General features: G+C 54.1%; 3 protein-coding genes across 3 annotated transcripts; 2 read left to right on the top strand and 1 right to left on the bottom strand.

Moving 5' to 3' along the window:
* The first annotated feature begins 798 nt into the window (after nucleotides 1-798).
* EPHA10 (EPH receptor A10) lies at nucleotides 799-40,896 on the top strand. Its single transcript, XM_056123021.1, has 17 exons — nucleotides 799-1,299; nucleotides 5,233-5,297; nucleotides 6,480-7,158; nucleotides 15,218-15,373; nucleotides 15,794-16,144; nucleotides 26,286-26,419; nucleotides 29,323-29,494; nucleotides 34,145-34,253; nucleotides 36,818-36,879; nucleotides 37,017-37,142; nucleotides 37,948-38,133; nucleotides 38,497-38,558; nucleotides 38,818-39,021; nucleotides 39,203-39,352; nucleotides 39,521-39,714; nucleotides 40,363-40,518; nucleotides 40,602-40,896. Exons 1-17 carry the CDS (start codon nucleotides 1,194-1,196, stop codon nucleotides 40,714-40,716), a joined length of 3,027 nt encoding a protein of 1,008 aa, XP_055978996.1. The 5' UTR covers nucleotides 799-1,193; the 3' UTR covers nucleotides 40,717-40,896.
* Nucleotides 40,897-49,760: 8,864 nt separating this feature from the next.
* CDCA8 (cell division cycle associated 8) lies at nucleotides 49,761-63,472 on the bottom strand. Its single transcript, XM_056123562.1, has 10 exons — nucleotides 63,363-63,472; nucleotides 63,094-63,222; nucleotides 60,527-60,567; nucleotides 57,758-57,830; nucleotides 54,918-54,991; nucleotides 53,691-53,755; nucleotides 52,799-52,894; nucleotides 51,504-51,630; nucleotides 50,815-50,901; nucleotides 49,761-49,890 (listed from the first exon to the last, which is right to left on the bottom strand). Exons 1-10 carry the CDS (start codon nucleotides 63,454-63,456, stop codon nucleotides 49,846-49,848), a joined length of 831 nt encoding a protein of 276 aa, XP_055979537.1. The 5' UTR covers nucleotides 63,457-63,472; the 3' UTR covers nucleotides 49,761-49,845.
* A 551-nt stretch (nucleotides 63,473-64,023) lies between these two features.
* Nucleotides 64,024-68,696, top strand: AIRIM (AFG2 interacting ribosome maturation factor). The gene is made up of 5 exons (XM_056123380.1): nucleotides 64,024-64,035; nucleotides 64,187-64,461; nucleotides 65,275-65,454; nucleotides 67,414-67,532; nucleotides 68,475-68,696. Exons 2-5 carry the CDS (start codon nucleotides 64,187-64,189, stop codon nucleotides 68,510-68,512), a joined length of 612 nt encoding a protein of 203 aa, XP_055979355.1. The 5' UTR covers nucleotides 64,024-64,035; the 3' UTR covers nucleotides 68,513-68,696.
* The last annotated feature ends 53,200 nt before the right edge of the window (nucleotides 68,697-121,896 follow it).

Genomic DNA, 121,896 nt, shown 5'->3' with positions numbered 1-121,896 from the left:
GCGAGGGTGTGGGGGAGCCCTAAGAGCTGGGCTGGCGAAGCCCGAGGGTGGGTGGCGCTTTTTCCGCTCAAGTCCAGCCCAGATGGTGGCGCTCAGCAGCCGCCTCCTGGTCCTGGAGGGCTCCAGACCGTCGCACCACCCATGCCTTACCCCTCATCTTGCACGTAAATGACCTTCACGAGACAGAGGTCGCGTTCCGCGTCCCTGGCCCGCGTCTTCTCTGCTGAACTCGGGGAGGATTCTCGGCCTCTCGTGGCCGCGGCGGGGACCCCGTGGCCCGTCCCCTCCCCGGTCCCCCGGGAAGGATCAAAGTAAGAGACTCAGGCTCGAACTGTCGCGGGCAAGCGGTGGTAGCCGGGCGCGGGCAGCAGCAGCCTGGGCCCTAGGCACAGACCCTTTATTTATGCAGACTCGACCGCCCCCCAATTCTGGGGCCCGCGGGGTTTCCCAGCTCCGGAAGCACTGCTGAGACCCGGTGTCTTTGGGTCCTGCAGACTCTGCTCTTGAGGAGTCTTGGGGGGTCTTTTTCTCGTGTGTGTGTGTGTGTGTGTGTGTGTGTGTGTGTGTGTGTGTGTGTGTGTAGAAAAGGGGGCGGAATGGAGCCAGGAGGCACCAGGAGCTGCAGATACAGGGAGAAGCCAGGAATTGGAGGCAGAAGGGAGAGTCCAAGGCCGACCGGGGAGCCAGAGTTGCCCCTCCGAACTGGGGTCCGGGCATCAAGGTGGAAAGCCCCTCTCCCCTAAATCCAGGGAACAAGAGGGGCTTCAGGTTCGCTCGGCTGCGAGTGGCGCCGTCTCGCGCCGGCTCGCCCCGCCTCCGGCCACGCCCACAGCGTCCAGTGCTCCAGAGGGAGAGGCAAAGGTTCAGCGCTCGGGGCCACCCGGGCCGGTGCCCCCCGCCCCGCCAGCCCGGCCGGCGCTCGGCGCGGCCCCACCCCCACGGTTTGGAGATTGGCGGGACCCTTTCCTTCCCCAGTCCAGTTCGCCGTTCCGCCTCTGGCCTCCGAAGCTCCACCCTCCGCGGGCGAGGATTGGCGGACCTCGCGCCCCGGCGCCCGGTGATTGGTCCGCATGAATGAAGGTAACCGGCGAGATCCCGCCCCCAGCCGGCGCTGGGTCTGGGGGCACAGCTCAGCGGGGCTGGCGCTGGCGCGGCTGGAGCCGCCGCCGCATTGACAGCTCGGTCTGCGGACCATGGACACCGGCGGCGGCCCACATCCGCTGCGCCTGTTCGTCTGCCTCATGCCCCTCTGTCTAGCGCTGCTTTTGGGACCTGGGAGGCCCGGGACCGCGGAGGAAGGTGAGGAGACTGGTGCATGTTCTTGGAGCCCGGGGAGCCGCCAACAGATAAGAGGGTTGGGGGGCGTGAGTGCTGAGGGAAGGGGTCGCACGGAGACTGGAGTCGTCCTGGGGTTTGAAGCAAGCAGGAGCGGGAAGCAAAAAAGGAAAAGAAAAGAAAATAGAAAAGACAGAAAAAGAAAGAAAAAGAGAGAAAAAGGTGGCTAAGCAATGAGGAGGAGAGGCACTGAGGAGTTCGGGAGGCTGAACGGAGACCCGGGAGGCTGAAGCCCAGGTTCTGGGGCCGGTGAGTCTGACCGGCTGAGCAATCAGGGGTGGGAGATGTGGGGGGCGGGGAGACGAAGAGAGCAGAGGAGACGTGGAGATACGGAGGTGAGATCGGAGCGTTGGGGGTGGGGGCGGGATGGAGACCGAACAAGAGATGCTGGGGGACCACCGTGCGCAAAAAGGAGATGGAGCGCGGGTCGGTGCGGGCTGCGTCCAGGCGGGCTGGATCCGGGCGTCTTCCGACCCGCTGGAGAGGGAGCTGTCCGCAGTGCTGAATTAGGAACGGAAGACTAATCCGGCGAAGTCTGCATTTCTGGGCTCGGGGCTGCGCACGGTGCTTGAGCTCGCATCTTGTCTCAGATTCTGGATTTTGGGGAGCTGTATGCTCGGCTGAATTCAGGAGCATCATATTCATACTCGAGGTTTGGAATCTCGAGGAGCTGGAATCTCAGACGCTGACTGCCAGGTTGGTCTGGGCACTGGATCGCTGACGCTTTCCAATATGTAATTCTAATGTGCTGTCAGTTATACGGAAATCAGGACGCTGTTGGAGCTCCTTCCCACGATCTCAGAGACATCTGGAGCCAACCCTCTGAGAGCCCCTCACCTTTCAGCCCCGCCCCCCTGCTTAAGCTCCAGATGAGTAATCGTCCAACATTTCAGGATCGCCTGGCTCCTTTCTCTGATCTGTAGCTATACTGTCCAAACCTGTGCTTCCTTGGGACTGAGATTGAGAACAGAATTCAGTATGCTGGCCTGGTGCCTACCAGAAGGAAGCTAATGACTCCAAATCTCTCTGATGTAGCAGAGGTCATGGCTTTATATATGAAAGGACCCCTGGGCATGCTTTCAAAGACAGTGGAGGTGACAGCCCCTGGGGAAGGAGAGAAGAGATTTTAATTTCTTCTGTTGCTTGGATGATCTCTCCAGTTTGTTTTCCCCAGAGATTTTAGTAGTCAAACCAAAAAGGTTTGATTATCCTCCATTCATGGTGGTCCAGGCTTCAGAAGAGCCCCTGCATCTAAATGGATTTTGAGAGCGATGCAGGAATCCTTGGCTGCACCCACAGGGGTTACTCCTGACTCTACATTCAGGAATTACTCCTGGCAGTGATCAGGGGGACTATATGGGATGCCAGGGATCAAACCCGGGTCAGCCACATGCAAGGCAAACACCCTACCTGTTGTACTATTGTTCCGGCCCCTGTTGCACTCACTTTCACCTTTTTTAAAATTCACACCAGTAGTTGTCTGGGGATTTGGTTTGGTTTGTTTTGAGGCCACACCCACAAGTATTCAGGACTTACTCCTGACTCTGTGCTCAGTGATTACTCCTCATTGTGCATCAGGGACAATATTGGGTTCTGGGAATTAAACCTGGTTTGGCGACATGCAGGGCAAGTGACCCACTATGGTTCTGGCCCCCTCTGGGGGTTATTCTTGCTCTGTGCTTGGGGAACCATGTGCTGGGGATCAAACCAAGTCATCCTGCATGCAAATCATGTCCTATCGCCCATTGAGCTATCTTTCTGGCCCTTCTCTATTACTGTTATGTGATTTGGGGGCCACACCTGCTGATGCTAAGGGCCAAATAATATCTCAGTGCCTGGAGGTTGCTCCCAGCATTGCTTGGGGGATCGTGCAGTGTCAGGGGTTGAATCCAGGTCTCCTACTGCTCTAGAACTTTGAGCCATTTCCCCACCCTTTCTCTTTCTTGACAACCACTTATAATGAAGGGCACCTGGGAAGACTTAGGGATCACTGACATCTTCCTCATTTTGGAGCCAATCTTAGCCAAAACTTGCCATAAACTCTCTAGTAGGTTGAATAATGACTCCCCAAATATGTCTCCTTCCTATTCCCATAATTGTTATTCTAAATAGTAAAACTCTGTATATATGATTAAGGATCTTGATGTGTAGAGGTTGTCTGGATTACTTGAATGGTCCAGTGCAAGAACAATGATCCTTATAAGCTAGATGCAGGGAGACTCAGAAGCAAAGAAGGCAATGTGAGGACAGAAGCAGAAATTAGGGTGAAACTCTTTGAAGAAAGAGGAATGGACCACAAGTCAAGGAATCCAATTGTCCACTAAACGTTGTAAAAGACAAGGAAATAAATTATCATCTTTTGGCCTCCAAAAGAAACCAGTATGGGGGCTGGAGTGACAGTGCAGAGGGTAGGGCATTTGCCTTGCACACGGCTGACCCAGCTTCAGATTCCCAGCTTCCCATATGGTCCCCTGAGCACCGTTAGGAGTAATTTGTGAGTGCAAATCCAGGAGTAACCCCTGTGCATCGCCTGGTGTGAGTCAAAAAGCAAAAAAGAATAAAAAGAAATCAGTCTGTCAACACCCAGACTCCAGGGACTGGAGCCATGGTGCAGCCAATAGGGTGTTTGCTTGCATGTGGCCAACCCACGTTCCATTCCCTGCACCGCATATGATCCTCCCCAACCCCCGCACCCAAGAGAGATCCCTGATCTCAGAGCCAGGAATAAACCTTGAGCACTGGTTGGTGTAGCCCCCACACAAATAAAATCTCCAATTTCTGACTTCTAGATCTTTAAGAAGAAACATTCCTGTTCTTTTAAGTCACAAGGTTTCCAGTCATTTTCTACAGCAGCTACAGGAAATTAACACAGATGCCTTCCATAATCATTATGGCTGCCTCTGTCCGGACCTAAACTGTACATTCATGTACACCCTGGGGAAATAATGGAGTGGGGAAAGCATATCCTGTTCTTTGCTACATTCTCCACCCCCACAAGCCTCAAGTTTAGAACCAGAGATGGCTCGATGGGCTGAACAGAGGCATTTGCACCAAAGAGGCCCAGGTCTGAGGCTGCCACTGCATGATCCACCAAGCTCCACGGGGATCAATCCTCCAGCATAATCCCTGAGCACCACCAGGGCTCAGCCCAAACCCAAACCAAACAAGCAAACAACACAGGCAGCAAATTTACCGTGAACTTGCCAAGGAATTCCAAGCTCAGACACAGCAATGAATCTTGGTAGACAGCAGCTCGCAGGAGATCTCTCCAGACCCCATGGCGAGCTGATTTCACTGGGGCTTCTCAGATGGAGTGGGTGTCCCTTCTCTGCCCACTCCAGATAAATTCCTGGTGGTCACAAACTTTCAGAAGAAAAACCCAGTTATGCGGGAACAGAGTCTGAAGACGCCAGGCCTCATGGCAGTGATGGTTTGTCCCTTCCTGTCTCCCAGCTCCTTCAGGGTCCTGGATGTCATGCTTAGGAACTGCCACTGGGCCATATTTAAGCATGCCACCAGCCTTGATTCAGATACTCACAAATGAATCACAAAATGATTAACTCCCTACAGAGATGTCTCTGGACCCCAATCATTTACATATTTAGAATTCTAGGAGCGTGCAGCCACTTTTGCGACTGTGTGACCTCTCATGATATTCATAATAAACAATAGAAGATAAATTATCTAGAATCTGCGTGGGGAAGGCAGACTTGAATGGTGGTGGGGAAATTCGAAATAATGGTGGTGGGAAGGTGTAAGGGTGGTGGGATTGGTGTTGAAATATTGAATGTAATTGATTTATATAAACAATCTTATGAAAATAAAATTTAAAAATTAAAAAAAAAAAAGAATCCCAAGCTTGTGGTCTTTCTGACGTCTTTTCTCTGCTCTCCCTAGTCATCCTCCTGGACTCCAAAGCCTCCCAAGCCGAGTTGGGCTGGACTGCACTACCGAGTAATGGCGTAAGTGGAAGCCTTTCCCTCTGTGTCTCAAGGATCCTCTGGTGGTCCAGGATTAATTATTTTAGCTCATTCTGGTTACAGCAGATCAAAATGCTCCTCAAAGCATGTGGTCTCCAGCAGCCCTGGCTTCAAGCCAGAGTGCCCTATTAGAAAATATCGAGTCTTCAGGCAGACAGTAAAAATGAAAGAAAGAAAAGAAAAAGATAAAAAATATGGGGGGCAGCAAATGATTGGACTGGCTGTATCTAAGAACTGAAATGTTAGCTGGGTGATGTCGAAGGCTGGACAATCCCTCGCATGTTGTAGCTCTTCTAGCAGAGTTGTTAATTGATAAGTTGACAGAAAAAGCAAGATTTGGAATCATAAAAGAACCTTGGACACTTGGGTGGGGAAGTCAAATATGGCAGCACCATCGTGTCCCAGAAAGAACGGTGGGTGCCAAGCCTGGGCTCCAGACACCATTCTTGGCTCTGATTAATTCACTGCATGTCTTATCATCACTTTCCCTCTGGAAACTCGGTTTTCCTTTGGAGCCTAGTTTCATCTGTAAAATTCAGGTTTGGACTGCACTGTATTTTCTGTTTTTATTATTATTACTATTATTATTAAGGCTGGAGCGATAGCACAGCGGTAGGGCGTTTGCCTTGCACGCAGCCAACATGGCCAACCCGAGTTCGATTCCTCCGCCCCTCTCGGAGAGCCGGCAAGCTACCGAGAGTATCTCCCCCGCTGGGCAGAGCCTGGCACGCTCCCCGTGACTATTCGATATGCCAGACACAGTAACAACAAAGTCTCCAATGGAGACGTTACTGGGCCCGCTCGAGCAAATCGACGAACAATGGGAGGGCCTTTACCTTTACCTTACTATTATTATTATTTGTTTATTTGAGGCCACACCTGGAGGTGCTCCGGGCTAGGGGGAATATATGGAGTGCCTGGACTGGAACCCCCAGTTGACTGCATGCAAAGCAAGTGCCCTACCTGCTCTATGATTGCTCCAGCCCCTATTGTTTGTTGTGTGTTTCTTTCGACCCCAGCTCTGCCGCATCTGATCATTTCAGGGGTGTTGGTTCTCTGGTGGGGGAGGGGCTCAGAGTTGCGACATGAGACACCCCCTGGGCTCAGACCCTGCCTGATGGCACCTTGGTTCTGAGCCGCGCACATTTCCCGCTTCTCTGCCAGTGGGAGGAGATCAGTGGTGTGGACGAGCATGATCGGCCCATCCGCACCTACCAGGTGTGCAATGTGCTGGAGCCCAACCAGGACAACTGGCTGCAGACGGGCTGGATTAGCCGCGGCCGTGGGCAGCGCATCTTCGTGGAGCTGCAGTTCACACTTCGCGACTGCAGCAGCATCCCGGGCGCTGCAGGCACCTGCAAGGAAACCTTCAACGTCTACTACCTAGAGACAGAGGTCGACCTAGGTCGTGGGCGTCCGCGCCCGGGCAGCAGCCGGCCCCGCAAGATCGATACAATTGCGGCCGACGAGAGTTTCACGCAGGGCGACCTGGGAGAACGCAAGATGAAGCTGAACACCGAGGTTCGGGAGATCGGCCCGCTCAACCGCCGGGGTTTCCACCTGGCCTTCCAGGACGTGGGCGCATGCGTGGCTCTGGTCTCGGTGCGCGTCTATTACAAGCAGTGTCGGGCCACGGTGCGCGGCCTGGCGGTGTTTCCAGCCACGGCGGCAGAGAGCGCCTTCTCCACGTTGGTGGAAGTGACGGGAACCTGCGTGGCGCATTCGGAAGGGGATCCAGGCAGCCCCCCGCGCATGCACTGCGGGGCAGATGGCGAGTGGCTGGTGCCTGTGGGCCGCTGCAGCTGCAGTGCCGGATTTCAGGAACGTGGTGATACCTGTGAAGGTATGTCAGGGACTGCAGAGGTGCATGGAGCATGCAGGAGGCCTTCACGGTGCACCCTAGATGCAAGAAACTGGAGAGGGAGGGCAGCGGGGCTTGGAGTCCTGATCTTTCGTGTGCTTCCAGTGGGGGTGAGGCAGAGCCCGTGAGTGGGGTCCTTTGGAAATAAGCAGCACCCATATAAGGGGATATATATTCAAGCACTGTGATAGGCACTTCACACAAGTCTTCTCATTTATTTACTAGAAGCACATAAGGCATCACCCCTATTTCACTGAGGAGGACACAGAGGCTCAGAGAGATTAATATCTCACTTGCCATTATACGGGGAAAGAGGGAGGCTGGGGGCATACCTCCATGGTAGAGCACTTGTCTTGGATTTGATCCCCAGCACCAAAGAAAGAGAGACATATCAAGCGATTTGCCCAACTCAGATTCCTTCTACTGCACCATGCTGCTTGCTTTATGCTTAAAAGAGCTGGCAAGGGCCTACCTTTGTCCCCTAAGGGCTACTAGGGCACTTACATCCTAGGGAATGAACCCCCTATCACCAACAACATTAATAGTCAGGAGTTGGCAGGATGAGTGGACCGTGATTGGGGTTTGGATAATGACTAGATGTAGAAACTGAAGCCTGGAGAGACCCTCCATGGTGGAGCTTCTCTTGGGGTCTTGAGCTTGTGAGTATCTAGCAAGAGCCTCTTCTTTTCTCCGCTATCTGGCTCTGGGAACTGAGGGCAAGGATGGGGGCACTTTGTTTTGGGCGGGGGTGGGGGCACTCTGGCACTCTGGCAGGGCTCAGTGTTTACTTCTGACTCAGCTCAGAACCACTCCAGGTAGGAAGCTTGTGGGATTCTGGGGACCAAATGCAGGTTGGCTGTGTGCAAGGCAAGCTCCTTACCTGCTGTACTAATGCTACGGCCCCAGAATGAGCGGGTGCACTTGTAGTGCAGAGAGATCAGGCGATGCTTCTTCAATGTCAGGTTCTTTTCTGGAAGCAAAGTATTAGCGCCCGAGACACAGTCTAGATAGAGAGATGGAAGAAGTTAAAAATTACAACAGGGCAATTAGAGCTACCACGGAGGAATTCCCATAATGAGAGGAAGTGACTAAAGTTTCTCTCCTTTTTCCCTTCAACCAGTCATTAAGAGTGAATTGAAGAATTGTCTGCATTTATTGAAGGCTTATTGATGCATTAAAAACTAACATCACCACCTCTTCCCAGGGGAAATATACGACTGAGCAAAGGGACTTGGAAGCCAGAAGCTTCCTGAGCTCTCCCGTAGGTCAGGGTCCATCACTGTGCTCTTCAGCCTCCTCTGTGACACCTGTTTCTGCACCTTCCCTAAGGTCTGCAGTTACTGTGTGTGTGTGTGTGTGTGTGTGTGTATGTGTGTGTGTGTGTGTATGTGTGTGTGTGTGTTTCCACCACTAAAATAAGGAACCAGGACCCTTGTAACCTTGTAGGGGGTAGGGCAGAGAGATAGTGCAGTGGGTAAGATATTTACCTTGCACACAGCTGGTTCCGGTTCGATCGCTTACACTGCAAATGGTCCCCTGAGCACCCCCAGGCGTGATCCCTGAGCACAGAGCCTGAAGTAAGTCCCGAGCACTGCCTAATGTGGCCCAAACCCCCCAAATTAAACAAAAACAAACAAAATTTAAAAACTAAACATAAAAGGTTTTGCGCACAGATAGTGAGTCATTTTAATTTCTGTAGCCCAAGTGCCTGTAACAGAATGTGTTGGGTGATAGGGACCCAATGAACATGTCTCTGGGTGAATGGGGAACACAGGTTGGACTCCAATCCACAGAGACAAGGGGTTAACTGAGCCTAAGTGGAAGGAGATGGCTAGAAGGCCTTTCTTTTTTTTTGGGGGGGGGGTCACACCTGGCGATGCACAGGGGTTACTCCTGGCGGTGCTCAGGGGACCACATGGGATGCTGGGAATCGAACCCGGGTCGGCCGCGTGCAAGGCAAACGCCCTACCCGCTGTGCTATCTCTCCAGCCCCTAGAAGGCCTTTCTTTAGGCAGTCAAGTGCTTTGTGATAAAGAGGTGGGAGGAGGAGAGCATGCAGCATGGCGGGGCCGGGTCAACGTGCCTGGGCGCAGGAGGCATGTGGGGGTGTGGGGAGCAATAAGACAGAAAGCAAGCAGGAGAAAATCACAATGGGCCTTGAACACCGAGATGAAGAGCTTAGACGTTATGCTTTAGACCCATGGGGGAGGATTTGAAGTGGGAATCTGATGTGTTTGGATTTGTATTTTCGAAATCTCTTGAGCTGCAATTACAGAGAAAGGACTGGAGAAGGATTAAAGGCCAGAAGATGAGGAAGGAGGATGGTTCAGTCGTCCAGGAGAGAGAGCACAGGGTGTGACGGGCAGCAGCAGCGATGGCTGAGCGACGAGGTGGGGTGTGACATGGAGACAGCTTGCGGGGCACCAGGTGACCGTGTGAGGCCTTTGCTGACTTGTGCATTTCTGGAGGACTGAATGGACAGGGGTAGAAAACCCACTGGGGTAGAAAACATGGTGCATTCACGTGGAAAGAGCTAGACGGTGGATGTGGGGCTCAGCCACGGGAGGTGGCTACTGCCCAAGCTGCATGTGCTGGGGACAGAGCAGGGAGACTGGGGGAGCTGTGGCCAGAGGCTGGGATTGTAGCGCAGGGCCAGGGCATGTGTTTCAGAGGCAGGAAGCCCTGAGTTCAATCTCTGACGCCCCTCAACATATGAGAAGCAAGAGGCCAGTGCTGGGGACTGGAGAGATGGTACAGCGGTCAGGCATTTGCCTTGCATGCAGCCTGGAGCCTGAATACCACCAATGTGGCTCTGAGTCCAAACCAACACACAAAATAAAGGGGACCCAGGATGGAATTTCATAGAGCAGCAGCAGGGCTGAATGGGGAAGGAGAACAATGGGGTCTCTCCTTTCTGAGAGGGTGGGATCAGAGGTTGGAGGCACTGGGAGGTTATGGGGGAAAGGTCACACACAGGCCAGGGAGACAGAGGGTCTGTGAGGCAATGACTGCAGTATTGGGGCAGTCAGGCGCAGTGAGGATCAGGAAAACTGCGTGGTGGCCCTGGGGAGAACAGTTTGAGTGGGAGCCCAGCTGCAGGGGCCGAGGCTGCAGGCGAGGTGCTGGAGTCTGGGATAAACCAGCCTCTCTTGATGGCTGGAGTTGAAAGGACATGGGGAGGAGGTTCTGAGATTTGGTTGAGAGCCTTTGCTGTAGGTGAGAGAGACTTACTTAGACCCTGAGGGGTGGGGGGTGTGGGAGAGTGGGATGGGTCTGTCCCCAGAGGAAGGGTTTTACTACTGATGTCTCAGAGTTGTTGATGCCTGCTGCTGTTTTCACTTTTTTTCCTTAATTCCTTCCTTCCTTCCTTCCTTCCTTCCTTCCTTCCTTCCATCTTTCTTTTTTCTTTTTTTTTTAATAATGTAGGAGCACTGCTATTTATTCAGTCATTGATCTTCGATCTTTCTTTTCTCCCATCTTCCTTCCTTCCTTTCTTTCTTTCTTTCTTTCTTTCCCTTTCTTTCTTTCTTTCTTTCTTTCTTTCTTTCTCTTCCTTTCCTTTCCTTTCCTTTCCTTTCCTTTCCTTTCCTTTCCTTTCCTTTCCTTTCCTTTCCCTTCCTTTCCTTTCCCTTCCTTTCCTTTCCTTTCTTCTTTTGAACCATACCCAACAATGCTCAGGGCTTATTCCTGGCTCTGCTCAGGGATAACTCCTGGAGGTGCTCAGGGTGCTGGGGCTTGAAGTCTGGACAGCCACGTAAGGTGAGCACTCTCCAGCCTCTGCTGCTGTTTTTGAGGACATGAGGCCTTACTGATTGCCTCCACCCTAACCCAGCTGCTCTAAGGACTCAGTTCCTCACTCTGCCTCAGGAAAGAGCCTATAGCAAAGGCACTGTGTAGGAATCAGGAGGCGAGATAATGATGGGAACAACCAGGGAAGGGATGGGGTGGGGTCGAGAGTGGAGGAGGAGGAGGAGGAGGAGGAGGAGGAGGAGAAGGAAGAGGAGGAGGAGGAGGAGGAGGAGGAGGAGGAGGATGAGGAGGAGCAGGAGGAGGAGGAGGACGAGGAGGAGGAGGATGAGGAGAAGGAAGAGGAGGAGGAGGAGGAAGAGGAGGAGGAGGATGCCGCCCTGCAACAGGAGGTGGGGCATCCCCTCACGTTCGAGAAGCAATGAAGAGAAGGATGGGGGGTGTGGATGGAGGTCTTTGCAGGCCTGATGGCCAGGTATGGAGGGAGTTACCCTAGATAGCCTCTAGGGAGATGAGAGGGGCATGTGTCTCAGTGGACAGTAGGACACTTTCACGTACTGTTTCCAGAGCCCAGGAGAGCGAAAGCATCAAACTATACAGCTTCTGAGAAGTTTGGTAAAGAGAAAGGGCCGGAAAAGGGTTGGCTGCACACTCCATGGGGAGGAGGGGAGGGACAGGAGGGGAGGGGGCTGGAGAAGGGTTGGCTGCTCACTCTGCAGTGGATGGGGGTGGGGGCAGAAGAAGGGGAAAGGCGGGGGAAGAGGGCTAAGAGCTGGCTTTCAGGGACCTAATCCCATTTCTGACCGCTGAGAGCAGACAGAGGCCACATGCAATGACATCATCAGCTCTGCCTTGGGGAGTAGGGGCTGGCCGGGAAGCCAGCGACTGCTTATTAAGGGAGGAATTTGTCTCAAAGTGCTTTAGCAGAGTTTACCCAGAGAAACACAGGACAAGGCCCAGAGACAAAGGATAAGGCCAGAACTGTCCCAGACCAGGAACCCCAAGGGGTGGATTCTTTGGGGGAACATCCGGACAGATGCCCAGTATCTCCAGCTCTGGTCAGATTGCCCTGGAGTAGATATGCTAAGAGTGGGGGTTCGGGGCACACAGGGAACCTCTGGACACGTGACACAGGAATAAGGTTCTGCCTACCTGCGCTCAGCTGAGGGTGGGCTCGCTTTCAGAAGGTTTGAGTCAAGGCTGAGGCTGGAACTGAGGGGAGCAGCCGCTGGGGGCCTGGGCGGGGCCCTGCGCAGGAACTAGACTTTCTGCTGCTCTGACTCTGACCTTGAGAGGAGAGGGAGGGGGAGTGGAATCCTCCACCCAACCCTCCCAGGACACAGGCCAAGGCGGCAATAAGGCACCACCGAGCACTCACTCACAGTCACACAAGACACCATCAGCAGACACATGGCCCCCCACTTCCACAGCTTCTCCAGCACACAACACACACACACATGCACACATACCCATATCCACAGCATCTCCAGCACACACACGCACATACACACATACATACACAGCATCTCCAACACACACGCACACACACATGCACACACACCCATATCCACAGCATCTCCAGCACACACACGCGCACACACACACAGCAACTCCAGTACACACACATGCGCACACACACATGCGCACACACCCATATCCACAGCATCTCCAGCCCACACATGCACACACAAATACACAGCATCTCCAGCACACACACACATGCACACACCCACATATCCACAGCATCTGCAGCATACACACATACACGCACACACATATACATACACAGCATCTCCAGCACACACACACACACACAACACCCACACCCATATTCACAGCATCTCTATTATACACACACACACAAACACATGCACACACAGCACCTCCAGCATTCTTTCCCTGCCTGATCAACCCAGCAAACAGATCACTCATGTTTACAAGGAAGCTAGACTGGCCATTGGGATCACTCCCTTTTGACTAATGGCTTGTTTTGTTTTTTCTTTGTTTGATTTGGTTTTTCTTGTGTTTGTTTGTTTGTTTTGGCCAGTGCTCAGGCCTATTGCCAGCTTAGTGCTTGGTGAACCGTGAGGTGCAGGAGGACTGAACCAGGCCTCCTGCATACAAAGTTGAGCTAGTTCCTTCTCAGGCCGCTGCTGGCTGATGGTTTATTGAAACCAGAGGGTCATGGAAAGATGGGAGGTGGTAGAGTTACTGTGAATTTTGGAACGCGTTTTTTTTTTTTTTGAGAGGGGCATTCCTGTAGGTGATCAGGGTTCAGGGTTCACTCCTGGTGGTGCTCTGGGACTATATGGGGTTCCAAGGACAGGACCCAGGTGTTCCAAGGACAGAACTTCTGACACCAGTTGCTGCTGCAGTGCTGGGGATGCGGGAGGCTCCCAGACTTTGTTTTGAAGGCTTTTGAAGGCTCCTGGCTGGGAAGACTTTGCCCAAAGACTATTGCTCAGCACTCTGGGCAAGGTGGCCCTCGCAACCTCAGCCCTTGCAGACAGAGGGGGAGCCCCCAGCGACTTCCCCTTCTCCAGACAGCTTGGAAGTTCTTCTTCAGCAACTCTCCTTTGGCCTGATAGCTTCTGGGGGCTGGAGTGCAGCCAGCCTTCCTGGAAGCAGCTCCACTAGGGGAAGGGTCAGAGAAGTCTGGGGGGTTGAGGCTGGCGTGGGGAACAGAACCAAGGAAGCTACACTCTGACTTTGAGGGGAGGGCCAGGGCTACTCTCTCCCTCCCTAGTCCAGCTGGTGATTTTTTTTTTTTTTGGCCACACTTGGTGGTGCTCAGGAGTTACTCCTGGCACTGTGCACAGGGATCACTCCTGGCAGTGCTCAGGGGACCATATGGAGTGCCTGGGATTGAACCCAGGTCTGCCACTTGCAGGGCAAGCATCCCACCCACTGCACTCTCTCTCCGTCCCCATTTTTCTTTAAGTGGATGTTTACACTTCAGTCCTGGGGTGGAGAATGGTGATTACTACCATCATCATGTGAATATTGCCTGTTTAAGCATTTTTATAAGCTTCCTTTCTATTGCTCCTCCTACAGCCTTTTGGAGATAGTTGTTTTATGACAGTTCAGAGAGGCAAACCAACGTACCTAAGGCAACACAGCAAATAAGTGGTACAACTCAGCAGTAAAACCAGTTTGCTAGGATATTAACAATATTGTAATAGGTGAGGCAGGAAGTGAGAGAAGCAAAGTCAAGACTAGTTTCAACTCTCACAGAAACTTTCACTGTTCCCTTTGTTCTCCACGCCCTTCCACTCCATTTTTGGAACTAACCATGGTAGTGGATAATTGATGAGACACTAACCCGAGAGTGGAGGTGGGGGAATGAGACTTATATGTGTGTGTGTGTGTGTGTGTGTGTGTGTGTGTCGTGAATGAGTCTTAATTCTGTGTGTGATTGTATGTTTATGTGTGTGTTTATGTCTTGTGAATGAACCTTAACTCTATGTGTGTGATTGTATATTTGTGTGTGTGAGGGTTTGTCTTATGAATGAGCCTGAACTCTGTGTGTTTGTGTCTTGTGAATGAGCCTTAACTCGGTGTGTGTGTGCATGTGTGTGTGTGTGTGTGTGTGTGTGTGTCTTGTATAACCAGGAGTGTGTAGGTGTCTCAGGTAACGGTGGAACCCCCAATGGAGGTTGTTCAAATCTCTCTTCACATTGAAGAGAGATTGGAGTGTGGCTGGAGTGATAGAACACTGTGTGTGTAGGGCGTTTGCCTTGCATGGGGCCAACCTGGGTTTGATTCCCACATCTTAGCTCTGTCAGGAGTGATTCCTGAATGCAGAGCCAGGAGAAGCCCCTGAGCATTGAAGGGTGTGCTCCCCCACTCTCCCTAAACAAACAAAAACAAGACTGCAAAGAGTGGCCTGTTTTCCTCAATAGGCATCAGGGCTGTACCATGTGGACTGATATTCGTCACCTCCTGGTCTGGGATCCTACTAGTTACAGGTTTGGGGACCTTGAGCAAGTTATTTAATCTCTCTGAGCCTTTCTGCCTCTTTTTTTAGGGGAACAAGGTACATACCTCACAAGTTGCCAGGATTAAATGAATTACAAGTAAAAACACTCTTTTGCACACATCAAGCCGACTAAGGGTTAGGTAATAGTGTGTGGTTCGTTCTGTTGCCGACTCCCCATTGGGCAGTGCAGGAGTAGCTGAGCCCCCCAGGCCCACTCCCCATCACCACTGTCCGGGGGGAAAAAACCCTTGGTGCAGGGAGCAGAAAGGCAGGGGAGTGTAGCTGAGTGGGGAAGCCCCTCACGCGCTCTGGCAGCCTGTCCCCCAGGGTTTTACAAGGTGTCCTGGAGATGGCCCCTCTGCTCGCCGTGCCCGGAGCACAGCCGGGCCCCGGAAAGTGCCTCCACGTTCTGCGTGTGCCAGGACAGCTACGCGCGCTCGCCCACCGACCCGCCCTCGGCCTCCTGCACCCGTGAGTCTCCCTCCAGACGCATTCTCGGGCGGGGGTTGGGCAGCGGTGCTGAAGGTGCTGGGGAGGGTTGGTGGGGGAAGGGTTTTCCCAGAGTGGGGACCGGTGGGGGTGGGGGGAGGGGAACCCGGGGGCAGGGATGTGGGGCAGCCCTGGGGAGGAAACGAGGTCCAGAGGGGTGAGGGCAAATACCCCCACCCACCCTTGCCCTCACTTGACCCTGTTCACCCACCAGGATGGGGTGGGGTTGGGGGCAGTCCCCCTCTCTCACGCTGTGTCCCGGTCCCCCCTCGCTCCCCTCCCGCCCCTCTGTCACTGACACCCCAGACACTCGAGCCCCGGACCCCCAGCCACCCCCACCCCTGCCCAGGCGGCCTCCCGCTGCTCCTCGCGCCTGGGTGCCGACCGCCCGGTCCCCCGCAGGGCCGCCGTCGGCGCCGCGGGACCTGCAGTACAGCCTGAGCCGCTCCCCGCTGGCGCTGCGACTGCGCTGGCTGCCCCCGGCCGACTCGGGCGGCCGCTCCGACGTCACCTACTCGCTGCTGTGCCTGCGCTGCGGCCGCGAGGGCCCGGCGGGCGCGTGCGAGCCGTGCGGGCCACGCGTGGCCTTCGTGCCGCGCCAGGCCGGGCTGCGGGAACGCGCCGCCACGCTGCTGCACCTGCGGCCCGGGGCGCGCTACACCGTGCGCGTGGCGGCGCTCAACGGCGTCTCGGGCCCGGCGGCCGCCGCGGGAACCACGTACGCGCAGGTCACCGTCTCCACGGGGCCCGGGGGTAAGGCCGCCCGCCGCGCGTCCGCTCGGGAGCCCCAAGGGGACCAGAGCTGCTGCAAACGCTGCCTCCCAGCGAGCGCCCAGCCGCCCTCCGGGGACCACCCACAGCCCCGGCCCGGGGGCTCCCACCAGGGCCAGCCCCTGCTTGAGGGACACTGGGGAGGGTCTGGTGATGGTGCAGGCCCAGAGAGGACAGAAGCATTGCAATGAACCTCAGGAGCCAGTGGGACACCCGACCCCCTTTCCTGAACTTCGCAGAGGGTCGTTGCTCCAAGCCCCACGTGGCTTGTCGCCTCCTCATATCTTCCCAAGGGTAAAATGTGGACTTCCCCGAACTTTTTGTCCTCCCTTTACAAACATTTCAGGGGGAAACAGCCATACTTCCACTTCCTTTAATGCCTCATGAAGATGGAACCAGTTGTAGGACACCCCCTCCCTGGACTTCCCCCAACCCTTAGCTTCTGCGCGGAGCTTTGCAGCGTTGGTCCCTAGAATCAGGAAGCACGTGGTCAGTCCTGCCAGATGATAGAATTCTTTGGAAAACAGTCCCATCTCTGGGTCTGGAATGGGCTGGATTGAGGAAGATGACAGCCCTTTCATAGCTCAGAGTGGAGTCCTCTTTCTGCAACTATTTGGTTTGCCTCTGGCTCAGTTGGGGTGAGTGAGAAGGTGCTTTCAAGAAACCTTTGTGAGTTTAAGTGAGTGAGTGGGATGTTCCCTGGATGGATTCTTACCTGAGAACATTGGATGGTGGTTGACTCCTTCCTGTTTTCTGGTCATTGTGTTATAGAGAAGTCTAAGGCAGGGGTGACTTTCATTCTTTTAAGAGTAGCTTGGTTATATATGTAGTCACACATGGACATGTGTGTATATTTAGTTTTTTAACCTACTTATGAAAATAAAATTTAGCCAATATGGATTTCTTTTTCATTGAGTTTTGCTGGAACCGAATAAAGTTTTTTAAATTTTTGAGCCACAGACAGCTGTGCTCAGGGATCACTCCTGGTTGGGTGCTCAGGGATCACTCCTGTTGGTATTCAGAGAACTGTAGATGGTGCTGGGGATCGAACCTGTGTCAGCAGCTTACCCTCTGTCTTATCTCCCAGGTCCATGGTTAACTTTAATCTATATACACACACATATATATTTTATCCCTGGCAAAAAAATGTTCTCAGTAAGAACTTTGATTAGAACTTCTGATATCTCTGCCCAGTATTTCTCTTAAGAATCTCTGTAAGGCTTAGGTTGTAGATCCGTTTTCTGATCTCAGATCTTGTCACTTCCTTTATTCTTTTTAGGTCTTAATCCATTTCCTATGCATTTGAGAGACTTTTCAATTTGGCTTGCTGGAACAACAATTCTGCTTTTTACTATCTCTATTGTGATTTAACATTTGCTGCTGCATTTCTATTTTTATAAAGTTTAGAATAGGAAAAAAAACACCTGCAATCCCATTACCCAGAGATAAACACTATTAATATCTTAGAACATATGTTTCCCCCCTTCATCTCTATATTCATCTCTATATTCCTATCTAGAACTATCTACTGTAAAAATGCCTTTTGTGGGGCTGGAGTGATAGTACAGTGGGTAGGGCATTTGCCTTGCACATGGCCAACCTGGGTTAGATCTCTGGCATCCCATACAGTCCCTTGAGCATTGCCAGGAATGCAGAGCCAAGAGTAACAACCGAGTACCACCCTGTGCAGTCAGAGTGATTGTACAATGGTTAGGGCACTTGCCTTGCATGTTGGGACCTGAGTTTGATCCTCGATACCCCATGTGATCCCCCAAGCCTGCCAGGAGTGACCTCTGAAGTGCAGAGCCAGGAGAAAGCCTTGACCATTGCCAGGTAGGACCCAAAAACCAAAAGAGAGAGAGAAAAAAATCCCTTTTATATTATACAGTATACAAACCTTTTATCTGGTTCCATATTACCGGTCCTATGCTGAAATGTAAAGGGGTTGTGTGTGTCTGTGGGGGGGGGGGGTGTCTGTTGGTAACACTCTGTGAGGCATGAGAGCTTTGTGGTACCCAGGACCTCACAGACGCAAGACACATGCTCCATCCTGAGCCACATTCCCAGCCCAATAATCCTGTTTTGGTGCAGATGGATTTAAAACTTGTGTTATGGAAAAGACTCTTGCTTCTATTTTACTAATGAAAGTACTAGCTTCTATGGATTGAATGCTGCTCGCTGGCACTGTAAACTAGGAGTTTCTATGTTTGTTCACTTAAATGAAAATATATATACATATACATATATATACATATATACATACATATATGTGTGTGTGTGATCACTCCTAGTAGGGTTCAGAGAACATATGGGGTACCAGAGATCAAACCCTATTAGCCGCATAGGAAAGTGCTTCTTCCTTGTAGGCAGTTTTCTCCTTTTTAGCAGAAAGAAGCTCTTCCCGGATCCCGGTTCTGCTTGATTGGTGTCTCCCTTTGGCCGGCAGAGCAATGCATCCAGCTCAATATAAACCCATGACTGTGCAAGGAGGGAGCAGACCCAAGTGCCTTAGAACAATCAGATTAGACTGAGTCATGCTGAATCAACACGTGGCCCGAGCAGGATGAGCAGACAGCCTGTCGTGCCTGCTGTTCTCTTGGCCCTTGGTGCTGATCTCAACCTAAACCTCTCTGGAGGGCGGCGCTGCGGGCCAGCTGTGAGCGGCATACTCGGGATCCATCAAACTTTCCTCTCACAGATCAGTGTGGGCTGAAACAAGGCCTTGCTTAGTCCTTTTGTACTCTGCCATTGGATGCTTTTGACAGATGGGGGGTTTTTGTTTCTTGCTATTTTGGGGGGTGGGATGAGGCAGGGCATTACCAAGCAGTGCTCAGGAGATCCTCCTGGCAGTTCTTTGCCACACTGCTTGGGCCCTGCATTGCTGGGCTACCCAGGCCATCCTGCCGGGACTGGGAGCAGAGAGGGGTGTCCAGGTCTGTGCCTGGAGATACTCAGGGGACCATATGGTTCTGGGAATGGAACCAAGCCAGAGAGGGTTTGTTCCAGGCAGGTAAACCACTACACTATCTCAGTTCCGTTAATGGGGATTTCAAAAGTTTTTCCTTTTCTGTCTTCCCCCTGTCCCGTGTAGAGAGGTGCCCCTCCCAGTTAGCAGCTGTCCCCCACTTTATGCGCTCTTTCTTAGGAGCTGTCCCTGCATATGAATTTTGGTGGAGAGGGGACAGGGAGGGACAATTTTCATTTTTTTTGGTGGGGCGGGGGGATTGAGTTACATCCAACTGTGCTCAGGGCTTACTCCTGGCTCTGTGCTCAGGGATCACTCCTGGCAGTGCTCTGGGGACCACACGGGGTGCCAGCGATTGAACCCGGGTCAGCTGCATGCGAGGCAAGTGCCTTACCCACTGTTCTGTCTTTCCAGCCCCAGAGAAGGACACTTTTCCTCAAAAGCATTGGTCAGCGTGAAGCCTGTGTATTGTCCACTTGACAAAGACTTTGCTTTTTTTTTTTAAGGGTCAGTCAGTGGGAGGAAGGATAAAGGGTCTTTCAAGTTATTTTTAGGACAGGAGGCAGAGTCACGCGGTGGGCAGCAGAGCCTGGGGGTTCTCTACAATGGTACTTTTCAATCCAGTCCTGCTGGCCTTGTCAAAGAGGCTGCTCCGGGCCCCTCCCCTGCTCCTTGCTGACCAGCAGGACCGGTTCATGGAGAGGCGGGGTTTCAGCTCTTCCACCCAGCTTTCTGCTTCGTTTGAGTTGGGGAGGGGCTGAGTGGAGGTGTGGGGGGGCCGGTGGCTGGATGGTTTATAAAGTCCGTTCTGCAAAGGGTGAGCGCTCTTGCATTGTCCTGTCTCCAGTTATTGGAGACAGCCCTCTGAGATCCGCTTTCCTCCGGGAACCTCGACATTGCAGCACATTCAAAGTCAGCCCTTCCTTTGAATCATCCTCCGGTCCCTTAACACCCACTGCTGGCTCCTCTGGTGGTCTACCGAGCAGGTGAGCTTGTGTCACCATGCAGAGCCATTCACAGGCTAGGAACTGAAGTATCAAGTGGAAACTTCTTTTCCCCCAGCACTGCGGACTGAACCCAGGGCCTCATATATAAGTGTCTGGGCTTTACCACTTGCGCTGTTTCCCCGTCCGAGGAGGGAGCCTCCCTATGTATTTTCTTGCCTTGCTTCTGTTCCTCTTACCCATTTGATTACAAATAAATTCGATTTGATTACAAACTCATCTCTCTCTCTCCCTCTCCCCTATCTCTCTGTTATTTTTGGGGAGGGAGGGGGCACACCCAGTGGTGCTCAGGGGTTTCCTGGTTCTGAGCTCAGGAATTACTCCTGGTGGTGCTCGAGGACCACACGAGATACCAAGGATCGAGTGTGGATCGGCTGCATGGAAGACAAATGCCTTACTGTCTGTACCAGCTCTCCGGCCCCCTCCTCTGTCTCTTGGGCTTGATTCCTAGAGCTTTTATTTGTTTACTGTTGTTGTTTGTTTTTTTGTGCCATGCCTGGTGGTGCTCAGGGCTTACTCCTGGCTCTGTGCTCAGGGATCACTCCTGGAAGGAGGCTCAGAGGGACTATATGGGGTGCCAGGGATTGAGCCTGGGTCAGCCGTGTGCAAGGCAAGTGCCCTGCCTCTCCAGCCACTAGTTTCCTCCAGATTTTCCTCCTCCTCCTTGGGCGATTCCATCCAACCATCTGCTGGCTTGTTCCACCTCCCACTAAGACACCCCTTGGGAACGCAGGAACTACTTATCTAGCTTCTTTTGAGCATTTTCCCTTGGAAATCTCTGTCCTCACTATACCTAGAGTGACACATGATCTTTGTCCTGGAAACCCTGTTGTTTCAGCCTTCGTGGAGACATCATTTTCTCTCTCTCTCTCTCTCTCTCTCTCTCTCTCTCTCTCTTTCCTTTTTTGGCTGCCGTCCATCCAACATTATCTAGCCGAGCGAGCCTTAGCCTCGTTGGCATCGCTAAGCTTAACTAAAGAGACTAGCTTGAGTCACATCCCACAGAGAGAGATGATTTAATTGCTTCAATTAAATTTCTGGACATCAATATTTTTCCTTGTGGTAAAAACATGAAAATTAACATCTTAAAGCCTCATTTGCAGGTTAGAGTACACTGCTGTTACTACAGATACATTGAAATACAACAGATCTCTGGAACTTTCTCATTTGGCAAAACTCAATTTTGGGTTTTGTTCTTTCTCTTGATCTTATTATTTTTTATTTATTGCTTTTTGGGGGGGGATTACACCCGGTGGTGCTCAGGGGTTACTCCTAGCTCTGCACTCAGGAGTTACTCCTGGCGGTGCTCAGGGAACCATATGGGATGCTGGGAATCGAACCCAGGTCAGCCACGTACAAGGCAAACACCTTACCTGTTGTACAATCACTCCAGTCCCCCTCTTGATTTCATTAATATTTTTTTGGTGCACCAACTCAAACCCAGGACCTCACACATGTGAGTCACATTCCCAACCGACAAAACTTGTTTGTGTTTTTTGTTTTAGTTTCTTTGTTTTAGGGCCACAGGTGCTCAGGACTTTCTCCTAGTCAGGTGCTCATATCACTTCTGGCAGGTTTGGGGGACCTCATGAGGTGCCAGGAATCAAAACTTGGATCAGCCATGTGCAAGGCAAATGCCCTACCTACTGTACCATCACTCCAGCTCCCATAAAACTAACTTTGTACCCACTGAGCAGGACTTTTCTTTTCCCCTCACCCCACCTGCCCGAGCTCCTGGCAGCCACAAGTCTTCTTTCTGTAGCTAACCTGGGCTTCCTTTGGAGCTTCAGAGAACCAGAATCCCATCAGCTTTTTCTCTTTGTGGCAGGCTTATTTTAACAGCATAATGTCCTGAAAACTCATTCACATTGTGACATATGCTAGAGCTTCTTACATTTTTAATTACAATTTTTAAATTTGATTTTTTGGGCCACAATCAGCGATGCTCAGGGGTTACTCCTGGCTCTGCACTCAGGAATTACTCCTGGTTGTGCTCAGGGAACCATATGGGATGCTGAGGATTAAACCCAGGTCAGCTGTGCAAGGCAAATGCCCTACCTACTATCTCTCTGGCTCTGTCACGACTTCTTTTTTCCTTCCTTCCTTCCTTCCTTCCTTCCTTCCTTTCTTTCTTTCTTTCTTTCTTTTTTTTGGGGGTGGATCACACCCAGCGATGTTCACAGATTACTCCTGGCTTTGCACTCAGGAATTACTCCTGGAGTTGCTCAGGGGACCATATGGGGTGCTGGGAATTGAACCCAGGCCAGCTGTGTGCAAGGCAAACGCCCTACCCACTGTGCTATTATTCCAGCCCCCTCTTTCTTTCTTTCTTTCTTTCTTTCTTTCTTTCTTTCTTTCTTTCTTTCTTTCTTTCTTAGACAATAATATTCAGTAGCAGGTCTGTTCCACCTCTTCTTAGTCCACTCCACATCTCAGTTTTCTTGAAACAAGTAGCATATAATTTTTTTTGCCACATCTCACAGTGCCTATACCTGGCTCTGCCCAGGGATCATTCCCGGTGGGCTCAGGGACCATATGGGGTGCTGGGGATTGAGTCTGGGTTGGCCACATGCAAGGCAGACACCCCGCCCACTGTGCTATCTATCTGGCCCCAGCGTATAATAATAAAATAGCATAAGTTGCAGGTGTCTACATGATAGCTTATCAAAAATATATACTGTGAAAGTATTATGTTAATAAGGTGAGTGGTATTAGGGTCAGGAAGATCACCCAAAGGGCTAGAGTGCAGGATCTGCATGTAGGAGGCTGGACTTGATCCCTTGGCATTGCCTGGTCCCCTCAGCACTGAGCACCACTGGGAGTGACCCTCTGAGCCCACTGAATAACCCCTTAGTATCACTAGGTGTGCCACCCAAAGAAACAAAGATTAGTAGCATTGTGTGTGATGTGGACACTTAAAGCCTTCTCTTGAAGAAACTTTCTTATCATTTTTCGAGTTTGGACTACCTTTGGCTATGTCAGGGGCAACTGCTTGCTCTGTGCTCAGGAATGACCAATGCCCTCCCCACTGCACTATCCCTCTGTCCCAGTAAGTAAAAATTGACCTGTTGTGTGCATCTCTTCATTGCCCCCACCTCTACCTGCTGGCAACTGTCAGGCTGCTCACGGTTTCTCAGTTAAGTCTATTTTGGATTCCACATCTAAATGAGATCACACGGTATTTGCCTTTCACTGTCTGGCTTACTTTGCTTTGCATGGAGTGCTCAAGCGTCGTCCATGCTGTCTCAGTAGGATTTCCTCCTCTCATGGCTGGATCATGATGTTCTATAGACATTTTCTGGAGTCTTTCACCCAACCCCAGCACTGATAGATCGCATCCACCTCCTGGCTATTGCGAATAATGCAACAGAATAAGGGGGTGCAGATTTCTTTCTCAGAGGGTGATTCCATTTTCTTTGGATATAAATTTACAAGTGGGATTGCTCCGTTATCTGGCAGTGGTGACTCAATGACTAATTTTGTTGTTGCTGTTTTGGAGTCACACCCAGCAGTGCTGGGGTTTACTCCTGGGTCTGAGCTCAGGGATCATTCCTGGCAGTACTCAGGCGAATGTATAGGGTGCTGGAGATCAGACCCAGATTGGCCAGGTGCAAGGCAAGAGCCCTACCTGCTCTACTATCTTTCCGGCCTTTTTTCTTTATTTGCAGTTCAGGGATTTAGCCCAGAGCCTCATACGTGCAAGTTTAAGTGCCTGTTTCTGAGGCTTCTCCCTGATCCTTTGGTTGGGTTGGGTTGGGTTATAGTTTATCATTTATTCCATATTTTAACCTCCTAGAAGATAAGTGGTTAGTAAATCTTTTCTCCTATTTCATAGGTAGATTTTTCACTTTGTTGACTGACTGCTGAGTCTTTTAGTTTGATGTAGTTCTATTTATCTATTTTTGCTTTTGTGGGTTGTACCTGGCAAACTACCCGTGATGTATTCGATATGCTAAACACAGGAACAATTGTCACAATGGAGACGTTACTGGGCCTGCTTGAGCAGATTGATGAACAGCGGGAGGACAATGACAGTGACAGTGACTTTTATTGTCAGATCCAAAAACTCATGGCCAAGTTCAGTTATCATGAAGCTTTCCCCCTGCATATCCTTCTAAGATTGTTATAGCGTTAGGTCTTAAATTTACATCTGTCATCTATTTAGAGCTATTTTTTTTTTAGCTACACCCAGCAGTGTTCAGGGCTTACACCTGGTTATGTGCTCAGGGATCACTCCTGGTGGTGCTTCAGGGGCCATGTAGGATGCTGGAGATTGAACTGAGGTCAGCCATAGAAAAGGCAAGTGCCTTACCTGCTGTACTCTCTCTTTGGCCCCTTGAATTAAATTTTGTACTTTTTGAAAATGATGTAAGATAGGACTCTGCTTCATTCTGTGAACATATATGGAGATTTAGTTTTCCTGGGACCTGTTGTTGAAGAGATTATTCTTATTTATTTTATTCTTTTGGCAATACCTGGCAGTGCTAAGGGGCTACTGCCAGTTTGATACTCAGAGGTTGCTACTAGTGACACTTGGGGACCATGCAGCACTGTGCTGGGGACTGCTTGCAAAGCCGGTGTGCCAGCCCACTGAGCCATCTCTCTGGCCCTGCAGAGACTGTTCTTCCTTGCTGTGCACACTTATTGAAGATAGTTGACTATTCGTGGGATTCTTTTTCAGGGCTCTCTATTCAATTTTGCTTTGGGGTCGCACCCAATGATGCTCGGGGCTGAGTCATGACTCTGCACTCAAGGATCACACCTGGTGGGCTCGGGGGACCATATGGGATGTCAGGGATCAAATCCAGGTTGGCCGTGTGCAAGGCAAGTGCCCTACCTGCTGTGCTATTGCTCGGCCCCTTTATTTTGTTCTGTTTATCTGTATTTCTGTCTGCATGCCAGTGGTGTGCTAGTTTGATTACATTAGCTTTGTAATACATTTTGAGGTAAGGAAGCACAAGGATTGCAGCTTTACTTATTTTTCTCAAGATCAGTTTAACTACTCATGGTGCTGTGAGATTCCATGTGCATTTTAGGAGTTTTCTTTCTGTTTCTGAAAAAAAAAATTGAAATTTTTATGGGGGTTGCTTTGAATTTGTAGATTATTTTCGATGGTGTGGGCATTTTAACAATGCTGAATCTTTCATTCTGCAAACACAGATGTCCTTGTGGATTTCTTTCAATGGTGTTTTAAAGATTTTGGTAAAAGTTTTGGCTTTTTTTCTGAGGCCAGAGTGATATTAAAGCAAGCAGGGTGCTTGCTCTGTTTGTGGCCGACCTGGGTTCGATCCCTGGCATCCCATATTATCCCCTAAACCACCAAGAGTGATTCCTGAGCACAGAGCCAGGAGTAACCTCCGTGTATTGCTGAGTGTGACCATTTCCCCCACAAAAAGCGTTGCCTCTTTTTGATTAAATTTATTCCTAAGTATTTTGTTGTTTTTAATATTATAATAAATTTCCTTTTGGGATTGTTTTGGAATTAATGCATGACTCATTTTTGCCTGTTAATTTTGTACCTGAACTTTGCTGTATTTGTTAGTTCGGTGTGTGTGTAAAACAAAGAGTGAGAGAGATAAAGAGAGAAAGACCTTCCGAGATTTCTGCAAGTAAGAGCACGTCGTCTGTAGGAAGAGAAGTTTGGTGATTTTCATTCTATGAATTTTCCCTTTTTCTTGGTTGCTTTGATTGGTACCGTCTTTATAGAAACAGCCAGAGAGGCATCCTTGCCTTATTCCTGATCTTTGAGGCAAAGCTGTCAGCCTCTTGCTGTTGACATGTTAACTGCGGTCTTTCCCCGTATGGCCTTTAAGATGTTGAGGTTGTTTTTAGTTCTCCTTTGTGGGCATTTTCCCTCTTAAGTGTTGACTAGAATAGTTATGACCATGATCTTCCTGCCTCTTAGGCTCACTATCGAAAGTCTCCGAACCACAGAGAGGATGGGAGAAGGCAGAGGAATGAGAACCCTCCCCCCCAAGAGGGCAGAATCTCGGGGGTAGGAGGCACCCAGAGAGCCTCCCCGGCCTTTAGAGTGAGAGGGGCTCACAGACTCTTCCCCTCAGGAGCCATGCCCGAGCCCCTCCCTTCGTGTGCATGCTGCATGGTGTGGTCCTGCCCCCATGGAACTGACCCCAGAACCGCACCTTTCTTTCAGCACCCTGGGAGGAGGGCGAGATCCGTAGGGACCGAGTAGAACCTCAAACTGTGTCCCTGTCCTGGCGGGAGCCCATCCCTGCGGGGTCAGCGGGTGCCAACGGCACGGAATACGAGATCCGATACTATGAGAAGGTGAGTGGGGTCTGGAAAGCAGCTGGGGGTGCATTGTGGGCTGTGTGCCCCCTTACACCCACTTCCTCTTTTTATGCCCTTCCCGCTAAAGTCTGGACTCCCAAAGCCTCTTAACTCCGCGCACCCTCCGGGCTTTCATTCCCTCTCCCCCTCCATGCCTGTCTCTCCACACCAGCACACCCCTGCTCTTCCTCTGCCCCCCGCATCTCTGCTCTCTGCCTTCTCCAACCCCACTGCCCAGCCATGCGGAGGCTTGCCATGGGGATTTCTTCTGCTGCTTAGCTGGGTTCTGGATGGCTGAATTGTGTGTGTACAATGGGGAGGCAGCAGGCAGAACCCTTCTAAAGAGAAGAACGCAGAAGAACAGTCACAATTTCCCCAGCAAGCTATCTGCCGATGGGCTGGGGCAAGGCGGGGGCACATTGACTAGGTGTGATGGGATGCTGGGGTTCCGTGGGACTGGTAGAAGCTGCCCACCCTGCTCTCCAGAACAGAACAGGAAGGCATCGACTGCCTCAGGTTTACTTCAATCAAATGATAGTTATAATTCACAAGTAATAATACAAAATACAGTATTGGAAATGCCTTGGGTCCCTTTGCTGCTTCCTGCTGCCCTCTCTGTTGTCTCTCCGTGGCTTGAGTTCAGCCAGCTCAGGGCATTGTTGCTCTTCGTTATCTCTTTCCTCCGTTCGTTGTCTTGTCAGCGAGGTGCCTTCCTAGTCAAGGGGATTCTCACCCAGTGCGGACTGCACCCACTCAGGTGACAGCTTGCCCTGGCTTCTGCCCTTCAGTCTCTCCTCGGGGACTCCAGGATGTTTTTTGACAAATCACAGAATCTCGTCCTTGTGCTTCAGCATCAAAAGTCTGAGGGGAGTTGGGAGCAGGGTGGCAGGGGGCGGGGAGGCTGAAAGGAGAAATAAACACTCCCAACTCCAAGGGAGCTGGAGCGACAGCACAGCGGGTAGGGCGTTTGCCTTGCACGGGGCCAACCCGGGTTCGATTCCCAGCATCCCATATGGTCCCCTGAGCACTGCCAGGAGTAATTTCTGAGTGCATGAGCCAGGAGTAACCCCTGAACATCACCAGGTGTGACCCAAAAAGAAAAAAAAAGAATAAAACACTCCCATCTCCCTGTTGGGTGGGTTGCCTGGTGCCACTGGTTGAGGCAGAGAATCTCTGCGGGGGAATGCAGGTCTGGGGTGAGATGGTGAGCCTGGTTGTGCTCTTATGCCACTCATGCCAGGGACCTGGGAGGTGGGTCCATCCAGGTGGTCTTGCAGGTCTGGGAGAGGCACGTGCAGGCGAATGAGGCATGTGGGAACTTTCAGCACCAAGGTGGTGGCTGAAGCCAGTGGACCAGGAGGGAGGGATTGGTGAATGACCAGCACAGAGCTCTGAAGAGCACAGATATTTAGGAGAGAGCTGCAGAGGATTCTGGGATTCATCAAGCAGAGGTTTCTGAGAAGGGTCTCACTGGATGGGCACTTGGGTATCGGCACGTTGGCAGTCCCACAGCCCAGCCAGGTGGCTACTCGCAGGCTCTTAGGGAGAATGAACATCCTGGGAACACAAACCTTTGAGAAGAGAAGCCAGTACAAAGGGGGTGGAATGCAATGTCCAGACGTATCGCTGCAACCGCACTGGTTGTGCTGACACCTGTCTGCACTCTGCTCCAGCCCTCACTGCTGCAGCCGCCCCGCTCCACCCTTTCTCCCCACACCATCTCAGAGCAACCAGCCACTCTCCATGGGTTCTTCAAGCACCTGGAAGGGAGGTTCAGACCCCTGAGTACCGGGACCAGAGACCTGGGTCACAGGCTTTGGGGAAGGGGCTGAGGATGTGGCAGGGGCAGTACCTGGGATCTGATGGAGAGGGGCTGATGGGAGCGTCCCTCACACACAATTGTGAAGGGCAGCATGACAGCCAACAAGAGGTGTGGGACCCGACAGAGCTTAGAAACTAGGGTCTTGCTGACTGTTCCTTGAGTGACCCTCTGCGGCTGGGAGGGAGACGGGCCTCTGAAAGGCCTGGCATGGCGTTGGCCACTAGCAGGCCCTCTGCCGCCCACTGCCCTTTCCACTCATCAGGCCTCTGTGCCTTCGCTCGTTCCAACTCTTCATTAACCGTAAAACAAGGCAAGGAAAAGAAAATAGACCTGCCGGTCTCATCCAGGCAGGCTGGTGGTGGCGATTCGAGGACAAAGGGAAGGAAAAGCTCAGAGTGTCCACGGTCTCACCCACTGGCCAACTCTCCCACCAGCTTCAGGCCCAGCTCAGCCCTGGGTCTGCCAGGCCCTGACCGCCATCCACTTTGCATGGTCCAGAAGAAGGTTCTAGCACCTTCTCTCAAATTTCCCCAGGGGGTTAGAGAGAAAGTATAGTGGGTAGGGCTCATGCCATGCATGCGGGCCCACCCAGGTTCAATCCCCAGCCTCCCATCTGGTCCCCTGAACCCACCAGGAGTGACTCCTGAATGCAGAGCTGGGAGTAACCCTTTTTTTTTTTTTTTTGCTTTTTTGGGTCACACCTGGTGATGCACAGGGGTTACTCCTGGCTCTGCACTCAGGAGTTACTCCTGGCAGTGCTAGGGGGACCACATGGGATACTGGGAATCGAACCTGGGTCAGCCGCGTGCAAGGCAAATGCCCTACCCGCTGTGCTATCGCTCCAGCCCCTGGGAGTAACCCTTGAGCACTGCTAGGTGTGGTCCAAAAACCAAAGAAAGAAAAAGCAAAACAAAGTTTGGCCCTGTGCAGAGTGGGGCTGCCTCTCCCGTGGGGCTGGAGGTCAGGGCCTGGGAGCAATTCGTGTTCTCCCACCCCCACGCTGTCCCCTCCTCATTCCTTCTCCCCACTCTCCCCTCTGGAGTGCGGGTTCAGGCCTCACCCCGTGGTCCCTCCGCAGGGCCGGAGCGAGCAGACTTACTCCACGGTGAAGACAGGGGCGCCCGCGGTCACCGTCACCAACCTGAAGCCGGCCACACGCTACGTCTTTCACATCCGGGCGGCTTCCCCGGGGCCCTCCTGGGAGACTCAGAGCTTCAACCCCAGCATTGAAGTGCAGACCCCTGGGGAGGGTAAGTGATGTGTGGGCTGGACAAAGGGAGATGGCCGGGGCTGGGGGGTCGGGCGCTGAAGAGTATCTGAAAGAGCATCACAGCTGGGCCAGGAGTGGGTTTGGACCACCCGCTGCTGCCTCCTCTCTGATGTGAGCTGGGCCGGGAGCTCTCCTGGAGGAACTCAAAGGGAGGCTTCACCCAGCCCTGCCTCCACCCCCAGGCCCTCGGGCCGGCTCAGAGCTCCAGTCTCCCACAGCCGTATTGTTCTGACCACTAAACTCTGGTTCCTGCTCTGGGGCTTTCCGGCCGGAGATGGGCCCACATGTGGGCCTAGTGCGGGTTCCCACCGGGCCTGAGAGTGAGGCAGCTCTTCTGAAGGTTGGGGACACACAGGGGGACACCAACAAAGAAAATGAAAATGGCACTGTCTCCGTGCGTGGATTGTGTGGGACGTGAATTAGTTCCCGATCAACCTATTATTCAGACCAAACAGAAGCCTGAACAGGAGCTCTCCGGATCCTGAATTGGCTTCTTCGCGGCATGCCGTCCCCTCCTCCTCTTCGTCCCCCCAAGCTCCCCTGCATTTTGCTGCAGAGCCTTTAGCTCTCCGGTTTGGGGCTTTGCCGGCTGCTAACCCAGCCCTCGGGTTCTCACCTCTATCTGCCCCAGCAGCTCGGGAAAGTCTTTTCCTGGACAAAGGCTGCGCCCCCCTCCCCCCCAGAGGCATTCTGGCACCAGCTGTCAAGTTAATAATTCTTTCCAACCCGCTCCCCGAGTCTAATCCAAGATAGGAAGCGCTCTGAGCCGGAGGGGAGGCGAGGCTGAGATGTGGAGGGAGTGGATTCTGGGAACGAGGGCTGTGCTTCTTGCTTGAATGCCCGTCGGCGCCAGGCCTCAGCGGCTGGTGCTGGCGAGGCGAGATTAGAGCACTTTCCCGAAGATGGGCTAGGAAGGCCTTTTGGACGGAAATGCGTCTGAATAAAGGCTCGTGGGTTTGACTAGAGTGAGGGGTGGGGGCTGCTGATTGCAAGGGCGGGGAAGGGGGGCCTTCACTGGCGGCTTCTCTGTGGAATCGCTCCACTCCCCTGCCTCCCTGGGGGTGGTTTGGTTGAGGGGAAGTGATGGGCACTTTTCCCAGTGAGCCCTCAGCCGAAATGGGGTGAGGAAGGGCCGGGCTTCACTCCTGTATCAGTGACCTGCCGCTGAGGGCCAGGCTTCACCCCTGCATCTGAGAGCAGGCTTCACTCATCATAATGTAGCTGCCTAAAACAAGTATTAGTTGGGATCAGATCTCTGGGTGTCAGACATGTGGGTGCCTTTAGGATCTCTCAGGGGGCTGCAGTTGTGCGGTCCTTGGGGTGATGATTCTTTCAAGGGGGAAGTGGGGGACTCGGCCTCCCACCAGGGGTCTCCGAGGGCAGAGGGCTTGCAGTACTTGCCTTCAGGGCTTCTTCTTAGGGCAATTCTGAATCCAGCGACTAGATGCTTACTGGGTGCTGATACAGAAAGTGCAGTCTCTTGAAACTGAATTTTGGAAGTCATACCTCCTCCTGGCGTGTTCTGTCTGTTATGTGGTACTGTCTGTGGGATCCCGGATGGGAATGAGTTTCAGGAGGTGGGAACTCAGAAGCGCCATCTTGGGGTCATGTACCAGAAACACCTGGTGCTTTCCCTCCTTCCCTCCCTGCCCCCCTCCCTCCCTGCCCCCCTCCCTCCCTCCCTCCCTCCCTCCCTCCCTCCCTCCCTCCTTCCTTCCTTCCTTCCTTCCTTCCTTCCTTCCTTCCTTCCTTCCTTCCTTCTATTCTTGACTACCTAACAGTTTGCAGTTTGGTGTGAAGGCCTAAAGACATATGGTGCCTCACAGGCTAGCTTGCTAGATGATGCTTAGAGACCTCCAGGGACACACCCAACAGCTGCATGCAAGACACCTCTGCAGCCTCTCTCTCTCTCTCTCTCTCTCTCTCTCTCTCTCTCTCCCCCCTTCCTTCCTTTCTTGTTTTATTTCTCTTTCATTCTCTTCCTTCCTTCCTTCCTTCCTTCCTTCCTTCCTTCCTTCCTTCCTTTCTCTCTCGCTCTCTCTTTCCTGATCTTTAATTAGTTAGGGATATTTTATTTTGTTTTTGTTATTGTTTTGGGGTCACCCCTCCAGCCACACCTGAAGGGGCTCAGGGGACCAGTTGGGGTGTCAGGGACCAAACCCAGGTTGGCCACGTGCAAGTCAAGCACCCTACCCACTGTACTAGTGCTTTAGCCCCCAGAGGTATTTTTTTTTCTAATCTCAGATTCAGTTTTTAGGGTTGCTCAGTATTTTTTCCGTTCTAAACAGTATCCAAATTTACCTTTTTTCACCCACCTCCCTCCCACTCTCTCTCTCTTTAATCCACATGGATCTGCTCATGGCCTTTATTCCTGGCTCGTGTTCAGGTAACACTCCTGGTGGGTCTCAGAGGGTCACGTGGGGTGCCAGGGATCCAACCTGCATTGACCACATGCAAGACAAGCACCTTACCCACTGCACTAGCTCTCTGGCCCTTCCGTCCTCACTGCCGTGCCAACCTTGCCAGCACACATTCTTCTCCCAGAAGAGCTCTGCCCACCACTCCCTGGCTCCCTGTTCTCTCAGGATATGCTCTTTTATTTTGTTTTCGTTTGGTGGCCATACCCAGTGGTGCTCAGGACTTATTCCTGACTCTGAGCTCGGGATTCAGCATGGAAATGGCATGTTGCCGTCCTTTGACTGGGAGATACTTATGGATGAAGAAAGGCAAGTTACGGAGCTGGGGGGAGGAAGGGCCAGGGTTAGGGGAGAAAACAGTACCTGATAAGGTTCAGGTAGCCATAGAGGGTGCCAGATTCCAACCCTGGTTGGCTGCATCACGGTAAGTGTCTACCCACTGGACTGTTGCTCAGGCCCCAAAATTAATACTCTTGATTTAACATTTAGGATCCTCCAGGTTCTGTTTTCTCCCCTAACCCTGGCCCCATCCCTTTCCCTTCACAAGCTCCTGCTCCTTGCCTCTCTACCTCCGTAAGTGTCTTCCAGCCACGTGGGGCAACATGCCATTTCCAGACCCCACTTGTGCATCTGAGCCCCATCAGCAAATTCAACCCTCCAGGTCCAGTGCCGAGGGTTCCTCTTCTGTGGCCCTGGCTCGCTGGCTTTAGGGACGTAACATACTTCTGCTCTGTCTGCTCACTTAGGTTTCTTTTTATTCGACACCTAAGAGCTTTGTTTCTGTCATCTCCACTCGTGTTTTCACTTCTCCCTTCATCCCTGTCTCTCAGTACCAGTGTCAGTCTGGCACATTGGATGGATGAAAGGATGGATGGAAGATGAGTGGATGGGTGGGTGGGTGGGTGGATGGATGAGTGGGTGGGAGGATGGATAGATGGGTGGGTGGATGGGGTGGATGAATAAATGGATGGGTAGGAGGATAGATGAATGGATGGATGCATGAATGGATGAATAGATGGGTGGGTGCCTGCATGCATGAATGCTTGGATGCATGGATGCATGGGTAGTGGGGGTAGAAAGCCTAAGATCCTCTAGATCCCTCCCTTGGGGAAATACTTCAAAGCAGAGACTTTTGGAATCTGGGTTTCCCACTCATTTTGGGCTGGAGCGATAGCACAGCAGTAGGGCGTTTGCCTTGCACGCAGCCAACATGGCCGACCGGAGTTCGATTCCTCCGCCCCTCTCGGAGAGCCCAGCAAGCTACCGAGAGTATCTCGCCCGCACGGCAGAGCTTGGCAAGCTACCCGTGATGTATTCGATATGCCAAACACAGTAACAACAAAATCTCCAATGGAGATGTTACTGGGCCCGCTCGAGCAAATTTTATTTTTAATTTTTATTTATTTTTTATTTTTGAGCCTTATCTGGCTGTGTTCAGGGCTTATTCCTGGCTCTGTGCTCAGGGATTACCCCTGGGATTCAGGGGACCATTTAGGGTGCTGAGGATCAAATTCAAGTTAGTCCTGTGTAAGGCTTTACCTGATGTACTATCTCTCCAGCCCCTCCCATTAATTTTTATCACTGTAAATAGCTCTCCTTGATATCATTTTCCTCTGCTGTATATTGGAGACTCTAACCCCTTCCTGGATGAGGGTAACAGGCTGACTTAGGTGAGGCCATGGTGTGGTTCCTTCAGGAATGGCGTGTTCATGACATGTTAGTTCTCACTGGAGACTGGGCCTGAGGGTCTGGGGCTGGAGGCCGTTTCCCTTCTAGAACTGCTGTAACTCTGTCATCATTTATCAGAGAGGCAAAGTGAGAGGTTTGTGTGCTGGTCTGTGCTCTCTCTCTCCCTCTCTCTCTCCTCTCTCTCTCTCTCTCTCCTCTCTCTGTCTCTCTCCATCTCTTTCTCTCTCCTCTCTCTGTCTCTCTCCATCTCTTTCTCTCTCTCCTCTCTCTTTCTCCTCTGTCTCTCTCCCTCTCCTCTGTCTTCTCTCTCTCCCCCCTCCCCCTCCCTCTCTCTCTCTCCCTCCCCCCACCCCCCCACGCCCCCTGGGCTGCAGTAGACGTGGGCTGCCCTGGAAGAGGGGAAGCTCCAAGAGCTGGTGGCCTTTGCTGGTCCCTGCCGGGTGGGTGCCTATCCTGCCATGGTGCAGCGCGGGTCTCTGAGCTTGCTCCTCTGCCGGCTTCAGCCTCTGGGATTTTCCTCGCAGCTGCCTCCGCCTCCAGGGACCAGAGTCCCGCAGTCGTGGTCACCGTGGTCACCATCTCTGCCCTTCTTGTCCTGGGCTCGGTGATGAGTGTGCTGGCCATCTGGAGGAGGTAAGTGTGCGGTCCCCAGCTGGCTGGTCCCCAGTAGCACGTGTCCCCTGGCACACTGACCCGGGCTCCCTGGTCCCCACACCTGGCCTAATTTGCACAGGCAATTGACCACGTGCCAGCACGCTGGCCGGAGATTCCGAGCCCGGGCCGGCCGGCGCCGAGTGCCCCTCCCCCGCCGCGCCGCTGCCGCAGCAGCTCTGCAGCTGGCTCAGCGGCTATGGGATGAAGGGATTGAGCTCCTTCACTCATTAAATGTCAGACGGCATCACTAGGGCTTCGAGGCTGCTCATCCGCTCCCGTGTGATTAGCATTCTCAGGAGGCGCTCAGCCGCCCTCTGGTCCCCGGCCCCAAGGGATCCGGAAGCATCTGAACACATGCGCGGCTCCCTCTCGAAAGGCAGAGAGCGGCTGTCGTGTGAGGGAGGGGACCCTTAGGCTGGAAAGCCCCCACCCACCAGAGCACAAAAGAGTCGGCAGAGAGGGGAGGGGGAGAAGAAGGGAGATGTGGACCAGATTCTGGCTCAGAGGGCATTGCTGTTCTGTGTGGCCCCAGCGGAAGCCTCTCAGCATCTATCTCCCTTTCAAACCGCCCCCTCCTGCCCCCAGGCTGCCCTGGAGACCCGCAGTCGCTCCCCTGGCGGGTGGGCACCAGGCTGGGGCTGAGATCAGCAGTCCTGAGCCCGGAGTCTGCCTGCAGAGCTGGTGGGGGAAGCGGAGGAGGGAAACGGGCTGGCCTGGAGCCACCTGCCGCCTCGCAGCCTCCAGAAACTGCCAGAGGCCGGACAGTGAGCATTCATTTTGCATTGGCTGTTTGCTTAAAATGACTGGGGTGAGGCAGGAAGGCGGGAAGAGAACCATGGTTCAAGGGCTGGAGCACACGTCTGGCATAGGGGGAGTCCCGGGTTCGAGAAGCAGCAGCACAGAGTCTGAGCACTGCCAGGAGTGGTCCCCAAACATCCCCAACTCTATCCCCTCACCCTATCTCCCATCTCCCCAGAACATGCTCCCATTGAGGGGAGAAGCAGGGAGACGGGAGCAGGGAGCTGTGCAGCGGGTACAGTAAAGGAACCACCACGCCGGGGATCTGGAGACTTGGGTGCCTCTGGAGACATGGGACCTGCCTTGCGTCTGCCGCACTGGGATAGGGAAGGGAGCACATGAGTACAGAGGGGTGCGGGGTGGCCGCCTGGAGCATTTTAGCTCCTCTCCAGGTCTCACCGCTACTTCTCCACCAGCTCATCCTGCAGCATCCCTCTTCTCACTGGAGGTGGTTCTGTACAGGCTGCTCAATTCCCCATAACCACAGCCTCTTGCCGCCACAGCCCTCCCTACTCTCCAGGGGTTCCCTCATTCACTAGGCTGTGCTTCGGGGCTTTACTGGCCACTGGATGGCAGCCCCACTTCTTGGTCTTCCTTTCTTCCTTCTTCCTCCTTCCTTCCTTCCTTCCTTCCTTCCTTCCTTCCTCCCTCCCTCTCTCCCTCCCTCCCTCCCTCCCTCCTTCCTCCTTCCTTCCTTCCTTCCTTCCTTCCTTCTTGTCTTTCTGTCTTGGCCCTCCTCTTCCTCCTCCTCCTCCTCCTCCTCCTCCTCCTCCTCCTCCTCCTCCTCCTCTTCCTTCTCTTCCACCTCCTACTTCCTTTTTGGGCCAACCCAGTGATTCTTAGGGCTTACTCCTGACTCTCTACTCAGAGTTCACTCCTGGTTGTGCTCAGTGGACCATATGGGATGCTGCTGTGTATTGAGCCTGGGTCAGTCACGTGCAAAGCAAGCATCTTACCTGCTGCACTATCTCTGCAGCCCGCATCTATCAGTTTTTTTTTTTTGAGCCACACCTAGCAATACTCAGAGCTTACTCCTGGCTCTATACTCAGGAATTACTCCTGGTGATGCTCGGGGGCGGGGGAGCATATATATGAGATACTGGGGATCAAACCCAGGTCGGTTGGATGCAAGGCAAACAATCTACCTGCAAGGCAAACAGTCTACCTACTGTACTATTACTTGATGCCCTCATTCCCCAGATTTTTTTCTTCTTGGAGGGAATGGAGGCATTACACCTATTGGTGCTTCGAGGACCAGAGGTGCTGGGATTGAACCAACTGAGAGACTGGGCAGATGCCTCGGAAGGCTGGAGCGCACCCTTTGTGTGCCAGAGGCCAGAACTCTGGTGGATGGGCAGGAAGCTGCTCTTATTTGCCCTGGACCCTCTCTGCCCATCCTTACGGTCCTGCCTGCATTGCCCTTCTTTGCCTGGGTCTGTGAGTGGAACCGTACTTCACTCCCATATTTCTTCCACGTTAGACCGGAGGTTGCCTGACCTTTGGGTGCGGTGTCGGAGGTGTGGGTTTGGAGCAAGTATGTTCATTGTGTCCCCAGGTGAAAATAACTGGGAGTGCTAATGGGTTGAGGTTGTGTTCCGTGGAAGGAGCTTTTAACTCTGCAGAGCTAGAAGGTCCCTCCCCTGGTGCAAGATCACGTTTTTTTCCCTCCTAGAAACTGGCAGGTTGGGTGTGCCTTAAGGGCAGGGCTGGGCAGCTTGGCTCAGAAAACAACTGTTCCTCCCCAGGCCCTGCAGCTACGGCAAAGGAGGCCGGGATGCCCATGATGAGGAGGAGCTGTATTTCCACTGTGAGTGGTCTACGCCTGGTGCAGGCGGGGAGGCCGGCACCATCCCATCTTGGCCTCCGCCCTCTTGCTTATCCCACGTCACTCCAGCCGCGGAAGCCCTTTCTTCAGCCCATCTCTCTCTTTCTCTGCTTTGCCAGTCAAAGTCCCCACACGCCGCACGTTCCTGGACCCTCTGAGCTGTGGGGACCCGCTGCAGGCGGTTCATCTCTTTGCCAAGGAGCTGGATGCGAAGAGCGTCACTCTGGAGAAAAGCCTGGGAGCAGGCAAGGCGGGCGTTCCAAGGCCCCGCCCACCGAAAAGCCCCGCCCTCTCCCGGGAGCCACGCCCATTCCGGTCCCCGCCTTGCCGGGAAGCCCCGCCTCCACACCGAACCTGCCCCGCCCACCAGATCCTGGGAAGATATTCCAGGGGTCCCTCCAACCTCCCGGATCCTCTCCCCTGTCCCGTTCTCCCTTTGCCCACGCGCTGAGAAGTCTTCCTGCAGGCTCTTTCAGGGCTGCTCTCTGCACACCGACCCCAGCAGGAGCCTCCAGGCCTCCGTGGCCGGTGAGGAGGGGTCCTTGCAAGCTCAGGGGCCAGATAGATATATCTGAGTTCTAGTCTGGGCCAGACCAGGTGCGCATCCCCCTCAGTATGTCATTGTAAGACGGGCATGGTCTCACCGCAGCTGGGTTCAAGGTCTGACCCTGGTGGATTTGTGCAAGTACAGTTCTTCCTGCCGCCTCTGCTGGGCCCTTTCTCAGAAGCTGGATGCTGTCCCCTGAATGAAGAAGGACTGTCTGCCCTTGCTCCCTGTCACCTCCGCTTCCCAGCTGTGTGTTGCATCTTGCCTTTGAGCCTCCTGCAGCGGCCAGCAGGAAGGGCTCCTCCTTCCACAGAGAAGAGAACTGAGGCCAAGCCAGGGAAAGGGGGGTGCAGCCCATGCCATGCAGCTGGCCCTCACTTGGCTAGGATTTGGTCCCCGAGTGCTGTGGAGGAGGCCTGAAATCTGGAAGCTGCTCTCTCCTCAGCCGGGGAGGTGGTACTGTGTGTGTATGTGTGTGTTTCTGAGCTGCTGTGTCCCCACAGGGCGGTTTGGGGAGCTGTGCAGTGGCTGCCTGCAGCTGCCTGGCCGCCAGGAACTTCCCGTGGCCGTGCATACACTGAGGGACGGCAGTTCCGACGCACAGAGGCTCAGCTTCCTGGCCGAGGCCCTGACACTGGGCCAGTTTGACCACAGCCATGTGGTGCGACTGGAAGGGGTCGTCACCCGAGGTACCCCACAGGACTGTGCAGATGTGGTGTGTGTGTGTGTGTGTGTGTGTGTGTGTGTGTGTGTGTGTGTGCTGCTATGCACCATCGCTCCCTGTCCCCAGCTGAGCTTTCTACTCTGAATGACCTGGAGGAGAACTCTAGGCGGAACTTGCTTTGACCTTGGCTGATCTGTCATAGCTAGGGTCCTGGAGTCAGGCCTGGATCCACCTGTCCTTGGTTCTGCAGCCAGAGGATCGGGGTTGGGTGGGCGGTGGCAGGACGTAGAGTCTGGGCCTTGGCTCCAGTGTGGCCCCGGCTGGGGTCCAGGTGCAGGGAGCCTGTGGGGACAGACATCTGAACTGTGTTTTCTGTCCCCGGGCACAGGGAGCACCTTGATGATCGTCACTGAGTACATGAGCCATGGAGCCCTGGATGGTTTCCTCAGGGTGAGCGGCGGCGGGGCCCCAGAGGGCTCATGCCTGTGTGACTCTTGGTTCCTTGCTTTCGTCTTTGGTGGGGCTTGGAATTGGCATCCCTCTCCTCAAAGGGGCCCACTGGCCAGCTCATCCCTTTGGGTCCTGGTATATACAGAAGCCTAGAAGCCCAGAAGGACTCTGCCCCCAAACCCCCGCTCACATCCTCCTTCCCTCAGTCATAGCATCAGGGTCTGTATGTGCAACCCTGGCCTCTGTCCTCTTTGTCCAGCGCCACGAGGGCCAGTTGGTGGCCACGCAGCTGCTGGGCCTACTGCCTGGACTGGCATCCGCTATGAAGTACCTGTCAGAGATGGGCTATGTGCATCGGGGCCTGGCAGCCCGGCGCATTCTACTGGGTGGCGGCCTCGTCTGCAAGATCTCAGGCTTCGGGCGGGGTCCCCGCGACCGGGCAGAGGCTGTCTACACCACCATGGTGAGGTTCTGTTTCCCAGGGGTGACTGCTCACCATGTGGCCTCCCCTTCCCTCTGTCCTGAGTAAATGCCAGTGTGGCCTGGCCTGGTCAGTGTGTGGGCCTTGCCCAGGTGCATCCCCGGGAGGGGGCGGCTGGGGCCGGGTCGGGTGCTGGGTGTGACCTGCCCTCGGCTGCCCTCAGAGTGGCCGGAGCCCGGCGCTGTGGGCTGCCCCCGAGACGCTGCAGTTCGGCCACTTCAGCTCAGCCAGTGACGTGTGGAGCTTCGGCGTGGTCATGTGGGAGGTGATGGCCTCTGGGGAGCGACCCTACTGGGACATGTCTGGCCAAGACGTGAGTACCCAGTGTCCCCAGCGACCTGCCTTCTGAGCCCTGCACTCTGCCCTTCGTGCAGTGCCTTTCCCAGGCCTTGCTCACTGTTTACCTGTACGTGTATGTTTTATGTATATGTGTGATTTGAGGGGGGGGGCTAAAGCCTCCTGTTGGCCCCCCATGGCCCAGGTGATCAAGGCTGTGGAGGATGGCTTCCGGCTGCCACCCCCCAGGAACTGCCCCGCCCCCCTGCACCGCCTGATGCTTGACTGCTGGCAGAAGGATCCAGGTGAGCGGCCCAGGTTCTCCCAGATCCACAGCATCCTGAGCAAGATGGTGCAGGACCCAGAACCCCCCAAAGGGGCCGCGACCTCCTGTCCCAGGTACTCCTGCTACCTCACCTCTCCCAGGTGCATGCCCGTCTCTCCCCATGAAAGACCACCCCGTTTGTCTCAATCAAATGCCCCTTCACCCTTTCTTGCCCTGGCCGGGAGCGATGGCTCTCCCAGAGGGAGCTAAAGTCCTGCCTGCCTCAGGCACCCCCTGCTCAAGATTGTCACTCCTGGGAGCCTGAATGGGCTCAGGTGTCCCCACACATGGCTATGAACTGAGTGGGTGACACAGTCCTACCCAAGGTGGCCCCAAGGCACAGAGGCACAGACTTGGTGCTGTCAATCTCTGTGGTACTCTGAATCACCTTCCGGACAGCCCCCCATACTCTCAGTCCCTTTCGTTTTTGAAGGGGGGGGCAAACCCAGCTGTTCTCAGAGCTTACTCCTGGCTCTGCATTCAGGGATCACTCCTGGCGGGTTTCGGGGACCATAAGGGATGCTGGGGATCGAACGCCCCACCCTCTGTGCCCTTGCTCTGGCCCCTCACAGTCCCTCCTCCTGGCTCCACTGCACCCCACACTCCTCTCTGTGAGGAAGCCCTGCCCTGCTCGGAGGCCCCCCTCCCTCCTGCCTCTCCTCAGAGGGGTCGGGCCTGGGTGGGGGCCCTGCTGTCCACGGACCCCAGCTCTCTGCCTGCAGGCCCCCCACCCCGCTGGCCGACCGTGCCTTCTCTGCCTTCCCCTCCTTTGGCTCTGTGGGCGCGTGGTTGGAGGCCCTGGACTTGGGCCGCTACAAGGACAGCTTCGCAGCTGCTGGCCACGGGAGCCTGGAGGCCGTGGCCGCCATGACTGCCCAGTGAGTGGGGTCCCGCCCTGGGGGCCCTCCCCTGCCCAGGCAGCATGGGCGACCCCTCAGACCTGACCAGCCCTTCTCCTCAGGGACCTGCTTAGCCTGGGCATCTCGTCGGCAGAACACCGGGAGGCGCTTCTCAGCGGGATCAGCGCCCTGCAGACGCGAGTGCTCCAGCTGCAGGGCCAGGGGGTGCAGGTGTGACAGCGCCCCGCTCCGGGCCCAGCCACCCAGCATCCCTCAGTGGTGCTCCGCCCGCCCGCCTGCCCACCCTGTGGGGGCGGCCTCTGGTCCTCTGGCTGGAGCTGGCTTGGGTCCCCTTTCCCGTTTCACTGCCTCCGCCTCCATCTGCCCAATCTGAGCATCCTGGTGGACCCCGTGCCCCACGGGACAAATCTTTGGGGCCCCCCTGGGTGAGGATCCCTGGCACCCAGCGGGAGAGCAGGCCTCAGAGTCGGTGGGGGCACTCTACTGCCTGGTCTGGGATCTCAGCTGCTGTCCCCACGGGGCCTCATGGCCCAGGGCTTGTGGGCGCAGGTGTGACCACAGCAACCTGTGCCCACCCTGCTCAGGTCAGGGTGAGGGTCGGCAGCGCCTGGTGCTTGCTTGGGCTGGGCTGGGCTTGGACTCAGGTCCCGGGGTGCAGGTTGCAAAGGCGTGGGGTGAGGTCCTGTGTTGGTCCTCGAGGTGCACCCCTGTGCCCCATGGGCCCCCCTTTGTGTTCCTTTTATGAATTCTGGCCCCTGGGAAGAGCAGAAGAGAAGTTCTCTCTCTCTCTCTCTCTCTCTCTCTCTCTCTCTCTCTCTCTCTCTCTCTCTCAGGACTCGGGCACTGCTGGTAGCCTTGGGTGTGGAGATGGGGAGTGCAGAGGTGGGTCTCCTCACCTGTACAGATAGGGAGAGCCAAGATACTAGGAATCAGGGCCAGGGTCAGAGGCGGGACACTGTCTAGCGTCCACTCCCCAGTGCAGGGGAGGAGGGGGGTCTGGGGTATCTTTTCTGGGATGCCCACCTTCCAAGGTTGCTAGGGTTTGCTCTAAAGGTGGCCGCATCAGATCTTCACGCTCTCCGTGGAGTGCCTCCTCCCTTTGTCTGGGAGCATCCACCTCTTCCGGAGCTCTGGTAGAAGCCTGTGCTCAGAGTTGACTGCAGAGTTCCTTATCCAGAAGGGCTTCCTGGCGGCGGTGGCCACATCAGGCCAGAGTTCTGGTGGGACAGCAGCTCTGTGGGCTGGGGCTGCCTGTGTGCCCCTGACATGGGCCCCTGGGGGAGCTGTGTGTGGGTCAGCTGGGAAGGAGGCTTGGAAGAATGACTAGTCGCACCAGCCCTTGGAGACCCAGGGGGTGGGAGCGAGGGGGTGCCCAGGAGAGACTCCAAGGGCCCTTTCCACACGCCCAGGGGCCGGGGACCTTGGGGACTGTGGCTGGAAGGCAGATGCCCTTGTCTGATTGTGTGACGGTGGGTGTCTAGCAAGGCCTCTTGCTGAGACTCACGCGTCAGCTGCCAGGGCGCCGGGGGGCTGGGAGAGGCAGCTCACCTTTGGGGGCCCCCCGCAGTGGGGGACAGTGCCTCACAGCAGTGCCTTGGCCTGCAAGCGGCCACCCTGCTCTCCTCGGGTACCCGGGCCCCCTCTCCCAGTCTGAGCGAAATGGGCCTTGGGGAGAACACGAGTTCTCCCACCCCTGCTGGCCTGCAGGGGCTCCCAGGCCCCCACTCCTTCTTGGGATGCCCAAGGACCCAGTGTGGGACCCGTGTTCTGTCTTGGTTGGGGGGCTCTGCCTGTTATCTGCAGGGACCAGCCCCCTTTGTGCCCCCCACCACAGCTGCCGCCACAGGCCCCACTGTGTGGGCAGCACTTCGGTGTCCAGGGTAGACCCCCGCTCGCCCGAGGAGCGGGGTCCAGGCCTCAGCCCTGCACAGGTGCTGGTGCACCCCTGCAGAGTATTTTTTATATGCGACTCTCCAGGGCGTCACTGGTTCCTGGGCTCTGGATGTGGACAGAAATAAAGGCTTGTTGAGACTCGGGATCTTCTGTTCTCTGTTGCTGGAGGTGGAGGGTGGGGTGGTATCTGCTTCCTCCCCAGGAAGACTCCCCCAAAGCGCCATCTGACTGGGCATGGTCTGGGAGGCACCATGAGATGACCCCAGGGGAACAGGAAAGAGGACTCCTCAGACAGGGTCACCCAGGGGTGAGCATTAGGTGGATTGGGGTGCAGTGATGATAGTTTCTGGGGCTGTAAACCAAGGTGGGCCTCCGAGAGGAGGCAATACCAGTGGCAGTGCCATCCCCAAGAGAGAGTCGGGGGGTGGGGGCAGCGTGGAATGCGCAGGGCATGATGACCTCCACCCAGGCACATTTCTGAGATCCTGGAGGAGGGAAGCAGGCGGGAAGCAGCGGGTATCCAGACTGGTGCCTCCCAGGTGGGTTGGGGAGGTCACCTGACCAGCTCGAGGGACTCTGGGGAGAGACATTTGGAGCAGCAGACGCCGGGAAGCGGCCAGGAGAGGCCGGGAAGGGGGTCTCTCCTGCAGAGTCAGAGCAGAGGGCATCCCGGGTGAGGAGCCCGCCAGGGAGGGAGGCTGGGGCGTGCCTTGGGCGAGCTGCAGCGGGGAGGGGCCCGGGCCAGCGGGTGGGGCTGGACGTCAGGAACTTCTTGCCGGCCACTGCCCGAGGTACTCAAGGCCGGGATCCGAGTCCAGGGTGTGGGCCAGGCTTCGCCCAGGCCCGCCTGCCCAGGCCGCTCTGCCCGCCTGGGCTTGCCTCTTGCGCGTCTTGGTACACGTCGAGATTTTTTTAAGTTTTAAATTTCTCAGTGCCCTCCCCCGCCCCCTCCCTTGGTGCCGTGGTGCGGGGGAGGTGGGGGGGGGCGGGGGCTGGCGATGGTTCGCTGGGGCCACGTGGCGCGGAGCTCCTGCACGGGTGGTGGCTGCGGTGCTCCCAGGCTCCCATGAGTGCTCCCGAGAGATCATCTTCCTGGCCCCGGCGCTCCACATCTCCTTTCCCGGATCGCACTTGCTGGGGGTCGGCCCTGTGGTCAGGGCGGATGTGTACGTGGCTACGGCACCTCTTGGCTGCCAAGATCTCGCTCCACCCCTCACTCCCCCTCTCCACCCCACCCCCGAGTCTGCTGGAGCTGGACTAAACGCCCTCAAAGCACCGCTCTAAGCTCTGCACTCTTCCTCCAGGCCCCACATTTCCCCCTTGCAGAGACCCCTGCCACGTTGTGCTGGTCCACAGTGGCCCACTCGAGTGAGCCCACGGAGAGGCAGAGCAGGGAGAATTGGGGCGGAGGGCCCACACCTGGCAGTGCTCCGAGCTTACTCGTGGCTCTATGCTCAGGGATCATTCCTGGTAGGGCTTGAGGGACCATATGGGATGCTGGGGATCAGACCCAGGTGAGCTGAGGGGCGCAGCAATAGTATATGGGGATAAGCGCTTGCAGGTAGCCAACCTGGGTTCTATCCCCAGCAAGGTCTGCGGCACCCCATATGGTCTCCCCAGCTGGCCAGGAGTGGTCCCTGAACGCAGAGTTAGGAGTCAGCTCTGAGCACAGTGAGGTGTGGCCCCAAACAGACAAAAAACCCAATAGGGTCAGAAGAGTACAAGACAAACACTCTACCTCTCTGGCCTCTTGCTGGGAGATTTTGAAGGGCACTGCAAAGGAAGGAAGGGAGAGGGTGGGAGTAAGGGTGGAGTGGGGCCCCAGACCAAGTGCCCAAGCATCTGAGTGCTCATGCGTGTGCACTCACTGTGTGCACATACGGGACACGCATACACACATACCCTTTAGCCCTTGCCTTGTTCCATTGGCTTGTTAATGTGTCTTTGCCCCAGCTGGGCAGGTCACGTGGGGTCTGGAGAAGGTCTTATTGATCTGCTTAGTGCTGGCCATGGGAAGGGCTTAGCTTCCCTTTGGTACTCAGAACCATTGAGGCCTAAGCTCCTGAGAAGGATGGAATACAAGATACAACTCTTGGGACCAGAGAGATAGTTCAGTGGGTAAGTGCTTGCCTTGTATGTGGCCAACCCAGGTTCAATCACTGGCACCCCGTAGGGTTCCCCAAACCCACCAGGAATGATCCGAGTGCAAAGCCTGGAGTAAGTACTGAGCACTGTCCAGTATGGGGCCCCCTCTTACCCCCTCCCCAAAAAAGCTCTTGACTGGAGAGAGTGCACTGGGAATAAGGCTCTTGTCTTACGTGAGGCTCACCCTAGTTGGATCCCCAGCACTGTGCATGGCCCCTTGAGCACAGAGCTTTGTGTGGCCCCCAAAAAAAAAAAACAAAAACAAAACCCCCAGGTTTCTTCGAATCTAGGATGCCACTGTGAGTCTCAGGGTTTGATCCCCAGCACCATACCAAAATAAACGTCTTGTTTGGCTCCGAGAAACATGCAGGGTGTTTTGTGCAGGGGGAGGGGGCTGTGAGTCCAAATTTCTAGTTCCTGGATGTGCCAGATGTGATCCTGGTTACTCTTACCATCTGCAACTCCCAGTGTGGCAGCATCATGTAGATACCTCCCCTCCCATACACACATATACACACAAAACAAACACACACACAAGACGCCAGTGGTGAGAGATGCGGTCGTACAGGGGCTAAGGCACTTCCCTTGCCTGCAGACAGCCTCAGTTTGATCCAGGAACTGACTGTGAGCACAGAACCAGGCTGAGCCCCTGAGTACCTCGATAGAATGTATTACAGCCAACTAAGTGATTGCCTGTCATTGTGCCTCATTAGGACGAGGCACCCCAGTTTCAGCGATACCAACATTGTGAGACGTGAATGGGAACAAAGTGGGCTTTCTGCGTCAGACCCGGCCTACCTCTCACCAGGCTAGCGTGGGCCTCCCCTGCAAGGAGCCGCCCTCTCAGATTCTGCGTGATGGGGAGCAGAGGTACCCAGGATACCCATCAGTAGGTGCATTTGCTCATCTGTCCCCCAGAACCACTCAGGAAGCAGCTTTTCCTGCGGTGAGGGGTGGAGAGAGGGAGGGGTGTGCTGGTCTGCCCAGCTGGGATGGATGCCTCCAGGGCCAGCCGGCTGTGCTGAGGTGTGCGGGGTGCAGCTGCTGCTCACTGAGATGTGCCAGCAAGGTGGAGCGCATGAGTGATGGACAGTGGGCGCTGGGGAATGAAAGGAACTGTGGCGGCAGGGCTATGCCTCATTGTGACAAAGGGGCCATTCAGTGCAGGCGCCCAGGCACCTCCGTGGAGGCGGACCTAGGAGTCGCAGCTCACTGTCTGTGTAGGAGGCTGGAGAAAGAGAGCACAGCGGTATCCTTTGCCGGTGGCCAACCTGGACTCAATTCCCCGCATCCCATATGTCCCTCTGGCTCAAACCAGGAGTGACCTTGAGCACAGAGTCAGGAGTCAAGCCCTGGACATCACCGGGTGTGGTCCCCAAATCAAAGTAAAAGTAAAAGTTCCAGAGGCAGGTGGAAGACTGAATCCCAGGTGCTATGGGAGCCCAGCAGAGGCCCAGCCTGACCTGCTCCTAGCAGGTGAAAGAAGCTTGGGGGAACCAGCTGGGTGTCCCCTGCACCTACATGCTGCTGGCCCAGCCAGTCTCTTACACAGGCACCCACTTTATTAATTTTTATTTAAAAATTTTAAATTTTATTTTATTTTTATAAAGTTGGCTGGAGCAATAGCACAACGGTAGGGTGTTTGCCTTGCTCGCAGCCGGCCCGGCCGAGCTGGGTTCGATTCCTCTGCCTCTCTCGGAGAGCCCGGCAAGCTACTGAGAGTATCGCTCCCGCACGGCAAAACCTGGCAAGCTACCCATGACGTCGTCAATATGCCAAACACAGTAACAACAAGTCTCACGATGGAGACGTTACTGGGCCCGCTCGAGCAAACTGACGAACAACGGGAGGACAGGACAAAGTTATTCACAATAATTTATTCCATTTAAGTTTCCAACATCAATTCCACCACCATTGCAACTTCCCACAACCTTATTTCAAATATTTCCATCCCGACTCCCAAAGCCTGCTCCCAAAGCAAGACCTAAATAATTTATTTTGTATTATTATGAATAATCCACTAAAAATGATCCAAAAAGAGTTTCCTTAGAGGAAAGTGTGTGAAGATTGTTGTGTTTCACCCCAGAGCCATGTACCATACTGTCTTGATACATTAGTGGTGTAGAGCATGAGATGTTGCACAGCCACGGATGCAGCCATGCACTCCAGGAATTCTAAAATTTTTTTTTCTTTTTGGGTCACACCCAGCGATGCTCAGGGGTTCCTCCTGGCTCATGCACTCAGGAATTGCTCCTGGCGGTGCTCAGGGGACCATATGGGGTGCTGGGAATCGAACCTGTGTCGGCCATGTTGGCTGCGTGCAAGGCAAACGCCCTACCTGCTGTGCTATCGCTTCAGCCCCGGAATTCTAAAATTTTAAATACAGCGATACAGCTGATGTTAATTTTTTTTTTTAAACTGGTCGGCCACTTTGAGGTCTGGGGGCATCTCTGTGTCATTTTGCTCTCGTGTTGCTCTCTTCTGAGAGATTTATAAGTGAGTCTCTGGATCATGGCCACTAATGAGCTTATATGGTACCAGAGGCAGTTTGTGGGCGTGAGGCTACCTACCAGACGCACGGGGAGGAGGGAGGGGCACCCATTCCTGACTCTGCAGGACTCCCCGCCCTCTTTAAACCACTCAGCACCTTTCTCCACTGCAACTTCCTCATCTAAATGCCAGTGTCTTGAATACACCCATCAGTCCCCTCTGGTCCATCCTAGTCTGCTGGAGTTGCAGAGCCCCGAGGGTCAGAAAATGCCTGGGATGACCTCAGGATCCTGCTGGAGATAGGATTCCTGAGCTCAAGGAGCAAAACACAAACCCGAGCCATCCTTGGTGGCCAGAATGGCCTTGTGGCTTTTTTCTTTTATTTTAATTTTGCTCTTTGGGTCACACCCAGCGATGCACAGGGGTTACTCCTGGTTCATGCACTCAGGAATTACTCCTGACCATGCTTGGGGGACCATATGGGATGCTGGGAATTGAACCCAGGTCGGGCTGTGTGCAAGGCAAATGCCCTCCCTGCTGTTCTATTGCTCCAGCCTCATTGTGGCTCTTTCTTGAGGGAACAGGGCACCCTTGGAGACTGTCCTCCATCCCGAGGGCACTCGGCATATCACATGCAACCTGGGTTCGAGGGCACTAAAATGGGCAGATGGGACCTATTCTGGTGTCTCAGTGCTGCTATGTTCTGTCCTCCACCATCTCGTCTCCTGATGGTCAGAAAATGCCACTTACACTCACCACCCCTGGTTGAACTAAGGGAGAGACAGCCAAGGGCAGTTGCAAGTGTTATGACCAGCAGGGAGAGACAGGGGGCTGTTAGGTGAACCGGGGCAGAGGGAGTTGGCACCTTGGCCTTGGGCAGTTGGTTTCGACGCCTGAGATATAGGAAGCTCAGTGAGGGCCCAGTTCATTTTTTCCCTTAATTTACTTTGGTTTTTGGGTGATGGCTTTTATCAGCACTGGAGAAAGCTGTTGTTTGGCTCCAGCTGACCAAATACCCAAGCACACCCAGCAGTGCTCAGGGATCACTCCTGGTGGGGAATGGGGCTTAGGGGACCATAAGGGATGCTGGGGATTGAATTCGGGTGAGCCATGTGCAAGGCAAACACCCTCCCCATTGCTCTGGGGACCAGTTCTACTGGTCTCTCTTGGTGCCCATTTCTGAAGCCTCATGAATTATGATCACTATTCGTATTTTGGATACAGATGCCAGCTGAAACTCAGGCAGGGGCAGCAAATGTCTATGAACTGAGGAAAATTCCTGGAGTCTGTGTACACACATATGGGCGGGTTTGTCTTTCGTGGAGGTTAGGCCTTTAGTGAGGCGGGGAACGTTTAAATGATATCCTAACCTTCCCAAAACCTGAGCTCTTTCCATGAAAAATCAATGCTTCACAGGCTCATCCCTCTGGATTTTTCCAGAGGAAGGCCCAGGCAGCTTCGAGAAGGATAGGATGACTCCTTGGGATGCCAGCTTGGCTCTTTGAAACCGCCAGCGTGGGGCTCCTCCTTTACCTAGCGGTTCTGCTGTGCTGCCCCCGCCAGGGATGAGGGATGAGAGTGGGAGGATTGCTTTCACCGGGCTGGAGAAAGCTGTTGCTTGGCTCTGGCTGACCTGCCCCCAAGCTCCAACTTCAGCTCCGAGACAGTGTCTAGGTCAGGTGCCACATCTTGGAATTCACAAGCAGGATGGACACTGATTAGAAAACAAAACAAACCACCAAAAAACAAAAACTCACACAATTTATTGAAAACAGGTTAACAAGTAGCTCTGATTAAAATAAATCAGATTATATGCAGTTGCTCGGTAAAACAATATGTACAAAAGTCTCAGGAAAGAAGACAGAAATGAGTTGAAAGTAATAGTTGGAGCTGGACTGGATTACTCGGATATTCGGCCTGGTCAGGCAGCACAAGAAGACAAAGTACAGTAAGGAGCTACGTGAGAGAAAACTGTGCCCTCAAGTCTGGAGTGGGGACGAGGAACTGTCCCCATAGTTTTGGACCACGTCTCATGATTCTGGGGGGCAGAGAGGCTTGCTGGAGCACAGGACAGGGACTTCAGTGCTGACTCAAAACCACGCGGGATGTGGCCATAGACAAGTGAGCCCTGCTCCCCGGTGGTCCCCACAGGAGATGCACAGGGCTTGCGGGGGGCGAGGGCTGCAGGCTGCGCCCTCCACGGCCTCATCCAAATCCCCACCAGAGAGAGGTAGAGGAGAAGACACAGAAATTGCCTCCAAACACATATTGGTCTTCAGTAAACATGGAGGAGTACAGAACACTGCCCAGATCAGCCTGGAGAAAGGAGTGGGTTGAGGAGGCCTGAGATTCCGGAGCCCCTGAGCCGGACCCACGTGCAGCTGCACCCCTGTCTGGTGCTGCCCTCACTTCTCTGAGAGAGGCTACCCAGGGGGCCAGTGGCAGATGTGGAGGGCGCTCTGCGGTGGGTTGTCCCGAGAATGAGAGGTTCTTCTGGGCCACCTCCACTGGGGTCAGGGCAGGGCCGAGCACGCAGGAGGATGCGAGAGGCAGGAGGCAGGAGGTGGCAGGTCAGAGCAGGAAGGAGAACTTAGCTGGGAGATGACAGGGAACCTCTACTGCAGTGCTCGTCCCTAGGACCAGCGAAGCTCTATCTACTGGATAGGGGAATGGCATTTCCTGCTGTCTGAATGCTCCCACAGGAAACACATAACTTCACACTCAAACAAACAGCTCAGAGGGGAGAGGTCTCTTCAGGTTTCAGAAGTGCCTGCAGAAGGTCCCTTCTGCCGTGTCTGGTGTCTTGGAAATGCAGCCTCATTTCTGAGTCCGTATGCTGCTGCAGATTTGGGCAAGACGGGTCTGCGAGACACAGAGAGAGAGAGAGAGACTGGCGGTCAGGAGGGTCCTGGCATGCCCGTGTACTTTCGGCCCGCCCAGCGCTAGGAGGGCGTGCAGCACCCCCATTCCCTGCTGCCTCACACTCCAATCCTTCCGCGTCTCCACCTTGTAGCTCAACACGGCTGTAAACGGACATCTCAAGCAAGACAGGGGAGCTCAGGGGCAAGAATGCCGCGAGTTCAGCTGGAGAGCTAGGAGGAGATCTGGGGTCCCACCCACCACCAAGACGGAGCTGTCGGGACCAGGAGCTCATCCCACCCAAGTGAAGCCAGTTTAATTCCTGCGGTGGGCAAGTTCACCCAGCACAGGAAGCTGAACGGTGATGCAGACGATGAGTGGGCCCCAAAGCGACATACACACCCAGGAGCGGGCAAGCAGCACCCAGAGCACCGGGGCAAGGTTTCTGGCCGGAGAAAGTGCACAGGCCCCAGAGACACAGCTGAGCTCTAGAAGCCCCTTGAGGAGACCCCCTCGCCCCCCAGGCTTGGCTGCTCAGGACTGGCTTTCCAGGTGTGGACTTCCTGCTAAGGGGCATCGCCACACGACCCAACTGTCTGGAACAAGTGCTCACTCCTGGTGCTCAACTGTTCCCTCATGTGCCAAACGAGGCAGTTTTGATTTTATGGCTCTTCCGTGGCAGGCACCGGGGCTGGATGAAATTCCATGTCAGACTGGGGACAGGACTACTGTGAGGTAACAGAGTGAGTATGGTAGTTTCATGTACCGAATTTCACAATGATTTCCTTACAGAGCAGTGCCTGTTGTGTGAAGGTGTTTCTTCAGTAGTGCCCGTTATCAGTGTGATGATGATTAGGTGGTGAAGTAAGGCACTAGACTCCTAACTAAGCACGGTGAACCCAGGCAGGCGGCTGTGGGGAGACTTACAGAGAGTTTCCTGATGTTGCCGATGGCCTCCGGGTCCAGCTGTGCGATGTCAACCCTCTGCAGGTCACTGGCCAGTAACCGCATGCTCTGTGTGGATGGAAAAGAGGGTGAGGACAGGCCCGTAGGAATGTCCACTTAGCGGCCAAGCCTTCACACTCCCTGAAACGCCACAGCTGGTGGGGGAGAGACCGTGTCTCAGGAGATAAGGCCGCGGTCAGTGCTGGCCACAGTGGCCTGGCACGGAGCAGGCACATGAGCTAAGGAAGTCCTTGAGCAGGGATGGCTGCCCGCCAGGCACCGGCCCCTCAGCCGGCTCCAGGGTGCTCAGCAGTTGAAGCTCGGCCTCCCTCAGAACCGGAGCTGAGCAGGCGGTGTAGCCCAGACGGCCGAGCACAGGGAGGCACGGTCTATGCTCCGGCCTCAACAGTGCCTGCCCACCCCACCTGCAACAGCTCCTCGCTCCACGACACATCAGGAGAGTTCCTGGTGGACGCGCCTGCTATTATCCCGCAGGTATGGGAAATCATGTCCAGGTGGAGTCCCGAGCTGGCCATGGCCCTGCCCCAGTCCTGGGTCTCACCCAGGAGAGAAAAGCAGGTCTGAATCTGGAGCTGTGTGAGATCCACGCAAAGGACTTTGGGGAGGAGAGCGGGTGGCCGGGGTGGCCTGGCTTCCCTCGGGCACTTTACCTCGCCACCTGCCACGGGCACGGTGAGGAAAATCTCTTTGCTGTCTGCGAGAGGGCTTCCGTTCACGGAGATGTTGTAGATCCGCTCCCGGGCTGCCGGAGTGCGCAGGCCCGGGGTCTTGAACACCCTGCGAAGGGGGAAAGTCTCTGTGAAGACCCTGGGCCCGCCTTCCCGCCCCCGCCCGCCTTGGGCTGCAGTTCTCAAGTCAGAGACTTCTAAGAAGGCAAGCTCTAAATTTAGGGGGATTTTTTTTTTTTTAAAGCAGCATTGACTCACAGCTGGATGAAGGAGACTGATTATCAAACTCACATCGTGTGAAAGTCAGTTCTGATCCCTGTAAGCTTGAAGTCGTGATGCTCTTCCTCCCTCCCCCTGGGGGAATGTGTTCCCGGGAATGAGGCCGAGTGACCCCTAACAAGAGCGACTTCCCTGGGTCACAGGCAGATTACTGAGAGAGGATATTAACTCCCAAGTTCTCTCGGAGAGGTGAGATGCTGCTCCATGGTTAGCCCTGGGTGTCCTTCGCTAAATGCTCACGTGAACTGAAGTAGAGTGGAACTGAAAAGCAGGTGAGTCTCCTTTGCTCTCTGCAACATGCTATTCACGTTATAATCCCTTGCATCCTCCCAGAAATGTCCGAAGAGCAAACATCTCGGACAGAGGTTCCCAAATTTGTCCAACCACTCCCTTTTCAGGGAACAAAATAGATATAGCCCCGGCTCGCAGCAATGGCGCAGTGGGTGGGGCGTCTGCCATGCCCTAGGCCAACCCAGGTTCAATTCCTGGCATCCCATCTGGTCCTCTAAGCGCCACTAGGAGTGATCCCTGAACACAGAGCCAGGAGTAAGTCCTGAGCATTGCTGTGTGTGGCTCGAAACCAAACCAAAGAAAAAGAAAGACTCTTGGAAATCTACCTTCTTTAAATGAGCAAAACACACACCCGTCCTTTCACCCAGGCTACTGCCTCCCAGCACCGCCCACTCTGGGAACCAGCGATCTAGTGGAGGGGCTCATGAGGGGCTCCCATCCACCATCAGATGCTTCTCTCCCAGCAATGCTGTGTCACCTCCACTGCGACAGCATCTCCCGAGAGACGGTGTCACGGTCCAGTCCTCTCAGGAGAGCGGGAGAGCATTTTAAACAGCTCTAGAAGACCAGGACTGTGCAGAGGCTGCACCGTCATCAGAGGCAGCAGCACGTGCCCCTTCCCAGGTTAGGGACAGCCACCCAGTGTTTCCTGCACACCCTCCTTCCTCGGTACTGGCAGGCGCTGGCGGGTGCTGTGCGAGACTCACCTGGAGTCGAACCTGGGAGTCAGGCCTGGGGTTGGTTTCACCAGGGACAACTCTAGACGGCTCAGAGCGGGGGTCACAATGTTACAGTGGCTTGACCTGGGGGCAAGAGACAGCCATGAGGGGCGCTGGTTCTCGGGTGCAGTGATGGCAGCCGAGGTGCACACTCGGGTGGGCCACACTGGGTACTGACTAACCAGGTACCATCCTATGTAAAACGGTCCCTGGGGGACCCTCCAGGCCACCCTGCACATTCGTCTCATTAGATGCAGAAACTGGATGGCAGAAGTTTGCCACGAGGGATGAGCTGGAACCCTGCCCCCAAAACCTGGACTTCCCAGCAGAGCTGGGGCAGGCGAGGAGGTGGCCCTAGCTAGCCCTCCCGCCCGCCCTCGAGACATGGGAGTCTGCTCCTTCCAGGCAGACTCCAACGACAAGCTTGTCTGCAATGAGCCCCTCCTCCCAAGGAGGGCCCAGCCCAGGGGACTCTGAACTTAGCAGAGGAGGAAGGAGACGTCAGCACACTAGGGCAGGTGACAACCACTTTGTGTGGTTGTCAGACAGACAGACCTGCCCAGCAACTGAACAACATTTAATTCATGGGGGCCGGGGTGGGAGTAGGGAGGTAGCCCAGCAGCAGAGCCCGGGTCCCGGGTCCCATTTTGAGAACCACCAGACACATAGTTCTAACCCCCTCCGCAAACCCCGGATGGGAAGGTGCAGGAGGAAAGAGCCCCGCCCCATAGCTGACCTGCTCCCTCGAGGGTTAGCTGGTGCTCAGTGCTACTCAGATCAGAGGCACAATGCCCCTCTCACATCCCGCCCCTGCCCCCGCCCCAATTTCTGCTTAGGGCTGACCAGTAGAACCCACATGCTCACTCAGGACACCCATTACCTTTTACTCCTGCTTTTCCTTTGTATGGACTGGGCTCTTTTCTTGGATGGAGGGCACCTCTTGACCTGAACGTCATAATGAAATAAAACAGGTTACGAAAAGCCAGGGAAGGGGAGAGGATTGGGAGGGCAAAAACATCAGGAGACCAGCACTGAAAGGAAACCCGGACCGAGCACAGAAGGTCGACCTCACGGAGCCCAGCGACATGTACGATCACCAGCACCGAACACAGAAGGTCGACCTCACGCAGCCCAGCGACATGTATGATCAACAGCACTGAACAGAGGCCTGTCTCTACCCTCTGGGCCCCTCAATGTAAGGGCTGCTAGGAAGGTCACTATGGGCACCCAGGAAACCCAATCCCAGGGACCGTTGGCAGTCCCTGGAGGTACTCAGCAAGGACCAGCCTAGCAGCTGTCCCCTCCTTGTCATCCAAGAGCCACCCCGCTTCCTGACAGCCGTGGCTGTCCCGCAGCGGTGGGCCTCTCTCCCCACCTCCTGATTCCTGTCTCTCCCCGACTCTGGGTAACCTCCTGACAACTGGAGCGTCCTTAGCCCCTACTCCGCCCCGGGCTCTGGGCTGGGTCTTCCAAAAAGCACTGAATGCTCATACCTCCAGCGACTGGCAGCACAGGAGCTGCTCCCCTCCCCCAGCCCGCCTTGCCCGGACGCCTGTCCCTCCCGCCAGCCCTGCCCATTCTCCCTCGTGAACTCACCTCCAACCACCCCTCTTGCTACAGGGCCAGGGCCTGAGCTAAAGTGTTGCAACAGCCTCCCAACAGGTTCCTCACCTCCAGTTTCCCCTCTCCGCACCCTGAAGACCTTTCTGGAATACTGCCCCAGTCCTCTCAGGCTACTCGTCACCAGGCCCCCATCTACTTGCACCGCCCCCTGCCCCCCTCCCTTTCACGGCACTTTCCTACCTCCTGGGGCTCCCTTCTCTCCGCTGGGAAATCTCCCTCCCTCCTAAAGGTCAGGTGGGAGCTTCCCCCCAAGGCTCTACCCATTTGCACGAATTTCTAGCATCACTTTTATCACTGGCCATTTCAATGAGATCTTTTCTTTTATTCTTTTTTTTTTCCATTTTTTAAATTTTATTGAATCACCATGAGATAGTTACAAGCTTTCATATTTGGGTCAATGAGATCTTTTCTACTAAACTGAGAACTGTACTTATTTTTCTTTGTCTCCTGTCAGCCCCTAGTCTTGAACCCAGTGCCTACTTACTCGTGCAGTTTGACGATTATTTTTATTCTCTTCTTCTTCCATTATCATTTCATCCAGCTGCACTGCCCTTCGTGCTATAAGAAACAATTTTAACAGCATGTTTTTCCTCTCGGGAATGAACTTCCATGCTTTTACATTTTGGGTGAAAGGGGGACCACACCCGATCTGGTGCTGAGGAGACCAACCACGTGGTTCTGGGGATCAAACACAGGCCCCCTGCAGGCAAACCTTGTGCTCCAGCCCTGTGAACTGTCCTGAGACCCACATTCACATTTCTTTTAGGAAATAAAACCTATAGTAGCGTTTAAGGGTTGCAACCAGAGACAGATCCTATATAAAGACGAGTTTGAGAACAATGGGGTTTTGACAATGCAAACAAATCAGAGTGGTTAAAAAGTCCACTGTGTGGGGCTGGAGCGATAGCACAGCGGTAGGGCGTTTGCCTTGCACGCAGCCAACATGGCCAACCCTGGTTCGATTCCCAGCATCCCATATGGTCCCCCCGAGCATCGCCAGGAGTAGTTCCTGAGTGCATGAGCCAGGAGTAATCCCTGGGCACTGCCGGGTGTGACCCAAAAAGCAAAAAAAAAAAAGCCCACTGTGGGCCAGGGTGAGAGCAAACGGTTGAATGCCTTGCTGGTATGAGGTCCTGAGTGGATACTTGGCCTCACACGGTTGGATAGAGCCTGCTGGCCCCCAGTACCACTGGGTAGGCCGCCCCAACAAAAACAGAAAACCAACCGACAAAACACTCGGCAGCCGAGGATGGACAGCTCAGCACTCTGAGAGCAGATCCCAATGCCCAGCTCCACCACCAACTAGGTCACATGGCAGACTTCAGCACGGTGAGCTACCACCCTGCTTGATTTCCTTTCACAGATGAGGAAACTGAGGCACCACATGAAACACCCACACTGCATGGATCGCTGAGGAATATCAATGGGAACAACCCTGAATGAGACAGGAATAACTCTCCGGCACTGCCAGGTGTGGCCTCAAAATTCAAAACCAAAACAAAGAAAACGTAAGCTTTAAATAAGAAGGGAACAGTCCCTTTCTCGGGTAATTAAGAGGCTTGAAGTGTGGGCACCATAGAACAGGCTCTTTCGTTATCAATATGCCTGTATTTATTAAGTGCCTGGGAGTGAAGGTAAAGTCTTTTGGGTGGTACGTATTACATTTATTATAATAAAATACACTGTAGAGACACAGCTCAAGGAAACTTAGGAAAGCTTCTAAAACCATCACAGCTATTTAGTGATGAAAGTAAGTGTCTCAGTGCTGAGTGTTACAACCAGAAGCAAGAATCCTGATGAGAAATTCCAAAGGGAAAATGCATGCAATTGTGGAGAGGTGAGATCAGACTAAATAACCTTTGACATTTTTCTATGCATCTTGGGATATTGTATTTCAGTACTGACACTGACACACACACACACACACACACACACACACACGGGTGGGTGGGGGAGAGAGTAAAGGACCGCCTCTTTCCAGATTCCATTCTAATTTAGCTGATATTAATTCCACAAGCCTAAGCAAATGTGTTCATGATAAGTATATGTACAGATGGGGCTGGAGAGACAGTACAGTGGGGAGGGTGCTTGCTTGCACGCGGCCCACTTGGGTTCGATCCCCAGCATCCGGTATGGTTTCCATAGCACCTCCAGGAGTGATTCCTGACTGTATAGCCAGGAGTGACCCTTGAGCATCACTGGCTGTGGGACCCCTCAACCCCAAATGTGCCTGGACCCAGATTTTAGACTCATTGGTGTTCATGTATTATCCTTAAACCTAGGCCTGGTCTCAGTAAAACCAAGCCCGCTAATCCTGAAACTAATCAGGGGAGAAAACCTGGAGGTAAGTCCTTCCTTCCCGTACCATCTCCTGGATGCACAATCCCCCACGTGGGGCAGGACATCTGGGAAGCTGCTGCTGTCTCAATGCTTCTACCTGGGCCAGATGTACTAGGAAGATGCGTGTGCTACGGCGTGCGCTCACCTCTGCCATCCCACAGTGGGGCTGAGGGTGGGTGGCTGGAGGCTCTCCTCCGTCACACACCCTCACTCCAGAACGGCTGAGAAGTGCCCCGTCTGGGATAGTCACACTCACGCCAGCACGCCCCGACCTTCCCTGGCTAAATGATCTTTCCCCTGACACATGAAATGAGCATCTGAGTTTACTCTTTCATGATGGGAGTTGGGGGGAAACGGACGACAGCTCACAGAGACTATGTCTAAGCCCAGGAGGCATCGGGGCCTTGCACAATTCGGCCACTGAATGGAGCCACTGAACAGAGAACACCGAATGCTGGGCCAGGAACGTGTTCCCTTTAACCCCATGATAGCATCAGGAGCTGCAGCTGGCATGACACGCTAAATCCATCCACAGAGCCTACTCACCGCAGGGCCCAGTGGAAGAGCACAAGCCTTGAGTTCCAGGAGGCCCTGGGTTCAATCCCCCGCACCACATGGCCCTGAGCAGAGCACTGAAGGGTACAGCCCCGATCGCTGCAGTCCCTCGGCACTGCCAGGTGTGGTCCACCCACGACTTCATCGTAATTAACCTAACTCCAGGGAAACAGCAGCAAAGTCTGGTATCCTGCCCGGCTTTTCCTCCTTTCACTTCTCTGGCTCACAAGGCACTCGAGAAGCTGGCTCATATCAGTCCTCCGTACAATGGACAGTACTGACCAGCCAGAATTTTATTTCTGGATTCACAAGAGAAAGGACCAGTTACCACAGGGAAGAGGCTCCACCAGGAGGTTTCCCTGAGCAACCGGCCAACCACCCTGGGTCCCCTCTCTTTCAACTCAACACTGGGTTTGGGAAAGTACTCACTTCTGGCAGATTTCAGGGGTGTCTGAATAGCTTCCGTTGTCAGTTTGTTGATTTCTGTGATATCCAGATCAGCCTGTAACAAACAGCCAGAAAACAGCAGGCATCACCTACCAAGTATGAGAAAGGCACTGTACCAATCTAGAAACAATGAATTTTGTTGTTTTGATGCCAGGGGTTCAACCAGGGCATCATACATTCAACCGTGAACTCTACCACAGAGAATCACATCTCCAGCAGCCCCGGTCTGCATACACAAGACTGCCCCATATTCCTAAAAGGCGATACGGTTCATCCTGTCGGTCACAATCGGATGCCTAAAATCATTTGCTGATTTGCTTCTATCCCCATATTCTTCCCTGTTCCCTCAGGAACAACGTACCCCTCAAATATAGCAAGTGTTTAAGTGATACATCATTTGGTTTTTATGTTTAGTTATTTCCACTGCCATATCCCACTACAAACCTATGGCAATGATTTATCTAATCTGTCAAGTGTTTTGCTATTAGAAACTCAGCTATAATTATTTTTTCTATACTGGCCATGCTGGGGGACCCTAGGTGGTGCCGGGGATTGAACCTGGGTCAGTGGCATGCAGGGTGAAAGTCTTCCCCATTATACTATCTCCCTGGCCCTCGGCTATCTTGTTTGTTTGCGGGGCACACCCGGCTGTGCTCAGGAAACTGCATGGGGTGCCGAAATTGAGCCCAGGTTGGCCACTGCAAGGCAAGCAACCTACCTGCTGTACTCTGGACCCAGCCTCGCATTCTTGACACTGTGTGGTGTCAGACTTTTCTCTCTTTAAAGTCTAGAGGGTGTCTGACAGTTTCTGTTGTGCTCTTGGTCCTAGGGTGTCTACACATATGGAAATAGCTGGGAGTAGGTTTGATTCCTAGTCCTTTCCTCATAAGGTCTGTGTGAAACCCAGAAGAGCTGTACAGACTAGAGGGCTGTACAGACTAGAAGACTTCATCTCTGGACCGGTGGGGACCTGTGCAGACTAGAAGACTTCATCTCTGGAGCGGTGGGGACCGCATGGAGTGCTCAGAAGATTCTGAGGCTGACTGTTTTAACAAAACATGGCTGTTTTAAGTGAGCGATGGCTGAGACGGATGCCAGAATACAGTGGGAACTTCCTCTCACTCTTGAGACAACAGGCAAAGTGAGCAGGCATCACTGGGGGACAGCCTCAGATCCACTGTCCAGCAGAGTGAACACGGATTGCCTCACGGACAGCCTCAGGAAGGCCTGGGAGTGTGGATCCCAGTACTCATGCTTCCCTGATAAGAACGCATCACTGTGCCTAAGCTCCCTGCTCTGTACTTGCTTCTGGAAGTCTGAAAGTTTGATACATGCCAGATAGGAGAGGCCTAAGTAGCCTATATTCAGTAAAAACAGTGGACATTGCGTCTCTCACGAGTCTCCGCCAGACAACATTCCCTTGGATGGCATTAAGCGTGTCCCGTGTAGTAATTCCATGATCCTGGTTTCCCCTGGACATTGCTGCGTGCATTTCCCCCCCCCCCCCCCCCCCCCCGTTTTTCCATCTGTCACCGTGGTAAATGATGGCTAGGAGCATGACTACATGCTAAGCCCTGAGTTCTTCTAGTGAACGACTACTCCTGGAGTGGTCTTGGAACCTCTTGTGCAATGGAAGACTTTTATACAGAAGCATGATTTCTTCCTTGGGCTTTAAGCCATAGTAACTAAAGTGGGAAGTCTCTTGATCTGATATTGTGACACTGGCTATCTCCTATTACCCGAGCAGCTCTAACTTATAGTCCCATATGCCTAATAAACTTAAAAAGTGGGTGATGCATTAGCTGATGGGTAGCATTCATCTGAGAGGTTTGGGAACATGAAATCTGAATGCATGCAGGGCAACATATTACAAAGAAAAAGCATGAACCAATGACATGTTATCTCTTTTATTTTTCAGTTATTTCCACTCATCTCTATAATATTCACCCTTGAAGTCTCAGCCTGTTTCCTGATTGGGTGACGTCAGAGGCTGGCAGGCAGAGATGATGCACTCTGTGCCCTCCCGAGGTGCTACAGTGCACGCTTTAAGCTCTAAGGATGCATGATCAGTGACTTCCATGCAATGACTGCAAATGATTAACTCGTACAAGGATTTAGACTGGGGGGTTCCTTTGTAAATCTGGTGATTTTGTAAATCAATTTCTTCTCCAGTCAGATTCCCAAAGGTGTGCACACATACACAGGGTCTAGGTGTGATTTTCTGAGTGCCCATTTCTGTAGACCAACTCCCAACATCATCACACAGAACTTTACAGAGGCCAGTGCTCTATTTTGTCTCCCAGTTTTACTACCTGTAATGGTCTTGGTACCGATTCTGGGAAGTATCAGTGAAGACTGGGGGTGGGTGGGGGGACGAGGGAGGAAATCCCGAGAGTTCTGAGCAATAGCAGTGCTTCTGTGGTAAGGCACAAGAAGGTCACTTTATCACACCGAGCAGGCAAGTCATGATTAATGAATGACCCAGGGACTTCAAGGAACTTGGCTTGAGGTTCTCTCCTTTCCTGCAGAGGTCAGGCCCAAGGGCAGCAAGGCATCTGCCCAAAATAGAGCTGGCCCCTCTGGGAGGGCTCGCAACTCTGGGCGTCACGTACCCGGCATTTGGCCAGGAGGCACAGAGTGTCCCCCTTTGGGTCCTCTTCCACAGGACACACATACCGGCAGGATTCTGTGACTGGGCTGAACCTGAGAACTAGCTGAGAGGACAGTTCAAAGACAGGACGAGTCACTTACGGTTGCTGCTTCCTCCAGAGCCTGCTTGCTTCCTCCAAGAGCTTTAAAAGGAACATTTGGTTTATTCACTATCAGATAAAAATGGCAGAATTCATCATCTCTCCCCCCACCCACAGTCCCCGCGGGCCACGTCTGGCAGTGTTCAGAGATCAGTCTTGGAGGGTGCTGGGGATCAAACCCAGGTTGGCTGTGTGCAAGGCAAGCGCCTTACCTACTGTACTAGCTCTCTGATCCCTAAATTTATCTTCTTCAATGAACAAAATTATCTTTCAAAAAGTAGACTAGTTAATCCCTTAAGCCAACATCCAAGAACCTTCACAATCTAGTATTCTTTCCCCAAACTTCACTCCTTCCCCTCATGACCTATATGTTCCTTCATATCAAAGCTCCTGTTCTTTCCAAATTGTGCAGCTGTGGGCTGGAGAGAGTACAGCGGGGAGGGCATTTGCCTTGCGTGCAGCTGACTCGGGTTCCATCACTGGCACTGCATGTGGTCCCTGAGCACCGCCGGGAGCAATTTCTGAGTGCAGAGCCAGGAGTAACCCCTGAGCATTGCTGGGTGTGTCCCTTCCCCCCCCCATAGGCAAAATGTGCACCTGTCATGTGATTCAATGAATACCCTGGAACTTCTCTCACCTAAAAAACTACTGTGCACCTGACAAAATGTCTAACTCGCACTTCTTGAACTAGTTCAAGGGGTCAAAGAAATAGCTCAACAGGCTGAGAGCATGCACTGCATGCTGGAGATCTGGGTTGGATTCCTGGCACCAAGAACAACCAGGAATAACCCCGAAGCCAGGAGTAGCCCCCCAGGACCAACAGGACAAAGGAAACAAAACGAAACCCAGCTCAGAAACAAAAATCTGCTTATTCTTCTATCTCAACAGATTCCTACAGGTACTGCATTAGTCGCTCACTGCCATCACACTCAACGACTCAAAGCTATTGGAATGTGCTTGTGCCTTGAACTGAAGTGCTGGAGGACAGAGATAATAACGCTAATTTCTGGTAAAAAAATATAGGTGTGTAGTAAATGTGTGTTGAACAGAGAGGTCTATGTAATGTTCAGATGTAGAATTTTTTTTTAATAAAATTTTACTTAGGGAATATGGTGGGAGGGAGATAAAGAGGAGAGAGGGAAGGGGAGGGAGGGGGAGAGAGAGACAGACAGACAGACAGAGACTCATCCAGGAGAGAAGGCTGGCTTCTCCCCAAAGTAAAATTTTTTAAAAGTTCAGTCCTCTTGCTAAAACCCCAGTATGTATGTAGAAACATCCTGTATGTGTAACTGTTAGGAACTCAGGCTTTGGGTGCCTGGGAAGTAACTTAGTGGTAGAGTGTATTGCAGGTGTGAGGTCCTAGGTTCAATACAGGCACTACAAAACCAACCTGTCAACCAACCAATCCAAAGTTTGGGTTCAGAGACTGCCACTAACTAGCTAATGAGCCCTTGAACAAAGTAACCAATTTCCCTGTGCTCTAATCACGTCCGTCATCTATAAAAAGGAGATAATATTGATACTTGGTACAGTTGCAAGAATAAAGCCAATATACACAAAGCATGATACAATGGCTTTCTCATAGTACTGATATAATTTTAATTATATAATCACATGCAAGTTGAGGTTTCTGTTTTGTTCTTGATTAACACTCAGTGGTAATCAGAGCTTACTCCTGGAAGGATTTGGGGATCAGATGGGATGCCAGAGACTGAACCCAGCTTGGCCATACATACACAAGGCAAGTGCCCTAACCACTGTACTATCACTCTGGCCCCAAGCATGTGCAAGTTTTTAAAAAGGCCCTTCTCTAATATCTTATAAAGGTGGGCGCAATGCTTTATCTCTCAGCATCTCTGGCAGCAAGCACAGTACAGACGCACACCCAGCAGAAATATTTGTAGAAATGCACAAACATATTCACAAATAAAAGGCCAAGTCAAGGGGGTCACTGAAAGTCTAGCAGGAATGCAAACGAAACACATCCGCCCCCTTGGGCAATGAATAAGAAGGGAGAGAAAGGATAACCCAGCAGAAAGTCATCATCATCCTGCACTTCCTTGAACACTTAGCTAGAGGGTGGAGGGAAAAGCGAGGTGAAAAAGTTTTGGACCCTACAGTAGCTGCAACGTGTGATTTGCAGCAATTCCCAGAGGCTGCAGAAAGAGCTTCTTGCAGGGTGAACCAGCTGAGCCTTGGTAACTAATCCACTTATTTGTTGTTAGATGACTGGGACGAATACAAAGTGTCGGGTAACACAGAAAAGTCCGTGAAACCCACATTGCAATATCCGTTTCGGAACTCCCAGGGCAAAGTTGAGTGATTGCGACAGAATCCCCCCCCTGGCTGGGCCCACCCAGGTTCGAACCCAATCCGGTTCGATGCCTATCGGGGAGAAGAGATGAAGTGCTACCTGCCGAGAGTAATAAAGCCGGGCGTGAGTGGTGGGTGGTGGACAGCAGGCGGGGAGTGGCAGGCCTGTCATTTCCCCTAGTGACCAGAGACAACCTTTCCCGGGGGGTCCGCGGAGGGGCTGGCGGTCGAGGGGGCAGGGCGCGGAGCTCTCACCGAAGTAGTCGAGCCAGTTCATCTCGCGCAGGGCCTTGGGCAGCCGCAGGATCTCGATGTTGTACAGGTTGTCGATCTCCTTGAGGAGGTTCTGCGCGTCCGACTGAATCTGCTTGGACCGTATTTGCACTGCGGGGGGGGGGGGGGGGGGGGCGGGGCGCGGGGTCAGCGCCTCGGGCGAATCCGCGCCTCCTGCGCCCCAGCTCGCCCCGCACCGCACCCCACTCTCTCTCTCTCTCCCCCCAGAGCCCCCCTCCGGGCCTCCTCACCTTCGCGGTCGAAGTCCTTCAGGAAGGAGGCGAGCTTGCGGCTCCGTAAGGAGCTGGTCTTGGCCCGACTGCCGCCCTTCCTAGCCGGAGCCATGGCGCAGGGGACAAGGACGCGGGGGGCAGGGGGCGAGGACGGGGGCAGCCACGGGGCCGGTGCGTCCTTGCCCTTCGCGGCCGGGGCCTAAAAGCAAGCAGCCGGCCACGTCCCTGCGGGTCCCCAAGCCGAGCGCCCGCGGCCCCACCTGAAACGGAGCGTCTCGGAGCTAACCGGACGTGCGGCTGCCGCCTCCAAATTCAAACTGCCGCCCGCTGGCGAATGAGAAGTCTCCGTCTCAGGAAGGGATCCACGACCTCCAATCGCCAGGGAGCGCCGCCGTCCGCCAGCCAATCCGCGCGCAGGACTACAGCCCCCAGGAGGCACTGCGGCGAACGCCATCATTTCGCGACGCCGGGAGCCGCCTCGGGCATGCGCAAAGGGACGGCGGGCGGAAGCGCGCGCGGCGTTCTCGAGGTGGAGGGTTGGGTGCATCCTGAGTTGGTCGATGCGTCGCCTTTCAGTTTGCCCGCTGCTTGCGGGGAGCGACGGACGCGCTTAAAGACAGTAGAGTTAGATTCAGGGTCCGGAAGCACGGATCCGACGCGGGCGGCACTGCTCCCCCGAGCCCGGCCCGAGGTCAGACCAAGAGCCCGGAGCTCCTGCGGGGCGGCATCCGCACCGCGTTCCCACCCCTGGTTTGGCTGGGAAGGAAGTAACGCCCACTCCCGGCCCGGTCCCTCTCCGACTTAGGACCCTAATGCTCTTGATTCTTTTTTTTGGCCCGAAGATGTCTCCAGGCCAGCCGTTGCTCGCAGTGCAGGAAGCCTTGAGGAAATGCTTTCTCGCGCTGGAGGAGCAGGAGGGCCGGTGGCAGAGCGCCCTGCAGGAGTGCCCGGCCCTCCTGGCCTCCCTGGGCAATCTGGCCGAGCAGCTGCAGGCCGCCGAGCAGCTGCGCTTCGAAGACGTGAGGGCCCTGCGGGCCTTCCCCGACCTAAAGGAGCGGCTGAGGCTCAAGCAGCTGACCGCTGGGGACGTGATCCTGGACAAGCTCGGCGAGAGGCTGTAAGCGGCTTCCTTGGGGCTTTCTGGGCAGAGAGGTTTAAAACCGATGTGCTTTTCTTATTTCTCTTTTCTTCTTGGCGAGGCGTGGGACATGCCCAGTTGTGCTCCGGGCTGACGTCCTCATGACTCTCTGCTCAAGGATCACTCCGGCCGGGTGCTCGGGACCATGCAGGGTGCTGGGATCCAACCCAGGGGAACCTTGGGCAAGTCAAGTGCCTTCCCTGCTGTGCTGCCTTTGCCTTCCTCCCCGTTTTTCTTTTTGGTCAACAGAGTCTGTCGCATAGCTTTGAGAGCCTTGCACACGTTGTGGCCCCTTCATCTTTAAGTTGGTTCATCTTTAAGTTGGTTCTTTTTGTTTGCTTGTTTTTTTTTTTTTTGGGGGGGGGTCACAGCGGGCGATACACAGGAGTTACTCCTGGCTCATGCACTCAGGAATTACTCCTGGCGGTGATCGGGGGACCATAAGGGATGCCAGGGATCAAACCAGGTCGGCCGCTGGCAAGGCAAATGCCCTCTCCATTGTACTATTGCTCTGGCCCCTTTAAGTTGGTTCTTAAGGAATTTTTAATTTTTTATGTTTGTGGTGTTGGGGATTGAACTCAGATCCGCCTCCTGTAAGTCCTCCCACATTTGCTCTGAGTCCCCACCTGCCCAGAGAGTTTTCCCTTGTGGGACCTTGGGTACGGTAGGGACTGTGGGGGCATGATATGCTCCCGTGGAGATAGGGTTGGCAGGGTGGCTCCCAGCACATAGCTCCCAGCAGGACCTGCTCACTTCTGTCGTGCTCCTGCCTGACTTCACTCTTTCCTGCAGAGCCACGCTCCTCTCCGTGTGCGAGGAAGTCAGCAACCATGTGGACCGCGGACTCCGGGTGTATGAGCAGCACGCAGACGCCATTGGCATTGATGCTGCCCTGCAGGCATCTGCGGTGAGCCCCTCCGTGGCCGACATGCTGGAATGGCTGCAGGATGTCGAGAGATACTACCGGAACGCGTATCCTTTGCACACACTTCCCATCTGGTCCAGAGCCGCTCTTGGGAGTCTTTCTGTTTCCAGTTTCACAGAGGGCAAGATCCTATAGCCTGGGTCCGCTCTCTCTGCTGCTGCCTGACCTGGAGCGCTCTCTGCATTTCTTTGTACAGTTACTTCCCTAGATCATTAAGTAACAACCACTTCCCAGGTTATTAAGCGCCAGGAGTTTGGCATCAACAAAAGGGAAATATCAAGTGGTAAAATAAAGCAGAGAAAGTGGTAAGGAGGGCAAGTGATTTTTAACCAGAGTAGGACAGGCCTTACTGGGAACTGTCATTTGAGAGAAGGTCTACAGAGGCTGCGGGTGGGTGAGCATTTGAAACTTAGGGAAGTAGTGTAGCGGGGGAAGCGCCCCTGAAGTCCTGAGGCCAGAGCATGCCTGCTGCGTTCAGGAAGTAGCCGGCGGGAGCTGGGGAGCTTCTCAGGAGCAGGCCAGAGAGATGGTGCCAGGCAGCCTGGGGCCCCAGAGGGCTTGGGAAGCATGTTGACTTTGGCTCTGATGAGATAAAAAGTTACTTGAAGGCTTGAGTGAGTTATGTGGTCAGCCCTATTTCTCAAAATCTGTGTTGATTGAAATTCAAACCAAGCCCACCACCCTTCAGTAACTGGGTACTGTTGTCACTAGCCACTGGATTCTTTCTCTTTCGATTTGCTCATCAAGTTTATAACTCATCTTTTTGGTTTGGGGCCACATCTGATGGTGCTCAGAGGCTACTCCTAGCTCAGTGCTTGGGAATCACTCCCAGTGGTGCTCAGGGGACTCTGCAGTGCTGGAGATTAAACCTGGGGCTCCTGCATGGAGAGCTCCCCTCATTAGCCAATTCTGCAGCCCCCATCCATCAGCTTTATGCAAGATGCCATGCGTAGGCAGACCACTCGTGCTTGTCTTTTGGTTTTTGGCTTATTTTTCTTTGGGTGATCCCCTTGAGTTCCTCCATTTTGCTACAAATCTCAAACCTCCTTCTTTTTTTTTTTTTTAAAGTGGCCAAATACTGTTTCATCATCTATTCATACCACATCTTTTGTTTGTTGTTGACGTTTGTGGCACACAGAGGACAAACCCAGTGGTGCTCAAGGTCTACTCCTGCATTCAGAGATGGCTCCTGGTTGACCCCAGGGAACCATATGGGGCGCTAGGTATTGACGGGGGCTGTCTTCTAAGTCTCTTACTGTCTCTCCGGCCCCTGTGATGGGTTTCTTTGTCTCTCGCTTCTGTCTAAACCATCTCACTTGGTGAGCTGATTCCTCAGAGCTTGGAGAACTACCTTCTGGGCTGTATAGAACTTCTGGGAGTGAAGGGCAGGAACCCATGAAGGTGTCTGGCTCCGCCTGCTCTCTGCCGCCCTTTCCTGCTACCCTGTCCCCCCCCCCCCCCCCCCCCCCCCCCCCGTGCTGTGCAGCTGGACTAGAAATCTGTCTGAGTCCTTGCCTGGCCAGGTCTCTCTGGGCCCGGCCGAACTGCTCCTCTCAGTTGGAGGGATTTGCGTGTTTCTCAGCGGAGTAATGCTCTGGGCTTATCTCTCATGCTTGAGGTTTTCTGTCCATCTCTTTCTTTTTCTTGTTCAACCACACGTGGCAGTGCTCAGGGCTTCCTCCTGGCTCTGCACTCAGGGATCACTCCTGCAGGGCTTATGGGACCATCTGGGATGCTTGGGGTGGACCGTATGCGATACAGGTGCCCTACCGACTGTACAAGCTCTGAGGCCCCCATTCCGTCCATTTCTGTTTCCCTGCCACCGTGGAATCATCCTCGTGACTGGGCTCTGTTCATCCATCTGTCCGTCCAGGGAGTCCTGCTCTGCAGGTGCCGTGTGGCTGCCCTGGCTGCTGGCTGGCTTCCCATAGCTCCCTGCAGGGTCAGGTTTTTTTTCCTTCATGCTAGTTTATTTTCTTTTTGAGCAGTCCTTAATTTGCGGGAAGGTACCTGAAGAGAAAGTGCCTCCTGTCCTCTGTCCGGTGGGAAGACTTGGCAAACATCCAGGCTTTACCTAGAGCCTGGGACAGAATCATGGAAGATGAACAGCAGGACCTCGTCCAAGGTACTGGGGTCTGTGGAGGCCTCTGTCTCCATGCCTGGTGTCACACCTTCGGGGGCATCACGGAGATGTCCCCAAAGTTCCTCCTCTTTGTGTTTGTTTCTGGGCCATACCCGACTGTGCTCAGGGCGTACTCCTTGCTCTACACTCAGCGGTCACTCCTAGCGGGACTCATGGAACCCGATGCGGAGCTGGGGACCAAACCCAGGTCAGCTGTGTGCAAGGCAAGTGCATCACCTGCTGTGCTGTGTCTCCAGCCCGCCTGTATTTTTAAAATACATCCCTGTATTTTTTTTTAAAGTCTGAAATTCTTTTTTGACATAGAAAAACAGGATTGAATTCCAGCATTGCAGAATTTCCAGAGTTTGGCATGTCACTGCCTCTGTATGAGTACAGGGTCCACCACTCCCACCGCCAGAAGGACCCTTTACCCATCCTCCCTGACAGCTCCCTTTTCCTCTGACAATCACCAACCATGATTTTTCCTGAGTCTTCGGAGCTTTGTTGTGTTACATTCGTTTGCTTTAGTTACTTCTGTGCTGCATGTGATTGAAATCATCCTTGATTCTCTCACTTGATTCCTTACTGCAACCACTGCCAGATCACTCCATTTTGTCCCCAACAACACTGTTTCATCTTTTAACGAAAATTCTTCAGTTTTCAGTTTTAGTTTCTGTGCCTTCCAGCACTCAACATTTCACACCACACCTGCCAGTGTCCATTTCCATCCAGCCGTGTCTCAGGGTCCCCCCTCACTGCCATGGTCAGCTCAGGTCACTTCATTTTCTTATCAGCAGAGTTGTAGTCTATTGAGTGCCCGTCCCACAGCTGCTGTATTCACAGCTGCTGTAATTGTCGACTCTGTTCCAGATGTGAGGAGTAGTGCCGGTGTATTATGGAGAAGTGGAATGCCACATTTTTCTTTTCTCTCTCATCCCATTTCAGACATCCTGATCAGCGTTTCCTTCTTTCTGGAAAAATAAGAAAGCGGTGTGTTGATCTGGAGACCAGAGGACACAATTGAAGACTGACTACACTTGGACGTCTCGAAGGAAATGTCAGTCACACAAGTGGACACATTTGACATTAAGGCCCACAGCCTCGAAGGTTCTGGGGAGAGCTGGTGGTGCCGGCTGCTTCTGATTGGGTGTGTGGGGCATTCCATACCAGGTCATAGCTAAGAGGACTTTTCTTGAGTTCAAAGGGCAGCTGTGCTCAGGGATCACTCCTGGCAGGGCTCTGGCCGGGGACTGACTCCACGTTTGCTGCGTGCAAGGCAGATGCCTTCCTTACCCACTGACACTTCAGCCCAAACATGCCTTCTCTTCTGATAGTCTCCTAAAGTTTCAGTTTAAACACTAAGCTTTCTCTTCAGCACCCACCTATGGAGATAAATGGAACCAGGTCAGCTTCTTCCTTTCTCCTCTTGGCGGCTTCATTTCTTTCGGTTAAATACAAGTATGTGACGTTGCCTAAAACATTTTCCATATGCCACTTACTCCTCGCTTGATACTTCGTTTCAGAATGCATTGGCTCCTTTTATTTGCTGCTGTAGCCTCACTGAATTGTCATAGAAATCTTACATCCTTACACACACGCACACACACGCACACGCATGCAAGATTGTGACCCAGCAGTAATTAGACCCTGGCTTCTTGGAGCACACACAGGAAAGGCTGGGCTGGGCGAGAAGCAGCAGCTGAGAAGAGATGGGAAGGAAAGGGCCAGTCGAGGCAGTACCGCCAGCATCAGCCGAAGCTCTGAGTCTGGTTGACACCTGGACCAGGTTTTGTGGTACCAGTGTCAGTATCTCGATGCAAGAACACGAAGCTCTGGGGATGGAAAGGCGAAGGGACAAGGGATTTTAACTGCAGCTGCTCCCTGTCACCAAGACAGTTTCTGCTGCCGGGTGCCGCCACAAGGGGGCAGCGGTGTGGCGCAAATACTTCGTCCTGCAGGTGTTTTGGGAAGAGGCCACTCCTGAACCGGATTTCTCACCGGAAGTGGCACTGACTTCCCGCATTCCTGTGGTATGGGAGTAGCAGTGTGGGTGGGAGACGCCCAGCATCACGTGGGGCCGTTCCTGAGACTGGTGCCCTCACCTGTGGCATGGCTCTGGGGATTCCAGACCTGGCAGTTCCCTTGGTGGCTGTGAAAATCTGGGTCACTGGAAGGAAAGGAACTAAATAAAGAATACAGGTGTTTGCAAAAATGAAAATGACTTTGGGTTTTTGTTTTTATTTTTTCCCCCCTTACTATGAAAGTGATCCGTGCTTTTTAAACTTGTAGGAAGATTGTGGAAAATATTTAAATGTAGAAAGACACAAGACTTCTGTCGGATGTTTTGGTATATGCCCTTTTCAGCGTCCATATTCACAAATTGAAAAATATATACACGGTATCAGTGGTAAACACTCCTACCTCAAACCAGTGTGTGAGCAAGAGAGAGACGGCGCTTACCTTGCGCATGATTGACCTGGGTTTGTTCCCCAGAACCATGAATCCCCACAGGAGTAGTCCCTGAGCACAGCACCAGAAACAAGCTCTGAGCACTGCTGGGTGTGGCCCCAAAGCCAAAATACATCTAACACGGGACGAGGGAGAGAGCAGGGGCTCTCTGCCTGCCTATGTGTGCAAGGCTGAGTGCAATTCCCAGCACTCTGGGAGTGGCCCTGTATTTAACAGGCAGGTACCAGGGGGGTTAGTGTACTGGGCCCTGCGGTGGAGCCCTGGGCCCCAAACTACCAACCAGGTGCCCTGGAAGTCCCGGCACTGTAGACAACCCAGCAGCTCCGCATCCCTGGCCCCAGAGTGGAACCATGGCCCTTTTGACCAGCATCACCTGGAGTGACCTTGAGGTCCCTGACCATTTCTTGGGCACCCACCCCAAACACATGCATTTTTATTTATTTTTTATTTAGGACCTCACCTTGTTTGTTGCTCAGGGCTTCTGACTTCTGCTGCTGGTATTGTCTCCCAGCTCCTGCATATGCCCCAGTGTGTGTGTGTGTGTGTGTGTGTGTGTGTGTGTGTGATGCCTGGGGTTGAACCCAGGGCCTCACACATGCAAGGCTAATACTCTACCACTGAACTATATCCCCAGCTCATACCTTTATTTTTATTTATTATTATTTTTATTTTTTTGCTTTTTGGGTCACACCTGGCAATGCACAGGGGTTACTCCTGGCTCTACACTCAGGAGTTACTCCTGGTGGTGCTCAGGGGACCATATGGGATGCTGGGAATCGAACCCAGGTCGCCCGCGTGCAAGGCAAACGCCCGACCCGTTGTGCTATCTCTCCAGCCCCTCATACCTTTATTTTTAGTTGGTGAGGTACATCTGTTTGTGCTCAGAGATCACTTCTGGCAGTGCTCAGGGGTCCATATGCAGTGTTGGGGATCAGACAGGTCTAGTGAAAGCCAAGTGCCTTAATCCCTCGCAGCCAGCCAGTCTTCCTTCTCTCCCTCCCTCCTTCCATCCATCCCTCCCTCCCTCTCTCCATCCTTCCCTCCCTCCCTCTGTTTCTTTCTTTCTCCTGGATCACTTCTGTCTGTGCTCGGGGAACATATGGTATGCTTGGGATTGAATCCAGGTTGGCCAGTGCAAAGACAGCACCTTCCCTGCTGTACTGTCTCTCCAGTTCCCTTAGAGTTGCACGCAGAAATCACCTCTAGTTCTGCTTGGGGGAACATGTATTGTGCTGGGAGTGGAACCCGGGCCAGCCATACAAGGCAAGAGCCTTCCCCACTGTACTATCTCTCCAGCCCCAATCATAACTTAAATTGTTAATATATTTTCCCAAATCTTGTTTTTTCTACCTATATGAAGAGAATATATTCTGATTGTGAAAAATGGAAGTATTTATAGAAAATAAGTATGCACATTGTCCACCTAACAACATATTAATAATGGAGTATATGTTCTCCCAAGAATTTCAAATCTATCATAATAATTATACATAAATAACATAATTATAAATTAGGACTGTATAAATAGGATGTACAAATCTATACATGATTTTTGGGGGGAGGGTCACACCCGGTGATGCATAGGGGTTACTCTTGGCTCTGCACTCAGGAATTACTCCTGACAGTGCTCAGGGGACCACATGGGATGTTGGGAATTGAACCCGGGTCGGCCGTGTGCATGGCAAATGCCCTACCCGCTATGCTACCACTCCAGCCCCACAAATCTATGCATGATGATCACAAATAAAATGTGACTTGGAAGACATTTGAGTCTCGGGCCTCATGCTGTAGGGACGGAGGTTGGAGAACCCTGGCCAGGGAACAGTTCCACCAAAGCCTTTAAGCTTGAACTTGTCCGGCTTTATGTGCATTTGAATCCCCGGGGTCCTCTGAAGTTTAGATTCCGGTTCTGAGGGCCTGGGGCGAGGGAGGCCCTAGAATCTGCATTGCTTTTTTTCGTTTGGGGGTACAAACTGCGGCTCGCGGGGATCACTCCTGGATGTGGTGCCAGGGATCAACCCCCGGCTGGTTTTGTGCAAAGGCCAGCGTCCTGCCAGATGCACTATCCAGCCTGCTGTGCATGTCTAACAGGCTCTCGGGTGTGGCCGTCCCAAAGCAAACGGAGTCCTGTCAGGGTGAGAACTGGTGGTCCCATCATGTGACCACTACCTGGACCTCTGCCAAGGGCCTGGGGGCTGAGGTTCTGGGGTGGGCTCTCCCTGCACAGGAGTACTCTGAGAAAGAGGGACATGAAGAGACGGAAAGTCGACGGCTGCTTTTACCCTTACAAATACTAGTCGCAGAGCAGGTGAGCTCATGCTGGCATGGAAGAACAGCTGAAGTGAGGCCTGGGGTTGACGCAGTGGGTGAGCCCGGGGTGTCTGGGTGCCACAGCAGAGCCCTCACCTTGCGTAGGGAAGCTCCTGGGCTTGTCGGGCACCACAGAAGGAGGTGGTACATTGGGTCCTGGAAGTCGCTTGTGTGTAAGTAAACAGCTTTTTAAACATCCCTCATGGAAATAAGCCATCATGGCTAGAGAGACACACTCCTGTTTATGATGCTCGATAATATTATTCTAATTTTTTTCCTTCTTAGCTTTCCACTTACACGATTAAAATGCCATCTTCTTATTGTTCTTTTAAAATTTAAAAGACAGTACAGTGGGTAGGGCACTTGCCTTGTACGTGGCTGACCGGGGTTTGAGCCTCCAACATTCTGTATGGTCCCCCGAGCACTGCCAGGAGTAATTCCTGAGTCAGGAGTCAGCCCTGAGTATCGCCAGGTGTGACCCCAATACCAAAAATAAATACAAATAAAACAAAATGTGAACGAATTTATTTTTAGAGTAAATGAGATGTTTGCTTGGACACAGTGCAGAGTGCAGGGCCCCACTGGGGAAGGATTGTCCTCATGCACTTACTCATTTCCCTTCCCTCGAGGCAACTGAACATTTGCTTGTGTAAGACTGGGGGGCTCTAAGAGCTCCCCCATCATCCTGCCTCTGCTACCCACACCCTCCTCAGGCCCCGCCCTTAGATCTGCTTCTGATAAACGTGCCGGCTGAGATGTGGGGCACCTCCTGCAGTGTGACGAGAAAGGACTGCAGCTTCTGTGGGGTGCCACGGCCCGGCTCGGTGGCCAGGGTTCTATAGTGCGCTCCACACCTGTCGTCCAGAGGGCTGGCCTGAGTCCTGGGGCCTCGGCGTCTGTGCCAGGGCTGGGAGGGGACAGCTTGTCCGTCTGGGGAATGACTGGCCTTTCCCCCCTCACCATTATTCCTGGAAGGCTCCCTGGCTTCTCCACGGAGCGAAGGAAAGTCCTGAGACCTGGCAGAGTCGCCAAGATCGCCCTTTACTAGGGACAAAACGAGCCTCAAGACCTTCCCCTTTGCACCCCTTCTGCTCCCTTTGTTGCCTTCTGGCACCCGCTTTACCCACTCCCAATGGGCCCCCCAGCACCATCCGCCCAGCCCCTCCGTGCAGTTTGGAGAGGGGCAGAGGGCCTGTCCGCCCAGACCCCGTCATCGTTATGTGCCCAGCATGATCCCATTGCTGATGTTAGGCCACTGCAGAGGTCCAGGGCCAGGCAGAGGGAGGAGCCACTCTCCTAAAGGTGGTGCTGTGAATGGCAGGGAGGGCGGTGCCCGATCCCCATCGTGGGGGTCAGTGATGGGGAGGGTGGAGCAGGGTGGCCCGTAGGCTTCCAGGCTGGCTCTGCCCCGTTCGGATGTGTGCAGTCCATCTTCCTCTGCACAGAGCCGACTCGTAAATCCACCGCTCAGCGGCCGTCCCTGCAGTGAGGTTAGAGGCAGCAGCTGACTTTTATCAGCTAGTTTGTTCTTTCATATAAGCAGAGTTTTATGAGGGTCTCCTGAGCTGGCTTGTAACGTGATGAAGCGTCTGCCAGCGCCCCCATAAATCCCCGGCACCTGCCAGGCGAGGACGCAGCCCCGCAGACACATTTTGTCCAGCTGGCGGCTCTGTCCCTGGCCCGCTTTGCGTTTTTGCACTTGTCTCTTTAAACTTGGATTTGTTTTTCAGCTCTCTGCGGCCTCTTTAAAGGCAACTGAAAAAAAAAGGGGGGGGGGTAGGAAAAAGGAACTAGAAAGTTACGTCTGTGCTAAAAATTGCCCTTGGCGCATGTTGCTCTGAAAGCTGGTTTTGATCCCACTGCTGAAACAGAGACATCAGGCTTCCCGGCCACACGAACCCCAGGGCGGGGGCTGCTGGACAGTGCCAGCCGGGCCCGCTATTAAGACTTTGATTCTTTTCTGGGCCATCACCCTTTGTACTTGCCAAAGGCCCCCCTCTCCTGAGTTGTCAGTTCCATAAATGAAAGGAACCGCTCCAGAGGCCTTTCCCCAGATGGTCTCCAAGCGTGACATCTTTCCCCAGCATTTAGCGCACCCCCAGCACAGAAGAAATGGAAACGCTCTCCCTCCCTCCCTCCCTCCCTCCCTCCCTCCCTCTCTCCCTCCCTCCCTCGAATCAGGCAGAACCTGAACCTTCTGAGGGTGCTGCTTGGCTGAGCCCCATGGGGGTCTCGCAGAGCTGCAAAGGTCTGTCTAAGAAACGAAGCTTTCCTGGAGCCTGACCCTGAGCAGGGCACCCCAGGTGCATCTGAGCATTCCCAGGACTTCCTGGGGGGCAGAAGTAGCTTTTGGTGGCTCTCTCCCTGGGGCCCCTATCCGTGGCTCACTTGCCCCTGACCTCGTGCCAGAGGCTTCCTGGGCGATGACCCCTGTTTCCCAGGCTCCCCAGCCTGGCCCGTTGCTCGATTTCCACCCCAACCCCTGTGCTTCCCGTACGTCAGTGCTGAGGGGTTGGCAGCCCCTGTTCCAGCCCGGGGGAGGCTGCGTGGTGCAGATGCCCTGCTTAGCAAGGAGAATCTGGCCTCGTTCATTCCCTGCCTCCCCAGCTGCCGCCAGCCCCTGCCACAGGATGGTACCTGGACGCCTGAACAGCGGCCACCTGCCAATCCCAGTGCTATGATGCTGCCGCCTGCTCCGGCCCCTTCTCGTCTTCCAGGACAGACTTGTGGTCACGCTCACCTGCTGCTAGCAGGATTCTGGGCCTCAGCTCACCTCCACTCCAGCTGTGGGAAAGGAGTACCCCTGTATTCCCCAAGCCCTGCTCACACCCCTGTATCTCCCCAAGCCCTGCCCACACCCCTGTATCCCCTCAGCCCTGCTCACACCCCTGTATCTCCCCAAGCCCTGCTCACACCCCTGTATCCCCCCAAGTCCTGCTCACACCCCTGTATCTCCCCAAGCCCTGCTCACACCGATGTATCCCCCAAGCCCTGCTCACACCCCTGTATCTCCCCAAGCCCTGCTCACACCGTTGTATCCCCCAAGCCCTGCTCACACCCTCGTATCTCTCCAAGTCCTGCTCATACCCCTGATTCCCCCCAAGCCCTGCTCACGCCCCTGTATCCCCCAAGCCCTGCTCACACCCCTGTTTCCCCCCAAGCCCTGCTCACGCCCCTTATTCCCATCCCTTCTCTGTGGCCTTTTCTCGCTCCCTTTCCTGCAGGGCCTAGTGCTCAGACTAAGCATCCCCGCTCCTGATGCCTCCTTCCATCCCTGCCTGCTCAGAGGGGCTCAGACATGCTGCTGCGGAGACCTTTACCACCGCCCTGCTTGATGGGGTGTGTGGAGTGCAGGGGTGGCCGGGGTTAGAGCTGGCGGGTGGCCCAGGTGTTCTGGAATGGCCACAAGCTTTACATTCTTCTGGCTCTATCCTTTGGGACCGCGGAGCCTTGAGCGTCACCTCTGCCCTGCCTGTGAAATCTGGACAGTTAAAGTGAAAGGAGCTCATTGCTCTAAGCGCAGCGCTTGGTCCTCAGCTGTGGCCCCGAGCCCCGGAGGCTGTTTGCTCCCCTCCCAGGGGCGGACGCTGGTCCCCGGCTAACTTTCTAGGAACTGAACTGGGTGATGGACATGAAACAGGACAGGAGGGGACTCCTGGGTCAGCGACAAAGGGCCTGGGCCAGCAGAGCAGAGCCTCCTCCCCTCCCCAGCCCTGCCTGGCTGCCAGTCCCAGACCCAGCCGCGTTGCCACACCAGCGGAAATGGTGGGTTGCGGTCCCAGCCAAGCCCCAGGACAGTGGCGACAGTCCCACTGCCCTGCTGGGACCAGCCACCACATCAAGGACATGGCCCGTCCCCTCGAGTCCCCCACCTCGGGCTCCCCCGCTGCCGCTCCCAGACAGCGGGGGCCTCACTTCTCCTGGGTGGTGGAAGATTCTGGACCCCTTCCCCTGCCCTGGGAACTCTCTGCACCACGTTGTCTTTGTTGGAAAAAGGGAAAGAAAAGGGGGTGGGATGGCAGAGACACGTGTCATTGTCGGGTTGGCTACAGAGACTAGAGTAGGGCGATCACTTAGGGCCAGAGAGGGCAGAGAAGTGGTCAGGGACTGAAAGCATGCTTGGCATGCATTGTTCCCCATGCCCCAAGCTGAGAGTAGCCCCTGAAGACCACAGGGTATGACCCACCCTATCCCCCACCCCAGATAGGCCCAGAATATTAAAGTTTTTTGTTTGTGTGTTTGTCTTTTTTGGGTCACACCCACAATGCACAGGGATTACTCCTGGCTCATGCACTCAGGAATTACTGCTGGCAGTGCTTGAGGGACCATAAGGGATGCTGGGAATTGAACTCGGGTCAGCCGCATGAAAGACAGACGCCCTACCTGCTGTGCTATCGCTCCAGCCCCAGAATTTTAGTTTTTTGTTTGTTTGGTTTTGGTTTTTGGAATACCCTGAGTGATGCTCAGGGCTTACTCCTGGCTCTGTGCTCAGGGGTGCTCAGGAGGCCACATGGCGACCACCTGACAGCGACCCACAGGCCCTGTGCAAGCCCAGCAGTTCTGCTCTTAAGGAATCTTGGGCGCCAATGTCTGCCACGCCTCACAAGTGCTGTAACTGTGCACAACTGGAGCTTGTGAGAGGGGGCAGGTAGGAGGAAGTAATAAAGCACCTGGTGGTGCTCAGGAGCCCATATGGCGTGTCGGGGATTGAACGTGGGTCGCTTGTGTACAAGGCAAATGCCCTACCACTGTGCTATCTCTCCAGCCTCAAACCCAGAACTTCAAGTTGTGCTGCAGAAAGGTAGGACACCTCCCCTCCTACCACAGAGGCGACAGCTGCCGTGGAACCATCAGAGTAAGAGTGCGGCTCCACGCATGGTCAACGCCTCCCTCCAGTCCAGCTCTCTGTGGGAGGGGGAGACCTGGCACAGGCTTCCGCGTCCCTGAAGCAGACAGGGGTTCTGGGGACCCTACGCGTGCCACTTCCTGGCTGACCCTGTGAGTGTGTTCCTCTCATCTCCACCCCCCACTCTGTCCCCACCCAGGGTCATCCAGGGCCTGTCTAGTTCAACTGTCTGCTGAAATCATTGCTATCCCCCCCATAGTGTGCCAGTACCCCAGAGTCTTACCCGTTGTGCAGGGAATCATATGCCCGTGAAGCCCCTGACCCGGGCCTGCCCACCTCCAGCTGGCGGCCAGTCATGGAGGGGGCGAGCTCAGGCCTCCCAGAGGACTCCACCTTCTCCTTCTCTCCAGCCAGTCATGCATCAATCCCGGGGCCCGGTCTGTGAGAGAGACGGGGAGTCGCTGACACTTATACCCTGGGTCCCTGTCACCATTAGTCAGGATTGAATTTAGACCTGTGCTTGGCGTCACTCGGGAGCGACAGGGCACGGGAAAGCTCTGGGGCCAAGCACCCACTTGGCGCACTTGGCCTGACAGCAACCCACAGACCCGAGCAAGCCCAGCAGCACTGGGCTTTCCTTAAGGAATCTCGGGCGCCAATGTCTGCCATGCGTCACAAGTGCTGTAACTGTGCACAGCCGAAGCTTGGGCGGGGGGGGGGGGGGGGGCAGGTAGGAGGGAATAATAAAGCACGGGTGCACCCCAGGATCCTGATTTACTCCCCAGAACGCAGAACATTTTATTTATTTATTTTTATTAGTGAAACACCATGAGGTACAGTTACAGACTTACAAATTTTTGTGCTTGGGTTTCAGTTATACAGTGATCAAGTACCCATCCCTCCACCAGTGCCCATCCTCCACCACCACGGGTCCCAGCACCCCCCCCTCCCACCCTGCCTCTGTGGCAGGGCATTCCCCCTTGTTCTCTCTCTCTTCTTTTGGGTACTGTGTTTTGCAAGAGAGGCACTGAGTGGCAATCATGTTTGGTCTATCGACTACTTTTAGCATGCTTCTCCCACCCTGGGAGGGTCCTCACAACACCCTTTATTTGGTGCTCTCTTCTCTACGCAGAACATTTTAAAACTTCACCCCCCACGGTGACTTTCAATAAAAAACTATTCCTTCCCCACCCCACCCCCACCCAGTATTTCCCCGCCCTCCCCCCCCCATCCCTTCCTGGCTTTTTTTTTTTTAATTGAATCACCGTGAGATACAATTGCAAGCTTTCCTGTTTTGAGTTTCAGTCAAACAGGAAATCGAACACCCATCCCTCCACCACTGCACATTCTCCACCACCAATGTCCCCAGGATACCACCCCTCCTTTCCCATCCTCCCCCTGCCTTCATGGCAGACAATTTCCCCCATACTCTCTCTTCTTTTGGGCATTATGGTTTGCAATATAGATCACTGTATCACTGTATCACTGTCATCCCATTGTTCGTTGATTTACTCGAGCGGGCACCAGTAGCATCTCCACTCATCCCAGCCCTGAGATTTTAGCAGCCTCTCCTTGCTCGTCCTTCCCAACGGTGCCGTATTGGAAGCTCTTTCAGGGTCAGGGGAATGAGACCCGTTATTGTTACTGCTTTTGGCATATCGAATATTGTTGGGTAACATTGCTTTGTCCTTCAAGAAGCTTAGGTTTTATCTGGTTACACCCATTAATCTGGTTACACCCATCAATCTGGTTACACCCACCACAGTGCTCCAGAGGCACTTCCACTTCCATTGTGTTTACATGTAAACATGTAAACAGTCTTTCCTATGCTCTTCTTCCCACCCAGTTAATCAGCTTTCCCCTTAATCAGACTTTGTTAATTTGTAAGATCAGTTTCCCAGAAATCTATGATTTTATATGTATGAGTGAAATATTGCCTTTCTCCTCTCCTTATGCCTTATGAATAGTTTACCTTTAAGGTAATATCCTTTTTGTATAGATACAGAAAGACCGTTAACATTATGCTTTGTAATTTAGGATTTGATTGGCCTTGAATATTATTCACTCCCGGGCATCATCTTTCTCGACTTAAGCCTCAGTTGCCCATAGTTCCTAACACCCCAAAAGCAGGGTCCCGACGAGGGACTGAATGGACCCAGGGCAAGCAGTGAGCTACCCTGGCAGCGAAATGGGCCAGGCCAAGGTGCCACGATTCTTAACTATAAGTTAAGAGTTTGATCATAGACAAATGCTGTCATGATCCAAGGTAACGACAAGACTAGGATCCTGCTAGGGGTGGGAAAGACTATCTGGCCTGAGCACTGTAGTCTGAGATCGAGATGGCCCTAGGAGAGCAATTCTATAAGTTTAAGATATTTCTTACTGTATCCATACAAAATGATTTATATTCTTGTATGCTTGTCGGACAAGGAGAGGAGAGGCACGCCCATGGGATTCTGCTCTAGGGTGGGTCCTCCTGTTGAGGAAGGATCTATCCTAGGAGCGGTCTTCCCTGAGGCTAAGATTTCTACCCCTGTTGATCTCCACCCCTATTGATTGTGACCACACCTATGTGTAATTGTTTCCCCAATTCCTCATGGAGAGAGAATTTAACTATACTGTAGGAGCGGGCTGGGGCAGGAGGAAGAAGCAGAAGTTCAGAGAGGATCAGAAGGAAGAGGAGGATGAAGGGGGATGGAGAAGGAGAATGAAGTAGCATGGGAGCAGAGACAGGAGAGACGAGGAGAAACAGAGAGAGATGGGAGCAGAGAGAGAGAAGGGTGAGACTACCGAACGCGGGTGGCGGGAGAGATAGAGCCGCCGCCGTGTGGGTGCCGTGCCCCCCACCTTGTGTGAGTTTACACAGAATATGTCACAGGTAGCTTGCTAGGCTCTGTGGTCGCAATACAGATACTGAGATATTATCGCGTTTGGTCCTTAACCTACTTTCAGCACACATCTCCCATCGGAATGATCCCTCCAACCATCACTGACTTGGTGATCCCTTCTCTATTCCGGCTGCCTTCTCCCCCAGCTCATGAGGCAGACGACCAAATATCCTTCCCCTGCCCCGCCCAGTATTAAGAATTAAACCCACGACCCCACAAGCAAGCCAGTACGTTCTACTGCTGAGCCACAACTCTAGCCTCGAAGACTTGTTTTGAGCACCTGCTGGGGGAGGCAAACAAGGTGTATAAACGCCTTCCTGCATGGAGCTTGACTGGGCATGTGGGAGTGGGGGTAGGGGGAGGAGCACACAAAGGGACCAGTTAGACGGGCCTGTGCGACAAAGAACATGGGCATACCGGGAGAGAAGGACGCAGCTGGGCCTTTCTGCTAAGATGCTATTGTCGTTGCTGCTCTCCTCTTCTGTGGCTGGAAGTTCTCAGGTGCCTGTGACAGGGTCGACCTCATCGCTCTGACACTCCATGGCCCAGGGCATGCCCAGTGCTGGGGGCTGAGACAGCCACAGATTCCATTTCCTCCTCAGGAGTCGTTGGTGGCGACAACCATCAAGACGTCACACACAAGCTCGTGAGGTCCCCGGTTGTTTGTTTCTGTTTTCTTGTTGCTTAAGTTTTGGCTTTTTGGGTCACACCTGGCAATGCTCAGGGGTCACTCCTGGCTCTGCACTCAGAAATTACTCCTGGTGGTGCTCAGGGGGAACATATGGGATGCTGGGAATCGAACCTGGATCGGCCGCGTGCAAGGCAAATGCCCTACCCGCTGTGCTATCGCTCCAGCCCCATTTAATTTTTTTTAATTGAATCACCATGAGATACACAGCTACAAAGTTGTTCATGATTGGGTTTCAGTCATATAATGTTCCAACATCCATCCCTTCAGCAATGTACATTTCCCACCACCAATGTCCTCAGTTTCCCTTCTTCCAGCCCCCACTCCCAGTCTGCCTCTATGGCAGGCACTTTTCTCTCTCCCTTTCACTCCCTCCCTCCCTCCCTCCCTCCCTCCCTCCCTCTCTCTTTACTCTCTCTCCCTCTTCTCTCTCTCTCTCTCTCTCTCTCTCTCTCTCTCTGTGTGTGTGTCTCTGTCTCTGTCTCTGTCTCTCTCCACTCCCTTTGAGGTCCCCGGTTTTTGAGGGTGCAGTGGAGTCCCTTGAACCCAATATTTGAAAGCTGCTGATGATGTGGAGAGCTTCCGGAAGGCCCTTGTTGGAACCAGCTGTGAGTGCTCAGAAGGAAGCAGGAGGGCAGTGGTCAGAGAGAAGCGAATGAGGCCCATGCAGGCCCATGCGGGCTCCACGCAGGTGAGGTGCAGGATGGCTGTGGGCAGAGGACTAAGAGACTGCGCAGGTGTGAGATCAGCCAAGAGGCCGCAGCAAAGATGGGAGGCTCAATCCAGAGGAACTCTGCAGGCAGAGTCAAGTGGCCTGATGGCGCGGTGAAGGCAGGGTCCTGGGGGTGGGGGCAGCTCTCAGTGAGCAGATAGTCCCTATGGCTAGTTGAGTGACAGGAGGTGACTTTGCATACAGGAGGGCCGGAGTTGATCTCTGGCATGGCCTTGTCTCCTGAGCACTGTGGGAGTAGACTTTGGGCACTGCTAGGTGTGCCTGAAAATAAACCAACAAACACGAGGAAAAAAACATGAGAAGGGGGGCTGGAGCGATAACAGTAGGGCATTTGCCTTGCATAAGGCTGACCTGGGTTCGCTTCCCAGCATCCCACTTGGTCCCTCGAGCACCAACAGGAGTAATTGCTGAGTGCATAAGCAGGAGTGACCCCTGTGCATCGCTAGGCGTGACTCAAAAAAAACAAAAACTAAAACAAAAACAAAAAAGAAAGAAAGAAAAGAACACAAGAAGGTATCCAACCCCATGAATCCTGGGTGGGCGGGCTTGGATGTCAGGATGAGCCTCATGAGGTTGGGAGAACCAGCAGAGTGAAGTCAAAGCTGGGAGGAGCTTGACTGGGCATCTCACGCTGGGGATCGGGCCCAACCTGACACCATAGCAGCCAGAGGCGCAGAGGAGTGGGGGCCAAGAGTCAAGGAGGAGGCTTCAGGACAGGAGATGGGCATGGGGCCAGAGGTATGAAGATGGCATCAAACAGTGGCCTTGGTTGGGTGAGGGAAAGGCCGGCTGTAGTGGTTTGAGGGTCACCACGTCTGAAAGAATTGAGGTGTGGAAAGAATGTAGACAGACATTCAAGAGGGAAGAACATAGCTTGAACAATACTTTTTTGGGGGAAGACGGGAAGTCACCCAACAGTGCTTAGAGGCAACTCTTGGCTTTGTGCTTGGGGTCACTTTCGGTGGTGTTGACCTCATTCGTACAAAACTGTGCTCAGCCCACCACTTATATCTCAGGCCTCGGGCTCAGGGGTATTCCCAGATGGAAGAACAAGAACTTTTTGTGTTTTTTTTTTTTTCCAGAACTGGAATCAAACCCAGGATCTCACATATTCCTGGCAAACAACTACCACCCAGCCTGGTCTGGCAGGAATCTTTGTAGAGGGTGAGAAGGACTGTTGATGGCCTGAAATCTCAGAGTGGAGGTGGAGAAGTGGGGGCTTCAGGGGCAGGGAGGTGGACAGTAGCAGGAAGTTGCGGGGAGGGCGGTGATGAGCTGGTGGAGACGTGAAGGGGTGAGGGTTCAACTGAAGGCTGGGCTGCACCGGGCACGCTGTGGGTCAGGAAACACTCCATCGCCTGCCTCTGAACAGCAGTCCCCCTCAAAGCACGCTGAACCTCCCCAGACATTGCCCCCCTTCTTCCCTGTGCTGGGCAGAAGTGAACAGGAGTGGGTGGGGTCGGGCATTCTGACTTGATGTGAAGAATTCCTATCCAATGCGGGAAACAGGGACCGGAACTATAGTATAGTGGATAAGGTGCTTGCCTTGCACACAGTCGACCTGAGTTCAATCCCCGGCATCCTGTATGATCCCCCAAGACTATCAGGAGTAATTCCTGAGTGCAGAGCCAGGAGTAACCCCTGAGCACTGCCGGGTGTGGCCCTAAACAAACAAAACATGGAGGGAAATGACTAGCCTCCGATAGCGCCTCCCTCTCCCCACACTGCCCGGGCTCTCCTGCCCTCCCCTGCCCTGAGCATCAGCCCCAAGACACAGCCATGGTACCCCCCCCCCCCAACAAGCCAGTCCCCTCCCAGACTTTCGCCGACCCATGTGACGTCAGCCCACCCATGCTGTCTCTCTTCCCCAAAAGTCTCTTAAAGACCCCCAGTCCACACATCCTCGTCCCTGTGGTGATCACCTCCTCACTGACCATCCACTACCGGTCTCCTGCCACCACCCAGGCTTCTCCTCACTTTTGTTCTAGAAAGTTCTCCTCCTCCCTTTACCTTCCCAGCACCCGGCGGTTCTGGTCACTTATTTTTGGGGGAAATTCTGGGCCTCTCCTGGCCATTCTCAGCCGCCCAGGCCCCGAGACGTGGTACTCCTCAGGCTCTGCTGCGCTGGGGCCCCCAGGGGCCCCCAGGGCTGCTCTGCTCACCTCCTCTGCGTGCCTCCGCCGCCCTATCAGACTCAACTCCTCCTCAAGTCCCGCGGCACCGGGCACTGGAGAGAGAGCTCCCCACACATGGCGGCAACGGATGATTGAGATGTTCTTCTTTGCCAGCAGGATCAACGCTTAGCCCTGCGGGGATGAAACCAGCGACGAGCGAAGACTCTGTTAATGTCCTCATGGATGCTGGAGCATCAGCGTGGACCTGGAGCTCTCCCTGTCACCTCCTCTCTCTCCCACAAACCAAATGTGCCCTGTGGTCCCAGCCCTGAGAGGCCTTGCTGTGCACACGGAGGGGGCCTCGGGCTGCAGGGCTGTCTCAGGGAGGACCCCCTCAGCTTCCAGGTGCCCTGCAGAAGTCCTCCCCGAGGCACCGGCCAGGACCCCTGGCAAGTCCCATCCTGCCAGCTGGACCTCAGACAACCCCACCCCAAGAGGAATGGATGGCCAAGAGGCCCAAGAGAGGTAGGGACGGCTCATGGACGCGGCCAGTGCGAGTGTCCGCTGCCCAGAGGCAGGGGCTGCCTGGAATGAGCCCTGCTCCAAGAGGCCCTGGTGCCCCGGGCCTGCGTGACAGCCCGCACGGCTGAAATGGTTGCGCACAGTCACATCTGCAGGTAATTTCTGGAGCCATCTGCGTTGGAACGGATCTCACTCGATTAATTAGAACAACACCCTCTGTCCCAGTGCCATGGCTCGGGTGGGAGGGGCCCCCTTGTCCCCTGCAGAGCCTGTTGCCCGGGCTCGGGTTGGAACCCGCGGTCCCCTAGTGGACTCTAATTGCTTTAGGAGTAACCATGAGGTCAGCGGGCGCGTTCGTTCTGGGCGGCCTGGCCTCCAGCCGCCTGGGTGCGTGCGCAGGGAGCTCCAGGCCGTGCTGCCTGACATTTGCAATCGTTTAATGGGAATACGTTCCATCTTGGAGCCCCGCGCAGCCAAGCTGTCCACCCTGGACAGGGCATAAATCCTGTTGGCGAGTCCCAGGGCCAGCCCTCCTCCTGGAGCTGCCTCCTTCCCAGAGCTCACCAGGGGAACCGTTTGCACCCCACGTCGAGAGAGGCCCCAGGGAACCGATGGGATCCAGAGGAGAGAGAGCTCCGTCTCGGGACCCCACTTCTGGAGAAGCCGCAACCGGGCTGGGTAAGTAGCTCAAAGCTCCGAGTCTTGGATTTTCTCGTTTGTAAGAAGGGATTAAGAGCAGTTCCTCTGGGTTGTTGTCGGACTCAGTGCCCACCCCCACTACCCCCGCCGTGCCTGCTACCTGGCCTGGTGGGGCACGGGGGCTGTTCTCCCACCTTGCGCTCACTGTACCACCTCAGCTGAGTCAAGCGACTTCTCTGTGCATCTGTCTCCTCAGCTGTGATGTGAGACCCTCTCAGCCCCAACTGAGGGACTCGTGTCAGAGAGTCGAAATGGTCCGTGCACGTACCCGTCACTGGTTGCAGGAGAAAGTTCTGGCAGATGCATTTATTGGGGCGGGATGGAGGTTAATCTCCCACACTCGCCCCCGTGGGTTCAGTGCAGAGAGAAGAGGGGTCTGCGGGGAGAAAGAGACTGAGTGGAGGACCAAGTGCCAGGGTGATGGCTGTGGATGGCTGTGGTGCTCATGTGACTTCTGTGTCTCAGAGTCCCCCGTGTGTCTGGTGCAGGCTGACAAGGAACGCTGACAGGGATGGGCACTCAGGTCACTGGGCATTCACGGGAACTGGTGGTTTCATTGCTCTGGACTACACTCTTTTTAGAAATTATCAGCGAAAGGAAAGGTCTCCTTGGCACCACCCCAGCTGAGATTCTGGGGGTACCGTACCTCTGGGGGGCACAGGTCCGGGGTGGGGGGGCATCATTCCAGGTTCTTCCTCTCTGCACACTCCACTTTTCCTAGTCTCAGCTGAGATGTCTCTTCTGCCAGGGATTCTTTCCAGATTTGCCGCTAGCTCAGGCCCCTGTCCTGTCCTTCGAGATCCTTTGTCACTCACTGTGGTGCTGCCACCTTGACGCCACCAGGCTCCTCGTCCGGGACCTAGGACAGCCACCAGGTCTCCTGGTGGCCCTTCGGCATCTCATGGCAGAGTAGATGCTGTATGGTCCAATAAGGGAGTGAAGTGTGGCCTTTGGGCCTGTGTCCAGGTAGAGGATCTGGACCCTTAACAGGGAATCTCTGTCTTCCTTGGATGGCCGCCAACTCCCCCTCCACCCCCACACCCACCCACACTCAGCACCCATGGGCTGTCCACAGGACCAAGGACTTCACTGTCTCCCTCCGGCTCTTGTTCCGGTTTTAAAGTCCCTGGTGTTCAGGAAGTTCTCTCGTGTCTCCAAAATCTCCAGGAATTACTTAAGCCAATTGTCCAGGTGCCAGCCGCATGGGGGCCGATGGTGTCCTTCTCCGCTTCCCCAGAGAAAACACAGAGCGGGACCAGAACAGGATGGGGTGGGGAAGGGGAGGGGAACATGGGCGGGTCAGAAGGGAATTGGATGAATGTCCAGCAGATGTTCCCAAGGGAAGAGAATGTGGTGAATGGGGCTCGGCCAAACTGGCTGGTCATGTGTCTGACCAGAACTGAGGGCCTCTCTGGTGGAGATGCACCGGCACTAGCCAGGGCTGAGTTCACGAGCTCTCGGGGGACAGGGCGTGTGGCCTCAGGAATACTGGAAAGCCAAGCAACAGAGGTGAGGCAAGAAGAGGGGTACATGCGTGTGTGTGTGTACATGTGGATGTGCGCACGCACATGTGTGTATGTGCATGTGCTTGTGTGTGCATGTGTGCATATGTGTGTGCATGTGCGTGTGTGTGCAAGTGTGTGTGTGTGTGTATGTGTGTGTGTGTGTGTGTGTGTGTGTGTGTGTGTAGGGAGGATTCTCTAGGTCCTCTGCTTCCCCAGGCTGTGGTCATGCATGGGGAGAAGACCCACAATTCAGGTCAGGACCCCTCACCACCCAGCAGACCAGTAAGAAGGACCCCAATCTAGAGTCTGGGTCAGTGGCAGAGGCCTGGGACCTTCCCCCATCCCTGTCACAGGGCTGCCACCGCCTCTCTGCCCTCACCTCTGTTCACTGGCTCCTCTACCATGTGGAGCCTGACCCGGGCCCGAGACACAGTCAGACACCAGGACCTCAGGGCACTCCTGCACCACTACCACTCTCCAGAGCTCTCCTTGCAGGCTCTCAGGCTCTCCATTCTCAGAGAGCCGTGGGACCAGCTCAGGGCCAGGAGCAGGGGACCCACAGTCAAGTCAGCTCTGCATGCTTCGGTGACCTGAGGGGTGTCAGCCACATGGGCTGGGCGAGGGCATGGAGGGATACATCCTTCTCAGCTTCGACAGCCACACACCTACAGGCAAGAAGAGCTATGCTCCGCCCGTGTGAAAAGCACGCAGAAGCAGAGGCAAGAAGTCAAGGCATTGGGCCCAGAGTGATAGGACAGTGGGGAGGGTTTGATCCCCAGCATCCTGAACAGTCGGGAGTAAACCCTGAACACTCCCAGGTGTGTACCCCTAACATGAGGTATTGGGGTATGTGCCTTGCATGTGCAGGACCCAGACTCCATCCCCAGCAATGGAACCTCCCAGCATCATGGGCATAGCCATGAATGTTTCCCTAACACAATCAGGTGTGTCTCTAGAGGACCCCCACCCCCTCTGGGGTAACCTCAGTGGTCCCCAGTAACGCAGAGACCCCGCATTGAGCTGTCTGTCCGGGTGGTGGAGAATAACGGAGTAGCCCCCTGGCCCTGAAAAATTCTTGGGAGGCCCACCCCCATCCCTTGCAACCAAAAAATTGTGGAACTGCTATGTTTGGAGGGCATCCCTCCTGCTCAGGCTGCCCACCCTGAGTCTCAAAGCATCTCCCCGCTGTCCGCACTCAGAGCCCCCGTGTGCAGCCCTCAGAGGTTCATGGGGCAAGTGACCAGGACCAGGAGGTACCAGCAATAGACAGCTGACTCATCGGCAGGACCCAGAGGCCAGGTCGTGGGGGTGGGCTCCTGAGAACCATGTCAGAACATGCCGGTTGTGGGTGGCTGATCCCTGATGGAGCAGGAAAGCCCCTCCTGAAGCTGTGCATGGAGGAAGGGTGGGGGAGGGAGTCCCAGGAAGCTATTGGGGACACCCTGCCTACAGACAAGAGATAGTTGTGTTTGTGCTTAAGGGGGGATGAAGCTGCCCCAGTAGTGCTCGAGAGCCTGAGAGTTTATCCTCCAAAGCTGTCCTCAGCCCGGCTGTGGTGGCCTAAGGGGTCACTGCTTAATCCCAGCAGTGTGGGGGCCACCAGCACTACGTCCAGGGCTGTGGGGGGCCACCAACGCTTTACCTGGTAGTGCCTGGGGCCAGGTAATGCCAGGGATCGAACTCTAGGCTTCATGATGCTGGGTGTGTGTTGCAGGCTCTTGTGTGTCTCTCCAGTCCCAGGACACAGATCTGGTGATGTCCTGGGCCAGCCAGCCTTTCAAGTGAGCACCACACTGGGAAGGGCCTTTCCTCCCAGTACTGTCTTGCCCCTCCGGGCAACTGGCTCTGGGGGCGCGACAAGCCTCTATGTTTGGCCTTGCTCTGGGAACCCCTCACTCTACTGATAGCGGCTCACCCCTCCACCTTCCAGCCTCACACCCAGCCCACGCCAGACCTTCCCAGCTCCTGTTGCAAAATAAATAAATCCTTCCTCCGTTACCCCCATTAGTAGCTGCCAGGACATTCTGCTTCCTGGTCTCAGTTCCAGTGAAGGTGGAAACACTTATCCACCGGCCCCCAACCTATGGCGGGGGGGGGATGGGCACTGACTCCAGGTGTGCCCATCCACCTGCTGTGCCTGCCAGGGTGGGGAGGGGTGACGGGGGGGGGGGGGGAGAGCTCAGAATCGGTTTAAGCTCTGTCAGTTTATACAGCCTCCAGCCCCCAACAACCTGGGAGAGGCAGCTTCTGTATCCACTTCTTTGGGCTGTGTGTCTTTGGGCAAAGCTCTTCACCTCTCTGGGTTTCTTTCTTTCTTTCTTTCTTTCTTTCTTTCTTTCTTTCTTTCTTTCTTTTTTTTAGACAACAGAGTTGTGATTTTTTTTGGGTTTTTTTTGTTTGTTTGTTTTTTTGCTTTTTGGGTCACACCCGGCGATGCACAGGGGTTATTCCTGGCTCATGCACTCAGGAATTACTCCTGGCGGTGCTCGAGGGACCACATGGGATGCTGGGAATCGAACCCAGGTCGGCTGCGTGCAAGGCAAACGCCCTACCTGCTGTGCTATCACTCCAGCCCCAAGACAACAGAGATTTTAATCCCTGTCTGGAAGGATTGGAAGACCAAATTAATCAGAACAAGGAAAACTCTTCAAAGGCAAAAAGTGCTTTGACAATGGGGAACAGGGTACCTGGGAAATATTTCATTTTTCTCTCTGTGGGATTTGGAAAAGGATGCAGCCTGCCCACTGTGGCCTGTAGGGGGCCTTTGGTAGCTCCGCCTCACAGAATTTGGGTTTGTCTGCCTTCCACTCACGGCCCATGGCACCACACACTTCCCTTGGCCCCAGGTCTCCGCAAGCCTTTGAAGAGACGGAGTCATCTGCAGTTCCCCAAGGTGCCAGGAAATATGCAGAGCCCCCCTTGAACGTGGTCTATGGCCATCTCGTGGCCCTCCCTCCCTTCTTCTGCCCAGGCCAGGGGTTCAGGGAAAGGAGGGCCAGCCCTCTGCTGGGGCATGAGAGGGCACAGGCTATTTCTGGCTGCCCACGGGACCTAGTGGGCAGCAGGTGGCCCTTAGGTCTGAGCTGCCGCTGGACCCGTGGGCCCCCCGGCCTGTGGTGTCTGAGGGAAAAGGATGGGGGCCTAGCTCAGGCTCCCGAGCTCTCTGTTGGCTTGTGCTCTTCTGGCCCTCCTGGTCTGCCCTGTGATCCTCCCGAGACAGGAAGTGCATCTCGTCATGCCTGGATGAGCATTGTGACCCTGGGGTCACCTGCTGCCTTTAACGAGGACTCGGAGCTGAGGTTCTCACCATGATCAACGGCAGCGCCCACGACGAGGCTCCCTCTGCTCTGTCTCGACTTTCTTGGCGTCTCTGCGGGAACACCAAGCATGGCTCTGAGGATGTGGCACAGCCACCAGTGACACAGCCACCGGCACTCATGTTTTCCTTCTCTCTGGGCTGGGTCTCAGCCCCACCTCCCCTCCAAGGCTCCCAGCTCCTCCCTGCCCACTCCTGACCAGGGGGCAGGGGTGGGCCCTGCTGAAGCATGGCTTCAGGATGCGGGTAAGGTTGTCCTGGCACAGGGAGGCTGTCTGGGCGGCCTCGTGCCCCCATCTCTGTGCAGACTGGACCTGCATCGCTGGACTTGGGTCTCATCCCTGTCTCCTTGCTGTCAGCAGCCCAGTCCTCTAGGAAGTCCCTTCTCACCTTTCCACCCACAGCCCTCACCCTCGGGGTCCCTGCAATGTCCCAGGCCACCTTCCTGCTCACCTGCTCTCACCCCTGGGCTTCCTTGAGGCCGGGCCCTCCTGGAGCCTGTCTTGACCGAGCAGGTCCCCCAGGGGTGGAGCGAGCCTTGAACCATCTTCATCTTCCGTGCCCCCGGACCCTGGACTTTTATAGGGCCCAGGCCTCTGGGGAGATATCGGGCCCAGCTGGGCACATTGGCTTGGGTTCCCTGAGGGCTGGGATGGATGGGGGTGGGGGAGACTCAGGCCTTCCCAGACACTGTGGGGAGGTTGGGCCCAGCCTTGCAGGCGCTGCCCGGCCCGGTGGGGTGGGTCGTCTGACCCCAGCGAGCTGGAGGCTGCTGTCCTGCGTGGTTGTCCCCGGAGCTCTCCTGGGAAAGCACAGGTCTGGGTCAAGGGGAGGGAGTCTGGTCCAGACCATATTCAGGGACGGATTAGCTGGGGGAGCTGCTCCCACCAGCAGGGAGGGCAGAGATAAAGCCTGTGAGCAGGAGAAAGGGGGCCCGGCACACAGACGTCCCCTCCCCTGACCCCAGGTCTGTGCAGAGCCCGGGTCTGGGTGGGGGAGGGGCTGCCCCTTTCCCAGGGTACTGGCCACCCGGAGCCCAGCGCTTTCTCAGGCCCTTTATTAAATTTCTCAGGAGCAAGAGGGGAGGTTATCCCTCCCCTCCGTCCCCGGGCTCCCCTCCTTTGTCTCCCTCCCCAGGAGGGTTGGACAAGGAGCTTTTCTCATTACTGTGGTTATTAAGAAATAAATGAGCCAGAGACAGAGACACAGAAAGAGAGACAGACAGAGACAGAGAGGCGGAGAGACAGAACCAACACAGAGAGACAAAGACAGGCAGACAGAGACGAGGGGGCCGGAAAGGCAGGGAGGGGATCAGCAGACCCAAGAGCCGGGATCGGTGGGTGGCATGCAGGGCAGAGGCCCAGAGTGTCCCGCAGCTTCAGAACCACTCTGCCTGGGGTAGAGACGGTGGCCAGGAGCCAGCAATTGAGTGTCTGGAGCCTCAGTTTCCCCATCAGCGGAGTAGAAATGGTCATTCTTTGTGGTTCCCCTCTGGAAAGAAGAAATAATGTCTGTCCCATTTGGAGTGCAGAGTCTGTCACGTAGGGCCTTTGGTGGGTGACTTCACGTGGCTCATGGTGTGTGTGTGTGTGCATGTGTGTCTGTGCACATGTGTGTGCATGTGTGTGTGCGTATGTGTGCATGCATGTGTGTGTGCATATGTATGAATGTGTGTGTGTGTGCGTGTGTGTGAGTGGAGGTTGGAGAAAGGAAGGACAACAGTGATGGGAGCAGGACTCCATCCCTGGGCATGACTGGTCCAGGCCCCCTTCCTTGTTCCTCACCTCACTTTTCTCACCAGTTCCTGGGAGCAGAGTAGCCTCCAGAATGTTCCCCTCACAGGGTTCTGTTCCCCCTCCCAAATTAAAGGGCCTTGGAAATGGACAAACCTAGCCTTGAGTCCCAGAAGTTTGCTCTTTGGTGGTGGTGAGGGGGCCACTGGGAAGAGGGCCCCTGGGGTGTTCAGGAGGCCCAGGGGCCCTTCCTGGAGCCTCTCAGCCAAATGGGCTTGTGGCTCAATGCAGGGGCCTGGGGATGCAGCGCTGCTGAGCCCTACAGTGTTGGGGCTGCCCAGTGGTTCTCGGGCCTTGAGGCCAAACTCAGGGATGCTCAGGGACCATGTGGAGCCGGGGTTGCCCCACGCAAGGCAGGTGCCTTTAACCCCTGCCTCTAACCCTCTAACCTCTCCAGCTGTGTGTGTGTGTGTTGTTGTTGTTGTTTTTGAGGGGAGAGGATGGGGTAAGTCACACCCAGCTTTGCTCAGAGCTAAGGGGTCACCCTGGCAGTGCCTGTGGGGCCCTATATGGTGCCTGGGATAGAACTGGGGTCATCTACCTGCAAGGCAAGTGTCCTCCCCCTGTCCTATCTCTCCAGTCTACATGTGTACTTTTAAGGACTGATGTTTATGTCATAGACTTGGGTTTTGTAAAGCACACTTTGTTCTGCCTTGTGATTGTGAGGACCCTGAGTTTGATTCCAGCACTGGAAGGAGAAACAAGCAACTCTGTGAAGGTTCACTGGTAACCAACTCCCCCCACCCCGGCTCTAATAGTTCATGCTTGGAAGCAAATGCAGTTACGCAACTATCCCAGAAGGTCCTCGTAGAGACTGCCCATCCACCAGGGCCTGTGCCCTCACTCTCTGCTCTTGCCCTGTGTTGGATCTCACTGGACCCACCATCCCGGCCACTCTGTCTCAGGGGCCCCTCAGGATTTTCGGGGGCTCTCCTCTCACTGCCCTTCACGCTGCCCGTGGCTGTGCTGCTGGCAGAAGAGTCCCCCCAGGGCGGCTGACAAGTCTTCCCTACTTCAATCAGTGCTGATTGAATTTTGGGTTCGTGGGGTTTTTCCTGTGTGGGGGGGAGGGTTAGGGGTGAGCCAAGGATCAAACCCAAGGCCACCCATGCAAGGCAAGTGTTCTACATAGAGCTGCCTCTCAAGTCCCTATGGGGTTTCAAACACATTTTTTGGGGGCGGGGGGACTCCCAAGTGTTTCTCAAGGATCCCAGAGGACACTCCCAATGACCCTCAGCCAATCGTCCTGGTGGTTCGGTGCTAGGGGCCACACAGGCCACCCCAAAGTTTGGAGGTCTCTAGAGTCACACCCAGTTATGACCATGTGGTGCCGGGGGTGGAACCAGGATGTATTTTAATTGTTATGTAAGATGTATGTGGAATGGGGGACTGGAGCAATAGCACAGCGGGTAGGGCGTTTGCCTTGCACGTGGCCGACCCGGGTTCAATTCCCAGCATCCCATATGGTCCCCTAGCACTGCCAGGGGTAATTCCTGAGCACAGAGCAGGAGTAACCCCTGTGCATTGCCGACCTAAAAAGCAAAAAGAAAAAAAAAAAGAAAAAAGATGTATGTGGAGTGATCTCACTGGGAAGCATTGGCAATTGGATAGACTAAGGATGAATACACACATGCACACGCATGCCAGTAGCATACACACGCCTATATGCACACACTCCTGTGCACACATGGATGCACGCACTCATAGGCCCACTTGTGTGTACACACACACAGGTTTCCTGTGGGCATACCTGAGTAGGCAGACTTGGGAGCACTGTGCCACTGACAGAGAAGGAAGCCCCTGTCAAGGAGGGGCTACTCGTGTGTGTGTGTGTGTGTGTGTGTGTGTGTGTGTGTGTGTGTGTTGGGGACAGGACTACCTCATTCAGAGACTCAGGGGTTCATCGGATTCCTGCAGGCTGAGAGCCAGCCCCTCCCCCCACACCCACTGCCTCTTGGCTCCAAAAATGCTCTGAGAGCCCCCATCTCTCCGGGGCTCCCAGGATGGTCTTAAGCCAGCAGCAACCCTGCGGGTATGACTGGGAAGGTTCAGAGGCTCTAGAGCTCACACAGCAATGGGACTGCCGGGGGGGGGGGGGCAGGGGGGGAGGGGGCAGTTCCTCTGTCAGCATCTGCTTCATCCCCAAGGCCTTGCCCCCACCCCCCTGCTTGTCTCCCTCGCTGCAGCTGCACATCTGGCTCCCAAATGACCCCCCCCAGGAGGGAAGTCTAAGGCCTGGGGACCCTGGCGAGGGGGCGGGGCGCAAGGGACAGGCTGACTCAGAGGCCCCTTTGGGCAGTGGGTGCTGAGCTGTCCTCCAGCTTCTCCGAGAGACAACGTGCTTCTCATTAGGCTGCACTGGGGACTGCAAACCACACATCTGAGTGCGGAGGTTTGGGGGGTGCCAGGGACTGCCTCTCCCACTTCCGGGGGGTGGTTCCCGGCACCTGGAACCAGCCCGGAGCAGGTGGGAGCCGGCTCCCTGTGGGGGTCCGGGGGCTGACTCTGAGGTCTGGGATGGAGCCGTCCAGTTCCAGCTCCTCTTCTCACTCAGGGCCCCAAGTCCTTCCCTCGCCCAGCGGGTGGGTGGGGTGGGGGAGAGCGGCTGGGTAATGAGCGTGTAACCGAGTTAGGCCCACAGGAGCCTCCCGAGGCTCGTTTCCTCCCCACCCAGCGGGCTGTCTGGGTGACTGTGAAGGCCCAGGATGCCGCCTTCTTCGAGGTTCCGCAATCTCCTCTGTGAGTCCCCAGGAGGGACAGGGTGTGAATGTCATGCACGGAGACCCTGTCACAGCCCGGGCAGCCCACGCACTGCCTCTCCTCTGGCTCCCCAACCCCCCAGCATCAGAGTTAATAGGCGCGAGGCCACGGACAAGCGTGGGCTCCCAGCACCTCCTGGGCAAGCGCCCCGTTCCCCCAGGTCAAGAGGCAGATCCGCAGAGGCGTGTCTTAATTCCCGGGCAGTCACGCGCCTGGCACCCTCAGGATCCAGCGCAGGGAGGGACTTTATGAGTCCACCTCATCCAGACGCTGCCTGGCTGGCCATCTCCAGCTGCCCAACTGCGCAGGCTCCCCCAGAGAGAGCTTGGTCCAGCTGCCAAGGTCAAGGGCTCCTGACATCAGCCTTTGGTCAGATGGATCCTGTGCACGGGACCGGTGGGGTCCAGGGGCCCCACTTCCAGAGCCGCAAGCCCTGGTGCCGCGGCCCCATGCTGGCTCTCCACGGGCAGGAGTGCACTCTGCAGGGCTGTGAGGGTAGAAGTCTCGCGGGGGCCCCTTGCCAAAGACGAGCGTTGGTTTGGATTAAGGAGGACACCTTGTCCTGTCCAAGCTGAGAACATTTCATTTGTTTGTTTGCTTCGGCGAAAGGAGGAGGAGCGGGAGGCCCAGGCTTCTGTTCCCAGCATGCCTTCAGCAGGCAGGAAAAGCCTGGGCTGGGGGCACCGGGCTGGGGAGGTCAGAAGACGAAGCAGGGCAGCTGATCTGGGCCCCTGATTTGGGGAGGAGAAGTCCCACTCTGTTCACAACCAGAGGGACCACAATGCACATGCAGAGAAGGTTCTAGAATAAGACTCATCTCTACCTGGGTCAGATGCCTGAGCTCCAGGGAGCCCTCTGCATTGTGGTCAGTGCCCTGCCTCCCCACCTCAGCCACCCACTCTTTGGTTCCTTACTCCCCAGGTAACCTAGATAACCTGAATGATCTTTTCTGAAAGATGGATAACCATAGAACCTTCCTCAAGGAGGGCTCAACTCAAATGAGTTATTCGATAGAGCTCACAGAATATCATCTGGCAAGAAGTAAATGTCACATAGTTGGGCCTGGTGGTAGTACGGCGGGTAGGGCACTTTCTTTGCAGGAGCCAGCCCTGGTTCGATCCCTGGTATCCCAGATGGTTCCTGACTATTGCGAGCAGTAATTCCTGAGTTGTAGAACCAGGAGTAAAATCTGAGAATCCTGAGAATCAGCAGGTGCCCCCGCAAACGGAAACCAAACAGGAAGTAGATGTCACAAGAGATTTTTATTTGATTTGAGATTTTTATTTTATTTATTCATTTATTTTTTGTTGTTACTGTGTTTGGCATATCGAATACATCACGGGTGGCTTGCCAGGCTCTGCCGTGTGGGCGAGATACTCTCGGGAGCTTGCCGGGCTCTCCGAGAGGGGCGGAGGAATCAAACTCAGGTTGGCCGTGCAAGGCAAACGCCCTACCGCTGTGCTAGTGCTCAGTGTATAACAGTGAGATACATAGTTACAAAGTTTTTCATGATTGGGTTTCAGTCATATAATGTTCCAACACCCATCTCTTCACCAGTGTACCTTTCCCATTACCAATTTCCCCAGTTCCCCCCCATCTGCCTCTATGACAGTCACTTGTCACTTTCTCTGTCTGTCTGTCTGTCTGTCTGTCTGTCTCTCTCTCTCTCTCTCTCCCTCTCTCTGTCCTTTTGGGCCTTTTTGTTTGCAATACAGATACTGAAAGGTTATCAGGTACATTCCTTTACATACTTTCAACATTCAGTTTCTGTCCAAAAAGATCATTTCGATCTATTATTGTCAAGGTTTGACAATAATAAAGTTATTTTTTTTTTAAGGTAGGGAGATGTGTTGATGGGCTAGAGCACATGCTTTGTATATGGAAGGCCTGGGTTCAATCCTTCGTGCCACAGGGTCCCCTGAGCATCACCAGAAGGTGACCCCCAGCACTGAACCGGGAAAAGCACCCAACACTGTGGGGTGGCCCCCAAACAAGAAACACCAAAGGCTCACTCACTTGCCAGGCCCTGAAACATGTTGGATGCAGCAGTGGACCAGGTGGACAGGACCTGCCCTCAATGCTAGGTCTTGGGGGTCAGGGGACGGGGTGGGGTGTCATCTAGAGCTGGGGATGTGGCTCAGTGGTAGACCATTGGCTGTGCATGTGTGAGACCTTGGGTTTGGTTCCTAACACTGCATAGTCCCCCCCCCCCAAGCACTACTGGGAAGAAACCCTGAGCACAGAGTCAGGAGTAACTCCTGAGCACTGCTGGATATCACCCCCAAAATCAAAAGAGAGGACGGGAGGATGTTATCCTCCATCAGTAGTCACCATCATGTTGATGGGTGAAGGTAGGGCTTTAGGGGAGTGTCAGGCTCTAAGTCCTAAGGGGTGGTTGGAAAGGGGCTCCTCAGGAGGGGTGATCCAGGTGAGAGCTTCAAAGTGAGTAGGAGGGGCCAGGTGAAGAGAAAGAAGAGGGGGTCGAGGCAGAGCGAAGAGCAGATGTAAATGTCCTGAGGCCAGGAAGGTTTTCAGTTTTGGGGGCTTCCTGTGCTGTGCTTAGGAGGACTCCAAGACCACTTCCAGGCACATGTGTTCGTCCACATGAACAAAGATGACTCAATGCTCAGGCCCTGCATTGTGACGCTCTCAGGCCCAGCAGCCTCAGGGTCACCCAGGACGACACCCAGCTGTGCCCAGGGGGCCATGTGATTGGTGCTGGGGCTCCAACTCAGCTGGTGTGAGCTGGGCCGGGCCTCTGACGGCAGAGCCGTCTCCCTCAGTGGAATGCAGGATCTAGCTTGCTCTAATGCCTGCGGTGCACATGCCTGTCTCATCCCACGGAGTCAAAGTGGGGAACGTGCCCCCGACTCACTGGGAGAGACACTGAGTCCCCCGAAGCTTCTGTCGATGGCCCAGGTCCCTGTCCCAAGCCTCTCCCTTCCTTGTCTGGCTGTGGACAGGCAGGGGACTGTGCCCTTGCAGCGGAGGGTCTCTGAGCCCAGTCAAGAGGCTGCTCCTTTGAGCAGCCGTCTCTGAGATCACAATCCCCGGAGCTGAAATTGCCGGGAGACCCTTGTCCCTTGCAAGCCTGGCTGTCTCAGCCTCCCTGCCCTGGCCCGCCTCTGGCCGGCCCGAGCTGGAGACTCCCGAGCCCCCGCCCGCCTCTGCCCGTCTGCCCCCTCTGGAATTCCTGGGCGCCTTCTCTGGCTCCTGGCCAGGCTTCTCAGGAACGTGCGCATCTGTGCAGCTGCAGCAGATGTGGGCCTGGGGGGAGGGCGGGGGTGTCTGGACCCCTCTCCAGGCCCCTGCAGGCCCCTCCAGCCTCACTGTGACTTCCCTTCCGGGTGAACAAACACACCTTGGGGGCAGGAAGTGCTGCTGGACCTCTTGGTTTGGCACGCCCAAGAACAGGAGGAGACCCCGTGGGTGCACTGGGGTTGTGGGGTGTGTGTGTGCAGGAGCTGGGCCTCAGGGGTACATGGGGGGGGGAGGGCAGCTCTGTGTCCCGAGGCTCTCCCTGCCCTCTGGACAGCTGGACTTGTCGCTTCAGAAGGCTTCATCCAGGCCAGGGAGATGGCTGGACCGGCTGAGAGGCTGCATAGCATGTGGGATCCCTGGGTTTGGTCCCTGGTACCATTTGATCTAAAGTCCCCCAAGCATCCAGGGAGTGATCCCCAAGTAGGAAGCTGGGAGTAGCCTTTGAGTACTGCCAGGTGTGTTCCCCTACCCCCCCCAAAAAAGTGTTTCTTCCTTTGAGACTCAAATCTCAGACCTCTAACACGAACACGAGCCCACTATAGAGATGGGGAAGCCGAGGACGGTGGATGCCCGGAGGGGCTGGGGGGGCAGGTCTCTCCACCCATCCTTGGGCCACACTCTCCAGCCCCTGCCGCTCTAACTGCTCCCTGGAGCCTGTCCTCTGCGCCCCCCTTCGCGAGGATCTGATGAAAGCTCTATTTATTATACTTCAGCTCGCACAGTTGTTTCAGATGTTTCCAATTCGTTAGCCTGCTCAGACATCTGTTCCTGGTTGAAGTCGGAGAAGAGAAAGAAAAAAGGAAAACTGATGCGTTTTGCACACCCTCACTCAAACGCTCTACGCTGGCACCCCCCCCCCCCCGTGCCCCGCCCCTGCCGCCTCCTGCAGCACCCCCCCTCCCCTCCCCCTCCCCCACGTGGGCCTTGTTCCCGTGCTCTCCTCCACACACCGGGTAGACGTGCACATACCCTCCACCCCTGAGCTGCCCGCTGGCAGAGTGAGCCCCTGCCTGCTCACAGCCTGGCCCTGCAGCCCCGCACCTATGCCCGTGTGCTGGCCCTCCCCGCCCAGCTCTCGGCCGATCCCTCCCAGGTCACAGGGGTGCCACCCCCAGCATTGGGGGTAGACTGGATCAAGACTTGGTTCCAGTCTTGAGTCTGAACCTCTGAACCTTGTGTCCTAAAAAGGCCCTGAGTTGTGCCCGTGCTCATGGATTGGACCTTCCTGATGCCACTGGGGGACATAGAGCTTGGCTGGAGCCTGAGCCCTGCCTTGGAGGGCTCCTGTCCAGGTCACCGGCCCCGCTGGGCACTGCCAAATTCTGCCCCCATCACCTTCCCACCGTGGTTCTGAGGCATCTCCTGAAACTTCTTTCCACTCTCCCTGGAGCCGGGTCACAGGCAATTGAGACCCTCTCTGGGAATGTACTCGGTTAATGAGGGCAAAGCACTTAACCTCTCTGAGCTATTGGCGCCCTTGCAAAATGGACGGGACCCAGGCTTTGTGCCGGTCACCTGGGCACCAACCCTGAGCACTCAGTGACCTTTCCACCCCAGAGCAGCGGCACCCTAGGGAACACCCTGCTTTGACACCACCCTCCCCCACCTCAGCCTCTGCCTCAGTGGGAGGGTCCTGATGAGAAGGGGGTGTCATCCCCTCAGTTTATCCTCCGAAATTCCTGCCTCTGGGGGCCAGAGAAATAGTACAACAGTCATGTGCCTTGCATGTGGCTGACCTGGGTTTGATCCCTGACACCCCACATTTCCTTTGCCCAGCCAGGGTGGTCCCTGAGCACAAAGCCAAGAATAAGCCCTGTGCTCTGCTGGGTGTGGTCCAAAAACCAAAATTAAAGATTTCTGCACCTGAAGGGCCCCGGATGCCCAGGGAAGAAGGCATGCTGCAGGTGGGCCAGTGCTAGTGATGCGCAGAGTGTGGGTGCCCCCAAAGGGGAGCTCTCCTCCCGCTGCAAGAGGGGGTAACTTACAGGGAACACCCCCCTTTCCCTCCTTTCTCCAAGGCCCAGAACGGGTGCTCACTGTCACACTGCTCTACTCACTCCCTGCACCCTGGCCGTGAGCCCTGGGCTTCTGTGGGTGGGGTGTCTGGGGTGAGCACTGGGAGAGGAGCTTCCTCCCAACCAGAAACGGTGTCAGGCAGAAGGAGAGGGAAGGAAGGAAGCATTTGGGGAGCACCCTGCTTGACAGGAATTATGTGGTGAGGACGCCCGAATTCCCAGGCGCCCTCCCTCAGGGTTGAGAGGTTTCTATTTACTGTGCCCAGAACGAGGTAGGCCTTCTATCTAGACTCACTGGGGACGTGGCCGCTCAGAAATCAGAGGCAGGTACAATTACTCCTGTCACCTTGTCTTCCCCTTGAGGCTCAGAGAGGTTCAAGTGACTGGCTCAAGGTCACACAGACAAGTGTGCAGCTGAGGTGGGTCCATGTGGCTATAAACTCTTGTTCTGCACTGTACGCTTGGGCAAGCCTGGATGAGCACAGCTGCTCTATGTGTGTGCGCATGCGTGTATGCACACATGTGTGTGCGTGTGTGTGTGCATGCATGTGTGTGTGTGTGTGTGTGTGTGTGTGTGCCCTGGCACAGGAACACTGGGATGACATGTTGCCCACACAGTTTCAGAAGTCCTCATTGTGCCAGTGTCTTGGGGTATCCGTGAGGGCTCCTGTACATGCTCTGCCTTCAGAATGGCAGCCTCAGTTTACCTAAACAATGGCTGGTACAGACTGGATGGTGGTGCAGATGTGGGGCACGACTCAGACTGCCCCGCCTTCCCTGGGGCCTGGGTTTGGGCGTCCTCTGCCTCTCAGACTGCTGGCCCCGGAAGAAATGTGCGTTCACGTCAGCTCTCCCGCATGATCTGCAGATGTGTACACACACATGTGCACGCTGCCGATGCCTCAGGCTCTAAGCCGGCCTGCCTTTGGGTCCAGTTCCTCATAGCAAGGCAGAGTCTTGGAGGAGTCCGTGTTCAGCGTCTACCACTACTGTGGAGCAGAGTGATGCAGTGGGAATAATTCTGAGGCTTAGCAAATTCCACGCCCCCCACCCCGGCTCCCTCCCAGACCAAGAGGGGCACAGCAATCTAATGTTAGCGGAGGCGGCCAACACCCGAGATGCAGGTGACACCCACGTGGATGCCAGTCCATGCCTCTACCCACAGATTTGGCACAAGCCCACACCTGCTCACTGACCTCGGCTCAGGTATGCAGACACGGACTTATGGCTGAGAGCAGGAAGCATGCACACACTCACGCAGAACTGCGGACACCACACACAGCACTGGGGATGGACTCCGCTCAACCACGAGCCCAGGTCCTCTGCCTGCCTGCTGCCCCGTCCCGCCGCCATTCCGTGTGTCCCCAACCTGAGTTCGCTCAGACCCTGCTCTGCTCTGGAGTTGAGTTTCTTAAGCTGGGGGTAGCAAACCCTTATGGGGCCTTGTAACTGAATGTATGTATGTGGGGGGGGGATGTGAAATGGGGGGAAAGTGTGCAACAGTAAAAGATTTCTGGAAACACACAGATCAAAAATGAATTCCGAATCGGCCATGTCAGGAATCCCAGGTGTTTTGAGGCAGTGCTGGCTGGAGTTTCAAGCCTTGGGTGAAAGGAGTTGTGAGCGGAGTAGGTGTGAGAAGCCCTGATGCAGAACGAGGCCTGCACTGAACCCTGTGAGAAGGGGACCCCCCCCCCTCCCTTGCACTGAGCCAGGCTCTGCCCTGGACACTAACTGTGTCTAGCCTGCTCCTGTCCAGGGTGCCTGGCTGACAGGACAGGCACAGATGTCTGCGTCCCTGCTCCGAGTCTCAGAGACCCAGAACCAAACCCCAAGTAACTGTTCCCCCGCTGCCCATGTAACTGCTCCTCACTGGCCCTCTTCCTGCATTCCACATTGTACATTGGAATCTGACCTTGCAACACCCCGGGCTAAACAAAGAGCAATTCCTCAGTGCTGCAGCCTGGCCTCCACAGCCCCAACACCCAGCCCCAGTCAGTGTCATCTCACCTCAGCATCTCTCACTTTCTTCCAACCCTGGCACTACCCACATGCTCCTGCCTTCCAGACAAATCTTTCAGCCGCCCCCCCCCCCCCCCGCCTTAACCAGCCTTGCATTCCAGATCTTTGGGGGGGGGGAGCCAATGAGTTTGCCTGTCTCTGCTCTGATGCTCCCAGCCTCCAATTCTGCCCCAAGGGAGTTCCTCCCCTCTGAATCAAAAGTTCTTGTCACTGCTGCATCACTTGTCCCTCTCTTCATGGGAGCTGTCCCCAGACTCCCCCAGGGCGGAACCAAGGTCATTCAATTTGCGCTGTGAGTTCTAGAACTCGATATCGCATCAGTGACAAAGTGATAGGTGAAATGAGGGAGTGAATGAAGGAGAGCTTCACTGCTCTCTTTGGACCTGGGGCCCTGGCTTTGCAGAGAGAGGTTGGTGTGTGTGTGTGTGTGTGTGTGTGTGTGTGTGTGTGTGTGTGTAGGGGACAGAGTGTGGGGGGGAGGGCTGGGACATACCACTTCCAGTTTGCAAACTTGCAGAGCCGCCTTGGGGAAGTTCCCACCCTGTACTGGGCCTGGTTTTGTCTATGCTAGGTGACGGGAGCCAAGTCAGACTCTGCTTAAGGCCATCCAGTGTTACTGCCTCCTGTGCCAGGGGTCCCAGGTGCCCCAGTCTTGGGGGGTGGCCTTGTTTTTCTGTTTTTATGTTAGCTACAAAGAGTATTTTGTTTATAAAAATCACCTGTACATACAATGTATATATAGATATCATAGCAAAGAGGCAAGTTCTACATTTCCATATCATTTAAAAGAAAAACTTCAAAACAAAGGAAGCTTTACACAGGAACCCAACCCTAACTTCTAATGACCTCTCAGGAGGTGACATGGAAAAGATCCATAGTCTATAGTAATTGATGAGAAAATTAAGTTTAAGAATTCGGCAGCAACAGGGTTATTTAGACTGTTACTACTAACCTAGAACACAGCCACATTTGTACTCTCTGGATTAAAGAACATGGCTTTGAAGTATAACTGACTGATAGGGTGGCTTTTACTGAGGGAATCCTAGAAGTAGGGAGTTCAAGGCTAACAGGACAGACAGATGTTCCTTAATTTCCAGGAAGGACAAGACTTGTCAGAGGAAAGATCCTTTGTGGACTTTGCAAGGTTGTTGTTGGGAGTACTTAGCATTGTGGCCCGAAGTGTCACAGTCACGGTCCTCCCATTGTTCATCGATTTGCTCGAGCGGGCCCAGTAACGTCTCCATTGGAGACTTTGTTGTTACTGTGTTTGGCATATCAGTACGTCATGGGTAGCTTGCCAGGCTCTGCCGTGTGGGCGAGATACTCTCGGTAGCTTGCCGGGCTCTCCGAGAGGGGAGGAGGAATCGAACTTGGGTCGGCCATGTTGGCTGCATGCAAGGCAAACGCCCTATCCACTGTGCTATCGCTCCAACTTCAAAGGGGTCTTCATGCATTATGTTATAGTGGAGGTCTGAATAAAAAATCAGGGGATGACCCCAGTTTTCTGGAAGCAGCAGGTGGAGAATTTTGTAGTCTTTATCCTACAGACTGAAGTACACTCTGCTTTGGCATTCAAGGCCTCTTACAATCCAGTCTCATCTCTTCCCCGTTCCAACCACCCCTCAGCGTAGGCTGTGCTTGTACACGCTTCCTCTCATGGAGAGTAAGTGAAACATGTCCACCTGCAGCTATACTCCGACTCCATGAGAAAAGGGGTCAGGGGTGCCCCAGCTCCAGTCACTGACCTGGACTGCTCCCAGTAACTCAGGGGGATGGGGATGGTCAAGTGTAGGGTCAAGTCACCAGACTTGGAATAGGCTTGGCTTCTGTTTCCAACAATCAGTCTCAGAGACTCTCTGAGACTCAGTTTCCTCATCAGCTAATGGGAACGGGAAAATCCTTTTGTCAAAGGAAGATGCAGAGGCCGGAGAGAGCCAGGACAGGGAGTAAGGCACATTCCTTAGGTGCAACAAACCCAGTTGGATCATTGACACAACCGATCCCCCTGTGCTGCTGGGAGTGACCTCTAAGCTTTGAACCAGGGGTAGCCCCTGAGAATTGACAGGTATGCACTAGCTGCCCCAAAGATATGACACAGAAATAATGAATCTTTTTGTTTATTTGTTTTTGCTTTTTGGGTTACACCCGGCCATGCACAGGGGTTACTCCTGGCTTATGCACTCAGAAATTACTCCTGGTGGTGCTCGGGGGACCATATGGGATGCTGGGAATTGAACCCAGGTCGGCCGCGCGCAAGGCAAACACCCTACCCACTATGTTATTGCTCCAGCCCCTCATGAGTCTTTTTGGTATGTAACTGTCAGGTACAACTGCAGGCAGAAAACCCCATGATATGGAAAAATGGATTTGCTCGAGCGGGCCCAGCCGGAGCGATAGCACAGCGGGTAGGGCGTTCGCCTTACAAGCGGCCAACATGGCCGACCCGAGTTCGATTCCTCCGCCCCTCTCGGAGAGCCCGGCAAGCTGCCGAGAGTATTCGATATGCCAGACACAGTAACAACAAAGTCTCCAGTGGAGATGTTACTGGGCCCGCTCGAGCAAATCGACGATCAACGGGAGGGCCTTTACCTTTACCTTTATGGAAAAATATTCACAGAAGAGAAGTTATGTTTAGAGGAAATTATTTCTAAAATAGATTTTATTTTATCAGTCACAAAGAAATGCCAACGATAACATTTCTTTCTATCCATCAAATGAGCCAAGTTTTTTTCTTTAAAGGGAAACCCGTCTTTAGACAGACGGGCGCATCCCCGCCCTGCCCTTCCACACCTTGGCGTCCACTGCCCAGGAGACCGGGTGCATCACGGCAGTGGCTACACGCCTTCCCTTTCTTCACATCTGCAAAGGGTTAGCTCTCAAGGATTCGCCGAGCACTGGCTTTTGCAGTGAGCGAGTCTTCCGGACAACTCTGTAATTTGTACATGTTCAAGTAAAGCTGATTAAAACGTCCTTGTAAGGGAGCCGTGCCCCCAGAGAGCTGACAGTCTCGGTGGGAAATGATAAAATGATAAAAAGACCGCAAACACACCACCTTCCTCATTTGTTTAAATTTTCTTGGGTAGGTACAGATGGTTCTTGACTTGCCATGGTTCAGGTTAACAGGATTTTTGTTTTAGTTTTTATTTTTATTTAGTTTGGGGGCCACACCCGGTGCTCAGGATTATTCCTGGCTCTTCATTCCGAGATCACTCCTAGTGGGGCTCTGGGGACTATATGGGATGCTGAAGATCAAACAAATACAGAGCAAATGCCCTACCACTGTCTTATCTCTCCAGCCCCAAGTTAAGTCTTTTAGCTTTACAATGGTGCCAACATAATACACATTCAATAAAAACCACACTTGGAATGTTGAACAATGATCTATATTTTTTTTTTTTTGGTGACGTAGGAGATGGACTTTAGGCCTCACACAAGCAACATCAGGGCTCTGCCACTGAGTCACCCTCCAGTCCTCAATGTTGATCTTTTTCCAGGAGAGGCTACGGGGCACTTTTTTTCTGAGGTTACCAGGCAGTGACAGCAAGCCCCAGCTCTCTACCAGCCACAGATCAGAACCTACAGGTGTTTCCCAAACTGTTGCAGAGAATCAGCACTCTAGTATAAATCAGGCTTGTGGGGGGGCTGGAGAGAGAGGACAGTGGGGAAGGTGCTTGCTCTGTAAGTGGCTGACACAGGTTCAATTCCCAGCACCATATGGTCCCCTGAGCCCAGAGCCAGGAAGTAAGCCCTGAGCACCGCCAGTTGCGGCCCTCAAACCAAAAATAAAATAGGCTTTTGAGCCCAGCGAGATGCTGGAGCATGTGCTCTGCATGCTGGGGCATTGAGTTTGATCCCTGGATGCTGCCAGGAGCAACCTCCAAACACGGAGGGTGTGACCCCAAAACCCCCAAGTCAAAACCAGTTAATCAAATAGACTTGTGATAAGTGATTCTCCCAACTGTAGGCGAACTCAAATCTTCTGAGCACTTTTAAGGTAGGTGGCAAAGCATTCATGATTGGGATTTCTGATCACCCTCCACTTACGGAAGGTTGCTGGAGACGCAGCCGGTGCTGGGAGCATCTCAGCCAGCTGCACCAAGTGTCTGAAAAGCACCACCCCTGTCCTGACCGAGCAAATGGACACAGGTGTGGGGGTGTGTAGAGAGAGTCCCCAACCCAGAGCCTGTCATTCGTGTTGTGGCACTCAGGGGCTACTGCTAAGTCTCTGTTTTCCTGCTCTGTTCCATAAGGACTGGAGCCTCCAGCAACACCCACACAGAAAAGCCTCAGCCATCCATGGTTGTGGGGCCGGAGCAATGGGTACAGTGGGTAAGGTGCTTGTCTGGCATATGGCTAACCCAGGTGACCAGTATTTGATCCCTGGCACCCCACAGGGTCCCTTGAGCCTGTCAGTTGTGATCCCTGAGTACAGAACCAGGAGCAATCCCTGAGCACTGCCAGGTGTGGTCCCAAAACAAAACAGAAAAGGAAGAAAAGCAATCACAGGTGCTCTTAAAATTGGGAATGCGTTCCAGAGCATTCATGTTATGTAACAGAATGAACAACTGACCCATTTCCAGAAAGGCTCATCAAAGGCTCCTGCAGCAAGTGACACAGCAAGTCTGGTGAGCTAAAGCCAGGCACCTCTTCCTCCTCCTCTCTGTGTTCCCAGCTGCAGGCCTTAACTGGTGATTGAGAAAATATGGGTAGTCTGGCTTTCCAAGCACAGCACCAGTTCTCACACCAACCCTCAGGGGCACTCTGATTACGTCCCCAAGCGCAGGAGACTCACCAGGTCACAAAACAGGTGGAACTCTGAGCTCCAGACTAAACGCCCAGCCGTTTGCCCTGGAACCATGAGGCCTGAGTTCCCTAACTTCAGTGACAAAGACAAGAGGTGGGGGCAGTCTACCAGAGGGGAAGGGCAGGGGTTGCCTCCCAGGGGCAGGTAGGTACAGACTCTTCTGAAGCTCTGAGAGGAGGCACAGGAAATGAGGGGGTTCAGAATTGGGCTAGGGTCAGAGGAGGGTAGGGTCAGAGGAGGGAGAAGAACTAGGGAGGGGGATGAGTCTGTTGGGGGTGAGGGGTCGTTATCTGACTTCTTGGTTGACTGTGAAGAGAGGATGGGACTGGTATGCAGCCAGGCGCACCCGGCTGGAGAGCAGAATGTTGGGGAGACAGGGAACCATCAGACTGTCAGAGCAGCAGGAAAAGGAAGGAACTAAGGAGTGGGAGGGTCTTGTGTGGACCAGCGGTGCTCCCTGCTCTGCATTACAGCAGACACATTCTGGGGTCTCTGCTTTCACACTCCCGTCTTGGGGATCATCTTCACTCCTTCAGACACACTGTCCCACAGCCTCATCATCCCACCAGGCCATTCCACCAAGGTGACAAGGGACAGGTATGAGTGACCAGAGTCTCCCAGGATGGGCTAGTGCTCCCCAGGGAGACAACATGGGTGCTAGGAGCCACGGGGCAGGGTTGCGTGAGGTAGACAGTGCCTGGTGTTAGCAGAGGAAGCCAAAGGTCTTCGGAGGGAAGTTCCAGCACACAGACTGGGCTTCAGTGGCCCCTGCTTGGACCCCCTTAAGAGACGAGAATGATGAAAAGACCTAGTGACCCCAGAGAGGGGTAGATGGGGATGATGCAACCTGTCACTTATCCTTTTTGTCCTCTCTGCTACTGGTTGCAGCCTTGCAACCCTTACCTTGAGTAGGCTTGAGTTGCTATCCTTTGCCACCAAATGCCCTTGAACTAATCACTTAATCACTTAATCACTTAACTTCCCGTTAGTCGGCGATTTGCACGAGCGGGCGCCAGTAACGTCTCCATTTGTCCCTGTCGCATGCTAGTGTAGCCCAATGGCGTCTGTTCGCTCTGGGAACATGAAGAGCCTCAAACCGATCGTTCATGATCTTGGTGAAGAAGTCTGACCATCTGGTAGGTGGGCGAACACGCGGTTTTTTGACGTCCCGTGGGATCCAGTCGGTAACAGCTCTAGTCCAGCGGTCGTCTTTAAATTTCATTACGTGACCAGCCCATTGAACTAATTCATGAATATTATATGTAGCACTGTCCACTGTCCTCCCGTTGTTCATCGATTTGCTCAAGCGGACACCAGTAATGTTCTCCATTATGAGGCTTGTTGTTACTGTTTTTGGCATATCGAATACGCCACAGGGAGCTTGCCAGGCTCTGCTGTGCGGCCGGGCTCCCTGAGAGGGACAGAGGAATCGAACCTGGGTTGGCCACATGCAAGGCAAACCCCTACCTGCTGTGCTATAATATATATATATATATATATATATATAATTTAAATGTATCATTGTGGTTAGGGAGATAGTCCAGCAGGAAGGGTGTTTGCCTTGCAGATACCTGACCTAAGTTCGATCCCTGGCACCACATATAATTCCCTCAGCACTTCCAGGAGTGATCTCTAAGCACCAAGTCAGGAATAATCCCTGAGCACTGCTGAGTGTATCCTCAAAAATAAAATCCTGTCCTCCCGTTGTTCATCGATTTGCTCAAGCAGGCCCAGTAACGTCTCTATCGTGAGACTTGTTGTTCCTGTGTTTGGCATATTGAATACGTCACGGGGAGCTTGCCAGGCTTTGCCGTGCGGGCGAGATACTCTCGGTAGCTTGCTGGGCTCTCCGAGAGGGGTGGAGGAATCGAACTCAGGTCGGCCATGTTGGATGCTTGCAAGGCAAACACCCTACCCGCTGCGCTATCGCTCCAGCCCCAAAAATAAAATAAATTAAAATTTTATTTTGGGCCTGAGGAGATGACTCAAAGAGTTAAAGAGTTGGAGTGTATGCTTCATGTGCTGGAGCCCTGACTTTGATCCTTAGTACTACACTACAAGTGACACTTGAGCACTGAGCTAGAAGTAGCCCGTGAACACCACTGAGTGTGCCCCCCTACCACTAAAAAGAATGTAGTGGTAGTGTGTCATCAGAGATAGCTGCATCCAAGGTCTCCAAAATCTCTGAATATAATACCTGATACAGCAAAAGGAACTTTGTAGGTGCTAGATAGGATAGAACAGGGCGTATTGCATGCAACAGACCCAGGTTCAATCCTCGGCATTCCATATGGTCCCCTGAGCACCACTAGGAGTATTTTTGAGTGTAGAGTCAGCAGTAACCCCTGCACATGACAAGGTGTGGCCCCCAAACCACACACACTAAAAATTTATAGAGATGTTTGAGTTTGTGAGAGGGGGACCAGAGAGATAGTAATGGGGTGCCTGCCTTGCACAGATTTGATCCCTGGCACCACATCTAGTCCCTGAGCATAGCAGGGAATGATCCTTGAGTGTAAAGCCAGGAGTAATCCCTGAGCACAGCTGGATGTGGACGTGGCCCCCAAACAAACAAAATCTTGAGACGGAGGCAATGTCTTGGGTGGGACAGTGGGTCCATTATAATTACAAGGGACCCCATGAAAGGGAAGCAGGAGGTTCAGAGACAGGAGAGGTGGGGCTAGAGCTGGAGATTAGAGCAGTTCAAGCAAGGGTCCGAGATCCCGGGAGTGAGAAACTCCTGAACGTGAAAGGCAATGAAAGAAACTCCAGACTCCGGAAGAAGCTCAGCCTTGCAGCTTCTGGACTTCTGACTTCCAGAACTGTAGGAGGAATATTTTTGTCATTTCAAGCCACTAAGTCTATGCTAATTTGTTACAGCAGGCACAGGGGATAGACGCAGTCCTATGATCTGGCTCACATATAATTTTTTATTATTTTGAAGGGACTGGGGGTCACTCTTGGCATGATGCTCCAAGGTTACTAGTAGCCCAGTGATGCCAGGGTGGGGGGAGGACCATATGGTCCTGGGGGCTCAAACCCAGACCTCCCTTATATAAAGCATGTGCTCAACCCTTTGAGCTCTCTTCAGCCTGGCTTATATTTTTATTTTTATTTTTGGGGGGGGGAGTGCATTTGGGACACACCCAACTGTGCGCAAGGCTTCACTCCTGGCTTTGTGCTCAGGGATCACTTCTGATGGTGATCAGGGTATCTTAGAGGGTGCCGGGGATTGAACTCAGGTTGGCCCCATGCAAAGCAAGTGCCCTGCCTGCTATGCTATGGCTCCAGCCCTTATAGATATATATGTTTTGGGGTCTCACCCAATGAAGCTCAGGGTTACTCCTGGATCTGCACTCAGGAATCACTCTTGGCAGTGTTTGGGGGATCATATGGGATTCCCCGAATTAAACTCGGGTTAGCAACATATGAGGCAAATGCCCTACCTACTGTACTATGGCTCTGGCCATTTGGTATTTTTTTTCATAAAGTTTTTTTATTAGTGAGACACTATGAGGTACAGTTGTAGACTTACAAATTTTTGTGCTTGGGTTTCAATTATACAATGATCAAATACCCATCCCTCCACCAGTGCCCATTTCCCACCACCATGGATCCCAGTATCCCTCCCACCCCCCCCCCATCGCCCCCTCCCACCCTGCCTCTGTGGCAGGGCATTTCCTTTTGTTCTCTCTCTCCTATTGGGTGTTGTGGTTTGCAAAAGAGGCAATGGGTGGCAACCAAACATGATTTGGTCTATAGTCTACTTTCAGCATGCTTCTACCATCCTGGGAGGATCCTCCCAACACCCTTTATTTGGTGCTCCCTTCTCTATCTGAGCTCCCTTTTCCCCTAGCATGTGTGGCTGGCCTCCAAGCCATGGAGTAAAATTCCTGGTACTAATCTCGGCCACTCTTGGGTGTTAGTCTCCTATTTTGTTCCTTTATGTTCCCCAGATGAATGCAATCTTTCTATGTCTATCCCTTTCTTTCTGAGTCATTTCGCTTAACACGATACTTTCTATGTAGTACCACCTGTATGTAAATTTCATGACTTCATCTTTTCTAACAGCTACATAATACTCCATTGTGTAAATGTACCAAAGCTTCTTTAACCAGTCATCTGTTCTTGTGCCCCTTTGGTATTTTTAAAGGCTCACTCTGGACACAAATAAAGAACAGTGTCCCTTGTCAGGAGGTGATAATGCCTGGATACTGTGGTGGTGAAGGGGGTGGAACCCCATGGATGGAGCAGGGTTCCCACTAGAGGGAGAAGTGAAGCAGCGTTGTCCCTGGGTGGTGGGAGTCGGGGAAGATGACACCAAGGAAGCCTCTTGGGTTTGACCTTGAGCATTGGGATGGCTGGAAGACTTCTCCTCTCAACCTGGGAAACATTACACAAGGGAGACACATTGTAGAGCTGTCAGAGAGACTTTCTAGCTGGCATGTGGCTGATCAGAGGCTAGGACCTGAGTGTACTGGTTCTAGGTCCATGAGTGAAAATAATATCACCAAGAGAGAGCTCAGAAATTTTTTAAATTAAGATTTCATCATCACTAACAATGTTAACTGTTAAGATTATAACGTTTTCCCTAAGAAAACGGGCTGGAGCAATAGCACAGCGGGTAGAACGTTTGCCTTGCATGTGGATGAACCGGGTTCGATTCCTCTGTCCCTCTTGGAGAGCCCAGCAAGCTACCAAGAGTATCCCGCCCACGTGGCAGAGCCTGGCAAGCTCCCTGTGGCATATTTGATACGCCAACAACAAGCTTCACAATGGAGACGTTACTGGTGCCTGCTCGAGCAAATCAATGAACAACAGGAGGACAGTGCTACAGTGCTACAGTTCCCTAAGAAACCAAACCAACAGGGGGTGTGTGTGTGTGTGTGTGTGTGTGTGTGTGTGTGTGTGTTAACCAATTGACTCCCAAGATTATGGTGGCTTAGCGAATCTGAAATCTGTAAGGTATACTGGCAGACTGAAGGCACGTGGGGAAATGGGCACTGCAGATCCAGTCCACAGGGCCTCCGCTGTCATACTTCCTTGCTCATGTGAGGTCAGTCTTTTAAGCCTAAGACTTTTGACTGATTAGACAAGGCCCACCCACAGCATAGAAGGTTGAGGTTTTGCTCAACATCTACTGGTTTAAATATCAATCTCCAGTAAATACCATCACAGAAACATCTTGGATGATGTTTGTACCCTGACCTAGGCAACTGAACACATTAAATTAGCCTCCACATTTACTCTTCTTAATTTAGAGCAAAAGGTAAAGGTAAAGGCCCTCCCGTTGTTCATCGATTTGCTCGAGCGGGCCCAGTAACGTCTCCATTGGAGACTTTGTTGTTACTGTGTCTGACATATCGAATACTCTCGGTAGCTTGCCGGGCTCTCCGAGAGGGGCGGAGGAATCGAACTCGGGTCGGCCATGTTGGCTGCGTGCAAGGTATTTTGCCTTTTCTCTGTATTAGTCCAAGGATGAAGAAAAGGATGAAGGACCAGGAATAACCTTGGACTTGCCCACGGTGCAGGGTAGGGAGAGTGAAGGGGCAAGTGCTCGAGGCCTGTAACGGCAACTTTGCAAAAGACAGTCTAAGTCACTTCGTAATGGGCTTGTCGATGGCCCAATTTGGGGTGTGCATATCCTTTCCATTCCTTTCCTTTTCAAAGGGCATCAGGGAGATAGCTCAAAGGGGTAAAACTCCTGCTGTGCATGAGGTCCTGAGTTCAATCTCTGGCACACCCATGGCCTCTCTTATTTGGGGGGGAGCACACCCTGTGATGCTCAGAGGTTATCCCCTGGCTTCATGCTCAGGAATCACACCTGGCAGTGCTCCGGGGACCATATGGGATTCCAGAGATCAAACCCAGGTTGGCTACGTGCAAGGCAAATGTCCTACCTGCTGTACTATCACTCCCTCCCACCCCCTACCTCATGGTCTCTTGAGCATGACTAGGTATAGGACTTCTTGGGATATCCCTAAAAAATGGGGGCTAGAGAGGTACACCCAGTTAAGTTGCTTGCTTTGCACATGGCCAAGCCAGGTCCGATTCCAGATACCCTATACGGTTATTCCCTGAGCATCACCAGGAGTGATCCTTGAGTGCAGAACCAGGAGTAAGCCCTGATCACTACTGGGTATGTGTGGCTCAAAGCCCAACCCTCCACCTCTAAAGAATAAGCACTGCAGAGAGTTAGAGAAGAGCAGTTGCTGCAGATGGTGATGAGAAGGGGGTTAGATAATTCTAACCATCAGGGAAGGTGAGTGAGACTATGAAAGAGACTAAACTTGCAGGCAGTTCTGGTCTCTGAACAAAGCCAGCACATAGATGATACGAGATTGACTTTGCAATGCCACAGACAGGAATCTCTGCTAGGGACAGATGGGCAGCTACACAGAAGGAGAGACTGGGAAACAAAGTGATGTTTGGAGGGAAGAAAAGAACCCATACCCATGAAAAGCAAGGGGAGCCCCAGCCAGCTGAGGGCCGTGCAAAGGCCCTGAGATGCGTCTGCAATGATCAAAACACGAGAGGAAACCTGGTGAGGCTGGAGCCCAGAGGCAGATGAAGTTGGAGGGACGTGGCCTTATAAGGGATGCTGCTTGGATTTGATTCTCCACGTGATGGAAAATCACTGGAAGGTTGAAGCAGCGGGGTGAAGGATGGAATCTGTTTGATCATTTTTCAAACAGACGCCGGCTACTGTGTGAAGCCTGTGTTAATGGGAGCTAGAGTGGAGCAGAGGCAACAGTTAGGAACTCTTGGCATCATCCAGCTAGGCATGAAATGAGCAGACATGGATTAGGGACGTAATCTAAGCTAGCACTGCACTGCACTGTCCTCCTGTTATTCATCAATTTGCTCGAGCGGGACCGGTAATGTCTCCATCGTGAACTTGTTGTTACTGTGTTTGGCATATTGAATACGTCACGGGTAGCTTGCCAGGCTTTGCCGTGCGGGCGAGATACTCTCGGGAGCTTGCCGGGCTCTCCGAGAGGGGTGGAGGAATCGAACCAGGCTCAGCCGGGCTGGCTGCATGCAAGGCAAATGCCCTACCCCTGTGCTATAGCAGACCCCACTGAATTTGCCCATGGAGTGGATGTCGGGAGGTAAGGGAGGAGGAAGAATGAAAGCTGTGGGCTGGAGCAATAGTACATCAGGTAGGATATTTGCCTTACACTTGGCTGACCTGGATTCCATTCCCGGCATCCCATATAGACTCCTGAACACTGTCAGAAGTGATTCCTGAGTGCAGAGCCAGGAGTAACCCCTGAGCACCACTGGGTGTGACCCAAAGACCAAATCCAAAACAATGAAAGCTGCTTCCATTTCTACTTATCAAGGTCACTGCTCTTGGCCTGTGGACAAAGAGGTACATGTGGTTCTAGGTGGGGGAAGAAACTCACATGTCATTTTAGGAGTAGGAACTGGAAAGACTCACTCTTGGATGTCTTAGCCATGTTTGTAAGGGTGAGGCCTGATGACTTAGGGGCAACCCCGGTCGCAGGAGGGACAGCTGAGTCTTGCTATGGGTTTGAGGTAGCCCAGTCTCCCCCGTAACTGAGTGTTGCCCCACAGAGCTCAGCAGGAGGAGGCAGATAATGTGTGAGGTAGTGGAGACAGGAACCTTGATGGAGGAGCTGAAAACATCAAGAATGGGAGTTAGAGGCCCAGACAGGCAGCTCAGTGGCTTGTATGCATAGGACCTGGGTTCAATCCGCAGTATTGGGGGCAGTTATATATGGATCCATCTGTATCAGGTTCCAGAGGAAGGGATGAGAGTCTGGGATGGTGGTTGTGGTATTTCAGGGATGGGCTTGTTCAGAGGAAGCAGCCTGGGAGTTGGGGGAGAGAAGGGGTATTGTGTGGGAGGTCCAGGAGCTGTTGGTGGTGGCACCGTCTCTGTCTCCGTGAACAATGAGGTTCCCCAGAAGATGCTTGAGCCTCTGGTGGAGAAATGGCCTTAGAGACAGATGCCAGGGCCCTGTGTAAGGCAGGCGGCCCAGGCAGGTGAAGGAAGGGGTGGAGGAGAGGGCTGGCAGCACGTGGCTCTCACTGCCTATGGGGGACTGTATGTGCAGACAGGAAAGAGCAGTGCCCTGCTCTTAGCCACAACCTGCTCAATCTTTTCTCCCCTGACTTCTCTTCCCTCCACCCCAGAGCTGCCAGGGCACCGCTGCACAGCACGGCTCCTGCCTTGCCTCTCAGCCACCTCAAGGGATAGGCCCCATTCTACATCCTGGCCCTTCCAGAGAGATTTCAGGGGCTCCCTTCCTCCATCTCCCAGATCCTGACTCCCCACAGAGCACAGCTGCTCAGACCAAGAACACCAAGATGCATCCAGTTGCTGAGGCCTTTGCTCCAGTTCCTCTGCCTGGATGCCTTTTCTTCTTGTTTTGGAGGCCACACCTGGTGGTGCCCAGGGCTTACTCCTGGCTCTGTGCTCAGAGATCACTCCTGGCAGTTCTCGGGGGACCATATGGGGTGCTGGAGATTGAACCTGTATCGGACATATGCAAGGCAAGTGCCCTACCTACTGTACTATTACTCTGGACACCTAAATGCCTTTTCCATCTCCTATGCCTAGAAAATGCCAGGTCTTTCCAGATTCTCCTTAGACAACCATCTCTGACCCTTCAAGGAGGGGTCATCGCACCTCCCCCTCTCCTTCTTCTCATAAATATTCCTCTGGCATATAACCAGCAGCTCCTAGGAAGACAGATAGTGTGAAAATCATTTCTCAGTGTTCCATTTCCAGCCCAGGATCTGGCATATGATCATATTTAGGTATGAGAGGACAAAATTCGAGCCAATCATAAGAGCCAGCATGTGTTGGCTCTCATAATTGGCTGTAATTCCTTTTTGCTGGAATTCCTAGAAAGGTACTCTTTCAATGCCTGCCCTTAGATTATCCCCATATGGATGACAGTGGAGATGGTATTGTCACTATACCTAGTTCATGGAGAAGAAAATTCTAAGGCAGGTGTAAAGTCTTGTCTAAAGACACTGAGTTAGTGAGTGGTAGAGATGGGCTTTGAACTCTCAGGGGACTGAGTCAAGTGTTCATATACCTAACCACTGTCCCGTATTGAGGGCATGAAACAGAAGCTGGTAAGATGCCCAAGAATAATGGGGCCAGGAGTCTAAGGTTTGTAAAGGATTCATGATCAATCGGCAGGGACAGTGTCAGCTCTCCTTTCACTAATGATGATGACCATAAATACTCTAGGGGCTCTTCACTGCTGACAGAGTTCTGCTTTGTCTGCGAACACCCTTCCTGGCATAGCTCAGATGGACCGTGGCGGGTAAGAGCTCTTCTGCTTGTTGTGATCCCTTTCCTGTGGTTGCTTTGTCAGGAGGCACGTAATTCGTTAGCTAGTCAAATAACTGTTTTTTTTGTTTGTTTATTTTTGGGGAAGAGGGTCATGCCTGGTGAACTTAATCTGTCTCTTCACCCAGGAATCATTCCTGGTGAGCTCGAGAAACCATTTGGGATGCCGGGGATGGAACCCCTCTTGGCTAAGTATAAGGCAAGTGCCTTACTTGCTGTACTGTCTCCAGTACTTAGTTAAATAATTTTTGAGAGGCTAGATCGCACAGGAGGTTGGTGGTTATCTCACACACGGCTAACCGTATTTGATTCCCAGAACCCCATGTAGTCCCCCAAGCCCTTCCAGGAATGATACCTGAGTGCAGAGCCAGGAGTAAGTCCTGAGCACAGTTAGGTGTGGCCCAAAAGACAAAAAAATTAAAAACAACTTCTTTTTGAGTTGGTAATTAAATATACGTAAGACAAAGTTCACATTAGAATTATTTTAAAATGCAAGTTAAGGGTGAGAGGGGTAGTATAGGGGTTAAGGTCCTTGGTTTCCATGTGGTTGACCCTGGTTGAATCCCTGGCAACAGTTATGACCCTGGGTACAGTCAGGGATAGCCACTAAGCACTGCAGAATGTGGCCCAAATACTCTCCTCCTCCCTCCAAAATGCCAGTTGAGAACTCTGGTGCTACAGTTTCTTGGTGAAAATGAAATGCCTGGAATTTCTGCAGCCATCTTGCGATCAAGAGGGCAGCGGTCAATGTACTGAGGATTGTAGAAGGAGAATAAGGGAACGATTTCAATGTGATTTCTGAGCCGTTGGGTTATTCGTACCTCTGCTCTTCTTGATATGAAACACATTAAAGCAACTGACTGTTAAGAATCTTGGAATCGTCTATTACTTGTAGCTGAATGTATACTGATCCTTATAATGTGGCAGGAGAGTTCTCACTTGGTAAAAGGGATGACATAGAGTGTAAGACTCATTTCTAGGAGATACAGCCCTGACCTTCGGTCTCCTAAAGACAATGATGACTGAGGCTTGGGTTTGTAGGGATACTGAGCTGCGGCATCATTCTGAGTGAGCACGCAGGAACTATCAAAGCATAGTTCTGGGCTTCAGGGGGTTCAGCTGCCTCGTGGTTAGAAGGATTGATCTATCAGCATCTGACCTGAAGGGGCTCATGGTTTAGTTGCAGAGATGATTGTGATGTACAGGTCTAAACCAGGGCTGGAGGCTGACTTCCAGGTAGCAGGATGACATTTCGTGGAGGCAGTTTGAAGGATGCCAGGAGAAGGGAAATTGCCTTTCCCAGCAGGATGCAGAGTCAGGCCAACATAGCCCTCTCGCTTGTCTCTGAGCAACATGCCATCCCCACAGCTTAGAACTTACACTTATAAAAGCGAAAAACAAAGGGGCTGAGAGACAGTGCAGTGGACTGGAGTGAAATTTGCAGGCAGGAGACCTGGTTCCATCTCTGGCATTACACGGTCCCCTGAGCACCCCTGGAAGTGATCCCAAACACAGAGTCAGGAGTAGCCCCTAAGCACTGCCAGGTGTGCCTCCTCCCCCCAAAGAAGGGAGAGAGAAAGAGAAATAAATGGGAAGAAAAGGAAAGAAAGGGAGAAAGAATGATGGTTGTGCAGGTGAGTATGTGCTCAGAGCATGCAGGACTTGGGAGCTGCTAGGTGCACGCGAGAGGATCTTGACTATTCATCCATTTTCGTCACATGGTTCTAATTCATATCATCTCTGACCCAGGTGACTTTCTTCTCTTTCTCACTCATTCCTGAGCCTAGTAGCAAGGCCCCCCAACTCCTGCAAACTTTTCCTCAGGCAGGAAACTTGAGCCTACTGCCTGGTCAAGACATCTAGGGCTGTGAGGTTTGTGTGCGCTCTCTCTCTCTCTCTCTCTCTCTCTCTCTCTCTCTCTCTCTCTCTCTCTCTCCCTCTTCCCCCTCCCTTCCCTCCCCCTAAATATGCAGCAAAATAAAACCAAACAAAAAGCCCAATGCCTGGCGTGGCTTGTCAGGGAGTTATGCAAGTGTGTAAAAAAAATAAAATAAAATAAACACTGAGTTTTCGGCATTTGGGGCTGTTTGATTAGGCGCAGCGCGGGGCTCGGGGCCAGTGAGATGTAGGAAAGGCAAGGGCAGGGCGAGGGAGGGGAGAGGGGTGGTGAGATCCAGGACCTGCTGGGAAGTGGCTGTGTGCCTTCTGCAGACTTGGCACTGCTCTGGGCATTTGGACCCCCGTTGCTCCATGCTCCCGCTCTCTCTGTCTCTCTGGGGAAACCGTCTCTGCCCTCTGGTCTTCAGGGGATCATTCTGAAGTAAAAGACTCAAGGCTCATGTCCTCGGCTCACCAGTCTGCCTCTCACCCCTCTAGGAAAGGAGGCTGTGGGGCCTGCCTTGATTACCCCTCAGTACACCTCCCCTCCCCCAGAGCCCAGCTTTCCTGCTCTAACGGAGCTCCTGCTAACAGCTTTGGACACTTTACATTTTGTTTGTTTGGGGTTTGGTTTGGTTTGATTTGATGGACTTACTCCTGGCTCTGCATTCAGGGATCACTCCTGGAAAGCTCAGGGGACCATATGGGATGCCAGGGATTAAACCCTGGCCGGTTGCATGCAAGGTAAGTGCCCTGCTCACTGCACTATCACTCTGACCCCAGCTTTGGACACTATTTTGTGACTTAATCTGAAACCACTGGGAGGACAGCGGGATGTCCTCCTGAACAGTGAGTCTCTGGTTCTCCCTTCCATGCTCTGCTGCAGGTGTGTCAGCCCCCCACCCCGTCCCCACTGTTTGATCTCCACCCCAAAAGAGGCCACACTGGCCTGGGTAGCCACATCTTTCATCTCATCAAACCCTCAAACCCGGTAAGAACCCTGGATTCAGAGAGTTGGGTGACCGAGATAGGGGCATGGTGTTAGTAATGACTGGAATCCAGGTGTTATTCCCAAACCTTCCTTCCTCTCCCCCTCCTGCACCCCAGGTATGGAGGTAGCTTCACCTGGATGCCAGGGATCTTATTTATAGGGGAGCCACGCCCAGTGATGATCTGGGCTACTGGTCACTCTCCTGGAAGTGGGCTGGGCACTCCACGACTGTGGGTATATGGTGCCAGGGATTTAACCAGGGACTTGCAAAGTATGGCCTCTGTGCCCCCTGAGCTCTCTCTCCAGCACCTCAGGATCTCTGTGACTCTAAATTGGAGAGATGCTCCTTAGAGTGGAGCCTAGGGTGAGGTGGGCAGGCCAGGACCCTGTGGAGCCTGATCTCTGTCACTTTCCTGGTTCCTGATGGCGAAATTGAGGCGTCCCTCGGACTCCTGGACCCCGATTGGGACCCGAGATGCTGGAGGAGCTGCGTGTGCGCTGGCTGTGTAGAAGCCCCCCGAGGTCCCGGCGCCGGCGCCGGGAAGGGGTGCGGGCCAGGGCGGAGGGCCAGTGCCGCGGTGCGGAGGTATGCGCTGGAGGCTTCGGCTGCCCGGCAGCTGGTTAGGGCGTGCGGGAGGGGGCTCGCGCTCCGGGTCTGGAGCTCCAGTCCGTTTTTTGCTGCGGATCCCGGGAAGGGGGGCCGGCTCGGGGGTGGGACTGCAAAGTGGGGGATTCCCTCCCTCGTGCGAGCGGAGCACTGGCTCGTCTCCCGGCTGGGACCGAGAGCTCCAGCGCTGGGAGAGCCGGAGCGGACGGCCGGAGCGCGGCTCTGCACCCGGAGCGCGCCCCGCCAGGGGACCGATGCGCCGGGTGGGGCCCCCGAGGGCGTGAGCCGCGGGCAGATTGAGCAACTGGGGAACGGCGGGCGGAGCGCGGGGCGAGCCGGGCGCCCGGGACAGTGCGGCGGCCGGGGGTGAGCTGGCCGCACCCTCGCCCCTCCCGGGCCTGCCCCCGCCGAGGGTGGCCGCGCGGAGGTGAGTGCCCCCACCCCGTCGCCCCCTTCCCCCCAGACCTGCGCGCACTGGCCCTCCCGTCGGGGCTCCGCTAGCGCGGGGGAGACTGCACGAGCGAAGTTTTCGGAGTGACGTTCTAGGGGCGAGGGTGGAGGAGCGCACCTCTGGGAACCCCCCCCCCCCCCGCAAGTTCTGCCGCGCCGCCACCCCCACTCACCAGCCCTCGGTGCAGCTCATTCCCCGGGGCTGACTCCGGTTCCCCTGCACCCCGCAGCCCCCCCAGGACCGACCTCGCGAGGCACTCAGGAGTCCCCGGCCCCAAAGCAAGCACAGCGCGGCTATGGTCCGGACGCTCGGGCCCGGGTCTCTCGGTCAGGAGACGCCCCCCCCAACCCCCGCCGACCCCCGAGTCCCGCAGCCCCGCATGCCAGGCGTGGGAGTCCGACGTGGCAGGCGGCGTGGGAGCGGGGTGGGCGCGGGGTCGGGAGCGGCGGGCGTTGCCGGGCGCCGGGAGGTTAGTCCTGCGCTCTGCCCTCCCGGGCTCCCTTGCTTCCTGCGTGCATCTCCGACGCAGGGGCTTGAGGGTCGCGTGGGGGGCTCGCTGGTGAAACCCACAGACTTGAGTTCCGACCTGGGGTTAGAGGGTTCAGACGCGGGACCTGCAGGGCCCCTGCCCTCCCCCCTGCACCTGTTAGACCTTCTGAGGACTGCGGGAAGAAAGGACGAAGGATTTGCGCGCCGGGCGCGGATGGAGCGACGCGGAAGCGTCGTTGCCCGCTGCCCTGGGTGCTGGGCACTCAGCTCGGGCGGGATTTGCGTCCTGGGTCCCGCCTCCCACCCGGCAATCCTTTAGCCCCCTCGCGCGTCGGCCCAAACTCCCCACCCGACGCAGGTCTCCGGGAGGGCTAATGAGAAATCTTCGAAATGGTTTACATTTGGGGGGGCTGCATCCGGCCCGCGACGGAGGACCCATTTATCCTGAGAGTGTTGCAGGCAAAAAGATGAAAGTTATTCACGTTTGGGAAGGCCAGACCGAGTCCCCGCCCTCAGTCCAGGGCCCCACTGCGGCCTCCCACCCCCAGACCTGGCGGATCCCCTCCCCAGACCACCTATCTCCTGCCTCGGTTTCCCACCGTCCCTCCGTCTGCTTCAGCAGCCCCCTCCTCACCTCCTTGGGGTCGTAGCTCCCCTGGGCTGCCCGCCCCTTGCCCCGCCCTCCAGACCCCCCGCCCCCCAGTTCGTGGGGCAAACCCACCGCTCACTCATGAGGCCTGTAACCTTCTTGCTTTGCCTGGCAGCACCAAGAACCCTGGGGATGATTGTTTTCCTCCCAGAATGGCGAGTAAATCGAGTAAATCAAGGGCTTCGCACGTGGCAGGGGTGCACCCCCACCCGCCCCGCAGGGAGAAAATGCCCTTCCTTACCCCTGCGGATGCCTGAGACCAGGTCGCTGCCAACCGCCCCACTGCTGGCTCGGCTTGGCTTGCGAAGCGCTCAAAAACTGAACGCAATGAGCCATTTAGCCCCAGGGGCAAAGGAAATCAGACAGAGGAACTAATAGAAATGAGGCTGAGACGGCCACTTAAAAGAAAGTCTCAGCGCTTCTGTCCTCTCCATCAGCCCTGCGCTTGGTGCGCAGAGGGCGCCTTTGAAGGGATTCTAGGCTCAGGGCTCCTAGGCTGAGTCGTGTTTGTTCACATCTCACGTGAAATTCCGAGTTTCCAAGTTCTCTTTAACAGGAAGATCTGGCTGCTAGGGCCGTTGTTTCTGTCTACTGGGAAGCCCAGCTTCCTTGAGGTCTCAGCTCACCACTGCTTTCCTCGGAGTTGTTCCTGTTCCCTGGGTGCAAGCAACCCTTAGCTCCTTTACAGGCATTTTCCCTACATGCTTGATTGAGATGCTGTTCCAACAAGGTCCCTCCTCCCGGGGTGAAAGTCACACCCTGATTCTCCTGCCCCTTTCCTGGTCCAGAGGGTACTTGGGATGTTGGCTGCGGTGGGTGTGGGCAGGAGAGCCTGGATGTACCAGACTCTAGGCACAAGAGCTCTCAGAGACGTGCAGGTGGAAACTTCTCCCCCGAAACATCAGCACCCAGTGAGACTGATGGCAGATGAGGCTCAAGTCTCTCAGACCTAGGGCTCCACTCCAGGTTTATTGCTGTGGACTTGCCCATCACTGCTTCTCAAATGTAAGGACTCCTAGCACCCTGAGGCTGTGTCTGGGGGAGGTGATGCGGTGGGAGAAAATGGAGACTTCACTTTGAGAAATGCCACAAGGTCCAAGGAAAGGTGAACCCTTTCACTTTAAGTGATCACTTTGATGGAAGGCAATCAACCATAAAGACAAAAGCAAATATGAAAATTGCAAAACAGGGCTCATATGAAGGTCAGTATGCGGAGGACACAA

This window comes from Sorex fumeus, unplaced genomic scaffold (assembly GCF_029834395.1).
Source record: "Sorex fumeus unplaced genomic scaffold, SorFum_2.1 ptg000047l, whole genome shotgun sequence".
NCBI classification, from domain to species: domain Eukaryota; kingdom Metazoa; phylum Chordata; class Mammalia; order Eulipotyphla; family Soricidae; genus Sorex; species Sorex fumeus.
The sequence above is the reverse complement of the archived record's forward strand: the minus strand, read 5'-3'. Positions and strand labels throughout refer to the sequence as shown.

Coding starts and splice junctions, on each gene's coding strand:
- CDCA8 (XM_056123562.1), bottom strand. CDS start 63,456: ATGGCTCCGGCTAGGAAGGGCGGCAGTCGGGCCAAGACCAGCTCCTTA. Junction 51,631..52,798: donor ACTCCCAGGTTCGACTCCAG/GTGAGTCTCGCA, acceptor CCCCCTTCGCAG/GGTGTTCAAGACCCCGGGCC. Junction 49,891..50,814: donor GCAACATCAGGAAACTCTCT/GTAAGTCTCCCC, acceptor TGTGTCTCGCAG/ACCCGTCTTGCCCAAATCTG.
- EPHA10 (XM_056123021.1), top strand. CDS start 1,194: ATGGACACCGGCGGCGGCCCACATCCGCTGCGCCTGTTCGTCTGCCTC. Junction 37,143..37,947: donor GGAGAAAAGCCTGGGAGCAG/GCAAGGCGGGCG, acceptor GTGTCCCCACAG/GGCGGTTTGGGGAGCTGTGC. Junction 40,519..40,601: donor GTGGCCGCCATGACTGCCCA/GTGAGTGGGGTC, acceptor CCTTCTCCTCAG/GGACCTGCTTAGCCTGGGCA.
- AIRIM (XM_056123380.1), top strand. CDS start 64,187: ATGTCTCCAGGCCAGCCGTTGCTCGCAGTGCAGGAAGCCTTGAGGAAA. Junction 64,462..65,274: donor GACAAGCTCGGCGAGAGGCT/GTAAGCGGCTTC, acceptor TCTTTCCTGCAG/AGCCACGCTCCTCTCCGTGT. Junction 67,533..68,474: donor ACAGCAGGACCTCGTCCAAG/GTACTGGGGTCT, acceptor ATCCCATTTCAG/ACATCCTGATCAGCGTTTCC.